This window comes from Mustela nigripes, chromosome 6 (assembly GCF_022355385.1).
Source record: "Mustela nigripes isolate SB6536 chromosome 6, MUSNIG.SB6536, whole genome shotgun sequence".
In the NCBI taxonomy this organism is placed as follows: domain Eukaryota; kingdom Metazoa; phylum Chordata; class Mammalia; order Carnivora; family Mustelidae; genus Mustela; species Mustela nigripes.
The window spans coordinates 51,183,246-51,327,424 of NC_081562.1; the positions used below are offsets into that span (position 1 = coordinate 51,183,246).

At 37.1% G+C, this 144,179-nt stretch overlaps 2 protein-coding genes and 1 long non-coding RNA gene across 5 annotated transcripts in view; all 3 read right to left on the reverse strand.

The window, feature by feature from the left end:
• Positions 1-24,213, reverse strand: part of MSRB3 (methionine sulfoxide reductase B3) — a 169,176-nt gene extending 144,963 nt beyond the window's left edge. The window contains exon 1 of one of the 3 annotated variants that reach the window (XM_059402537.1): positions 24,048-24,213. In XM_059402537.1, coding sequence (XP_059258520.1) covers positions 24,048-24,138 — 91 coding nt within the window. In that variant the 5' untranslated portion in view covers positions 24,139-24,213. Of the gene's footprint in view, positions 1-23,588; positions 23,685-24,047 lie in introns of those variants that run through there. The other 2 variants (XM_059402539.1, XM_059402538.1) reach the window with 2 other exon arrangements.
• Positions 24,214-36,128: 11,915 nt separating this feature from the next.
• Positions 36,129-50,758, reverse strand: LOC132019455 (uncharacterized). The gene is made up of 3 exons (XR_009404784.1): positions 50,628-50,758; positions 38,728-38,874; positions 36,129-37,767 (listed from the first exon to the last, which is right to left on the reverse strand). It is a non-coding gene; the product is annotated as an uncharacterized LOC132019455 (long non-coding RNA).
• A 1,227-nt stretch (positions 50,759-51,985) lies between these two features.
• Positions 51,986-115,204, reverse strand: LEMD3 (LEM domain containing 3). Its single transcript, XM_059402536.1, has 13 exons — positions 113,640-115,204; positions 86,582-86,619; positions 82,793-82,859; positions 80,213-80,280; positions 65,005-65,084; positions 64,773-64,918; positions 63,732-63,833; positions 63,522-63,624; positions 62,675-62,853; positions 56,595-56,676; positions 54,594-54,699; positions 54,414-54,492; positions 51,986-54,187 (listed from the first exon to the last, which is right to left on the reverse strand). The coding sequence occupies exons 1-13, from the start codon at positions 115,162-115,164 to the stop codon at positions 54,024-54,026; spliced, it is 2,739 nt and encodes a 912-aa protein (XP_059258519.1). The 5' UTR covers positions 115,165-115,204; the 3' UTR covers positions 51,986-54,023.
• Positions 115,205-144,179: the final 28,975 nt, after the last annotated feature.

A 144,179-nucleotide genomic window follows, 5' to 3' on the forward strand; every position in this document is an offset into this window, starting at 1 on the left:
CAAGATCTCTTCATACTCCTAAAAACTATCAAGAACTCAAGAGGTCTTTTGTTTATATGGTTATACCTACCAATATTTACTATATTGAAAATTAAAACTGAGTAATTAAAAAAAAATACTTGTTGGGACGCCTAGGTGGCTCAGTGGGTTAAAGCCTCTGCCTTCGGCTCAGGTCATGATCTCAGGGTCCTGGGATCAAGCCCCGCATTGGGCTCTCTGCTCCGTGGGCAGCCTGATTTCTCCTCTCTCTCTGCCTGCCTCTCTGCCTACTTGTGATCTCTGTCTGTCAAATAAATAAATAAATAAATAAATAAATCTTTTAAAGAAATAATAAAAAATTAAAAAAATATTTGCTTATTCCATTTAAAAAAACAATTAAAAATATATTTTAAGTGACATTTTTAGTGAAAAATAACTGCATTATCCAAACCATGAATTTTTATTTTTGCAAATCTCTTTTGTAGTTGGCTTAACAAAAAACAACTGAATTCTCATGTCTACTTCTGCATTCAATCTGTTGTGATATGTTTTTTTGGTTTAACTATATATACGAATAAAATCTTGCCTCAGGTATGTTGTTAGAAAAGAGAGGAATATTTTAGTAAGTTTTTTAGAGAACTGTAGATATTTTTCTTTGATACTACATCAAAATTAGACAAATGATAGTCTGAAACTATTATCAATAAAGGTTTCATACAATTACATTAAAACTTAATGCTCTATCTTGCATTTTGTTTTTGTTTTTGTTTTTAATTTTTTGTTAACATATATTATTAGCCCCAGGGGTACAGGTCTGTGAATTGCCAGGTTTACACACTTCACAGCACTTACCATAACACATACCTTCCCCAATGTCCATAACCCAACCACCCTCTCTCTCCCCTCCCTCCCCGACAACCCTCAGTTTGTTTTGTGAAATTAAGAGTCTCTTATGGTTTGTCTCCCTCCCAAACCCACCTTGTTTCATTTTTTCCTTCCCTAACCCCAAACCCCCCACTTTGCTTCTCAACTTCCTCATATCAGGGAGATCATATGATACTTGTCTTTCTCTGACTGACTTATTTCACTCAGCGTAATACCCTCTAGTTCCATCCACATCGTCGCAAATGCCAAGATTTCATTTCTTTTTGTATCTTGCATTTTGAAAGGATCCTCTGACCGCATGATTTTGTAACATCATGCAATGTTCACTTTAAAAATATTGGTTTACTGGGTGACGCAGATCTTTCATAAGTTGACACATTTCATTATCAATAGAAAAAGTCATATTCATTAATATCACCATCGATTTCACCAGAAGAGTCTTTAAGTACTGAGAGGCTGTCAAACAAGCTCACAGAGGTAAACATAAGTTTTCCAAAATTTTATTTTTTACCTTGAAGCTCGAATTTACCATTGCCAACTAATATTGACAACTGTTTTCCTTAAAGTGAAAGAATCACTTCATTCATTAAGAAAATGCATGCCAAATATCCAAGTCTAAACAACCACAGTTTGTCTGTTGGTCATTCCGTCAAGTAAAATTGTGTTTCAAACAACTGCACAAGCGCTTTGCCTGGAGACAACCACTGTTCTTTGGTACGTAGAAGCCCTTTATAAAAGTGTATTTCCCTTACTTCACACACAATGTTACAAAGATATGTACTCAAGGTCAAGATTTAATTAAATTAATATAAATGTTACTACTTCATCAAGGACATTCTTTTGTGAAAATGGCTTTTCCCTCCATGTGTATGTTAATAAAGAATAGAATGACTACTAATAAAGTTTGTTGTCACCACCTTGATTCACAGTAAGACACCAGCAGTGTTACCCACTTTTGCTTTTCCAACATCACTGCAAATGTCAACACAATGAAAAAACATCTTAGTATTAAAACAGTTTTCACTTTGTGATTCCCTTAAATGGGTCTCAGAGACTCCAAGGGTCATCAGTCTACACTTTAAGAACTGCTAGTCTGGCACATTGCTGGGCAACAGCACAGTAAATAGTCAATAAATATTTGTGGAATATATGAACATGAACAGAGAAATACATGTATAATTCATCCTATAATGTTTAAGAAACAACAAATGGTTAGAAAATAGTATCAGTAGTCTCTTTAGATTTCTTACTACTTCTCGAGATAATTAGTACATTTTCTATTTCTTCTAGTCTGTGGACAAATGCAAAATTTTAAACTATTTTATCAAAGGGAAGAGGATTGTCATGACGGATTTCTGAAAGTAATGATTAAGTGCTACAACCCAATTTTCTCAGCACCAATCTTTGAAATACACAAAAGTCTATGTCCTACTAAGGGAAAAGAAAACAAATTTTGAATTACTGCTATCTAGAAAAGGAAAATTAATTTGTTGATAAATTCAACATTTTTCAACCTATATCATATACATGGCATTATTAATTCATGTGATTTCTACTAATAAAAGCCTGCCAAAGAATTAGACCTTTTGGAAATGCTTGAGGGTAACAGAATTGTATCATTAAATAGATTTAGAACTGGAAAAAAAATCTTTGGAGAACACCTAATACATCAATTTTTGAATATGAAGTCATCACCCACCACAAGTAAAATATTATTTATGAGGTGTTTCACACATAATTTATTAAAAATTAAAACTTTAGATATCAAAGTATGAAAATAAGGTTTTTTAAGAAAGCAACTAGGATGTATTTAGAGTTATCTCTTTAACAATGTCACCCTCATTTTGTTTTCTGACATGAATTCTTGAGTGGGAGAGAGAAGAGTGGAGTTAGAACTCACACCAGGAGCGGCGCCTGGGTGGCTCAGTGGGTTGAGCTGCTGCCTTCGGCTCAGGTCATGATCTCAGGGTCCTGGGATTGAGTCCCGTGTCGTGTCGGGCTCTCTGCTCAGCAGGGAGCCTGTTCCCTCTCTCTCTCTCTCTGCCTGCCTCTCCATCTACTTGTGATTTCTCTCTGTCAAATAAATAAAATCTTTTAAAAAAAAATTAAAAAAAAAAAAGAACTCACACCAGGAAAGTGCAGCCTAGACCATCTGTTCCTCAAGTCTATAATCACAGTCTGCCGTATGACTGTGAGTATGTTGTTTATGAAATATCACCCATCATGTGTATCTCAGTGGAAAAAAAAAAGTGGGAGAAACAATGAACTGATCCAAACCTCTTATTTTGTAAACAGCAAAACAGAGATAAAGAGACTTACCAAAGGTCATACAGCCAACTGGAGAAAATAGTAGGCTAAAATCCCTCTTGTCTACAAACTGCAGCATCTATATTTTCTCTATTATTCAATTCACATAAAAAGTAAGAAAAGGACATAAAGAATTGCACCTAATACTGACAATGCAAAGGTTACACTGTGTCAATTAGGGTATACCAACAGTATAGTTAAAATAGAATTATGGACAAAAGTCCACCTTCTGATGCTAATTGTAACTTTACTAAATGCTATTTTTTTTTTTTTTCAGAATTCCTGTTTTGAAAAGCACCTAGTTAAATACAGGGATTTGGGGCACCTGGGTGGCTCAATTGTTAAGTGTCTGCCTTTGGCTCAGGTCATGATCCTAGGGTCCTGGGATGGAGCCCCGCCTCTGGCTTCCTGCTTGGTGGGAAGCCTGCTTCTCCCTCTCCAACTCCCCATGCTTGTGTTCTCTCTCTAACTGTGTGTGTCTCTCTCTGTCAAATAAATAAATAAAATCTTTAAATAAATAAATAAATACAAGGATTTGTTCATTCTCACATTAATATTTTATGACCTCTATCTCCAATATAAAACACAAATCTTTTTCTTCTAAAATGTACATTGATTTCACAGCTCATAGCCTCTACATTATATATGTGTTTCATCTAAACAGTCTTTCTTAATATTTAAAAAGTGCCAACAACAAGAAAGCAAAACCCACATAAATCATTTTTGATTACCACAAAAAATGCCTTCAGAATTTTTCAGTATGACTGTTTCATTTTGTTGTGTTTACACAGTACAGTTTTGTTTTGCTTTTCTAGTACGTGAGTTCAAATCCAAACTTTCTCACTGACTAGTTAGGTTTCATGTGAAGTTTTGCTCTGAGCTTTGAAAATCTCAGCTGTAAACATGGAACAGCTTCCTTGCAAGCCTGCTACTACAGGAGAACATGGCACACAGTCACCTCTAAATTAATACTATTATTCCTCTCTTAAGTAACATTCTCTACTGGTTATTTGTTAATACTCACCCATGGAATTTGCAGAACTGAACGTCATTGTTGCCCCATGACATTTTATATAGTTGACCTTCTTTATTGAAAACATTCTCGGGGCGCCTGGGTGGCTCAGTGGGTTAAGCCTCTGCCTTCAGCTCAGGTCATGATCCCAGGGTCCTGGGGTCGAGCCCCCCACACTGGGCTCTCTGCTCAGCAGGGAGCCTGCCTCCCCTCTCTCTCTGCCTGCCTCTCTGCCTACTTGTGATCTCTGTCAAATAAATTTTTTTTAAAATTATAAAAAAAAAAAAGAAAACATTCTCCATTTGACTATTTCTATGATACTACACAGCATCATTTTCTTCCTCCATTCTGGAAATTACTTCTCTATCTCACATTGTATTTGCTTCTGATTTTCAAACAGATTTTGCTCCTGACGTATCTCTTCAGTGCCCTCTATATTCCTCATGGTTGAATCTCTTTCTTACAGATTTCACCTACTCTTACAACTTCAACCATGTAAAGCTCTAGCTCCAACCCTGAATCCAACCCTGAAGATGCGTCTAATGCTGCATCTTCTAACATCTACTGCATAACATCAACTTGCCTTTGCACAGTGTTCTAATTTACAGGCACTTTCATAAACATCGTAATAATAGTAGCTTACAAGAAAGAATCTTTAGTGGCACTTTAAAATATTATTCAACTATTTTGCATGCATACATCTTACTTGACATTACTATTAATGATAATCATTTTTGAGCCCCTGTATGAGATGATTTTGCATGTGGGTATATATCCATCCTCTTATCGACCCTGAGGGAAGCATTCCTACATGTCACAGATTAGTCCTATTTGCCCAACATTTCTGGCTCTCTGTTTTTCAGGCAAGTTAGCAATGCACTTCCTGGCCCCTGTGATTGAGTGAGACCACATGTCATTGGATCTGGGCAATAAGTTGTGAACATAAATGATAATGTGTGTCACTTCTAAGCCACTGTACTTAATTGTTACTGTGAGACTCTCCAGAACTTTCCTTCTCTCTCCAACAGTGACCAGCAATGTTCTATAATTAGATGTTGGCTGCTCTATTAACAATGATACTGGAGTAAGAAGACATGGGGCAGAGTCCCCCATCTGACAATGAACATGCAATACAAGCAAGAAATAAACCTTCAGTGTTTTAAGCCATTGGGATTTGGGGATTATGTGTTCCAGCAGAATCTCGGATTCAGAGAACAATTTGTTTGAGGTCATAAGGTCAGTAAATGATGGAGTCAGGATTTGAACTGAAGTCTGTGTTAAATCTCTTCTACCACAGGAAAAATTTCCCAAGGGCAGGAACTTTTGCGTTCCAGACTGCTGGAACATTCTCATCCTTCCAGACCTTGTTTGGGAAAATAACAGGGTCTGGACGGATAAGAAATCCAATGTCAAAGACAATGAGACCATCTTGAAAAGCCCAGAATCTCTCTCATCCCTAAATACCCCAAAGATATTCTCACCTTGGTCTGAAAACATGTCTCTCCTTTCATATTCAGTTATTAAAGGCTAGGAAAGATCTGCTTCACCCTGGATCACCTGGAGATAACAAACGGGCCCCAACTCTCAAGAATAAAGCTTTCACTCAGCTATAAAACTGAGTAGTTCCTGGTCACAATAAAATGAATACAAAGATCTCATTTCCTGAAATGACTGAAAGCTCCCTGTTCAGTGCTGCTTCTCTTACTGAATAAACAGGTCTGTGCCCAGATGCAGACCTTAAATGTCAGATGCAGGCCCCTGGCCAGGGCGGCCTCTGCCATTAAAAGATGGCGCCTGGCTAGTTGCCAGGTTAGGATTGCCTCGTGAGACTAAGCAGAACGCCCAAAGAGGAAGTAAACAGCATTGGTTGCTAGCGAAGTTGTTCGTTTAGGTGCGCAGCCTGATTCGCTCGCTCCTGTACCCTGCTCGCTGATTGGTCATGTAAGCGTATATAAGTGTGTAGACTTGCGGAAATAAAGAGAGAAGATACATCTGAACTGGGGCTTCTTGTCGTCCTTGCGCTTCGAGGGCGATACTTAGAAATGTAGCCCCCTGACTTTAATCAATCTATGAAAAAATAAGAAGAAAAAAAAACAATCCATTTGCCATGATGCTAGAAAAATATATATCCTTTCCCATGGAACAGAGATCACTGGATCTAAGGAGAAGGAACTACAGCAATAGATCACTTTTTTTTATCTGAAAGTAAATAATAAGTGAACAACAGGTATGGAATTAACAATATACACTTTTAAAGACCACCTATATACAGAGATTCGGATGTGGTTTCAGAAGAGAAGGTAAACAGTAGTACCATCACATTTTAAAAGAAAAAGAAAAGTTATGTAGCTAACAAAATGTACAGAAGGCCAGAAAAAAAGGTAGAGGAAGGGGTGCAAGAACCAGGACCCTCATCTCATAAAGTAGTCAGGAGATACACTAGACTAGAAAATGCTAATTGACCCTTGGAATCCATTCTTCCTTCTTTGTGTTAGTAAGAGAACCCTCTGAAATTTCAGCTGGATACACAGCTACATTTCTCAGTCTCCCTTGCTGAGACCAGGATACTCAGTTTGAGCCAATGGAATATAAGCCGAGAAAGATCGAATCTCCTTCTTTAGAGACAAAGTCACTACTTCAGCCATGCCCTTGCTCTGAGGAATGGCAACAACTGTAGCAGCATGCCTGGACCCTGAGATGGAAGTTACTTGAGGGGGAAGACAGACTCAACAAGTCATGAAGCAAAGCTATTCACCAATCCATCCAACTATGGTCTATCACCTACAGTGGGCTACTGTGGGAGAAAAATAAACTGCTGTTTATTTAAGTCACTCTCCTTGGAATCTGTTACAACTGCTTGGCAGGTCGCCTATCAAAAGCTGATGAGCAAATATATTATTTATTGTTACAAAAGTGAACAATAGGAAAATTTTAAAGTCAATATAGAACAGTAAACAGTGGTAGACAGACTAGAGAAGAGCCGAGATACATCCTTACTTTTCATAACTGATATCATATAAAATAGATGAATCAAGAAGCAGTGCTAAAACTATATTGACTAAAATTAGGGAACTACCAGCATGATTTAAAAACATTACTCCAGAAGAGTAAGACAGAGATGGGGAGGGGTGGAGTCGAAGGCAGCTGCTTTTCTTCTTAAGTTCTCATGTACCAAGAACTATGTACAGGTTTTTAATGAAAATAAAGCTTATATGTGCAAAAAAGATGGAATGCTTCAATAGACCATTTCATCTAAAGAAAAACTTGCTAATGTAGGCTGACTAAATCCTACGCCTGGGACTATAAACTACAGTATCTATATCTATCACTACAAGACTATTTTTAATGAGTTGAATATAATGCCTAAAAATATGTGTCCTTAAACCATGTTTCAAATGTTCTAAGTTAGAACTTTGCCACCATTCCAGGAAAACAGAAAGTGTTAGCACTGGAAACTGCAAATAAATATTTGCTCTTGTACTAAAATTTCAGCATTCCTCCCTCCAAGTTTACTTTCTATTGCAGGAAGTACAAAAATTATGAAATAAATTCTCATGATGGAATGAGTTACGGTTTGAATCTGATGGAGTAGATAAATTTTAAGAAAATGAAGTCCTATTACACTGAAAGATAAATCTTTAATGGTCTCCATCAACTAGCCATGAATGGGATCATCTAGTGAAAGAAATAAAATAATTTGCAAAATGTTCTACTTTGTCCCTTAGTGGGTTTTTAAAAATTAATTTTAGGTAATTAAATCATCTTTTTAAAAAAAGTCTGGGGGGTGCGTGGCTGGCTCAGCTGGTTAAGAGTTGGACTCTTGACCTCAGCTCATGAGGTCTCAATCTCACAGAAATGAGTTCAAGCCCTGCTTAAAATAAATAAATAAAAGGGAGAGGAAGAAGAATTTGGGTATCCCACTTACATCTCAAACTATTATTTTGTTTGTCTCTTTACCAATTTATAACTGGCAGACTCAATTTGTTTCTTTCTTTACTAATTTGTTATTCTTTCTGTATTCCCGATCCTGTTAAAAACTACTCCCAGCCACTAAACTTCAAATCTGGGAGTCATCCTCAATGATGTTCTACTTTAAGCATTCATATCCAATTGACACTAAGTGCTGCCAAATTTATTTCCAAGATACTGCTCAAATATATCCTTTTCTTTTTATCTTTCATCTAATATACAGTATTGGCCTCTTACTGGTCTTCCTGCCTTTAACTTGACTCCCCTCACATCACTCTCACTACTGCTGCAAAAGTTTGACTATGTCAATACCCTGCTTCATGTGCTTCCATGCTCACTGGCATCTACAGGGGAAAATTCAGCCAATCTCTCCTGGCACTCAAGATGAACCAGGCTTGCTTCTTTTCCTACTTGCATAACACTTCAGTCATCAACACTCCCTGGTATGCTGTATGCTCCATGAATTCTCTTGTTCTTTATTTTGTCTCTAGTATCTGACACAGCAACTAACCCCCAGCAGGCATTCAATAAGTATATTTTGAATATTTTGAATAAATAAATAAATGTTGTGATGATAGCCAACTCTTGATCGTTTCCCACATACTCATAAGGGATGAACTCTTCATTTTTAACCTCCAAGACCCAGTTTAGATATCACCTCCTCAGGGAAACTTTTCTTTACACACACACTTTTTTTTTCTTTACACACTTTTCTTTTTGTCCCGACACCCTTCTCCTCATCCCTTCCATTAGAAAATGAATCATTTGTTCTCCTATACTACTACCTACTTCAGTGCCTCTATTATTATACCACTACTGTGTGTTAGAGTCTCAGGTTTATGTATGCCTCTCCTATAAACTGCTTGAGAGTAGTCAGTGGTACACAACCATTGTAAAATAAAGGCTCAATAAATGTTTTCATCAAACAGAACTCAAATGTCACTTCCTCTGTTTTCCCCCATCTCTGTGCATAATGTCCTACCTCCTATAGCCCTAGAGTCCTATGTTGTATCTAGGCAGTGTAGAATATAGGAAAGAGTCAGAACTGGGTTCAAATTCTGACTCCATCACTTAGCTCAGCTGATAAATCTTGAGCAAATTAATTTCTCTCTCTGATCCTGTTTCCTTACCTAAATACTCTATCAAAACACTAATTGCATTAAGTTTTAGAAGGGTTAATGAAATAATGTTTTTGAAAGTAATTAGCAGACTGCTCAGTGAATTTTACTCCCATTTCCAAGGAGGAAAAGCAAGAAATATCATGTAGAGATAGAGACAACAGGTGAAAGACAGCATGTGCATGTATGTGTGCACGTGTGTGCATATGTGGCAAGGTTTAATGAGCTTAGTTTTGCACAGGGTTAGAATGATGCAGTTTTCTAGCAGACAACTCAGCTATGATTAAGTTGAGATTAATTTTTCTATTACAGCAATTATGTTTTAGTGATTGCCAAAAAAATCATTATCTTTGACAAACAAAAATTTCAAGTTTTGCAATAAAGTGTTTCAGTCAAGCATATAAAGTAATCTAGCTTTATGCATGCATAAGGCAAATGTATTAATATAACAGGAATCTGACAAAGTAGACTTGTGGTCAATTCTAATTTGAACATCTCGATAAGAGAAAATATTATTGAAATTCAACTAAAACTGTCAATATCACTCACATTCAAAGAATAAAACGTTCTCAGATTTATAACTAATTTTGCATCATGACTGAGAATTATCTACAACATCAGAGTACTGAAATCCCAGTACTAGCCTTGTGACTGATATTAATTTGTCATTTGAATGCCAATAAATTCTGTTGCTCCTAGGTTCTTCTTCTAAACAGAATACTAGCAACTTTTTTACTTCATAATTACGCTTTATTTGCATTTCAGTCATTCTACAAGCATTTTGAAGCTTCCTAATTATGCTTTATTGGATTCTTTTTATTAAATGTTGTTTTGTAAAAAAGGGCTAAATGTTATATAACACTCTGTAATTCCTTCAGATAACAGGAGAGCTCCAGACATACGCATGCATATATTCTGCATGCAGGGGGAAAAAAAGACCTTAGGGATGGACTCTAGCCAAATGATATATGAACCAAAATATCCTTAAGAATTGTAAAGCTGAGGTATAAAAGATATGGTGGTAATTACGAAATGCAGATATTATATAATTAAGTGAAAAAGATAAAAATAATTCTTTAAAGGGAGAACATATAAAAATAACAATTCCACAATAAGCATGTGGATCTACAGCCCCACTTTAGTTAACAAAGGCACAGCAGAAAAAAAAAAAAAAAGAATCCAAAGCTCTTCTTGCAAAGAAGAGTCAAATGCTATTGTATACTTTTAAAAAAAAAAAATAAAATTCAATAATTAGATTAGTTTAGGCTTAATGATGGCTTTGAACACTTTCTCAAGGTCACAGAACCTAAAATATGTCAACCTGTCAAATCCTTATGAAATATAAAAGCAAATTCAACACAGAAATCTTATGGCAAAAGACTGAAAACTAAGGGGAAAAGATCATAAAAAGAGGATAAAACAGGAGGACAAGGAATGTCATCAACTATGTCCATGATAACACAAAAGATATAGGATTTAAATACCTCTACTAAAAAATGACTCCATATAGAGTTACAAAACAGAAATGGCATAGAGGGAATTTTTAAAAAGCGGAGATAGAGATTTCACATGTGCATACACCACACACACACACACACACACACACACACCACCACCACCACCACACAAAGGTGGCAATATAAATAAATACCTTTTAAAAGAGAACATAGAGGAAAACGAACGTGCATCCACACTGGAAACCGAAACAGGATCAACGCACTCTGAAATACTTCAGCTAGACTAAGTGCAGAAAAAAGATATTGAGGAAAAGGCCAATCCCAACTCTTCTCACGTGCAAACATTGTTCCCGCGAGCTAGTAGAAGAAAATCCAGCAGATTCCTGCCAGGATTCTGAACCAGCGCCAAGGCAGAGACCAGGTAAGTCACAGGTAGAAGAAGGCACTTACTGGCACAGTGTATCTGGAGCCAAGAGTTAACTCTGGCAAGCACTTCTGGCACTGGAAGCCATCCTATGCATGGATTCTGAGGCAAAGCTCATGCCTAGCATACCAACGGCAGGGGAAGCACTGCCATGGCTGGCTTTTGGAAAAACAGAGGCAAACATGGAAAATTAAGGGCACTGCCCTGGAGATTCTGAGTGCTATTTCACTCAGAGAAAAGAACTCAATCCTAGGGTGCCACTTCTTGCTCCAGCCCCCTCCAGTTCTGATGCTTCTTCCCCTCTCTACCTGTGGTCACTGGGGTCAGAAAATTAAACTATAGTAAACCTAAACTTTTCTCTTCTTCCCCTTTATCACCCTCAAATATTAACAAGACACACATCAAACTCAGCTACAAGGCCTCTCACTTCCCAAACTGGGCAAGTCACGTTGCACTCACCCTTTACTCTCTCTGAGAAACAGATGCTGGGGACAAAGTGGGGAACCACAGGCCATGGATCTGCCTCTGTGAAGCTTCTGTATTAGTGAGGACACTATCTGCAAGTGCAATAAGGACCCAGGAGAAACAAAGGGGGCATAAAATCCTGTAGAACAGAGGGAAGAAGTCTAGTTTGGGTGGGGAAGCCTAAGAAAGCCTTCTTGGAGGTAGTAACATTTAAATGAAGAATAAGAGATAAGACTGTGTGGCCCACATCAAGAATGAAGAAACAAGTATCCCAGACAAAGAAAGCGATAAGCCATGAGATAAGAATGAACACAGCCAGGGCACCTGGGTGGCTCAGTGGGTTAAGCCTCTGCCTTCGGCTCAGGTCATGGTCTCAGGGTCATGGGATTGAGCAGGGAGCCTGCTTCCCCTTCTCTCTGCCTGCCTCTCTGCCTACTTGTGATCTCTCTCTATCATATAAATAAATAAAATCTTAAAAAAAAAAAAAAAAGATTTCTTCTAGATTAAAAAAAAAAAAGAAAAGAATGAACACAACCTCAGGGGTGAGGAAAGCAGAGCGGGGCTGGAAGGTATAGGTAAGGAGAACAGGAGGGAGATGAGGAGGCTGACAAAGCTAGCAGAAGCAAATCTTGGAAGGCGTTTTAAGAATACGGAACACCATCCTAAAAAAAAAGAGGAATAACTGTAAAATGGATGGTGGTGGCATAAGACCAGGAGCAGTGAGACTAACGAGGAAGCTATTACATAATTCTAGGCCAAAGCTTGATACAGCACAAGAGAATAAGAAAAAAATTTAGGAGGACTTCAGTTATGGCTCAAGCAACTGTGCAAATGGTAATACCATTTAGTAGATTAGGAAACAAGAGGGGAGGCTTAAGTTTGGGCAAAGAAAAAAAAAACCCTTTAGTTTTTGACATGTTCAAGGTGCCTAAGACACTGCCATCCAAATGGATATAATACAGAAGCAAGTGATACAGAGGACTGTGGCTTAGGAAACAGATCTGGCTTATGGATAGATGTATGGGGAGTTAATTTTATACAAATGGAACTGAAGCCGTGGAGTAACTCTGATTGCCTCAGAAAATGTGTAAAACGAGAAAAGAAAATGTCAGAGCTCTGCAGAAACTCAACATTTACTGGTGAGATGGAGGAGAAAGAATTAGCAGAGGAGGCCACCGAGGAGCACTGGCCAAAGGGAGAGGCCATGGAAGGTGCTATCCAGAATACTAATGGTGATGATAATTAGGACAATGATAAGGCTGTTGCTAGCTAACATTTACTATGAATGAACTCTGTGGAAGGCCCTGAACTAAGTAGTCTACATATATTGTCTCATTTAACAATTACAACAACCTATGTGGTAGGAACTATAGTATTGCCATTCTACAAGTGAAGAAACTAAGGCACAGATAATTTAATTGATGTGTTTAGGATCATATACATAACAATAACAGTATTACAAATTGGTAGAAAAGACCATTTCTAGAAGTGAATGGTCAATGTATTAAATGCCCTGAAGATAGAGACCAAACTGAGTTCATTGGGCTTAATTTAACGTTAACACCATTAACGGCTCCAATCAAAGCAGTTTCAGTGGAAGAGCATGGATAGTTCTTTTCATTCTCTTGGACCCTACATCCAGCCCCTCAGTTCATTGGCACTCTGGTCCAAACCATTATCAACTAAACTAGCCCTTAGTGGTTTACCAGCTTCCATTTGGCCCCTACAAGCCATTTTCTGCACAGCAGTCAGACTGATTATTTTAAAATGCAAATCAGATCTTGTCACTGACTGCTTAAAACCCACTAATGGCTTCCATCATGCAGAATAATACCTAAGCTCCTCATTGTGATCTAAAAGCCCCATATGATCTCATCACCTTCTTTGCCCCCAACTCTAACCATCCTCCCTCCTTCTCCTACCACAAAATGGTCTTCGCACTCCTTCTACAATAGGCCATGCCTGTTGCAAACTGAGAATGGAAGTCCCTAGTCTCTCTAGCTCTTACTGCATCCCCAGAGATTAGATGAGTTAGTGCTTGACATATAGCATGGGTTTACACATATTTTTGGATGGACAGCAAATAAAGATAGCAAGCACATAAACAACGTGTAAAACAACTTGGTCAGAGAGGATGATGGCAAGTGGAGTAGGCTTTGTTTATTTTACAAGATAAGAGAAATTTCAGCTTATTTAAATAAAGGATAGTAAGAGATTATCCAAGACCTTAACCCATCTAGGGAAAAAAGTTATACAAGAAACTAAGGCACAGATAATTACAGTCAAAAGGGATTTTACTCTCTATACTGAAGTTTTTTGTTCTGCAATTTGAGGGGTTGGGGAAAATCAGTAGTTTCCAACCACTCTCAAGAACTTCCCTTTATTTAATTATTTTTCTTCACAATTATCCTTGTTTACTTTACACTGAAAGGAGACTCCGATTAACAATTACATATGTCTGGTTAATGAAATAATTATACCAAACAAATCCAACTTATTTGGGAAATCCAAGGCTCAGGAAGATTAAGTGGTTCATTTAAAGTCACAGAAATAATTTTTTTAAAAAGGAGGCCATTGTCTAAAAAATGAAGAAACTGGCCCAAATTAGCACAAGAAATCAATGAAATCAATTCCAAACCACATACCAAAGTAAAAAACTGAAAGATTTTAGAAAATTAATTTTAAAAAGATACTTTTTCCTTTTAATGGAGGGGGAAACAATAATAAATCCCAGAGAATTTTAAACAACCTGCATGAAAAAATCATGGTCTAACCATGAAGTAAATTAAACTATAACATGACTTTAAACAATTGGTGTTGCGCAGGAAAACCAACTTGAGAATCACACTAGGGTCATTTTTTTTTTGAAAGTCACAAAAACACTTTAATACCTTAAAAGTTAAATGGGAAAAATATAATTAAAAGAAAAGACTACACAGGAGTCACTATACTGCAATGATTAGAAGCATAAACTCTGTAGCCAGAAGGCCAAGATTTAAATCATAGTCATTCAAATTACTGAATGCCTCGCACCTCAGGCCGTAATCTCCATATATGAGTTCTTGTGATAATACGCTACCTCCTTGATTAAGTTGCCATGATCATTAAATAATTTATTATATGTAAACAGTAAATACTTAAACTAGCGGCTGGCACAAATGGTAAAAAAACAAGTAACATCCGTATGTGAGTATTTGCTATTATTTTTATTATCACTACCATTATTATTATTAATATTCACTATATGGATGGTGAAGCCTAGAAGCAATGGGGAAAAAACAGATTTGATTCCATCGAAAAATATAAGCACCCTAACTGATAAACGTGAAAGGCACAGAAATAAATAAAAAGTAGAAAAAAATACAGATAATAAAGGAAATGTTAATCTTTTCATGTTAATCCATCAATATGGATAACACAAATATAATGAGATGGGGGAAGAAAGCAAGTCACAGAAGCTACACAGCAGATGATAGCATTAGATAGAGCTCCAAGGAATGCAAAAGTAAATAGTAAATTTTGTAGAGATAGATACATCTATAGTAAAACTATAAAAAAATAAAGTAAGAGTGAGGGAAAAAAAAGCAAGAGTGTATTAGTTATCACTTGTGCTAAGTGATTACCACAAAATGCAAGACTGGGAACTCTGAGCAGAAGGCAGGTGTAAAGGGAGGTCACACAGGCAACTTGAACATTCCACTTCCGAAGCTGAGCAGGAATACCTAGATTTTTAAAAATCATTCTTTATGTCTTATATATAGGTGTTATGTATTCTTTTTGGGCATGTGAAATATTTATTAAAAAGGGGGAAAACTTAGAAATAATGTTATAAAGGCAAGCGCCTGGGTGGCTCAGGGGGTTAAGCTTCTGCCTTTGGCTCAGATCATGATCTCAGGGTTCTGGGATTGAGGCCTACATTGGGCAGGGAGCCCACTTCTGCCTCTCTCTCTGCCTGCCTCTCTGCCTACTTGTGATCTCTCTCTCTCTCTCTGTCAAATAAATAAATAAAATCTTTTAAAAAAATACATTATAAAGGCAAGAGAAGATTTTTTTCCCCTGGCAAATCAGTAAAGTGTTGTTGTTTTTTTTTCCTTTAAAAGCTCAATGGAGATTTTCTTCTTTAATGATAAGAGCAAATTAACCAGTTTTAAGAATTAAAATTATTTCTAGGATGGTCAAAAGCAAATTCTACTAGCAGTGTACCCTGACTAAAAGAGGACTATTCCCATCTGAGATACATCATGAAGCCAAATAAGCAATTCTTAACTATACATTTAGATCAGCCAACATAGTTTCTAGTGCTTAAGGCCATTACTTTGAATGGGCTCGTTAATATGATGCTTCTAATACACAATCTATCCTCTAAATAAAAATTAGAAGGGTTATGTAATTTGCTATGGATCAAATTACTGAGCACATTAGGCTACAAAGTTCAAACATCAGATCTTAGTCACAAAATAACATTTATACTTCCACAAAATAAACAACTTGAACCAAACATAACAAGGGAAGACAACTTTGTATAATTTATTAATCATGTCATTTCCATTAAAAATTGTGAAAGCTACTTAGAGACTTTTAGACAACCCATAGACTACAGCACCTTAAAGTAAAAACAACATCGGGTATCACTCAGTCCACTTGGTTCAATTTGCTGACGTGAAAACTGAGGCACAGAGAGTGTAAATGCTTCACGGAAGAATAGAACCAGGAAAAACCAGTCTTCTGATCTGCTCTCCAATATTTTCACTGCACTACACTGACTCCTTTGCAACATGAACATATACACAAGGATGCAAATATACTAATGAGTCTGCAGTTTTTCAACTGGCTCTGCAGATCCCTTACCTTCAACCATGCTCTTCCTGGCTCCCTACAGTGATCTAACTAGATGGAGATCAGGAAGGACTTCAGTGTATGCACCTTTTCATTCTCAATTACTGTGTGACCAGGGCTCCCAGACAACCTGTGGTTCTTCAACTGTCATCCTACATAATGGACTGTGAACGGGGAGATATGGCCCTACCTTTCCTTAAACACTACTAATCTAAGATAAAATATCCACCTCTAACAGTCACCTTAGATGTCTCCCAACCCCAACCATGCCCAGATTCTCTGACAACCAAATACAACATAAATGAGAGAAATGAAAGGACAAACATAAAATTCAGGACTATCTGATTTATACAAAAACTGTCCTGATATTTTCTAAAGAGTCTAAATGTAATACAGGCTTATCTTCAGTGTTCCCTTAAACTTAACATATATGTTGAGGGACTGGTTGGTTTTGTTTTGTTTGCAGGGTTTTTTTTTTCCTTTAAAGAAAATAAACTGACCTGAGAAACCATAAAGATTTATTGTGTAATTTATTGTAATAGAAGACAGGCCATAAAAGAGATTGCTGTAGGTATATACTTGCATGAAAATCACCTACTAAATTTTATCCTAAAAAACAGGACTATGGCCCTAAGAATGATGCTTATATATCTGAAAATATAATCTTTAAAAATATTCATATACTAATCCCTGAGACTGCTTAACAGCCCAGTCTTAGCATATAGTACATTGCCCAGCATAAAACGGGCAACTGGTGTTCCTAGAGGATGTTGAGCAGGAACTTCCTTGTCCTTCCAAAATTTCAACCATGGCTCAGATTTTCAAACAAAATTCCCCTCCATATTCTAAAGTGACAATGAGCCACTGAACCCTGAGACCGGAACCTCCCTGAGAGTATTCACAAAGCAAGAAGTCAAGCTGTCTATGGACTCTATAAGCCATAATTTCCACATATGTATACTTTCTGAATGTGAGAATGCTTTTATATTAAAAAAAACTCATTTAAAATTTTTATAGTAGGTTTTTGCTATTATGTATTTTCTCAGTCAACAGCTACTAAAAACACAACCACTAGCATATGGGAGGGTTCCTTTTTTTAATCAAGTCAGAAATTATTCTTCATACTCCATACTGAACATAAATATGCCATTTCAGATAAACCTTATGAAGTGAATACTATTCTTAGAAACAATCATGATACCCCTTTGATCAGGAAGTTAAGCCCTGCAAGCACATTTCCTATACCGGCATCCGGCATCATTTCTCTATATCACCTGCAGTCACCTCCATATTTTACATACCTCTGCAGTTTATGCAAATAAAGCCCTTCAATGAAGTAAATTCCCTCTGATTTCCTTCAGAAAGACAAGTATCAAAAAATTAGTTTGCGGTATCCTGATAAACAGCACTCAGCTAGGTTAACACAGTCACAAATGCCAGGTAACAACGCTGCTCCAGGCTACCATGGCCCAGAGTCACAGAGCAAGGTATGGTGGCCCAGGTGACTGACTCAGGTGTTGGAGAACCATGTAGGCAACACTTGAAGAGATAAGGAAAAAAAGGCATTCTGTAAGAAAGAGGTAGGAGGGGCACCTGGGTGGCTCAGTGGGTTAGGGCCTCTGCCTTCAGCTCAGGTAATGACCCCAGGGTCCTGGGATCGAGCCCCACATCAGGCTCTCTGCTAGGCGGGGAGCCTGTTTCCCTTTCTCTCTCGGCCTACTGTGATCTCTCTCTCTGTCAAATAAATAAATAAAATCTTTAAGGAAAAAAAAAAAACAAAAAAGAAAGAAAGAGGTAGGAATGTGATTTATTATAAAGTTTTATTATAGATTAGGAAATTGTGAACAATTGTCTCGTGGATAAGAACTTGACCATAGCAATAAAAAGTACCCACAGAGGACCAGGGGAAAAATAAAAAAGCCAAAGAGTACTACATCTGATGGAATTATATTGGCTTCATATTCTTGGGGAAGGTAAAGGGATGAATGAGGAGGAGACAGTCAAATGTGTGTTTGAAGCTAAACGAACCACTTGTAAGAAGCCCAGAGGCACAGTGATGATGAAGACACTGAAAGGGTTAGTCCTTTATCTTAAGAAAGATAAGCCACTGAAGAGGTTAAGATGGGAAGTAGCAGCAACAATTTCTCTGTTTGGAAAGGTCTCTCTGGCTGCAGGATCCTTCGTTCAAGGCTTCCCACGTACTGTTCATGGAGTGAGTACATGGTGTCCCCCAAACAAGGAAAGCTCATGGACAGAATGCCATATACTGACAGGCCATCGTTCAAAGCTAGAAAAAGCTGCATCTTCCTGATGATGATGCTTTTCCTGGGCTTTTCCTCTTCCACCAGTCAACAAATACTTTCTTTTCCCTTTTATTTTTAGTCTTCCTTACTCATACATATGTTTTATCTCCAGCCCCAATCTCTCCAAGTCACAACCTCACATTTCTGACTTGACTACCCAGCTATCTCAACATGAATGTTCTACCAGCACCTCAAATGCAAAAGATCTAAAATAAAATTCATTTTTTACCCCCACCCACAAACTTACTGAGTGCACATTCTTGCAATCGCCCAAGCTTAACATCTTCCCATCATTTTTAGTCATCCCTCTCTTTCCCCATCTCCAGTTGTCTAAGGTCTACCTTAGCAACATCTCTCCAATCCCAGCACCACCACCTTAGCTCAGGTCTTCACTCCCTAAGAAAATCTCCTATAACCTTTCTTTATTAATCCAATGGTTTCTTTCCTGATTCAGTTCATCCTCTGAATTATTAAATAACATATTTCATAATCCAACTCTGATTTTGAGGATTTAGCTTGCTAACCCAGTCCAAATTTTCTAGCCTAGTATTAAAAGTATTAATATAAAATTCTAGTATTACTATAAAAATATAAATATTAAAAAGTATTAATATAAAAATCTAGGCCGAACCTAATTTTCAATTTTTATACTTTATCTTCCCACTATTCCCCTTCATATATGCTCCCATGTTTTCCTGTACCTGTCCTCTCTATCTAATCTGGGATATATTGGGTTCTTAACACAAGTCGATTTCCTTCCATATCAGTTGCCTTCCCCACCCATCTCGGTTTGTAGGGAAAGATCCTATTGTTCTATATAACTGATCATCACTCAGGAAATTAGAATATTCACGGAAAAGCCTGTAACATTTAAAAAACGACTAGGACTGAGAAAGAAGAGCGATATGATTGAGCTCCACCATCTGAAGAAGGCAGTGACAAGCAGGATGCCGTACAAGCTTCAGAACGTTTGAAAAAGCTAGAATCATTATGCTTGGGATGATGGGTTGCTAACAGCTTATCTGAATTCTTCTAGGTGATTCATTGGTCTAATAGAACCTACAGTCTAGTGAAGAAGATGAGTACATATGGACTTGATAATGCAAGATGGTAAAATCATGCTTCAATCAAGGTACAAAATGTCTTGGAAACACAAGGGAATGACAAATTCTAAGAGGTGAAAAAAGCTTCGCAAAGAACCATGAGATCAAGGCCTGAAAGACAGGTTAGGAGAGAAAAACAAGCGAAGCAGCGGAAGCAGTCTAAAGGAAAGGCAGAGATGGAAAATGCTACACATGGGTGAGGAACAGGAAACTAACTAAGGAACTCCCTAAGCTATTACTATTTTGAATGTCTCTAATTATCAATTAAATAGTTTTAATGAATTTACCCTTAAGAGCTATTTGAGCCCAGCATTTTAATTAAGTGAATTCCTGAAAATATGCAGACAATTATCTGCAGGGTCAATCAGTTCTTATTAAACAGGATTTTCACAAGTCAGGTGAATCCCAAACTGCTTTGTGACTCTTAAATGCGGGGCTACCCTCCATTCACTCCCCGAAGCTTCCTCTTGGGCATTTCAGCATTCCTGCTTCAGTGTGAATGAACTGCTCTAATATCCTAGGATCCCACTGAAGGTGGCAAGCTCTTTCCGATACATTCGGCAATCAAGAGAAAATTATATCCTTTAAGGACAAATAACCCCACAATACTAAATGTAAAAATGCAAAATCAAATCACATAAATGTCTACAGTACCTACTACAAAGAACTCCAGCATTAGAAGAGACCTTAGGGAAAATCTGTATCAAGACCCAAACTGTGTCTATCAGATTCTTTCTCTCAGGAATTCAGAATCAAGCCTCAATGACTTAGTCTTTCCCTGCAAACTGAAGGACACGTAAATACTCAGGAGAGGAGTCAAATTCAACCATGAACACAGGAAAGCAGGGGAAAAAAGTGGTCAGCAAAGAAAGAACAATGAAGCAAAGAAAGGTAAAGAGTAGAGACAGGGAAAGTTCCACATTTTCCAGTCCCTGGTCCCTAATATGGTCTGTCTGCATTTAGCGTCCATCGAATTCCTTTCTTTCGTTTTCCTAAAACTAGTTCAAGTTCATTTGTATTACTTGCAACAGAAGCTTAAATGAGACAATAACCAAATCCTCCATAAAGTCAATTGGTTGATTTATTACTGGCCTCCTTTTTCTATAATTTCTTTTCTCTTTCTTCGAATTTCCTTAAAAGCCATAAAAGATGGCTTTGGTATGCTATAGAGAAAATATGTGAACAAGTATCCAGGACCCTGCTGAGCCTTTTAAAAGAAAAACCAATTGTGCCCAGAAAGGAGGAAATACAGGAATATTCAAAGTAAAGCCTTGAGATATCTGTATAGCAATCACAGATGCTAACAACTAGAAAATTAAATAGCAATCTGATTACCCTCCTATCCAAATTCAATTTAATTCTGAATAAACAAGATGGGTAAGTCCAAGTACGATCAATAGGGCATTTTGTAGGAATGTAGGGCATTTCATCTGGAATGCTCCCAACCACAGAAAGGTTTGGGTGCTCTACAGTGGTATTGCTAACCCAGACACAAATTCCAAAACTGAATACCAAACCATCTTAGGGCCTGGGCTTAACTGCCCCAAAGAGCAGTTAGACATTTACCCTATGACATAACAAGCTATGTTACTTCTATTAGATGAGGGGAAGAGAAAGTAGCAGAAGCTTAATATCATGGAACTCTGTCAACATATGTGCATCTGTGTGCATGTGCCAGATATCAAGATGTTCCACAAGGTAGATCCACACCAATCAGATCTGACCACAAGTAAACCAGTTTAACACGTATAGCAAGTCAGAGGTGATAATCAGAAGTTTGAATCAATATAGTGTAGGCAGCTCTGCAGGATTATATAAACAAAAACAATGTTACAGTATCCTGGAGTTTGAAGGGACATGGAGACTATGTCCAACTTCATCACTTTACAGAGAAGGAAGCAAATGTCTGAACCAAATCCCCAACCATAATAAAGTGAGATGACAATGAGCCACTGAACGCTGGCAACAGCTGGTAACACAGGCAAGGTAAAATCAAAGAGCTGTGACCAGATAACAGACCAAAAAAGCATTATTTCCTAAAGTTCTTCTTTAATGGTTGAAATTTTATTTTTAATTTAAAAAGGATAAATGTATTACAAAAATGTAGGAAAAAATCTAAGCAACTACTCTTGGGATCTTTTCTGGATATTCTTGTTACTTGAGTTTAGCAAAATAGTAGTAAAGATTTCTGACCTAATTTGTTAACATTTTAGTTAGGATAACTAGAACAAGCACCTTAAAAAACAAAAAACTTAAAAAACCTAAAAAAACTAAAAAAAACTAAAAAAAGTTGATGCAAAATGTAAATGATGCTATATGTTTGCAACCTTGGCAGATAGGCAGTTTAGGCACTGTGACAAAATTCTATATGGCAGAGAACTTATTTTAATATTAAAAAAATTCCAGATGTTCACATAGGGCCCTAAGAAAAGTCATCAGAAATTAGACTTATATGTCAGCTGGGACCAAAATTAAAAGAATGAATGTTTAAAGGATCCAAATATAAAGTTGGTGTTCAAAAATACTGGCAAGGGCCCACAGTACAATGGATTTTGGTCTTCAAGGGCTGCTTTACCACAGGTATTATTAGGTAAGTCAACACATCACTGAGGGGGAAAAAAAAAAACAACAACAAAAACATATATTCCCCGGCAGTACAATCCACTCTTTATTGTGCAGCACAGTATTTTGTAGAAGACCACTAATAAAATGTGTAGTTAGAACTTCCTGTATTGCCCAAGAAGTATTATTAAAGATACTCCTAAAATATGAATCCATAAAAAGTAGGCTTTCTGAAAAACAGTTCTAGTCAAAAGCAAACATGAAATTGGTATCATTACTTAAATTAATAAGCTGCACATTTAATAAAGTCAAACATTTAAAAAATCTTCCGTTAATCTAAATTGACAATATTATAAGTTACATGAATCCTGAAGATTTTTTTATCGACCGACTATCTTGTAAAATCTGTTTTGTCACCAGTGCTGCAAACAGAATATGAAGTGACAGACAGAAAGTTCTGAGTATAATCTATGCTTAACAGAGTCAGTTTCCAACTAATCCATAAGTCCTAATTGCGAGCCATATCTTATGTTGACAGTTTAGTCTACTAGTGGCAAAAAACAAAAACAAACTAAAATTCCCTAATCTCAACTGAGGAATTAACGATTTTTCTTCTCCCATTCCAGCAAAAACTAAGAACTGAGAAGCTCTGATGATTAGTAAGTGAGACGCTCATCACAAATATCTAAGTTCATGCAATTTCACATGCACCTTAAACTCACGTTTGTAATTTCAAATAATTACCTTTTACAACCTTAGGGAAAAAAATTCTCACTGATATTTTCCACATGATTTAAAGAAAATGATCTTTAAAAATCATCCTCTTATGACTTCAGAATTACCCTAATTATAGTCCTAAACCAAGGAAGGCAGGAATGGCACCTTTCGTTCACAGAGTTTGACTTTAAACAGTGTAAAACTTACACACTCGGATGCTTTTTTCCGCTCAAAAACAAAACAAAACTGGTACCTGGAAAACTCGGGGTTTTGTTCAGTTTGGGCCTATTAAATACCAGCGGGGCCCGTGGGGAGCGGGAGCCCGAGCCCCCGGCGCGGGCGACGCGGCGGACGGGCGACCGTGCGCCTCTGGGTGGCCCCCACTCGCCGCCCCCAGCTCCGCCCGGCGCCCCACGCCCCTCCCGACGCGCAGCCGGAGCGCGGGCCTGACCTGCTCATTCCCACGCACCCCGGCCCGTTATCCGAGCGGGCACTTCGGTGGGAGCCCCCGCGGCTCCTCCTGCGCCTTCCCGAAGCCCGCGCGGCCCCCCTCCCGTGCCTCCTGCGGGCTGCCCCGCCAAGCCCCTCCCCGAGGGCCCGCGTCCGGCGAGAGCGTCCCTCCGGCTCAGGTTCGCTCCGGGGACGGGATAAGGTGTCAGCGAGGCGGCCAGACGCCTCCCGTAGGCGGGGGCGCAACCAGCCTGACCTCCTTCCATCCGCGCCCCCCCCCCCCCGCACGCGCGGGGCGCTCCCCTTCAGCGCCCCTCCCCGGCCCAAGACAGGGGGCGTCCCCGCCGGAGGCTGAAGGGGGCGCAGCCGGCGCTCGGAGGGGATCGGGGGTCTGGGTCACACTTCTACTCGGGTTGGGGTGGGAGAAGAGAGGCGAGGGGGAGAGGGCGCCCAAACTTACCTGACTGCGCGGCTCCCCGCGCCACGGCCGTGGCCAGCCAGAGACAGAGGCAGAGCGAGAGGGGGCGCGGGAGGGTCCGCCGCGGGCTCATGGAAGAGCCAGGGAGCCGCCGCCGCCGCCGCCGCCGCCGCCGCCGCCGCCGTCCGAGCCTCCCTCACTCCCTCCCTCCCAGCCTCCGGGCGACGGACGGGGCGGCGGGAGGCATGACGGGAAATTCCTGGGCACGGGCAGCCGAGTCCAAATATGAGCATAGGAGACGAGCGAGGGAGGACCGCGGAGCGCGCCCGCCGCGGACGGGGCCGGCTGCCCGGCCTCGGCGGCCGCCAACTCCCTCCTCCTCCAAATCCTCCTCCTCCACAGCCGCCGCGGTGCTGCCGGCCGCGAGCGCGAGCAAAAGGTGGACTCTCTCCGCCAGGGCGCATCCCTCTCCGGGGTGGAGGCCCAAGGGCAGAGCCTAGCATCCCACCCAGGTCCCACCTGAGACCCCTGAGCAGGGTGGAGAAGAGAGAAACCACCACGGGGAGACCAGACAGCGAGCGGAGGACGCGAGGGAAGACGCCTGAGGAGTTTGAGGAGACGCCCGCTGTGCCCCCCGATCACTGGAGAGCTTTGGTCATGAGAGCATAAAAAGATCTGGCAAGTACTTCTGTAAGTGGGAGGGTGAGGCTGCAGCGGCACTGCCAGTTCTGCATTCAGGTGAGCCGTCTGATAAACAACAAACAGGCATTATAAGACACGAAAGCACCCTCCTGCATTCCAAGGGAGCCTTTCTATGGAGAGGAGGCAGGCTTCGTGACAACAGTTTTCATAATAGTTAAATGTTGAGACGGGTTGTCCTTTCCACCAGCAACCTCTCTTCTTCCCCTTACACTAGTTTTTGTATTTGTTGTAGCTTGTCTAAAAGGCAGTATTGAAATTTATTCAGAAGGTGCTACCTCCGATGGCCAAATTGTCAGTCCCAGATGTTTAATTACAGGCCCAAGCCACTAGTCCCCTGCCTTTTCTTTGGCACTGATAACTCCTCCGGTAATCAAGTCCAAATGACCCTTAGCTTCTCAAGACAACGTAATTATATCTTAATTACTATAATTTATTATTTTTATTCACACTGGCACGACAGGCCCTGCAGATGCAAGATGTTATATAGAATTACTTAGGAACATTTTAAGATGCTACAAAAATGATTTATTGATGCAAAATTCTTAAGGGGTAAATGCCAAACAGATTTAGAATGTGGATTATTCTAGTGTGAACTAAAGTGCGGTAATTTGTACATCACACTGCTTGTCTGAAAATGCTGATTTGAAAAGCAGAAACTTCAAAACAAATTTAATTCTAGCAAATTATTAAGGCCCATATGCCAAAAACCACTCCAATTGCAAGTAGCTCCCCTTAAATCATCTGGTACTGAGAAACACCACATCCCGTGAATTACTCCTGGCAAATGGGCAGATTTTATCCTTAATTTACTAGCAGTGATAATGAGGCTAAGGGCAGATGACCTAAGTAAGCTAAGGGTAAATAAACTGTAATACGGTGGGGCGCCTCAGTGGCTTAAGCCTCTGTCTTTGGCTCAGGTCATGATCTCAGGGTGTTGGGATCGAGCCCTGCATCGGGCTTTCTGCTCAGTGGGGAGTCTGCTTCCCTCTCTCTTTCTGCCTACTTGTGCTCTCTCTCTAATAAATAAAAATTTTTTTAAAAATGGTAATACAGTAAATAAGGGATTTAAAAGACACATGGTATTATTCAGTTTAGGTACCTAGAAGCTGGGCGGTAGGAGGGGAATACTCAGTAAAACAATTTAATATTCACTCCCTTTTCTCTTTTTTGTATATTTAACTGGGTATGACATAAGCATCTGTTTGTCTTTTTTTTTTTTTTTTAAGATTTATTTTTATTTGAAAGAAAGCGCACTCAAGTCAGGGGGAGGGACAGAGGGAGAGAAAGAGAGAGAACCTCAAGCAGACTCGCTGCTGAGCACGGAGCCCGATGCAGGGCTCTATCCCAGGACCCTGAGATCATGACCTGAGGTGAAACCAAGAGCTGGACGCTCAACTGACGGAGCCACCCAGGGACCCAAGCATCTGTTTTCCTTAATTCCCTTACAACTAATGTTGTTCTTTGCCCACAGTCAACAGTTTAACAGGTTGTTTAAAAACAAAAGGAGGGCTGCCTGGGTGGCTCAGTGGGTTGGGCCTCTGCCTTCAGCTCAGGTCATGATGTCGGGGTCCTGGGATTGAGCCCCACATCGGGCTCTGTGCTCAGCAGGTATCCTGCTTCCCCCTCTCTCTCTGCCTGTCTCCCTACCTACTTGTGATCTCTTTCTCTGTCAAATAAATATATAAAATCTTAAAAAAAAAAAAAAAAAAGGAAATGAACACAGTAATTTGTGGACTGCTATACAGCTGCTCTGAGCTAAGTGCAGAGAAAAGCTTGTTTCAAAGGATTGTAATAATTATAGTAATATTTAAAATTCTTCTAAGTTGCATATAAGTTGACCTTATAAGCAAAAACATAAAATTTTAAACAAGGCATTATCTTACAACCTAATTCATATTAATATAAGTGGAGAGTTAAGTGATTATACCAATTCTACTGACTTGACAGCAAAACTAGCAGCTGGTTTTGCTTTTATTTTTGATTTTTAAGATTCTATCTATTTATTTGAGAGGGGCAGGCGGGAGAGGAGCAGAGGGAGAGGAACAAGTGGACTCTGCACTGAGCATGGAGCCCAAGGGCATTCCCCATCGATCCCATGAGCCTGAGATCACAACCACAGCTGAAACCAAGAGTGGGCCCTTCAACCAACCTAGCCACCCAGGTGCCCCATTCCCTCAACTGTCTTCAAGGCTCCAATAAGTATGTTAAAGAGAGGAGCAAAGAGTTGAAGGTACTTGAGTGTGTAACAAGTGCCAGACACTGAGCTAGATGTTTTACCCAGGGTACTTCATTTAATCCTTACAAATATCTCTGAGCTTATTATCCTTTATCCGTATTTTACAACTAAGGAGAATGTGGCATAGATAAATTATGTTACCAGGAAGGGGTGAAGGAGCATTTGAATTCAAAGCTCATTCCAAAATTCTATATACTCTTTTTGCTGTATGAATTTTTCCCATTTTCCAAATGCCCAGGATTCACTGGGCTCTTGTGGTTTTAAGTAACTGGTGTGCACTCAAGTTACCTCAGGTAATAAGGGGTAAAGAATACGTGTGGAAATAAGACCAGAGACTTAACCGGCTTGTCGGGTCATCCTTTGTGAGCCTGGGAGGTGGAGGCTTTGCCTTTGATAAGCACCAGGAACAGGAAAGGTACTCCCCTCTGACCACATTCCTGTGAGCTTTGTAATTTAACCACTGATATTTAAATCATATATTTCACAACATTTTCTCTAACATCTTTTTTAATATAATCTTAAAACCAATCATGTTAACATATTACCTTAAACATTGTTTGTTTTTAAGACAAAGGACCCAGAAGAGGTAACTGCTTGCCTGCTCCCCAGATACCATCCCTTCCCTTAGCCAGTGGTGTGCTCGTAAATTTTTGAAAACCAGATCAGGAGGAGAGAGACCTCAATTATAACAAAAACCAGTTGATGTGGTGTCAGTACTCCTGCCAGCCTGAGGCAGAGTGGGGCAGAGATGTATGGAACCAGCTGTTGGGCCTGAGAAAGCCAGCCCCAGCATACCACTGCCCCAACTCTTCGTAAAACGTCTTCAGAACACAGCCGTAATTCAAGTTGCACAACTATAACTCTTTCCTCTTGCTGCCAGTTCTGTGTCTATAGTTCATAATCAAATGCCCCAGAGGGGAGAGTCTGATTCTATCACCATTGTCGTTTTTGGGGAAAGTTCTTACTTGAAGCAATCTCAGAAGCCACTGGGCAGCCGACCGATTGGCTACCTCTGAGTCAGGTGTCCTCTCCTACTCCAACTGTAACTCAGATGGAAAGCTAACATGCTGCGCCACACAGCACCACTGCTGAAGAAACAGCCTGCATTGCTACTTCTTAGGGGGTTGTGGTTGGGGCAACCTCTTTTTTGAAAGGAGTCTGTAAGCAGGACAGGCTTTCAAGCAGTAATCTCTCCAACATACTGTGCTCACTCTTCAATAAGATCAGCCACTACACAAAGCTTTGAGCCAGTTTCCATTCCACATACCCCAAGGAACATCTTGGGTGGACGCCAACAACAGCAAACAGGGGAGTGGACAGGTTAGGAGAAGACAGTACTCAAAATCCTCCAGTCAGAGTGAGAAACCCTAAGTTAGTACTTAAATTCAATAAGTATTTATCAGGCACCATTGTTTTAAACCAATAATGATTGATCAGAGAGTAAGGGAATTACCTCATAGGAGGATATAATAGACTCTCCAGGAAAAAGCTTTTCAAACTATACTCAATCCAGACTCCCCAGATTTTGCTTTTCTCTCCCAGGAAATAGAATGGTGTGACCCACCTGTGCTGAGAACACTTTTATACTGGTGGAAGCATGCCACTTGCCTTGGTGTGCTGGGGTGGGAGTAAGGTTGAGGAGAACTATTCTCAACAACATGAGGGACACAGAGTCAATGCTGACTAAGGGAGACACCTGAAATTTTCTCCCGGATTCTGAAAAAGAATTTCCACTTTCATGATACCCTTCCAGTCCCCAGTCATCAGACGTACTGAAAGGACAAGGACTCTATACCAGGTCATGAAGTGGGACCCCTAAACAAAGATGAAGACTGAATTAAAATGAGCATTTTCCATCTTTTCATGGTAAAATAATTTTGTTTCATCTCAAATGGCATTATTTTACATAGTTGAAGCCATCCCTTTTGTTGATTAGTTCTAGAGAGAGATCTGATATATTTCCATGATTGATGTGCTGCCTGATTCTACCAGCTTTGGATATATAGATATGCTACAACAAGCAACACATATTTAATAAGATTTTCAGTATTTTAGAGAATTAAATAATCCTCCCCAGACCAGCAAAGCTGCTTGACTCTTAGCAAGATTGTGTCACATAAAGCAGCACAGGCAACATCAACTATATACACAAAATAAAAGAGAAGGGGAAGGGGTAAGATGGAACGTTTTGGGGCACGTGTGGGTGGTTCAGACAGTTAAGCATCTGACTCTTGGTTTCAGCTCAGGTCATGATCTCATGGGTCATGGGATGGAGCCCCATGTCCCCATCCCTGCTCAGCATGGGGGTCTGCTTGAAGATTTTCTCCCTCTCTTCCTGCCCCCATGCATGTGCGCATTTCCCCTAACATAAATAAATCTAAAAAAAAAAAAAAAAAAAAGGAACATATTAAGTTGTAAGGAAAATTCTGATAGTGAACTTGATTCTACTCTTTCACTCCATCTCTCAGTGCTTCTTATATGGAGAACATTTAGTCCCACAGTGTGTGCATGCAGTATTTAAAGGTATGTATTTTTCACATAATTTGTTCCTAACCACAAACTACATCCTTTATGTGTTGTTCAGCCAAAGCAGCTTCAATGTGATCCAGAGGTACAGGAAACCCTGGCTGTGTTGGGCCTTCTGGGAAATACCATGTTACTCTCCAAAATTGTGCCTCCCTAGAGGATTTTCTGTAGGAGTTTTACTTCCGCCTAAATTTCACCCTGTGAACTGCCGTTAATCTCTAAATCAAACAGTTCCACTCACTGGGCTTTGGCCTCAGATCTAAATTCAAGGATGGCTTCCATCATTAAAGCTAAGGGGACAATAGGCAAGTTACTTAACTACTCCAAGCTTTGATATTCTTTCCTCTTCGTAGAATGAAAAAATAAAGATATCTACCACTCATGATGCTTAGCACTTAGTCACACGATAGCTAATGGTATAAGTCCTTAATAAATATTAATATAATACTAATATTATTAACTTTTATCATCACTTACCAACTTTCAATCACCAGAGTCACTCTTTGCCTTTAAGCTTTACCTAATATGACTTCCTGTCTGAAATGACTCATGGTTTCTCTTCACAGCTCAGAGTCCTACATTTGTATTCATAATTACCTCTTAAGGAAGTCTGTTGAGATTTAGTTAATTCTTCCAACACATGTTTTCTTCAAAAACTGTTTTATATTTATACCCAGGGTTAGTAATAGTAAATGTTTTCAAATATGTTTTTAAGTCTTCACTTCCTCAAAGGAATCACATTAGCAGGCTACACTTATCATTAGTCAAACTACTTTGTGAAAACCACTTTTAGATTTGCCATCAAAATATGTGATGAAATTTTTAAAATATCTTCAACACAGGAAAATCATCTTTGCATTCATTCATTTTACAAATATTTACTTAATGCTTATTATGAGCTGGAGAGACAATAAGGTAAACTGGCAAGATACTTAGTATATTAAAGTGATAACTGCTAACAAGAGAAATAAGGCAGGGAAGGTTGCTAAAAGCGTTGGGAAAGTAACATTAAAGACATACAAAAAAGAAGGAAGCCTTGCTGGTGTCTGAGAGAAGAGGAACAGCAAGCAAAGAGGAAACACCCAAAGCAGAGGTAGAACTGCCCTGCAGGAGGACCATCCAGGAGGCTGCCATGGGGAGAAGAGGGAGAAAAGGGGCTGTGGAGGGAGCATGAAAGGTTGTGGCCCAAGAGGCAATCATGTAGGGTCTTACGGGTCATTTATAAGGGTTTTGGCTTTCTTTGTAGTGAGATGGGAGGCTATAATAGGCTTTACACAGAAGCAACATGATCTGATTTATATCTTCACAGAGAACTTTCTTTGGCTGTTCTTTTAAGGAGTGCAGAGACAGAAGGGGAGACCAATCAGGAGGTTCATGAAGTAATCCAGGTGAGAGGTAACTGACTTGGGGTAGGGAAGCAGTGGAGATGGCGAAAAGGGATCAATCCGAAGATGTATTTGGAAAGAAGGGCCCCCAAGATTTGCTGACATACCAGTTGTAGGGTTTGAAAGAAAGTTAAGAACATCTCTATACTTTTTTCCTTTTCCTTTTCCCTCCTCCTTGAGCATTACAGAATGGCCACTTCATGAGAAAGATAGGGATGACGTGAAAGTGGGTGGTGGGATAGTTTATTAGCAGCTCAGTTTTCCACATTAAGTTTGAAATGGCTTTTAGACACATAAGATTGTGTTCATCTAGACAATTAAATATGAAAGTCCCACATATAGAGGGAACGACTGGGTTACAGATAGCATAGAAATGTATATAAATCACAAGACATCCATAGGTTGATTTAAAAAAAAAAATGGTCAGCAAGGGCATGGTTGGTGGGAATGCAAACTGGTGCAACCACTGTGTAAAACAGTATGCAGTTCCCTCAAAAAAATAAAAACAGAACTATCCTATAACCCAGGAACCACGCTACTGAGTATTTACCCCCAAAATACAAAAACATTAATTTGAAGGGATACATGCACCCGCTTATTGCAGCATTATTTACAATAGCCAAACTATAGAAGCAGCCCGGGTATCCATTGATGCACAAAGATGATGGTACGTGTATAGAATAGAGTATTATATGGCTGTCTTGCTGTTTGCAATGACACGGATGGGGCTAGAGTGTATTATGCCAAGTGAAATATGCCAGAGAAAGGCAAATATGATAAGATTTCACTCATATGTAGAATTTAAGACACAAAAAAAAAAATGAGCAAAGGAAAAAAAGACGAAGAAACATTTAAATAACAGAGAACAAACTGATGGTTAACAGAGGGAGGGTGAAATAGGGGACATAAGGGATGGGGATTAAAGAATGCACTTATCATGATGAAAAAAATAAGATAAAATGATTTTTAAAAAGGAAAAAAAAAAAAAGACAGTGAGACTAAAGAGGTTGGAGGAAAAATATGGAAGCCCGAGAGGCAAATGAAGCTCTATTTTTTAGAACACACTTGATTTGTGGAAAAAGACAAAATTTAGAACCAAACAAAATAGATGAATAGCCACACTATTATTCCTTTTATGCTTTCAAATGAGTAAGCATAAAATATTAAATGATTTTTATTACTATAAGGATTTATACACTGACAGTGAAACACCTTAATAGTCTAAATATTTGAGAATAGCAGCAATGGAATATGGGTGTATTCTGGCACGTGACCACATTGAAAAGCCATCCCTATAGGTCAAATGGCCAAACATCCAAGAGTTGTGGTTTGTAACTGACAGCTAAGTGACAAGGTCCACCAGATGGAAGGGCATAAGAACAATCTCTTCAGAGATACAAACCTTTCTGAGGTTCAAATATATACAGTTTTGAAGCTGTAGCTTAAAGTATTGTGCCAAAATTGATTTTATTAAGTTGGTGGTCTATATAAGTAGAGAGAGAAATAAACTTGCACTTGACAGATTTCTATTCAACTCTGCCTGTGCCAAGTAATAGTTGTGTATGACTTTCTAATTCACATGTCTGGGATTTAGTGACCCTACCTTTGAAATGTAAGCAGTAATTTTTAAGAAACAATCTGCCCTGCCTATTTTGGAAGATGTTGGTGGGAGTCAAATGATATGAGGGGCTTTCAAACTACTGATGTCTAAAGGAAAAGTCAGGATTGAGGCAAGGTGCATTTTTCTAAATTCACCCACTTTTGTTTCTTTGTATAAGCTACAGTTCTTTAGGCATCTTCAAGATGCCTCTTTGAGATTCTGATAAAAGAAAAAGGTCCCCAAGGAAAATGTATGACAGACATACACACAAATTTAATATACAGTTGCACAATGAAAATCCCTTTGGAGCATAATTTCTTGTGTGGAAGAGAAACTTAATGAAATTCTTTTAAAAAAACTTAGTGTGTGGTAGGCAGTGGGGGTAAATCAGAAGAGTAGCGTTGGGAAGGCCACCCAGGCAGGTGCAGATAACCAAATTCGAGGTAGAGTCCCTACTCTAAGTAGTGGCAGTAAGATAGGAGTTGCCAGATAAAACTCAGGATATGCAGATAAATCTGAACACCAAATAATTTTTAGTATGTCCTAAATATTTTATGGAGCGTTATTCATAATTTATCTGAAACTCAGTGTAACTGGACATTCTATACTTTTATGTGCTAAATCTGACAATCCTAGAGAAAAACTGGTGAACTTATTCCTCCCTTCAACCTCTTATTTCTCTGAGGCAGATTCTGAAACAAATGTGTGCAACATGACCACTGTGAATGGGAGAAAAAGTCATTTAGATCTAGTCCAGTTCTTTGGTGGCTCCTGAAGAGACCCATAAAGACTTCAAATAGTTCTTTACAGACCTATTTATTTTCCCGCCAGGGCATAAACCTTACTAATATTGTGGCTATATCCTATTCTCAATATATGGGTTTTATATGGTCCCGTCTGATCTACATGAAAGCATGTGTAGCTGGGATTGAGTCCCACGTCAGGCTCCCTGCTCAGGAGGATCCTGCTTCTCCCTCTGCCTGCCCCTCCCTCCTGCTCACGCTTGTGCTCTCTCACTCTCTCTCTCCTCTCAAAAAATAAAATCTTAAAAAATAAGAAAACAAAACATGAGTTGGAGGACCCATAGTCAGCTTGTCCATCACCCCCTCCTACATATGTGCACACACATACACAGACACATGTGAAACTAGGCAGGTAGTTTCTTCTCTACACAGCCCAAATCCGTGGCCTTCCTTGGCTGCACAGTGTATGGTATCAGCAGGAAGGAAGATGGGCACTTGAGAGATTCAAAGAAGGAAATCTTTCTGAGGTGGTAATACAAACCGGAAAGCAGAACAGGCAGGAGCATTCAGGAAGGTGCTTTCTCGGTCTAAAAGCTTCCAGCCCTTAAGGTCTTATCCCCTGGGTGATGCAACTAAAAACCCAAAGTAGTGTTGGAAAGCTTTAACCCGTATCTTTCCTACTTTTGTGATTCTGTCTGAAATTATCTTCTCCAGGTGCTGGTGTCTTATTTGTGGAGGCTAAAAGGTCAAGATAGCAAAGAGAAAGTAGTATGGTTTCAACCCATTCCTCTTGTAAACAGAGGGACAGACTAGGATTCAGAACTGATGATCAGACCTTGGGGCACCTGGTTGGCTCAGTTGGTTAAGCGTCTGCCTTTAACTCAGGTCGTGGTCCCCGGCTCCTGGGATCCAGACCCACATTGTTTCTCCCTCTCCCTGCCTGCCGCTCTCCCCCTGCCACTCCCCGTTTGTGCTCTCACTCTCTATATATCAAATAAGTAAATAAAATCTTAAAAAAATTTTTTTTAAAACAGCCCACAGTAAAACCAGAAGGCCTGCAGTACACGTGGCTGAGGAGCATTTTGGAGAAGACAGGTGGATGAAATCTAAGGCCGGTCTTCATGATTGACCTGTGGCTTAGTGAAAGCTGCCACTGGGCAAAAGTGGATATTGAGCTATGGAGCAAGACTTGGATACAGACTGAATTCTCAGCAGTAACAGAATACAGGAAAGGAGAGTAGAGTCTTCTTTTGCAACTTCCTATAGTGTAATGAGTGCTTAATAATCACTGTTGACTGACCCTTCAGATGGGGGTGGGAGGATGGAAAGCGTATTGTTGAAGGGGTAGGGAGGGAGGTGGTGAATCTGTGCATGTTTCAACTCTCATAGGAAAAACAAATGGACCAAATAAAACTATCATCCATTTATCTTCCCACAGTGGCACAAAATGAAAAAAAAAGAAAATATTCCCTCTAAAGAAAAGTTTCTTCTATATTCTGCTCCCAGTAGTAACAATAACAACTAGAACTACAAGTAAAATTGGCTTACATTAATGAAAATACATATTATATCACAACCAAAGCTCTGAAAACTCAAAATATTCAGGGGGAAGAAACCCCAAAGAGACATTTGCTATAGTGCTTGGGGTAAAAGCAAAACATTAAAATAATAAAAACACCTTCCAAATGAATCAAATGGTGCTCAGCTTTAGGTAACTTTAGGTTACTTCATATCAATAAAGAAAAACACATCAGGAAATCTAAACCTTAAGTAAGCAATGATGTTATAAATATGAATGAAACAGCTCTGAACTATTTCCAGCTTTGCCTCTAAAATTCCTTTGGTCTGACGACGGCAGAACATATTATTTCCTGTTCTCATACTCTGTGGGAAGTAACACACCCTTTTCAATCTTTGTCACTTTTTTCCTGTATCAACATCCACAGGAGGAATGATTTTGGTGCTGCCTACCCGAGGTTGAGAGCTCCGATCCATAAGCCATCTGGCAACGAGTCTCAAACTTTTGTCAGAGTTACCTGGAGAGCCTGTTACTATCCTGGGATCTTCTCCAGATACAGTGATTCAGCAGGCTTGGTGAAGAAGTCAGGAATCTGCATTTCTAACAAGTACCCCAGATGATTCTAGAAGAGGTGGTCCACATGTCCTTCTTTAAGAAATTCAGGTCTAGAGTGACCAGAGTAATTTTTCATGTCTGCTTTCTAATCAAGGAGAGTAAGTTTCAAACTCTCTTTTCTGTAATGCCCATAACAGAGGTAAACAGGATTATAGGAAAATACATGCGAGCATATATAACAAAGCTTTCATGACCTTTACAAAATATGTATGTTTACACATAATTCAATAGGAAATTCAAATAACTAGAATTTTCACTTTACCCTACATTAGATGAGGTTCATTATGAAATGAGGCACTGCAAATTCTGACTTTCCTCCTGAGTCATCAGTGATTAAATTAAGCTCCCCAGAGTTTTAGCACTATGAATATTTTATTGTATTCTTTGAAAACTGGTTATTTTAAAATCAGATTATAAATCCTAGGTAATTGAAGTAACTAAATTCATTAAGACCTAGCTTTAAAAATTACTCCAGCCAAACAGGAATTTTTGTACTAATCTAATTAATACTAGAATATGAACTACTGTATTAGAAGTACTTATTTTTTTTCCTGAACATAATGAAAATAGCATACTTCTCTAAACCTATCAGTTACATGGGCAATATTTATCCCACCAATCTCCAATTATGATAAGGCTGTTTTATAATAAAATAGCATTTTAGGTATATTCAGCTGCCCTTAAGGAAAACCAAGAAAAGTGATTTTGACTTTTTCCATGTTATCAAAGCATAATGGAAAATGAAAATGGTACTTTTGTATATAATTAGACTATTATTGAGATATGACACATTGTAATTTTGAAAATGTGGCTTTATTTAAATGTGGAACTATGTATTATTTACAATGATGAATAACAGAATGAGTGTACATACAAGGCTCGTGGCTAGTTCTTCAAATGTAAGGAGAGGAATCAACCCACAGGACTGCTCACAGAAGCAGTCTCTCCTGCTCAGTCACTGTCTGCTCTTCACTCATCTTGGTTGCTCCTGGGATCTTCCAAGGATGTACACCAATCTGTTACCATATGTATACTGCATAAAATTAACTTCTAAGACTCCTATAATTAAAAGATTATATCAGCCTTATACCAGTTTAGTGTCACAGCAAGGAACATTTTAATAATACAGGACTGACTGTAGACAATCATTGGTGAAATACAACTGATCCATTCCAGTCAGGAGCTGACACAACTCTAGTGACCAACACTACCATAGTTCTGATGATGATAATTCTAGAACAGTCATAGCTGAGATCTGAATCTCAATGTTTTCACACTGAGAAAAACACATTTACATTTAGATTTTCTGCCTTTTTAAAGCAGAAGCACTGAGCATTCAAAGGAAGAATTCTGGGACACAATAGTTGGGGAAAACTAACAATAAAATGAATAATTTAGGAGACACGAAAGACTATATCATTTCAAAGTAAGATAAAATGGGAGAATACATTAGTTTTAAAAGAACAAAAATTGTTAATAGTGAAGAACAAAAAAGCTTTTTCTTTCATTTCTGTTTCAGAAATAAAAGAAGTCAAAACTTAGGTTTCAAAACTGTACCCGACAGGGACATACCAGAGAATTTACTATTAATATGTTTATTTTAGGTTTTTGGTAAATACTTTTTTATGAGATTTAAGAAGTTCCCTTCTAGTTTGCTAAGAATTACTTTTTTTTATGAAAAGGAATATGGATGTTGAATTTTGTTAAATGGTTTACTGCATCTAAATGAGGTGATCATATTTATTTCATTTATTCTGTTAATGGGACAAATTATATTGATTTTCTAATGTTAAACCAGTCCTGCATTCCTTGGAATACATCCAATATGGTCATGGTGTATAAGTCTTAGTTGTGTGTTGCAGGATTTGGTTTGCTGGACACTTTAGTTTGTTTGGGACTTTTGCATCTTTGTTCAATGAGACTGGCCTATAAATTTTCCTTTTCTGTTTTCTGCATCAAAGTTATGCTAATCAGGAGTGCACCTCGTTTTTCTACTTGCTGGGATAGGGAATATATCATTTAAAAAGGAAAGCATGGAAGAGATTATACATTTTCAAAGGTGTGTCTTATGCATGATCATTGTTAAGAGTGACTACAATGAAGAAAAGCAAAGGGATGTTAAAAAAAAATAAATCTCATTTTCAAGCAGTTTGTTTCACAGATCTTGATTTAGAAATGGTAACCAGGATATTATATGATGGGAATTTTACATTATTTCATTCCATTCTCTCAACCATACAATTACCATTGTTTTAAAAATGAGGAAACTGAGTCTTAGACTACTTAAATAACTTGCCTAAGGTCATACAACTAGTATGTGTCAACGCTGAAATTTGAGCATGGCTCTCACTCCAGGGACTGTGCTCTTAAACACGCTTCCTTTTTTCCTCTCTCAGTGCAGGGATCCAGTGTTTTGGAAGACTTTTCATACACCTGCTAACAGTAAAAACCCACAAATCTGTAGCTAAAATAAATACAGCTCTTTTTCCAAAATGTTGAAATTATAAAAACTCTAAAATGCCTGAGCTTCACTGCCAAAGGTTGGTAATGATTCAAAATATACTAACAGAGGAGATCAAATTAAGAAAATAGACTAAAAATAATTATGGGAATCCTAAGGTAAACATTTAAATATATGTAATAGGGGCACCTGGGTGGCTCAGTGGGTTAAGCCTCTGCCTCGGCTGAGGTCATGATCTCAGAGTCCTGGGACTGAGCCCCACATCAGGCTCTCTGCTCAACACGCAGCCTGCTTAATAAAATATATATATATATGTAATAAATGTTAATGGAAGTTTTGTATAATACATATGTAATTCAACAGATTAGACTTCACTGCTAAATTGCAGAATAGTTCCCACCAACTGCATGTATATAGTATATTCCTTTCACTCCAGACAAAATTTTTCATTTCTAACAACTCTAATATCAAAATTCATTTTACCATCAATGGGATCTTTAAAAAAAAAAAAAAATCACTGACCAAGTTCCAAAGAAAAACAATTGTGTCTATCTGCATGAAGTCCAATTTCTGCCAGGGGACTTATGTTTGCTTCTACCTGAGCAACTACCAACTGTGAACACTACGTTTTCTCTTTGCTTGAAGCTTTCTGGGCCCATGGTGGTTGATTGTAGGAATTGGAACCACACTCTGAAAGAAGACCAACTGGCTTCTTTGCTGTCCCTTTCCAGAGACAAGTCTAGTTCTCATTGATCCTGACTCTGCCTAGTTTTACGCCAGGATCTTCTGTCTGAATTCAGATCTTTGTTGTTGTTTTCTTCCTTAGTGCCAGAGAAAATGAGCCCTCTTCCAATTAAGAGTATCTTAGATGGCATATAGTATATTTAAATAATGTACATCCAATTTAAGCAGCACACAGACAATATTTTCCATACCTTATTCTCCAAAGACATTAATCCAAAATCCATTACTCTCACTTTTGTAGAATTCAATTGCTTCTCGTTTGTATCACAGTATAGAGCTGTAATGAATATCATTTTCATATCTCTTTGTATCACTTCTGATTTCTTCAGAATAAACTCCTAAATTAAAATGTAAGGTCAAAACGTATGAAGGTTAAAACATTTTTTAAATGTTTTAAAACATTTAAACTGACCTATAAAAATGCTCATCACTTTACACAAATACCAGCATTTATATAAGTGTCCTGTTTCCCCTAAACTAAAATAAAATCTGTCAAATTTCTTATGTAACTTTCTCAGTTGTTAATCTGCATTTATATCTGCAGCTGAATGTTTCATATATTTATCGGTCATTTGCAGCTCTTCATTTGTCAATCATCTCCTGATGTCATTTGGCTATTTTCTATTGAGATGTTTGTCTTCTAGGTTAAAATGATTTTTATTTGTAGAATGTTATTGAAAATCATATATACTGTTACTACTAATATCTTCCCATTTGCTTGTTTTTAAATTTGTTCTTAGATTTTTTAGATATACTCATTTTTAGATATACTCATTTTTGTTTAAATACAATACAGGGAGCATTATTTTCTGATTTCTTTCTGTCCGTTCTAACCCCTGTATCAAATGTTTTCCTCTGATTTTCCTCTTCCTTTTTATGACTACTTCTCAACTCTTTATTCCTCCTGGTATTTATTTGGGCATGTGTAAAGGACTAGGAACAGGTTAAAACTGCAAAAGGCTGATACTAATGTAAATTAGTGATACAGTCTAATGTGAAAATAGAACTGGAGCGAATTCAGAAATTCAGGGAAAAGTCTAACCTGCCCCCTCATCCATTCTCTGCTACAGTCTGCAATTTTCTTCCCTAAACCAAAGGACTCTTTGAATAATGATATTATTCATGTTCCCATTGTTTGCAGCTAATTGTTGAGGACAGTGGTCCCCAACTTGTATTCATGGCACAGAAAGAAAAGGAAAATCACTATACGGTACACAGTTAAAAAGGAGAGACTATGTAACAATTGCCAGAGTCAAGGAGGCCCTGAGCTCCACCACTGGAAGGGCACATTAGCACATCTGGAACCAATTTGTGGCATACCACTTGAGAAGGTCTGTTTCAGAACAGCTCTGCTACTTATGTTCCTCTGATAAAATGCCCTTCTCCACTGACAACGTTGCTAGGGTTCTAGAAAACAGATGCTGGTAATGATGTTAGAGAAGCCCAACTACGGCTAAACAAAATAAGCATCAGGAAACCATCCTCCTGCCCTTTTGTCCTGGACCTTGGCAAGATAAGGAGCGGATACTAAACTTCAAGAAAACAACCCAACACTTGTTGTGTTATTGGAACATATAAAATTTTTGTGAAAGACATCCTCTCTCAGCCAAGTTAGTCTAAGGAAACTGAGTGATTCTCATGATGTGGAAGTATCTGGTCATTAAGATCTTCTAAGTGACTACAAGCCAAGGGTCTGTGCCTCTTCAAAGGAGACAAAGAGTTGCAGGAGCCAAAGGCCCTGGCATTAGTTACATTATGGCTCTAACTTTTTCTCTTAATTTTTTTTTAAACTTTTAGAGAATGATCCACTTTCCCTGCTCATATTTAAAGTCACCTTAAAAGTTAAAAAAAAAAAAAAAAGCCACCTTTATCCTACACTGAATTCTTATATACCAAAGTGCCCTCATAATTCAAGTATTTATTGGCCATGTAATCTGTTTTTGGTGTTGAATCATAACATAATAAAATACTCTTAGAAAAAGTCTGGGCCTCCTCTAATATCTTTCTCTGCTTCACAGTATCATCTATGTTCACGCCTGTGTTTCCCAATGTCTTGTAGGCTGTGCAATGAAAATCCATTACAAAGTGAACTAGCAAATCTCACAAAATACGTAGGGCTTTCATAAGGTTGATAAATGTGATGGAAAACTATTTAAATCGTGAACATAGCTATAGAACATGTCAGTCCAGTTAGCTGGCTATTAAAGGGCAGAAGCTAAGGCCAAAAGGGCAATGACACAAGAAGTTTTATTAAAGAATGATCTAATTAGAAACCCTTACAAAAATGAAGTCTAGGATATTTTTGTAAAATGAATCAATTGAAATCAAATATGAAATGAAAATTATCATTTCATGATTCTAATAAATTTATCAGGAAAAAAGACCAAAAAATTATTTCTAAGAGTTAAAATATTTAAGTTAACTTTTTTTATTTTTATAATTTTAGTAAAAAATTTCAAGTCAAAGTTTTAGTAAAACTATTTATGAAAATTCGGTCTCTGATTTAAGTGGATTTAATTTAAGTGACCTTCCAGTATTGGTTACACTCAATAACTTTTTTAATATCTGATAGGGCCAGTCTCTCCTTTTCAATCATATTTTAAAAATTTACTTTCTTATTCATCCATCCAGCTGATATCACAGAAATTCATTTAAAATCCCTAGAAATTAATTTAAATCTATTGAAATCTTTATTGGAATTCATTAAACCTCTTTACCAATTTAGGAAGAATTAGGTAGTCCATTAGAAATATTAACCTGTTGATGCCTGGTGACCTAGTTTTTAGCAGCAGAATATATATTCTTCTCAAATTCACATGGAACATTCTTCAGGATAGACCAAATACTGGGCCATAAAATAAGCTTCAAGAAGTTTAAGGCAGGGGGTGGCACCTGGATGTCTCAGTTGGTTAAGCATCCAACTTTTGATTTTGGCTCAGGTCATGATCTCAGGGTCCTGGGATTGAGGCCCACATTGGACTTTATTTATACCCAGTGGGGAACCTGCTTGAGGATTCTCTCCCTCTGCTCCTCCCCCTACTCACACTCACATAGTCTCTATAAAATACATAAATCTTTAAAAAAAAAATTCAAGAGGACTGAAATCAAGTGAAATATGTTATCCAATCACATGGAATGAAATTAGAAATCAGTAACAGAAAGAAATAAGGGACATTCACAAATACATGGAAGTAAAACAATGAATTTGTAAATAACCAAGCATCAGAAAAGAAACCAAAAGGAAATTAAAATACTTTGAGATGAATGAAAAAAAAGACCCAACATACCAAAACTTATGGGATGCAACTAAAGCAGTGCTTAGGAGAAAATTTATGCCTGTAAATGCCCATACTAAAAAACAAAACATACAACAACAACAAAACTCTCAAATCAATAACCTGAACTTCCACCTAAACTACACTGGAAAAAGAAAAACAAAATAAACCCAAAATAAGTAGAAGGAAGGAAATAATAGACCAAGGTAGAAATTAATGACATGAAGAATAGGAAAATTAAATAGACATCAACAAAAAAGTTGATTCTTTGAAAGTAGCAACAAAACTGGCAAACTTGTAGCTAGACTGACCAAGAAAAAAGGAGAGAAGACTCAAATGATTAAAATCAGTAAAGAACAGGTGTTGCGACTAACATTACAGAAATAAAGATGATTATAAGGGAATGCTATAAACTACATATACACTAAGAAATTAAGTAATAAACGAAAGGTGAAAATTCCTGGAAGGACACAAACTACCAAAACTGACCTCAGAAGAAAAGGAAAATTTGAACAGACCTATAACAAGTGAAAACATTGATTTAGTGATCAAAAAATGACCTATGAGGCCCAGGCCTGATGACATAAATGGTGAATTCTACCAAACATTTAAAATATAATGAAATCTTTCTATTTGCAATGACATGGATGGAGCCAGAGAATATAATGCTAAGTCAAAGAAGTCAGTCAGAGAAAGGAAAATTCTGTATGATTTCACTCCATTGTGGAATTAAGAAACAAAACAAACAAAGGGGTGCTAAGAAACAGACTCTTAACTATAGAGAACAAACTGATGATTACCAGAGGGGAGGTGGATGGGGGGATGGGTTAAATAGATGATGGAGATTAAGGAGGGCTCTTGTTGTGATGAATACCAGGAGATGCGTGGAACTGTATCATTATATGTACACCTGAAACTAATATTATAACTGTATGTTAACTAACTGGAATCTAAATGAAAACTTAAAAAATAAAAAATAAAGTATAATTAATTACTGGTTTTCCACTAATGCTTCCAAAAAAATAGGAAGGACTACTTCCCAACTCATTCTGAAATCAGAAAACTGTGATGCCAAACCAGACAAAGACTTCACAAAAAAAGAAAACTGGAGACCAAACATCTCTTAAGGATACAGACACAATTTATTTGTGGAGCATAACAAATAGCATGGAGGACAAGGGGAGATGGAGAGGAGAAGGGAGTTGAGGGAAATTGGAGGGGGAGGTGAACCATGAGAGACTATGGACTCTGAAAAACAATCTGAGGGTTTTGAAGGGGTGGGGGGTGGGAGCTTGGGGGAACCAACGGATTGCATGGAGCACTGGGTGTGGTGCAAAAACAATGAATACTGTTACACTGAAAAGAAAAAAATACAGACACAAAAATTCTCAAGAAGATACTAGCAAACCAAGCCAGCAACCTATAAAAAGGATTATATACCATGATCATGATCTAAGACTTGAGTGCAAGGTTGGTTTAGCATTTAGAAGTCAGTTCCCATTATCGACAGAATAAAGGACAAAAATCAACATGATTATTGCAATAGACATAGAATAAGCACTTGGCAAAATCCAATAGCCCTTCATGATAAAAACAAACAACAAACAAGAAATAGAAGGAAACTTCTCTCAATAGGATAAAGAAAATTTTTAAAAAGATTTTATTTATTTATTTGACAGAGAGAGAGAGTGTGAGAGAGCACAAGCAGAGGGAGAGGCAAAAGGAGAGGAGAAGCAGGCTCCCCCCTGAGCAGGGAGCCCAATGCGGAGCTCCATCCCATCATCCTGGCCCTGGGATCATGACCTGAGCCAAAGACAGATGCTTAACTGACTGAGCCACCCAGGCACCCCAAGAAAATATTTTGAGATTAATGTAAATGAAAATACAACATACCCACAGCTAACATCACACTTAAGGGTGAAAGACTAAATTCTCTTCCGTTAAGATCAGGAACAAGACATCTGCCCTTGCCATTTCTATTCAACACTGTATTAGAGATTCTAGTCAGGGCAACTAGAGAAAAGGGGGGCATCTAAGGACATCTAAGATTTTAAAATGGGGGGCACTAGGAATAAATAAAACTATATATGCAAATGACATGATCTTATAAATAGGAAATTCTACAGAATTCACTAAAATCTATTAGAACTAACAAAAAAGTTCAATAAGGTGTCAGGACCCAAGAACAATATACAAAAAACAATTGTATTTTATGCACTTGCAATGGACAATCTAAAAGTGAAAAATTTTTAAAGTTCCACAGATAACAGCATTCATAAGAAAAAATGCCTAGCAGCAAATTTAAAAGAACTATAAAACTTGTATTTTGAAAACTATTTTTTTCAACTATACTTTTGTGGAAAAAATTTAGACAAATAAATGGAAAGACATCCCATTTTCATGTATTGGAACACTCAATATTGTTAAGATGGCAGTAATCCCAGTGATGTACATTAATGTACAAATTCAACGTAATCCCCATCAAAATTCGGCCAGCTTCTTTGCAGTAACTGAAGCTGATCCTAAATAATCCACAGGAAGGAAATTCAAGGGATCCAGAATAGCTACTAGTCTTTCTTTTTTTTTTTTTAAGATTTCTTTTTTAATTTATTCATTTGTCACACAGAGATCACAAGTAGGCAGAGACGCAGGCAGAGAGAGAGAGAGAGGAAAGCAGGCTCCCTGCTGAGCAGAGAGCCCGTTGTGGGGCTTGATTCCAGGACCCTGAGATCATGACCTGAGCCAAAGGCAGAGGCTTAACCCACTGAGCCACCCAGGTGTCCCCAGAATAGCTACCAGTCTTGAAAAAGGGAAAAAAAAAGTTTTTATTTCAAAACTTACTACAAAGCTATAGTAATCAAGACAGTGTGGTACTGGCATAAGGATAGACAAATAAATAAATGGAATAGAGCTTAGCGTCCAGAAATAAGCCCTCACTTTTACTGTCAACTGATTTTCGGCAAGAGTGACAAGATAATTCAATGAGTAAAAGAATAGTCTTTTCAATACATGGTGTTGGGACATCACAAATGGATATCCATGTGTAATACAATAAAGCTGGACCCCTATCTCTCATAATATATAGAATTTAACTCAAAAGAGACCACAGTCTAAATATAAGAGCAGGGTTCCTGGGTTGCTCAGTTGGTTAACTGTCTGTTTCGGCTCCTGCCATGATCCCAGGGTCCTAGGATAGAGTCCTGCATCAGGCTCCCTGCTTCTCCCCTCTGTCTGTCTCTCATGAATAAATAAATAAAATCTTTAAAAAAAATAAAAATAAATAAATAAATAAATCTAACAGCAAAAAATATATACTTCTTAGAATAAAACACACAAGGAAGTCAACTTGGATTAGGCAATCCTTTTAGACACCAAAACATGAGCAACAGAATAAAAAATAAATTGGATGGCATCACATGGGAAGACCTAAATCCAGGGAAACAGCATTCTAGTAAGAACAGTATGAAGGCCCTAGGTGGAAAGTGGATAGGGAATAGAAAGTACACCAGAGTAGAAGAAGCATGATAGGAGAAATATATGGAGAAAAGAGCATAGGCCAGTTCATATAGAGCCTTGAAGGCTATTACAAGAAATTTGGACATTCCTCTAAATGCAGTGGGAATCCCTGGAGGATTATATTTTAGGGACGGATATGTATGTCCTGTCTGATACATGTTTTTTTTTGTTGTTGTTTTAAGATTTTATTTATTTATTTGACAGACAGAGATCACAAGTAGGCAGAGAGGCAGGCAGAGAGAGAGGGGGAAGCAGGCTCCCCGCTGAGCAGAGAGCCCGATGTGGGACTTGATCCCAGGACCCTGGGATCATGACCTGAGCCGAAGGCAGAGGCTTTAACCCACTGAGCCACCCAGGCACCCCTGATACATGTTTTTGAAGACAACTTTGATTCCTGTAGGGAAAATGAATTACAACTGGGCACGGAACAAGGAGACCAGCTTAGGCTTTTGCAGCAATTAAGGCAAGACATAATGATGGTGTCAAGACAATGGATAGATTGGATATCAGATAGACAGATAGATAGACAGATAGGGATGTGGAAGAGCTGAAAGGACTTATTAACTAACTGAACATAGGAATTGAAAAGAGAGTAAGAATAACTTCTAGATTTTTGGCTTCAGCAACTAATATTTGTTGTATAATTTACTCAGAAAAGACTAGAAAAAGAATGGGTTTGGAGTCAAAGCAGCATGAAAATCAGAGCTTTGTTTTGGTATACAAAATTTGAAAATCTTTTAGTCATCCAAATGGAGATCTCAAATAGCAAGGTGAACATACACATCTGGACCTAGGGTAGGAGTCAAGCTTGAGACAGAAATTTGAGAGTCATTCATCAGGCCTGGGTAAGATCACCCAGAGAAAACATCTAGACAGAGGATAGCAGAGGAGCTCAGACTAAGGCCCAGGGAACTCCAATATTAAGAGTGAGCAAAGGAGGAAGACCTGGCAGAAGACACTGAAAAGGAGTAACAAATCATGCAGGAGGAAAGATGGGATTGTGGTGTGTTAAAGAAAACTAAAGATATTTAGTTACTTACATGGAAATTTAGTCACATGAGGTAGACAATGAAAAAACTATCAAAGAAAAAAGACCAAAAACAAAAAAAAGCAGGGGCGCCTGGTTGGCTCAGTCAGTTGAGTGTTTGCCTTCAGCTCAGGTTTTGATCTCAGGGTCCTGGTATCGAGTCCCACATCAGGCTCTCTGCTCAGCATGGAGTCTGCTTCTCCCTCTGCCTGCCACTCCCCCTGCTTGTGCTTTCTCTTGTCAAATAAATAAGTAAAATCTTAAAAGAAAGGCGGGGGGGGGGGGGACCCACCACCACCATAGGAAAGAGGTGAGAAAACTGAGAAAACAAAGTATAATCTAGCAACAGTTATGTCTTGTTTATATAGCTTTTTGGTAAATTGATTAGATGGCAGCCAGCAAAAAGGCTGAGCAGAATGTCCTTAAGCAGGCTAACTGATCATCAAAGAAAATAGTTTCAGGTTAAGGATTTGCCAAAGCCTTGAGAGTTTAGCCATCGAATATATGCAACAGGCTTTCTTTGTGTATTTTTTAGAGTCTACAATGTTAGGCCAGATGCAAACCATTCCTCATCAGAATTTCTCAAGTATCACAGAAAATAAAAGAGAAAGAAAATATCTCAAGAATACGGAAGCCAAAAATTGTAATCAGGAGATCCAAATTAATCTTACACAGGGTACCTTTATACCAATGGTTCTCAAACTTGAATGTGTATTAGGATCACCTGGAGAATTTGTGAAAACAGATTAGTAGGCCCCCAACTCCAAAGTCCCTGATAGAGTAAGTCTGGGTGGGGTCCAATAATTTGTTTGGAGTAATGAGTTACCATTTGATACTGATGCTGCTGACTAGAGAACCACATGTTTTGAGTATTAATGACCTAGAGAAACTTGAATGTGTACAGCAGGAAACATGTTCAAGAATGAATGTTCATAGCTACCTTATTTATAACAGTAAAAAACTTAAGAATGATCTCAATGTTCATAGATACTTGAATAGATAAATTGTGGTATATTTTATGAAGAATACTATATAGCCATGACAATGAATGGAAGCGACCTGCATCTCTACAGATGAATCTCAATAACAATGCTGAACAAAAAAGGTCACTAAAGTATACATTTGATTCTACTCACTCAGAGAGGTCAAAAGCAATAACAAACAATATAATATTTAGAGACACATACATATGTGGTAAAACTGTAATGCAAAATAAAGAACTATTAACACACAATTCAGAATAATGGTTATCTGGGAGTAGGGAATGAGAGAGAAACCATCAGGTAAAGGCAGAGAAGTGCTCCAAAGTCAATATTCTGTACCTTAAGATGATGGTACACTTCAAACTATAAGTAAGATATTTCAACATATTCTTTTATGTGTGTTATTTCATGACAACAAAAAACACCTAAGTAAAAAAAGATGAAATAATCAGCAATGTCTGAGAGTGCTAAGAGCTTGAGAAAGATGAAGCTATAGGAATGACTCTTGAATTTGGCCAAAGGAAGTTTTGTGGTGCTGCAGAGGAGTAATTTCAGAGGAATGATGAGTACAGAAACCAAACTAGAGCAGACTGAAAACACTGTAATACAAGACATAAACTAGAAAAACAGTAAGAGAAGTGCAAATCAAATATTTCAGAAATGCACATGGAAGAAATTACTTTCAGCCAGAAATAATCAACAACACTTCCTGGAGGCGACACAGGAGTAACATTTAGAAGACGGGCAAGACTTGGGTATACAGAAACAGGAAATGGAAGATGTTTCAAGGAACAATATGAATAGTGCCATTAAAAGCATAATGAAGCAAGAATTAGGTATGTCCGTGAAAGTCAAGCAGTGCAGTTCAGCTGGAGCACAGAGGCAAAGTAAGTGGGATTCAGCTGGAAAGGTACTGGTCTAGACCTGCACTGTCACCGCGGCTGACACTGGCTACACTTGGATTCTGAGCATTTAAAATATGGCTGCTATAACTGAAGAATTAAAGTTTTAAAGTGAATTAATGTAAACTTAAAAATTGATACCTGATTCAGCTATAGGAAAACTTCTATGTATGTTTGGAAGAACTTGGATATGTGAATCTAATTTTTCCAACAGTAGAGGTTACAAAATCAAAACATAGATCAAGTATTTTCAGTGCATGTAGGATCTGAATTGAGACGGCCTGTTAATAAGGTGACCAACTATGTAACTTTTAGCACTGTAAGTCACACAAGCTGTAAGTGTAATATATATTTAGATTTTAAAGCATATAAATTAACTCATTAATAAAATTTTTAATTACATGCTGAGATAATATCCTGAATATATAAGGTTAAATAAAATGTATTAAAGTTAACTTCACCTGTTTTTTACTTTTTAATGTGACCATCATAAAATTTTAATGACACATGGCATTATATTTGTACTGGACAAGCACTGGTCTAAATAAAAGCAGCCCCTGAATACCAACTCAAACTTGGCTATTATTCAGTAAGAAATTAAAAGCCACTAAAATCTTCACAGTAGTAGGGGGATTTTGGAGGTTGCAACTTTTTGGAAATACAAAAGTAACACTGCCCATTAGGAGTTAAATTTTTAAATTAATACAACAGATCAAAGCAGAAATGAAGTCACCTAGAAATGGTTCCAGGCCTGGAAGACCTGACTAGTTTATGAAGGCTGTATAATACATAGCTTCAAGCAAGCTTCTAGTCTTGGGTATATGGCAAACCACTTATGAACAGTTATGTTTAAAACCAACTTTTGTATTTGTTCTTTCTTTTGACAATCCTAGGTTTGTAGATCTACTCAACATCTCATTTTCCTACAAACCAGGAAAATTTCTAATCAATATCAGAGAATCATAGGTAATGCTGGAATATTATGTAAGTTAACAGTTCTGGTTTTTGGAAAGGAGAATTCTTAAACAGCTCCATCTTGCCCTTCCTCCAAAAATGTTCTACATTAGAAAAGTCAGAAGATTATTTTTAATTAACTGCTACAATTCCGAGAAATCTTACCTAGCACCCTGATTGACCTCTTCATCCCCACTCCAGTAACCCGTAATTTAGGAAATATCACCACCATCTAACCAGTTGCCCAAGTCATACAACTTCCACTTCAACTTCACACCAAGGAACTTTTCAAATTCCACCTTCTAATTTGTTTCAAATTTTCCTGAATACTTCATGCCATCCCCAACCATACAGTTAAGTATGGCAGAATTGGTAGTGAACTAAATTTCTGCCTCTGTATGGATTCTCTCGTTCGTTTTCTGAGTCATCCAATTTACTTTCCTGGTTTTAACACCCAAATTGTATCTAGCTCAGATCTTTCTCCACAGAATTAGAAATCCAATCATTTGCTAGGAACATCCACCTGAATATTTCCATAAGCATCCCAACCTCAAAATGTCCAAAAATTCAATTATCTTATCTTTTCCATCTAAATGTTGCAATTAGAATTCCCACACTAGAAAACTGGACATCAACTTATCTCCCAATATCCAATTAAGTCCTTCCCATTTTATTTTATTTGTCAAATCCTTTCTCCATTTTTCATCAAAACAAATCATCACTTGAACTCCCTTTAACAACCAACATCCAGGGACACCTGGGTGGCTCAGTTGGTTAAGCGGTGCCTTCAGCTCAGGTCATGATCCCAGCGTCCTGGGATAGAGTCCCACATCAGGCTCCTTGCTCGGCGGGGAGCCTGCTTCTCCCTATGCCTCTGCCTGCCACTCTGTCTGCCGTGCTCACTCACTCTTTCTCCCTCTCTCTCTGACAAATAAATAAATAAAATCTTTAAAAACAAAAAACAACCAACATCCAAACTTCATAATGGGACCTACAAAGCCATCTGATCACTGCCCACTTTTATATTCAGTAATTGAACTGTAAGACACTGCTGGTACTCTGTACATGCAGTAGGTTGTATCTCATCAATCTTTTTTTATTTGCTCTCTATGCCTAGATAACCTTTTCAATTTCAGGAGCATGTGCCAGCCTCCAATGTCCACCCATGGAAGAAAAAGGAAATCTAAGGACACAGGTTCTATGAGTTTTAAAATCTAAGAATCAACAAAATGACTCTATCCTGTTGCCCCTAGCAGAGGTTCTCAGGTGTTAAAATCCACCATCAGGAAATATTTCTGGTCATAAAGATTTTCCTATGAGGCTTAGAGGCAGTAGCTACTCATGCTTACTGAACCAAGAGAATGAGCATCCTGGACATTCAGTTTCTTTAAACCACAAACTTTTGGTTTCTAATTATTTTCAGTTCTTAAGTACCTGTTCCTCAGCATCCTTTCCAAAAGAGCAGCTGCCCAAATTCTGCTTGATTTAGCATCCTCTGTTGAGTCATCTGGAAGAAGTGACTTGCCGAGATAAGTCTAGGAAAAAAGGGCGAAGAAGCCATGTAGATGACCTATAGTAATGTGATAATACTAGGAGCAGTGAGAACTGTCAGGTCAATATTATTAAAGGAAATATTCTGGGTATATGATACAATAAATCATTTTTCACTCAGAGCTCACAGCTTGTCATCCAAACAGTTAAGACTGTACAAGGAAAATGTAATGAAGTTGAGTATCAGGCTTCAGCATTCACAAGGTATTCAACAGACCAATGAATATGAAAATGGATTTTATAAAAACTCGGGTTCCAAACATCAATTTTTATGAGCTCCCCTAAGAGCTCAAAGGAGAGGAAACTTACTATTATACCTATACTAATTAAGACACGTTTAATACATGTGAAACTGAACTAAAATATGGCTCAACTATTATCGCATCTGCCTAATGTCTTCTCCCTCTATTAAGACGAATAAGGTGGGAGGCCTGGATGGCTCAGTTTGTTAAGTGTCTGCCTTTGGCTCAGGTCATGATCCCAGGGTCCTGGGTTCAAGTCCCACATCAGGCTCCTTACGCTCAGCAAGGAGCCTCCCTCTGCCTAACAAATAAATAAAATCTTTAAAAAAAAAAAAAAAGTATAAGGTGCCTCTCCATACTCCTAGATTTTCTTCTGCTTTTTTCTCTCACTATATTTTCCACACTATCTTTTAACTTATCTGTTTTATGTTCTTCCTCTAGATGGGACCATCCTGAGGTTTTGGCCTTGTCCTTTTCATCCTTGCATCTCTAACATGTAACAGTGCCTAACCTTCGTTAGCGATTTTAAATAAGAGTCTACCAACTGACTGACTAATCAAGTCTTCTTTTTACTTGATTAAACCATCAAAAATTCTAAAGCAATGCTATTCAAAGAGGCTAGCCCATAAACTGTTGGTTTATAATGAGATAAGGAGTTTTAAACAGAATGTATAAAAGAATGGCTTCCTTTTTTGAGAAAGTCTTGCTATGAAAAAATGTCTAAACTAAACAGTGCTGCTTTAGTGATAACAGCTGATTTATAGTCTTGCCTCACTTTGATCCATACACTTGAGAGTTAGAAAAAGACATTTTCATAAAGAAAAGTAAGATGCTGAAGAATGGATGGTTAAAATTAACTTTAGGGTCTTCATCCATCTTTATGAGCATATATATATTTATACATCCCCAAGAAGATTTAAAATAAAGGCATCTATTCACTGGTTAAAAAAATAAAGACACAGGGCACTTAAAAAGTTTTTTTTTAAAAGCCAAGACACATTAAAAAAAAAAACCTAATAAATTTTTAATTAGAATTTTTCCTTTTTTTCAACAGGACAAGTAACAGATTACATCAAACTTCAGAACTTCTCAAATATCTAGTTATTATACACATTCCCATCTGTCTTGCAGGGAGGGATCTTGGTCGGCTTAACAGATTCAGGTAAAATAAGCTGCATAATAGTATATATTACAATAATAAATGTACAATGTTTACATAAAATGTTTTAGAAGCAAAGAAAAAAAAAGATGCATCTGCATCAAAAGGCGACCTTTTAAAATGCCACAACTATTTTTTACATTCACTCTTGCAACAGGTCACAAGATGGGGGTCACTAAGCTCAGATAAATCACTATGATGCACATAAAATACAGAAAGATTGGTTATATTATATATTATATATATATTTATATTTTCACACTTTAGCATCTGAAACATAAACTGAGAATTTAAAATTTATTCTCTTCAGATAACAAATCATTTTTTATTCTTCATAAACATGGTGCCCACAAAAGCACACAGGTAAGGCACAATAGGGTTTTCTATTACAGAACAGTGTGCATCATGTTTACTTAACCAGAAAACGTGCATTATCTGTGCAAGTTCATGCTGCAAACCCAACACATATACAATTAAACAAAGAGGAAACTGAGCTTTAAACAAAATCAAAATTGGTACAATTCCAGCTGTTTCACATATTCATTTGGACTGACAAGGATATATCAACAGGTTATTTAAAAAAAAAAAAAAAGCCAATTGTTACATTACAAGTAAACTCTGCTCAGCATCTATTTTAATCTGAAATCATAAACAGTAATAAAGCAACTTTACTGAAACAAGGTAAATACCGAGGCACAAAGCGACGGTCACTCGTGCATTTACTATATTGCAAGCTGTCATGACCCAAAATTTCAAATATAATTTTTCAAATACACATTTTGCTGCAGCAATATGCCCTGCTTTAAACTTGACATACAACAGGGGAGCTGACATTTCATTAAATTATAAATAAATTGGGAAAGTGAGTTAATCCCAATAGTACTATGTCATAGTCCTAGTATTTATAATAAATACAGCTTTTCACAAAATACTTTTCCAATATCTGCCAATTGCATCTTTATTGCTCACATAAATTTGAATCCATTACAACTGAGATCGGAACTTTCACACAAAATCATACTCAGACATTTTTATATAAAACTTATAAAAGATATTTTAAACTTGTATCTAATACTTCCAGGTGTTTGGCTGTTTGATCTATGTGATAGTACAGCCATAGGTATATATGTGTGTGTATATATACACATATACACATACATATATATACACATACACACATATATACACATACATATATACACATTAGATTATGAATAAAATAGGAAGCTTATTTTACTGCTTTAATGCAGACATCCTCACAAAACAAGACTACTTTCGCCACCATCAGCATTTATACATATATACAAAAGCCAGGTTAAGTACATGTACACCCACCTATGCTTATATGTAACCGCTAAACCCAAATTAGTTTTCCTGTATTCCAGCTGTAACAAATGAATCTCTTACAAGCAATAGAAACCTAAGGTTAAACTGGGAAATTAACAGTTTTACCACATTAGCCTGGTAAGGAACTATGCAGGTGACTGTATACAAAAATTCACAACATTAGTTCACAGGAGATTATGGAAATACAAGAAGCCTCTTCACCATGCTTTTGTGTGGTTATCCAAACACTCTGTGGTGCAAAAACACAATCACCACATCTGAAAATGCTTAATAAAGTCAATGTTCCTCATGCAAAACTTAAATGCATTGGCTTAACTGAGCTCCAAAAACTGAATGAAACAATTGTTCTGACCACTCAGCACTGCTGCCTCACTGCTAAGTCCCTTTGGAACCTTAAGATTTCTGGAACATTCAAACAGAGCTGTATTCAATAAAAATATTACATACAAAAAGCATTTAAAAGGAAGACAGGAAGCCAAACAGGAATTTTCCTATTGTAAATACCAGTCCTAGGAGTGGAAGAAAGTCTTTTCAGGAACCTCCTTGAGAATTGGCTAGGCCAGTCCGAAGACGAAGATGAGACATAGAGTTCATATGTTTATTTGATGGCTTCAAGGGAGTATTGCAAGTAAGAGCTTGGGGAAAGCGATGGTGATATCTATCTAGTCGTAAATATTTTACTGTAACCAATTTCCCTGTTGTAAGATAAAAATAATATTTTAGATCTGTAAAAATGTGCTTAATATTTATAGAAAACAAACTGTGGTAAAAGACGTATGAACACAATATGCAAATAAAGTAATCTTAAATAATTACTCTAAAAATGCTGACCTAATTTTCTTTTAATTTAAAATCTGGTATAGTTTAACAGTAAGCCATAATCTATCTTTTCAAAATGTTCGTAATACTCAAACTTCTTACCATCAAACCAAGAGCCATGCAATGCCTTAAAAGCTTTTCCAGCATATTCTGGAGACAGACATTTAACATATACACAACCCTGTGATATTAAAAAAAAAAAAAGAAAGAAAGAAAAGAGAAAGTTTTAGTTTAATAGCAACAAATCCAAAATGTAGAATTCAACAGTAAAAGTTACTTTACCTCACGTGAATTTTTGTCTACTGCAATATGAACAATGCCATCATTATCACTGCATTTTTCTAAAATTGCTTCTTGAATTGCCAAATGCCACTGATCCCCTATTTCCCTAAAAAATTAATGAAAACAAAAATCAACAACCATACTCCTAACTCAATAAAGTCTTGTCTCATAACATATATATCCTACCAGAATGGGAATAGTTTCAAAATCACATATTGTTAAAACTAGTAAGTAGTTAAGTAAATGCTTGTTATTAACAGTAGATAGATTTAAAAAAAAAAAATTAGTATTCACAGTCCCAGACCTTCTCTCACTTTCCAATGTAAGAAAGCACAGAACTGAGGCAGTGAAGGATTGGCCCATCGTAGCAGAATAACTATGCTGTCATTTTTATGTCTGAAATCTTATGTACCTATTATCATTTCTTTTCTTCTTAGCAAGTGTTAATACTTTAATGAGTTGTAGTGAACTCATAAAAGTTGAGTATTGTTGGGGCACCTGGGTGGCTCAGTCAGTTAAGCATCTGCCTTAGCTCAGGTCATGATTTCAGTGTCCTGGGATCCAGCCCCCACATCAGGAGCCTTGCTCAGAGGGGACCCTGCTTCTCCCTCTCCCTCACCCCCTGCATGTGAACGCATGGGCCCCTCCCCTACTCTTTCTCCCAAATAAAGCCTTTTCTATTTATTTATTTATTTGTTTCTTTGTTTATTTATTTATTTATTTTGAGAAAAAGAGTGAGAGCACGCATGAGCAGAAGGAGAAGGAGACTCCCCACTGAGCAGGGAGTCTGATTCGGGGCTCGATCCCAGGACTCTCGCATCATGAGCTGAGCCCAAAACAGACACTTAACCGACTGAGCCACCCAGCCACCCCACATATTACTTCTTTTTTTTAATATTTTCAAATTCCTAAACTTTAGGAAAATTCCAAGTAAATGGTGTATTCTGAGCTTCTCTTCTTCAAAATAATGGAAGAATAATACAGGACAAACATTCTGCACCAAGAGTCACTTACTATTATGACAGCCTTAAGATTTCCTACTACAATTGTACGTATTTGTCTTTTCATGATACAGATGGTGGGACGAAGGAAAAGCGGCTACACTTGAAATCATAAATCTTCATCTCAGGTAACAAAATACTAACCCGGCACTAATTTCCTAATCCCCGAAGTATGAGAGGGCTGTTACTACAGTGCCTCCCCACATTTCCAATTTTGTTGTCACTCATTTGGAATCTCATATCAATTATTTCTTGAAATAAATGAGTTATCAGTTGAGATTTATGGATATTTTATATGTAATACATATAAATCAGGTTTTTTGTTTTGGTTTTTTTTTTACAAAACAGAATCTGACCTGTCATATCATTGGACAAATAAGCACTCATCTCTAGGAAGCAAATTCTAAAAATTATTACAGCTTATATATGAAATATTAAAGATTCTAAGGCAATAACTTTTGCCAGTGCTAATTTCTGGGTGCATGTGCTGCTATAATTATATAGAAAGAAAAGTTTCTCAAATATTGAATGAACAGAAAAGTCTCTCAAATACTGCATGGGCAAATAGGACTTAGAGAAGGAAAGTGTGTATGTACATCTTTGCAGAGAATTTTTTATAATTAGAGATTGGAAGTTTAAAGATAGCAGGTATGTTTATGTATATTGTCTGAGGCAAAGAATGTTGGCAGAAAAGACTTAAAACACTTAATAAAGGGTACTGTTTATCACCACATGTATCATTAATTTGACTCCAGCATTTATCTGCTGTGGAGATTCATAGTACCTACAAAGATTTGTATAAGTTTAACAAATTACTCTATATCTGGGTCTTTTGGCCAAATCTTTGCCTGAAATTTAACAAAGATGAAGAAAAGGAAAACACAACATTTCTGTAGAGATTCAAAAGTAAAAGAGACTGTTCAATTACAGACATAGCATTATAAGAATATTCCAAATATTCCAGATAAAAATTACATATACCTCTGATCATAATACTTACATAACTGGGTCAAACATATTTCGAATCTTTAGACATGGTGTCAAGCTATTTGGCGGTGAATTTCTTCTATCTAAATGAAATGCTACAAAAGACAAATTAGTTTTACTATATGTCACTGTTCCATTTTGTTGAAAGGTATTCAGTCATTCATTCTTTTCAAAAAATATTCATTGCATGCTTTTACTGGGAGCCAGACCCCTGGAAGTTAAGGTACATCAGAGATACAATCATCGCTCTCACAGAGGCTGCAGTTTAGTGGGTGAGAGAGTTGAGAAACCGTGTCAGAAACAAAACAAAACAAAAAAACAAAAACAAAAAAACCAACCCTGTAATTATGGTAAATCTTAAGAAAGAATAATACAAGAAGCTGTGAAAGTAACTTAAGGTAGTCTGGAAATATCAGATAACACTTCAGTGAGGAAGTGAAATTTATGCTGGGACCTAAAGAATAAAGAATAAATTAAAGTAGGCAGAGTAAAAAGACCTATAAAGGACATTTCAAGCAAATATGTTAACTTACATACAGCCCCTGAGACAAGAAAGAGCTCACTGTAATCAAGTGTGGTCAACTAAAGTCAACTAAGATAGCCACTGTGGCTAAAGTGAGAACAGAAAGATAAACCTTAAGAGAGAGAAGTCAGATTACTGAGGACCATGCAGATTGCATTAAAGTGTTTAGACATTACCCTAAGAGCAACAGAAAGCCACTCCAAGCTTTCTTAAGGAGAGTAATAATTTGATGAGATCTGTCTTTTAAATTATATATATTTTTTAAAAGACTGTTAAATAAAGAACTGATTAAACAGAGAAAAAAGTGAATGCAAGGAGACCAGCTAGAAGGTTATTATAGTTGTCTAAGAGAGAGATGATACTAATGTGGATAACATAGGCCAGAAATGCTGATGGAAGGAAGTGGATACAATTGAGGACATATGGAGATCTGTTATGACTTGTTTAAACATGTCATGTCATGTATGTTTAAACATGGCAGGTAAGGAAAAAATTAAGGATAACTCCCAGGTTTATAGTGGAACTAACTGAGAAAGGGTATCATTAATTAAACAAGAATGGTGGGGGAGGTCTGTTTGGTGAGAGAGGATACTAAATTCATGCACATGCTGAATTTGTGGTGCACATATCTCAGCAGACAATTGTACAGGTGGGTATAAAAATCTGAAAACCAGAAGAATTAATTCAAGATAGCACTTTGGGAGTTATCAACATATCTGTGGTAAATGAAGTCACAGCATGAGATCATCTATAAGTAGAAGGAAGACAGATAGAATGAGAAAAGAGGGTGACCTTGAGAAACTCCCAACACTTAGAGGTCCAGGAAAAGAAGACAGTCCAGAAAAGAAGATTGGAGAAATGGTCAAGGTAGCAGGAAAACAAGAAGAAAGTGGCATCCCCAAAGCCACAAGAAGCAAATTTTAAAGCAGGTGCAACTGTTAACACTGCTACGTAAAATGAGGACAGAAAGGGAACATGTCCACTTGGCTTAGCAATATGGATGTCTAAGAGCTATTTCCTCCGAATTGGGGGGGGGGGGGTCGGTGCAAAATAGATTGGAGTCAGCTGAAGAATAAAATGGGAGCTAAAAGTAAAAACAATGAGTAAACGTTTAATGCTATCTGGCTATAAATAGGTAGAGAGAGACAGAGTGATAGCTAAATAACAATGTATACTCCAACAATGTGTCTTTTTTTTTTTTTAAAGGTTTTATTTATTTGAGAGAGAGCACAAGCAGCAGGGGTAGCGGGAGAGGAAGAAGCAGACTCCCCATGGAGCAGGGAGCCCAACGCGTGGCTCCATCCCAGGACCCTAGGACCATGACCCGAGCCGAAGGTGGACACTTAACTGAGCCACCAAGGTGCCCCTCTAACAATGTGTGTTCTTAAAGATGAGAAAGACTGTATGGCATGTTTAGGTGCTAATGAAAAGATCCAATAGAGGCAGGGATTTATACAGTAAGAGAAGAATTTATACAGTAAGTATACAGGAAGAGAAGAGACTTGAGAAGAGCCGATGGGATCCAAAGGACTTCAATACCATTCCCTATGGAGAATAGGGCTCAGGTCTTTGTTAAGTGAGAAAAACCCTCAAATGCAACAGGAGGTGAGGGTGAGTATGGATTCTAGCCATGGATTTACTTGGTGATGGAAATCTGATGCAGGTAAATCTGATTGCTTCTATTCAGGTCATCAACTGAGAATTTAGGAGACAGAAGGGCAAAGGTCTGAAAGGATGGAAAGAAATCTAAAATTATTACTGAGTAGGAAAGTGAAATGACTGGTAAAATATGATAAGAACATGAAAGTCAGGTAGTACTGAGGGCCTAACTGAGGTTGATTACTTATGACGTACCAGTCTGCAGACTATATGATTTTCTACTGCTATGCTCAGCTCCTTGCACATAGACAAAATCCTTTCATCCTTGGTTGGAATTTGCCAGGCTAAGATGAAGGGCAGTTAATGACTTAAGGGTAGCAGCAAGAAAAGGACTGGAGAGAGGAATGGGTCATGAAACTAAAATGGACAGGAAAAGATATAAAGATAGGAGGAAGACTGAAAAACTGGAAAAAGTAGGTACATCAAAGAATTGGAGAGTCTGGGAATTCCTAATTAAATAAATAAATACACACACACACACACACACACACACACACACACACACATACACACATATACATATACATATGTGTATACACACACACACAAAGCAGGAAAAGTCTGAAAGAGGAGTTTATGGCTCAGAGTATACTAATGGGTTAAACAGGTGACAGGGATTAAGGCGGGCACTTGTGATGAGCACCAGGTATTGTATGAAAGTGATGAATCACTACTATACCTAAAAGTAATATTACACCATATGTTAACTAGAATTTAAATAAAGACTTGAAAGAGGAAGAAAAGAAAAAGACTTGAATGTATCAATTAAAGATTTCAGAAGTATCTAGTGAAAAAAAATGTCTGGGGTGTGAGTGTCCTAACAGTGCCTGATATGGGGTGGGGCAATGGCCTCTAGACATGAAAAATCTTTGCCAAACCCTAGATCAAGAAGTCTATGAACTTTATGGGGGGCGCCTGGGTGGCTCAATGGATTAAAGCCTCTGCCTTCGGATCAGGTCATAATCTCAGGGTGCTGGGATGGAGCCCCACATCAGGCTCTCTGCTCAGCAGGGAGCCTGCTTCCCCCCACCACCACCACCTGCCTCTCTGCAAACTTGTGATCTCTGTCTCTGTCAAATAAATAAAATTTTTTTAAAATTTTTTAATAATAAATAAAAAGAAGCCTGTGAGCCTCTAGCACCACCCAGACAGACGTCCCTGGCAGTGTACAGCTCGTGTTCTTGGATAACCTTTTAGTTGTAGACAATCTGAGTTCCTTAAAATTCCAATATTGCCCAGGGCCAGCAGAAAATGAACCAGTGAAAATGGAACCACTAATACCATGTTATCCCAGCCCAAACCCAAGGACCTAGGAGAAGTTATTCCTGGCCAGTTCTAATCACAACATAGTTGTGAAGATCAAACCAATTTTTGTCTCCCCAACTAAACTGCAATCACCTCCTGGTACAAGCAAAGAGACAGTGATTTCAAATACCTCAGGAAGTATGTTTAGATCTTTCAAATGAATGCTGTTTATTCTGAAGACTACACATGTCAGAAACATAAATAATTCTCCCCAGCAGGTATGGTTTGATTTTTAACTGGTGCTTTAAAATGCCATTAGAGATACTAAAGCTATGCAAGAATGCAATTTAGACTTAACTACCCTTTAGAAAATGAACTTAAAATTCACTCAGGTTATTTAATAATTATTTGGAAAAAATACTATTAAATGACAACAGCTTGTAGTGGGAGTGAATTCAAAAGACTACTATAATTACCAATCCTCCAGCCATGTATCTTTTAATTAAAGCACTATTTATAAGAGGATAAACTTTAAGCCTCTTAATAAGTTAAACTATCTTTTTACATAAACAACCGCCCTACCCCTCCACTACAGTCCTATTTTCAGCACAATATTTGTGTCCAGATACATTTAAATGAAAGAAAAACTAATTTATGTATTAATATTTTTTACAAGAAAGCCAATTAATTATATTTAGGTAGACTATACATTTAATGGCATAAAATATAAGTAATAGATTAGAGCTATGTATTCTTACATGAGGCAATTTAGACAATTATCATCAAGAAAAATTCCACCAACTTCTCTTTTTTCAGCTCCTGTAACAAATTCTTTTATGATCAAATTCTTAGGAGAACTCAAATCCCTTTTGCTAGGAGTCTACAGACTTTTACCATTCTAACGCTCTAAAAACTTGAATTGGTATCTTTCAAGCAAATGGCTACTAGGTTCTAACTCTGGATTTTCGGCTTTCAGGATAACATAATCTCAGCCACTATATTTTTTTTCAATTTACTAAAAACAGGCATCTTCTTTTACCCTCAATTCCCTTCTAGATTCAGTAACTAATTCACTGCAACATTTTAAAAACCAAAGACTGTCAAGAAAAGGGAGATTGATTTTAAAATTCTTCACATTGTGCATTTAGAAGTATTCAAATTAAGATAGCTCAGTACTTAGAATATAGTTTGTAAACATTTACTATACTGGAACTTTGATGAAACAAAGTAGCAGGACATTTCAGAGCTATCAATTTATGTTGAGTTTTAGAACTATTATAACTGACCTAAAATTGCCTTTGTATCATACTTACACAGTCTTTTTCCATCTAGAGAGAATGATAAAATGAATATAATAATCTGAGGTTTTAAATTCTAGATACAGAACATTCAATTTCACACACTGAAGAGTCTGTCATCCCCTCTACTAATTTACACTTGATCTTACTTAGCCAAAAGGCTGAGAAGCGATCCCCCCCCCTACTAATTTATAAGAACTTGGATTACCTAGGTCAAGAAGTTGTCTTTACATTCATCTTGAAAACCTCACACTTTAAAAATAACACAACTACAATGATTAAAAAAAAATTTATATGAACAAAATAATGACCTTTTCTAGAACTTCACAGGCATATATGAGCTATATGAAGAAATTAGGCTGAGAATACACAACCATTACAATCAGGCAACTAAGTAATCAGATCTCATTGGCTTTGCATTCTTTTTTCATTTCAAAGGACCCTTCTGCAGACACCTTTTAAAACAAGAAGTTTAATGTTTAGTGTCACCCTTGGCATCATCAAAGCATCACTTTTATGCCATGATTACTGAAGACTATTATTATTCAAGCTCTTTGAAAGTAAAAATCAGAGAAGAAAGGGAGTGGATTTTACTTTTTTGCAATTTCAAAACAATTTAATTTTCTCATAAATACTGTGCTTAGCAAACATTGAGAAATATACTTTTATCCAATAAGATTTAAAGAAACTCAACCGACTACTAGTTCTGAAATGCACATTAAACTAACTCCAAGATTTAATTTTGCAACTAACCGTCCAAGAGATTCAAGTGAGGTAACAGTTACTACTAGTAGAGGTTTGGGAACCTAAAGCAACCAATCACCAAGCCCTTCTATATACTTACATATACCTGTTTTAACAACCATCCAAGCACTGAGAAAAATATGGACAGTCATTTAAGCTACTTGGAACAAGGAATACGAAGGTGGTCGGTCTTAATGAAAAGAGGCAGGCAAGCAAAAATTGGAAAAAAAGAGCAGTTAAAAAGTTATGTTCCACTTTTATATGTTTCATATATATGTAAAACATAAATTACATGTTATCTGCCTAAAAATTAGGGGGATAGAATGCAGCTAGATCTACAATACTAAGTTGCTTTAAGTGAAAAAGGAAAAAAAAGTAATGTGTATACAGTGTTCTGTTATGGTAAAGACAAACCATTATGTTCATATTTGCAAGGAGAAAAGTGGAAGGATATGTAAGAAACTAACATTAATTCCTTCTATGGAATGGAAATGCAAAAAGGGAGCTTTGTCTTCATATGTTTCAACAGCACTATTTTACATTAAACATGTAAGACTTTCACAGTTGAAAAAAATTAGAAAAACACCATGTTTATTTTTGTTGTTATTGTTTAAAAATACATACCTTGACCTTGCCATACTTTAGAAGGTATTACTAATATTTTGTCACAGGAGGCAGAAGGCTGGATCCACCGCCAAACTAGAAAATCTGTACCACCTATTCTTCGTGTCTCTGTGCGAACTCTAGATTCATTAGCAGCAAGGAAGTCAACAGCTCTATCCCAGACTTTCTTCATTTTTTTCCTAGCATGTGACAAAATGACAAATTTACTATCATCTTGGCTTGTTATCTTTTTCAAGTATTAGTAAGTGAAGGCAATGACTATTATTAATTCTGGTTCTCCTCGTCACTGCATATGAGGTTTTTTTCAAAAAAGATTTAGATGCCTAAAGCTCACTTCAGATTTCATTCTCTAGAGGTGGGGCACAAGCATCAGTAATCTTCCCCCCCAAACTTCACCACTGATTCTGGGGTGTTGCTATGGTGAAGAATGCTGTGGTAGGATATGGAATCATCTTACATTTTCAAGAAGTTATTATTTAGTCCTTTTAATTAAAAATCTTCTTAACAACAAAATATTTAAGGCATTATTTGTAAAACATCACTGGCTATTGTCTGTCTCTGTTTCTTTATTAAGATGAAATTAAAGGAAATAAGGTGAACATTGGTAAGAATAAAAAATATATAAAAGTGATCATGATTTAGGAATCCAGTTGTTTATTATGCCACTCAAAATCAGGAGGAGAACAGAAGGGAATTTAGAAAGAAAGGAGAGTTTAAAGTACAAAAAGTAAAGCCTGTACAATAAAACAGGTCTACTTGAGAAGGGCCACAACTCTCAATATAATCTTTATAACTTCAGAAGATGCCAAATTCTGATCTACTTCAACTCACGATACTCTGAACGTACTTGTCGTGAGGTTGTATTAAGGAATCTTGTACATGTGGAATAGGCATGTAAGGTTGTAAGTCTTTATTTTCCTGGCAAGCTTCATTGTGACTTCGTAAAACATCTGAAAAATAACACATTTACAAATGAATCAATCACTGGACATCATACTGTAATTTATCACATAACTACAATTCAAGAAATGGTTTGGATTTTTACAAATACTTATACCTATAATCTTCACCACCATATCATACATCTGCCTTGTTTCCTCTTCTTCTTTTGTCCAGCGGTATTTCATATAACGCAGAACGACACAAACCATCACTACACCTGCAATATTTATATATTTTGTGTTTTAAAAATTGTGCTCAGTGACAATCATTAATATTCATTGCAATCTAAAGTTATTACTATACTTGTTAAATCTGATATTAACAAAACAAAGCAAAAAAGGAGAACTTATGACAGTTTGCACAGTGATTATTTTAACTGCCATAAGGGATAATGGAGTAAGACTTCAAAACAGTGGGCTGAATTACCTACATAATCACAACTACATTTAGTATTTAATGGCTTTAGTATTAAACATTAAGTATTTTAAATTTAGTATTAAATATTTAGTATTAAACATTTTCCAGAGTTTCACTTAATCGCTTTAAAAAAACCATTTCATGATGTGGACAACTGAACATTTAAATTTGATTATTTTTTTAAAAACAATATAACTGTTTCACAAACATTTTGCTTTGTCACATTAAACCATAAGAAAGGTAAGTTTCCTAAGACTGTAAACATATTACACTTTAGGAAAATTATTTTTAAAGGACTGGAACAAAGAAAAAAAATGATAATCTCCTATATTCCTATAGTCAAAAGTCACATAAAATCCAGGAATCCAAATGAAAATTTTAATGCAGGTAAATGGTATTTTTTAAATTAAAAATAATTTTAATGAACTTAATTTATATTTTATTATTAAAACAATAAGCTTGATTTTTCTATTTCCCTGTTCTATTTCCAAAGGCATCAGTATGACAAAGTTTTATTGCATTTTCCTTTATACTACTGTTTTCTAAGCCCTTAGATTAATAATGACATTATTTTAAAAAAAAAGACAACTTCAATATTATTCTACCTTAGGGAAGATTTCTGGATGTGATTTATAATGGCAGCTATCACAGAAGTAAATTCTCAACCCTGGTATTTGGTAAAAAAAGATACGAAAATTCCAGACTATCATGTGTCTTCTTTCTCATTTCAACAACTTACCCAAGCATAACAACAATAACCTGTGGGTGACAGTAATAAAAGCACGTCGAAAACGACACCAGAAAGACATCTGTGGTCTTGTGGACTGTAAAAACTGCACATGGGTTATATTTGTCAGTTGTTCCTCAGGGCCATAACCAACACACCTAGTTAAAAAATAATTAAGGAGACTTTAGAGTCAAAATCACTTCTTATATTATAAAATGGTCAAAGTGGAAATTAAATCCTTTACCTTATTCCAACATCTTTTCCATTTTCTAAAATCCACTTCAAGGAAATATTAAATATATCTTCATATTCAGGGCCTAAATCCTAATAAGAAAAATGGAGAAAAGAACTAACTATTCTTAATTCACATTCATTTGACTCTATCTGTAAGTTATACTATAAATACTATACTTTTATCTTTATATAACTCTTGAAACTATTACATAACAAAAACATATTAATCATTATAGAAAAACAAAAGGAGGAAAAAAGTCACAATTTCCCCATCTTTCTAAGATAAGCACAGTTACTACTTTGTTATGTTTTCTTTTTGGTTCCTTTACTTTTACAGATTTGGAGGATTTTTTTAAATATAATTTGTCTTTCAAGCATCACTGTGGTAAAAGTGAATTAGCTCTTTTTTAAAATTTTTTATGGAACCCTATTTTTAAATGAACAAATGGCAAACTATTCAGACTTGGCTGTTTCACTGACATTTTCTCAACAAGTGAATTGAAGCAAACATGTCACCTCAAGAAAAATAACTGACTTTGTTACCAATCATAACATTCAAGCTTTCAAGTGAAAAGTAAAATTTGGAAAAAGCTGCATCCATTACTATGACTTGACAACTTCACAATACTTGAAAACCTTTGCAATAAGACAGGTGTGATATTAAAGAATTAAAGACATCAATCTTGAAATATGTCAATATTGGGAAGATCTGCATAAATAGCAAACCAGTATTTTCCAAATGAACATGCATGAGTTGTTAAAATCTTGCCTAGGTAAAAGACCTATTCTACATGTAAAATCAACAAAGGACTTCAGAGACAGAATGTACAAAAATCACTGATACGGTTTCCAATTGTACACTGCAACCAATCTTGAAGAAACTACCTCTCGGGGTTCTGGTACAGTATCGATGAAGAATACCTACAATTATCTGAAGATTATTAAAATACTTTATTCTGTTTTGACGACATATCTGTATAAGGCTAGATTTTCTTGATGTACTTCAACCAAAACATCACAAAAGATTGAATACAGAAGTAGATATGAAAATCCAGTTGTTTTTTATTAGCCTACATATTAAAGATTTAAAAAGATATGCACAAATGCAAAACAATGCCATTTCTCATTAAATGTATTTTGGAAAAGTTATTTTTCAAAAAATACATTGTTTATGTTAACATGTAATAAGTTCATTATTCTTACTTTAAACAAATAAGTAAATTTAAAATTTTATTAAATTTCTAGTAAGATAAATATATATCTAAATTTATTTATCTATCTCCCACAAACAAAGGCCATTCACAGTCCTCGGGACTGCTAAAGGGTCTTGAAACCATAAAGTTTAAGAACTACTATATATAGGTAGATGATGTATTTTTTAATCAAAAATACTAAAAATAAAAGTGGAATCCTATTTTATATATGTTGTTTATTCCACTTGTTTCTATCACAAAATGAAGTACTGTGTCAATGTCAATAAACATGGAACAACCTACTTTTTTCCAGGAAACTGCGTTTCTAGTTTATGGCTGGTTATTTTATACTTTAATCAACTCCTTACTAATGAATGCTTAGAGTATTACCAATTATTTCAATATATCAAATAATACTGTAATAAATACCCTTAAAAATCTTTCCATTCAACAAATACTTATTGAGGGTCCAATATGTGCCAGGTACTGTTCTAGGACCCAGAGATGTAGCACTAACCAAAACAGTCAAAATTCCATGTGTTCACAGAGCTTATCTTCTATTCAGTATTATATCCTTATGCACTTTAAGCGCAAAGAATGAATTTCTAAAAGTAGCAGTTAAGACATCATTTTTAAAAACTCCTTTAAAGGGAGTCTGAGTGGCTCAGTCAATTAAGTGGCCAAATCTTGATTTCAGCTAGGGTCATGATCTCAGGGTTGTGAGATCAAGCCCCATTTTGGGCTCTGCACTGGGAGTGGAGCCTGATTAAGATTCTCTCTCCCTCTGCCCCCCACCCACCCTAAAAAACAAAAACAAAAAAGCCCCACTCCTTAAAAAAAAAATAATAATTTTGTACTAGCTATTATATTTTATCAACAGATTAAAGGTTTTCATTTGATCAGAATGATTTACTTCCTAATATGGAACTGGCAAGTTGGTTTTTACTACATCAAATTCGAAAATGTAGAAAGTTTTATGAAGCAAAACTACTATTGCTAGGCATCATTACTTATGTGTAACTACCAACCAGGATGTTTAGATGGTAAAGAGAACTACAGGTGACCTGTTACCTTAAAAAGAGAAAAAAATAAAATGTGGTCTTTCATCATTATTTATGAAAATCAAAAAAACTCATCACCAATAATAAGCATTTAATAATTGACAAACGGTTTATACATGAGATTACTTCAAGGAAATACTATGCATTTAGAAATGATCATGAGAGGGACGCCTACTTTTGGTTCAGGTCATGATCCCAGGGGCCTGGGATCCAGTCCCCCATCAGTTCCTTATTGAGCAAGGAGCCTGCTTCTTCCTCTGCCTGCCCCACCTTGCACTCACTCTGATAAATAAATAAAATCTTTAACTGAAAAAGAAAGAAAGAAAGAAAGAAAGAAAGAAAGAAAGAAAGAAAGAAAGAGAGCTAAACAGCTATATGCTTAGAAAAGTAAAACAGGGCGCCTGGGTGGCTCAGTTGGTTAAGGGACTGCCTTCAGCTCAGGTCATGATCCTGGAGTCCTGGAATTGAGACCTGCATCAGGCTCCCTGCTCAGCAGGGAGTATGCTTCTCCCTCTGACCCTTCCCCCTTCTCATGCTCTCTCTTTCTCTCATTCTCTCTCAAATAAATAAAATCTTTTTAAAAGGTAAAGCAATATGCCATTTATATGTAACTATAAAAATCTGTACTTACGAATAGTAACTAAAAATTTTTTTTTATGATTTTACTTATTTGAGAGAGAGAGAGAGTAAGCAAGAGAAAGAGCATAGAGGGAGAGGGAGAAGACCCCCCTCCACTGAGCAGGGAACCCAACACAGGGCACTCCATGACTAAAAAAAATTGATTTTTTGTTTAAGCTTTAACATTGCTTTAAAATGTTATGCAATAAAATTATACAAAAATAATTACAGGCAATTATGGTTTTGTTATAAAAATGCTACCAGAATTCACTTTGTGCATAACAAAAACAGAACACATATTCATCTGCTCTAAAATTCATTTGCTTCCAAAGTCAAGAGAACTTACTTCTGGTTACACTGCAAGGATTAGGATTAGATAAAGCACAAGCGATAGAGGGCTTTGAAAATCCACAAAGCAAGATTAATATGAGTTATCCATGGAGCTGGAAACATTGCACTCTTCTTCGTCATGTATGGGTTTTTTTTTTTAAGTTTTTATTTTAATTCCAGTTAGTTAGCATACAGTGTAATACTAGTTTCAGGTGTACAGTATAGTGATTCAACTATTCCCTACATCACCCAGTGCTCATCACAAGTGATCTCCATCACCTATTTCACCCATCCCCCCACCTACATGCCCTCTGGTAACCTCCAGTTTGTTCTCTGTAGTTAAGAATCCATTTTTTTTGGTTTGCCTCTTTTTCCCCCTGTTTACTTGTTCTGTTTCTTAATTCCACATGAATGAACTCGTGCGGTATTTGTGTTATCTTGTTTAGCACTATACTCTATAGATCCATTGGGTCCTTGCAAGTAGCAAGATTTCATTCTTTTTTAATGCTGAGTAATATTCCATTGTATGCTATTATATATATGCCATATCTTCTTTATCCATTCATCAACTGATGGACACTTGGGCTGCTTCCGAATCCTGGTTATTACAAATTATGTTGCTCTAAACATAGGGGTGTTTGTACCCCTATGAATTAGTGTGTCTATATTCTCCCGGTAAATACGCAGTAGTGAGATAGCTGGATTATAGAGTAGTTCTATTTTTAACTTTTCTGAGAAAACTCCACACTATTCTCCCCACTGTCTGTACCAGTTTGCATTCCACCTACAGTGCACAAGGGTTCCTTTTTCTCCACATCCTCACCAACATTTGTTGTTTCTTATGTTTTTTTATTTTAGCCATTCTGACAGGTGTGAGGTGATATCTCATTGTAGTTTTGTATTTCCCTGATCATGAGTGATGTTAAACATTATTTCATGTGTCTGTTGGCCATCTGGATGTCTTCTTTGGAGAAAAGTCTGTTCATGTCTTCTGCCCATTTTTTTTTTTTTAACATACAAAATTTCCTTTTTTAATGGGATGTAGTTAACCACTATTCTTTTCATAGAGCTGAATTTTATTATTATTCTTTTCATGTCTTTTTTTTAAATTTTTTATTTTTTATAAACATATACCCCAGGGGTACAGGTCTGTGGATTCTGCCCATTTTTTAATTGGATTATTTGGTTTTGGAGTTTTGAGTCTCTTAAGTTCTTTATATACTTTCGATACTAACCCTGTATCAGTTATGTCGTTTGCGAATATCTTCTCCCATTCTGTAGGCTGCCTTTAGTTTCATTGATTGTTTCCTTTACTGTGCAGAAGCTTTTTTTTTTTTATGTAGTCCCAATAGTTTATGCTATGCTCACTACAAGTGCAGCTACCATCTGTCACCATACAATACCACTGCAATACCACCGACTTTATTCCCTAGGCTGTACTCCTCATTCTTATGACTTATTCATTTCAAAACTGTTCTCTATATTTATGGGTCTGTTTCTGCATGTTTGTTCACTGGTTTTTTAGATTCCACATATAAGTGAAATCATTAAGACATGGATATTTTTAAAAAACCAATGAAACATACATATTGTATCTACCTGTGTTTACATATATGCTCTTCAGCTATTACAACAATATGCAAAATATAATGACATTTTTGTATTATTACACAGAACTCTGAAGGCTAGACTATACCTTTAAGTTTCAAATAATGTAAAAACAAATTTCCAAATTTATTAGTTGTGTATTTTAAATACAAAAATTTTAGAAGGTTGAAGGTATTATAAGGAGTCTTACTGTCTTCATTAATTATCCTTAAAAATGTACATAATGGTTCATACTAAAAAGGACACCTACTCTAATAAGATAAGTATGTGGAGGAACATTGAGCTTAAAACTTTTAGTTATAAAATAATAAGGGTAAGAAAAGAGTGTCTGTTGTTATTTTCTCATTTTGTTTTCCTTCCCCACGTTAATACCAGCTAATATCCACTTACTATCTGGAATACAACAGAACCATGGAACATCAATATACAAAATACAAAAAACAACTGGTAATTTATTTAAAACCTCATTAAAAAAATTTATAGAGTACTAAGGTCTGAGACAGACCATTACTTCCACAAATGTTCTACATGGTATACAGAGTTCTACAGTATTATAAAACAGAATTTTTGAAGAAGTAAAAGCAGAATTTTTTTTTCTGGCTATGCTAATTAAATAATTCATGCTAACATTACAGCATGCATAGCAGCTTCCTGATTTTAAGAGTGGGAAAGTATTTTATTATTCATTTTTTTGTAGCTACCTCAAAAGCTATAAGGTAGGGGTAGGCCAACCTTTTCTGTAAAGAATCAAAGAGTAAAATACTTTAGGCTTTGTACCCATATACATTTCAGGTCTCTGCCACGTATATTCTAAGCTACCTTTAAAAGTGTTGTGAAACCACAGCTAGAAGGCCATGCAAAAACAGGCCCAAGGGCTGTAGTTTGCCAACCTCTGAGTAAGGCATACTTGCATCATACAATGCTCATTTTCTAATCACTAATGATGATGACACTAATTTTTAAAGCAAGTCGATTACAATTATTACTACTTACTTATAGGCAATAGCCCAGTCAACATATTTGCTGACTGCTTCATTTAAATCTTTCTAAATTCAAAGCATATTTCCCCAAATCTTTCACAAATCTATTTTAACATACTATGTGTGAACACACACACACACACACACACACACACACACACATACACACTGAAGATTCCCAGTTCCAAATTTACCTTATTTGTAAAATAATTGGCAAAACATTTATTTTTATTAAAACTCACATGAGGTACTTTGAACTTAAGATTACAGTTTCACAGCATAAAAACAATAACTGTTTCATGTAAAAGAGTCAGCTCATTAAATAACGCTATAAACCCTTAGTAAAAAGGGAAAGAAATGCTGATACAGGGAGAAGTCAAGTAAGAATTAAAAACCTATTGAACAGCTAGCTCACAGAATGGGTAATATTTTGGTAATAATAACTCTGTGGCTTTCCAGTACGGGAATATTCTGTTTAACTGTGACATGACATATGCTATACATGTTACCTTTGAAATTAATTAAAATAAGATACATGAAAATCAATACAATAATAAATATGATTTAATTCTTGATGATTCAGTGATAACATGCTCCTTAAATAAGCAGGCCTGGGATCAGATCATGACTGCACTACTGCCTAGCTATTATGTATAACCTCAAGTGGAGCGAAAAAGTATGTCATCTATACAGATATTATCTACTTTGATCACTTCTTCAGGGTCAGTCTCTTGCTCACTCAAAAGACAGAGCTGGTGGTTATGAACCCAGTCCTTCCATTTAAGAGGCAGAACAGTATAGTGAGAAGAAAAAGCACTTTAATTCTATTCCCAGTCTCACCACTTTCTAGCTGGATGATGTGATCATTAAATCCCTCTGAGCTTAAGTTTCTTTTTAACTTGAGTTTGATACCACCTACCTTCCTGGGTCATTGTGACGTCAGAGACACTAAGAAAATCCTAAGATAAATTATACTTGATAAATTATTATTATTTTCTTAAAGATTTAATTTATTTGAGAAAGAGAGAGTAGAGGGAGAGGAGCAGAGGTGGAGGGAGAGGACAAGCTGACTGCACTAAGCACAGAGCTGTACTCCAAGCTTGATCTCACAATCCTGCCATCAAGACCTGAGTTGAAACCAAGAATCGGCTATTCAACAGACTAAGCTACCCAGGGGCTCCAATAAATAGTAATTATTAAGAAACTTATCCATCATTCCATTTCTCAGAATATTTATTTTCCCACAAAGACACATTATTAACAGTGATTAGCATGCCAACCTGGGCCATAAAAGTCTATCCAGCCCCCATAATTTGGCACACTTGCAGCTATCTTCTTTCCTAGTGTTTTCTTCACATATCGTAAACGTACTCATTGTGTTGAAGTTTAAAAAGGTTTGAAAATGAACCACCATTCATTACATCATTTAGTTGGAAAGTTACCATACAAAGCTTCCACTGTTTTAACTTAAAAACAAGTCTATGTCTTTTCATGAAAATTTAATGCTATGTATTTCTTAAATGTTCCACCAGAGGGACCTCTTAACTTTTCACAAATCAAAACAGGCTTTCATTCTCAAAAATTCTGAGTGAAAAAAATGAAAAAAGTACAAGAAAAACACTGGGAGTTCAGAAAAAGAGTGTTTAAATTATTTAAATTAATTGTTATGTTTATTTAAATTTCCTTTGAAAGAGAAAGTAGGAGAAATAAAATAAAAATGGAATGTGAAGTATCAAATTCAAGAAAATAAAGAAAAATTTTATTGAGGTTTACTTATTCATTCATTTTACTCCACCAAACATTTACTCATATTGTGCTTAAAATGCACTTGAAGTTGGGGAACAATTAGCTTACACTCCTATGAGTTCTGTGCTCCCTTTGGCCGATTTACTCCTGAATCCAAGAACTTAATTGTGCTGCTGGAGAAACCATAATACAAATACATGAAATGTGTGACAGATCTCTCTCCAGAAGTGGAGAGCATACAATATATGTATTATGATCATAGTTTTTGACATCAGCTTTGCAGTGAGGTCCTTCCATATTCATGCTAGAACTCGGATAAAATAAAATAAAAACACCAATTTTGTCTAGACTGTGCTAACATGGTCATTCCAAATCAGAAAGTAGGTCGGCAACACATATCCAAAGTATTTACAAAAGCTCATGCTCCTTAACAAGTAGTTTTCTTTCTAGAACTACTTTCCTAAGTAAACAATCAGAAAATCAGAAATACAGGGGTGCCTGAGTGGCTCAGTGGGTTAAAGCCTCTGCTTTTGGCTCAGCAGGGAGCCTGCTTCCCTTCCTCTCTCTCTCTCTCTGCCTGCCTCTCTGCCTACTTGTGATCTCTGTCGAATAAATAAATAAAATCTTAAAAAAAAAAAAGAAAAAATCAAATACAATATGCAAAGATTAGAGTGCTTTCATAATACTGACAAACCACAAACCAATAAATGCAATACAATCATGTAAAGAAATATTACCCAATGATAAAAAGAAGTTCAAAAACCTGAACAATGACATGACAAAATGCTTGTGATAATTTTAAGGAAATAATATATAACGTTTGTAGTAAAGAAATATTTAGAATTAATAGTGATACTAATTGCAGGGATGAAAACATAAGAAAAGACTAGAGAAAAATTAACCAAAAATGAGTGGTTAACTTCAGGTGGTGAATTTGAAATGCTTTTCTCCTTTTTTTCCCATTAGTTAAATCATGAGCATGAGTTAATGTTACATTGAGAAAAATAAACACTATTAAAAATAGTATTTAAAAGTTTTATCTAGACCTTAAAATTTTATTTATGGGGTAAGATTCCTGTTTAATGCTCTTTTTTTGAAGTGGCAGCCCAAAATACATCATTGGTTGTAACAAGCCATACCAGGTTTCACAGCATTTGAAAATACAAAGTAAATTCACTTAACTAATTAAGACTGAAACTAATCCAAAATCCTTTGTAAAAACTTACATTAGATATTCTATTGAATTTAAGAAAAAAAAAAGTAAAACCCCATCTAAAACATAAAATAATTCCAAGGAAAAAATATGAAAACCTTTTAAGACTAGAGTTCATTAATCTCAATTTTTTTAACTCAAGACAGTTTCGTACTCATCTCATGCATGGCTACGTCCAGTAACTCCTCTGCTGGCAATTTTCAGCAGGAATAAAATCTCTCATACCCTTCTGCTGCCTGACACAGATTCTGACTCATCCCAACCCTGCCTCTGTGTCCCTTCTTTTTACCTTATCTTATTGCTGACCCACAGCTTCAACCAAATGGGGGAGGGGGTGGTGGTGCTTAATCATCCTTCCACTGGAAACCTTGCCTCTTCCTCAGCTCTAGCCCAACTACGAATCAATCCCTATCCCACTCTAAGCTCTATCCCTTGCCTTTAGTGCTTTAAATAAAGTATTCAGCAGCTCTTAAGAGTCTCAGGTTCTACCGAAATGTAAATTAATACTGTTCCAGGAACTTATGACCAACCGTTAACACATATCTGTGCAATTACCTCTCTAAGATATTTAACTGATTAAAAAAAGAAAGAGAAGAGAAAGCAAGAAGGAAGTACTGCTTAGGATCGGTTTTTCCTACTGCTGGAAGTACAAACACTTTTAACTACTCGTAAGGACTACTTACTTGCTTTGGATTCCCACATGTTATGTCCTCCTTATGGAATATTTTATTCTACGTCCTCTATATACTACTTAATCCAATCCATTCTTTGCTCCCACCCCCACAATCCACTTGGCAATTCTTCCATCCCTAAAACAGAGCCCCATAATCAGAACTCTCTCTACCTAATTTAAGATCTTTTTGGATTCTGATTCTTTAGCTATCTAATCTATCAGCTATTACACTCTGCACAAATTTGTCTGTTATCAGTGTTCTCATCTAGGTCAAAACTGAAAATGAAGAAGAGAACAAGATAGGTTGAGAAGACAAATCCTGTAGCATGTTATTAGAAACCTCTTTCCAGAATGACCCAGATTTAATTAAGGAGCACAGAAAAAGAACCAAAATTTATGGGGAAGTTACTATAACAATCAGACACTGAGCAGTTCAGTTTCCCGACCACTCCAACAAGAATTAATAACAGTCCCACTTTCATGCTAAGAAACAGGTACGGAAAGTGAAAGAACTTTACCAAGACACAAAGCTTTTAAACATCAGTGCCAGAATGTGAATCCACATCTAATCTCAGTTATACTGTTTTAACTTAGTCTTTTGGATATCTACATTAAGTAGATTAAGCTAATCTGAATTAAGTTAAAAACAGTCCACATTTCTCTTTTTTAACAAGCACTTCATGGGAAACTCATCACAACTTTGCTGAAAGCCTTAGAACTATACCAGATTCTAGATTTTAAAAAAAAGAAAGAAAGAGGGAGGCAGTGAAATCAGCAAGACAGAACAGATAGCCCCAGACCATCCTTTCCCCATGGAGACAAAAACTCAGCAACACACAGACCAATTTGCTTTGTAAGAAATCCAGAAACCAGTTAAAAGGCTCCTGCAACCCAAGCAAGTGTGAAAATAGCAGCATGGAAGCCAGAAGGAAAATTGGTAGCCTTCGTTCACCGGAGCCCCATCCAGAAGCACAATGAGGTGCACCGGAAGAAAATTCCCAACTCCTAGCTTATCCTTGAAGAGGGGAAGAAAAGACTGAAACAGAAGACTAATGTTCAGATTTTCTGAGGGGTTACCAGAAGGACTGGTTTCTGTCTTGCCTGAATCTAAGAACTGACAGGTAAGTGGACCAGCCTGGGGGTAGAGAACAAAGGCAGTGGTTTGAACTAGTACCTATTCATTCGCCATTGCCCTTCTCCACAGCTCTATGAAGAATGAGTACAAGAAAACCCCAAAGTCTGGCTTCTCCCTGAGGAAAGATAGTGTTGAAGTATGTGTCCAATGTCCCAAGTTCTCAGGGAGCCACCAAAGGGACTGGTTTCTGTATCACCTGTTTCAGAGCACTGAGGAGACCTGACTCAGTCTAAAGGCCTGGGGTTTGCTGAGAATAGAAAAGAGCAGGACAGCTTGCTGCTGCTCCAGAGGACCCACAGTACAACAGACAGACACCAGAGGGAGCAAGAGATTACAAGCTCCTGAAAAAAGAAACCTGCAAAACTTTTTTAGTTGGGAATTTGCACCCACGAAACTAGAGAAGATGGATGCATGCAGAGAAAAGGTTTGAGAGGACCTCAGAATCTCTATCTGAACTCATCGGTGAAGGTCTTCCCCTGCACAAAGGCAGTCTCTAAAGGCTGGAGATATGGCTGTGTCTTCCAATGCGCAGGTCCTGACAAAGTAATAAGGCACATGAAGGAAACAATACCACTGGGCCCAACTAAAGGAACAAAATAAATCTCCAAAAATTGACCCTAAAGGTACTAAGATATATGAACTACCTGACAAAAATTTCAAAAATGTCATAAAGATGTTCAATAAGCCCAGGAAAACAACACATGAATGAAATGAGAATATCAAAAAAGAGAGAAAAACTAAAAACAACTAAACAAATTCTAGAGCTGAAGAATAACTGAACTGAAAAATTCACTAGGTGGGTTCATGGCAGACTTAATCAAGCAGTAGAAAGAATCAAGGCACTCAAAGAGAAGTCATTTGAAACTATCCAGTCAAAGGAACAAAAAGAAAAAACAATGAAGAAGAGTATAGGAAGCTTAGACCAATCTATGCATTATGAAAGTCCCAAAAGGAAGAGAGAGAGAGGAGCAGAAAAAGGCAGAAAACTTTCCAAATCTGGGGAAAGAAATGGACATTCAGATTAAAGAAGCCCAAGACTTTTTTTTTTTTTTTTTAAGATTTATTTAACACAGAGAGAGAGATCACAAGTAGGCAGAGAGGCAGGGAGAGAGGCGGGGGGAAGGTGGCTCCCTGCTGAACAGAGAGCCAGATGCAAGGCTCGATCCCAGGACCCTGGGATCCTGACCTGAGACAAAAGCAGAGGCTTAACCCACTGAGTCACCCAGGTGCCCCAAAAAGCCCAAGAATTTTTTTTATGGGATATAACAAAAGTAGTATTAAGAGAGAAGTTCACAGTGATAAACAGCTACATTAAGGAAAAAAAAGATCTCAAACAACCTCAAAGAACTAGAAAAAGAATAAACAAAGTCCAAAGTTAGCAGAAGGAAATATTAGAGTAAAAATAAATAAAAGAGAGAATAGAAAAAAATAAGAGTGGGTTTTTTGAGATCAGCAAAACTGAAAAGCCTGGAAAGAAAAAAAGAAAATCCAAAATCAGAAAGAAAAGAGAAGATATTGAGTCTATGTCACAGAAATACAAAGGATCATAAGAGACAACTATGAACAATCAATTGCCAACAAAATGAATAACCTAGAGAAAAAAATAGATAAATTCCTGGAAACATATAACCTACCAAGACTGAATCACAAAGAAACAAACTCTCAACAGACCTATAACTGGTTAGGAGATTCAATCAGTAATCAAAACCTTTCCAACAAGAACCCAGGACTCAATGGCTTCACTGAAGAATTCTACCAAACATCACTAATCCTTCTCAACTTCTTCCAAAAAATTAAGAGAAGGGAACATTTTCACACTCACTTTATGAGGTCAATATTATTCTGATGCCAAAGCCAAACAAAAACACTGTAAGAAATGAAATCCAAATCAATGTCCTTAATGAATCAGGTGCTAAAAATCCTCAACAAAATGCTAGCAAACTGAATTCAAAAGCACATTAAGAGGATCATATACCATGACTAAGTGGGATTTACTCCTGGAATTCAAGGATGGTCCAACATACAAAAAACCAGTAGAAGACCACGCATTGGGGCGCCTGGGTGGCTCAGTGGGTTAAGCCGCTGCCTTTGGCTCAGGTCATGATCCCAGGGTCCTGGGATCGAGCCCCGCATCGGGCTCTCTGCTCAGCAGGGAGCCTGCTTCCTCCTCTCTCTCTGCCTGCCTCTCTGCCTGCTTGTGATCTCTGTCAAATAAATAAATAAAATCTTTAAAAAAAAAAAAAAAAGACCACGCATTAACTGAATGAGGATAAAAATCACACGCTCATCTCAAAAGATGCAGAAAAAGCATCTGACAAAATCAATACCTCTTTATGATTAAAAACACTAAACAAAGTAGGAATAGAAGCAAATTACCTCAATATAATAAAGACCAGATATGAAAAGCTCACAGCTAATATCATTTCAACAGTGAAAAACTGGAAGTTTTTCCTTGAAGAATAGGAACAAGGCCAGGATAAGGAAATCCACTGTTGTCATTTCTATTTAATACATAATACTGGAAATCCCAGCTACAGCAATTAGGTAAGGTAAGGAAATAAAAGGTAATCAAATTGGAAAGAAAACAGAAAAATTATCTGTTTAGAGATTACATATTATATACTACAGATTACACATACACACAGAGACAGATACTCTTGCTCACTCTCTCTCACACACACAAAACTGTTAGAATAAGCAAACTGAGCAAAGTTTCATGGATAAATAAATACACATACAAAAAGAGTTGCGCATTTATACACTAAAAATGAACAATCAGGAACAGAAATTAAGAAAATCCCATTTATAACAACATCAAAAGAATATTTATAAATGAATTTACTAAGGAGGTAAAGACTTGTACACAGAAAACCACAACACACTGCTAAAAGAAATTCAAGACACAAATAAATGGAAAGACATCCCATGCTTATGGATTTAAAGACTTAATATTGTTAAAAAGTCCATGCTACCCAAAGTGCTCTACAGATTCAATGCAATCCTCATCAAAATTCCAACTGCATTTTCTCAGAAATAGAAAAATCAATCCTAAAATTTATATAGAGTCACACAGGATTAGCCAAATAGCCAAAACAATTTCGGGCAAAAACAAAGATGGAGGCCTCACATTTCCTGACTTCAAAGCATATTACAAAGCTACAGTAATCAGAACAGTATGGTACTGCCATTGACAGACATACAGACCAATGATAGAAAATAAAGAAATTAACTCACACATAGTGTAGTTGATTGATCTTCAGCAAGGGTGCTAAGAACACAAATGGGAAAAGGACTATCTCTTTGAAAAATGGTGCTGAGACAACTGGATTTCCTAATGCAAATGAATGAAACGGGACCCTTATCTTACACTACAAAAATCAACTCAACAAATTAAAGACTTAAACTAAAGACATTAAAAGATAAAACTCCTTGAAGAAAAGCTTTATAACATTGGTCTTGGCAATGATTTTTGGGTTACAACACAAAGCACAGGCAACACCACCAACAACAGACAAGACAAATGACATCAAACTAAACAGCTTCTACAAACAAAGAATCAACAGAGTGAAACGGCAACCTAGGGAATGAAAGAAAATATTTGCAAGCCACATCCAAAATAAAGAAGGGACTTCTACAACTCAATAACAAAATCAAATAACCTGATTAAAAAATAGGTAAAGTATCTGAATAAACATTTCCCCAAAGACAAACAAATGTCTGATAGGCATTAGAAAAAATGCTCAACATCACTAATCACCAGGGAAGTGCAAACGAAACTGCAGTGACATATTCCTTATACTGGTGAGGATGGCCATCATTAAAAAACAAAACAAAAAAAACAGGTGTTTTTGAGGACGTGGAGAAAAAGGGACCTTTGGAAACTGTCAGTGGGAATGTAAAACAGTATAACCACTACGAAAACCAGCATGGAAGTTCCTCAAAAAATTAAAATGAAACTATCATATGCAATTCCACTTCTAGGTATTTACCCAAAAGAACTGAAAACATGATCTAAAGGACACCTGTATTCCATGTTCACTGCAGCATTATTCATGATCAAGAAGTGGAAACAACAAAAACCTCTCTCTATAGATCAATGGGTAAAGAAAATGTGGGGGTGTGGGGAGGGGTGTGTGTGCACGCGCACGCTCACGCGCGTGTAATATTACTCAGCCATAAAAAAAAATTCCTGCGCATCTTAACACTTAACACTCGTCCACCTTAAAACTATGTACCCTTCCTTTTATATAGTAATTCCTAAAAGATTACATACAGTAGTTTAGAAAATTCATCTGCGAATTCTCTTAGTACCCTGAGATGACATTAATCTAGAGCAGAAGATTTAAAATAAATGACAATGGTTAGATGCTTACTTTCTTTCTTACATGCTACTTACCAATCTCAATTTCAAACAAACAGTTGTTTGTATGTACCTGTTTGTACCCTGTCCAAATTAATTTTATGAGAGAATATTCTAAAACAAACTAAAACAAAACACGTTCAGTAATTCTGCTTTCTCTTTCTGTTCACATTACACCAAACAACACGCCCAAGTTTGTAACAGTACAATTAAAGAAATCAAATGGTACTTTTGTACAAGTTGTAATAATTTATATAAACTTAAAGAATATAGCTATTAAAATTCCAATTGTACTGCTTACTTTTAAATATGCAGCTGCCTCTTGGACAGAAAGTGTTCTCTGACTAGAACTGCCACATTCATGATCTCCTGGAAAGATTAGCATATTATTAATTTTGAATCAGTACCATGTGAAAGAGAAGAAAACAAACATGATTAATCAAAATATTTTCAAATTACAAAATTAAAGGTCATATTTTATCATCAATAAAGAAAGAAGATAAATACTATTTAATTTCCTATAAAAAAAAATCCAGTAGGTAATATAAACAAACAATTATCTTTACATAAACCACAATCTTTAAATGCACTTCTAACCAGTCCAGGTAGGAACACGTCTTCTTCTATTTTCAACTAAATCATTGGCCAGAATAGGAATCATGTCACACTGATGCCTTTCCACAGATCTTGGCACACAGAAGGTTCCCCAGAGATTTACTGTTTTTCAAGAGAGGAAATTCATCTTGGTAACTTATACATCTATTACGAAAGCTAATAGTTCAAGGATTCAAATACGTTTGAATTACAATGTACATTCTGTGTATAAAGATAGCACTATGCCTATCTTTAGCAAGGTATGTGCATGCCTTAAAAATTATTATAACACAGATCAACAGGGAAATAAGATAGAAACTTCTTCCTATGATCTGGTTTCTACAAAGAAATGCAGTACATACAAAACCACATTTTCCCCTTCTCACAACTATTTATAAAAGACTCCAAAGCCTTTTCTTTCAGGTTGATCTGTGGTTATTAGAAATCAATTTCCTTATACCGAACTTCAATTATAAGTTCTTTCTGCCCTGTTTCTCTTCAAATGGTTTTTTTTCTTAATTTTTTTAACATGAAAGTATGATAGTTCAAGTAAAGTCCTTGATAAATTTTCCTACTTATAAGTAGCCATATTCCTATTATCAGCCTTGTGCAGTCAGATTTTAATGGTCATAGTCATAAAAAAGGAAGAAATACCTATTAAATAAACAAGTAAAAGTCTTCAAACTTTATGATGCATCCTCCAAGATTCAGTTTCCACAGATCTACCACAGGAGTTGGCAAACCATGGCCTATAGCCAAATCTGCCCTACTGCTGTTTTTTTTATAAATGGGGTTTTATTGGAACACAGCCATACTCATTCATTTACCTATTATCTATGGCTGCTTTCATGCTATCATGGCAGAATTCAGTAACTCTTACAGAAACAACTCTGAACAGAAAGCCCAAAAAACTTAATATCTGGCCCCTTCACAGAAAAAAGTTTGCTGACCCCTGCCCTAGAGGAAGAAGTGTGTACCTTTAAAAGTACCCCAGAGTATGCCAATCAAGTACACTACATAAAACAATGCCATAGAGGCGCCTGGGTGGCTCAGTGGGTTAAGGCTCTGCCTTTGGCTCAGGTCATGATCCCAGGGTCCTGGGATCAAGACCTCATCGTGCTCTCTGCTCAGCAGGGAGCCTGCTTCCTCCTCTCTCTCTCTGCCTGCCTCTCTGCCTACTTCTGGTCTCTGTCAAATAAATAAATAAAATCTTAAAAAACAAACAAACAAAAAAACACGCCATAGAGACAGCTGTAGAAGCCTGTGATAGCCAACATCTGGTATTCCCAGCCAGAGCATATATTTAACCTATTTCTGCATACCACAGCACAACAAATAAATGTCATGAGCTTGCAGTAAATGAATACGATAATAAGTCAGTTAATGTAAAAAAGGCTTTTAGTGATATACAAAGAATTATGAGCATAAAAAAACTGACCAGAGTTAAGGATCCATGCCCCCCTCAAAAAAAAAAAAAAAAAAAAAAAAAAAAAAAAAAAATAAGAACAAAACCCCCCCAAAAAAAAAAAAAAAAAAAAAAAAAAAACACAAAGGCTGATATGAGGATGGGGAACTAAAAGGATCTCAAATGCATCCATTCGACTAAAAAACTTCCATATCTACCTTCTACCAGTGATCTTATTTCTACAAAAGGATCTGCTACATACGAAAGTTTAGAAAACCATACCTTTTTTTTCTGTAGCTTCTTTAACAAAAAGATAATACAAATCTCTTCTTTTAGATTATATGTGAAATAAGAATAACTAAAAAAAGCTAAGGTAATAAGCAGGTAAGCTGCTACTACAGCTTATAGATGTTAAAAGACTTACTAAGAGCAGAATATGAAGAAAATGCAAAGAATCTGTAGAAAAAAATTCTAGAATATATTTATTTTATCCCAGGAAATGATACCTTATCAATCAGCAAAGGAAAATCTGCACTTTTACATTTAATCTAGGGTTTCAGGTAATTTACTGCTTATCCAATTTAACTGATATGTAAGCTTTCAAAATTTGTTATTACTATTAATGCAATAAAAAAATTTGATTAACTTTAGAATTATATAATATATATTTCATCTAATACATATGGGCAGGCAGGAAAAAGGCCTTAATTAAATATATCTATAAAATAAAAACTACTCCATATAAGTAACAAAAACATCTAAAGAGAAAATCCACAAAGATAACACAAGACTTGGGAAAACTATTTCTACTGATATAGCATGCTATATATATAAATTAATTTTCAAAACACTTTTAGACATTATAAATATTAAAACAATTACCTGCAAGCTGTGCCAATCGATCATGAAGCTTATATAAAGTGTTCATCAGAAGATTTTTCTTGCTTTCCTAAAAGTAAAAGGAATTATAAAATACATAATTCAAAAACATGTACCAAATTATTTTATTTTAAAAAAACAGTAAATAATTTATAATCATAGAAGCTACATAATCCAAAGACAAATTCACATTTAAAGAATGGCTACCATATTTAAAAAAAAAAAAAAAAAAAAAACCAGGGCGCCTGGGTGGCTCAGTGGGTTAAAGCCTCTGCTTTTGGCTCAGGGCATGATCCCAGGGTCCTGGGATCAAGCCCCTCATTGGCTTTCTGCTCAGCAGGGAACCTGTTTCCTCCTCTCTCTCTGCCTGCCTCTCTGCCTACTTGTGATCTCTGTCTGTCAAATAAATAAATAAAATCTTAAAAAAAAAAAAAGGGTATTAAAAAAATAAAAAACATTGGAATCTAAATCATCACTCTAAACACTTTATTTTCTTGAGGACTGACAGAGAAATTGGCATAAGGTTAATGCTAAAAAAGGTCTATGTACAACAAACTCCCCCAAACACCAAAGCAAAGCTCCCAATCCTCCTTTATATGATACAAACTTATATATATTGTTCTTATGAGATTTCAAGGCTGCCCTTCATGTTTTGTCTTAATCTGATTCAGCCACACAGTAAGGGAATCCGTATTGACACTTTGATCATCAACCTCTCCTAGCTCCCCAAAAGTGGTCCTGTATAAATTTACGAACCACTAAAGCAAAGTAAACATTTAATGAGTATCTAGTAATAGGAGTTAAGAACTCTTCTCAGCAAAGCAAGAGGCCCAGTAAAAAGATGGTTCCTGCTCTCAAGGGCAAAAAACATACTTAAGTGCTAAAGCTGCAAACAAAGCATAATATAAATACAGAAGAGAGAGGGAAGGGAAGATCCATTTATGGAAGAGAGAATATTTGAGTTGGGCTTCACAGAGAGAACAGAATTGACTAGCATTCTAGGCAGAAGAAACAGTATGATGAGCAAAGGCATAAAGGAACTGGTTATGTTTCTTACATAACCAGCCGCCTATTTTGATTCAGCACGCTACTGGAAAATAGTTTGGGATCGACTGCTACAAACAAGACAAAGAGTTTGACTTCATTCTAAAAACTCTGGAGGAGGAAAATAAAACAAACTTGTGCATCAGGAATAGTACTCTGAACATATGAAAGAAAACCAGAGAGGAGACCATTGCAATGTCTAAGCGCCCGCCAAGTAGCGGAAGGCAATGAGACACTCAGCGTTTTTTCTCCCTCAACTCTTTCAAGCAGATTCTGAATTAAGCCAAACCTTATCTTCTTCTAAGTTTAAAAATCCCAATTGTTAAGCATCAGACATCAAAAAGTAACTGCTTGGGCTGAAAGTCAGGATTCTGAAAGCTATGCATTTGTGATATATGAAACCACAAATCATTGTTAATAAAGATGTTCAATATAATAAGATGAGAAAGAGTTCTAATGATAGTACAGCTTGTGGACTCGATATATAAAACCAAGATAAATCTGATTAAGCTTTGGAATTAAAGTAGCCAAGAGTTTTGAAGTTTATTTCCTCCCTTATCTGGAAAAGGGGCCAATTTCCTTTTCTTTCATATGTCCTGATCACACACATTCTCACTCCTCCCCTTTCAAAAACAAAACTAAATCCAAAAATTTTGACACCTGGGCTCTGTAATTACATCTCTAATGAACACCAGAGGCCTGGAAATAAACTTTATCTTTTGATTCACAGATATTAACACTGGACTAGATAAGTAGAAAAAAATAACAAAACCTAATCAAATGTAATTGAATCCCATAAGACAATAAACATATTGTTAAATTCTCACATAGAGAATTTAAGCACCCAAAAAGCTAAACTATAATTTTTCTAAAATTATTTTTCTAACGGCAAGTGATTCAAAATGACCATCTTTATATTACAAGGGTCCCAAGTGCATGATCAACTAAATTATGATCTAAATAGTTTTTATGTAGTATGTTATTAATGTGATCAATTTTGAGGAAGAAAAAGAAAAGCTTTGGTTCAGTTACCTTTAGCACCAATATGTTAAACTAGAAATAAATCTGAAAAACATGTAAGTTAAATTTAAAAGTTACATCCTTATAGAAAACTTATATTGGCTTATAGTTTCATTACAGTCATTTTCTATTCTGACTGCTTTTCCAATTGTGTCCTAAAATTCAGCTTAAAAGGTATCTCATGCTGGCCTTCATAATCACCCTGAAAACCAGTTTAAAGTTCTACAAATAAATCCATACTTAAAGTAAGCTTTCAAGTAACGCTTTATTAAACAAAAATGATTTTATACTGTAATTTGAAATAGCTACCTTTCAGCTATCTATTTTGGTAAGGTCCAGATCTTCTTTTTAATAAGCCATACCATTCTCTGAAGCAAAGTTCTCATTCTTGGGTGGATAAAAATCAAACTATAGGGCAATTTTCCCAAATTCTCTCATATGTTGTCACCTTTAAATAGTTCCTCCTAGGGGCGCCTGGGTGGCTCAGTGGGTTAAGGCCTCTGCCTTCGGCTCAGGTCATGATCCCAGGACCCTGGGATCGAGCCCCGCATCGGGCTGTCTGCTCCGCGGAGAGCCTGCTTCCTCCTCTCTCTCTCTGCCTGCCTCTCTGCCTACTTATGATCTCTATCTGTCAAATAAATAAATAAAAATCTTAAAAAAAAAAAATAGTTCCTCCTATTCTCAGCCAATTTTCTCAAGGAAATTTTCAACTGTTTGTATTAAGTCTCTCATTAAATGATAATAATGGATTTTCAACACTTAGCATGGTGCCTGGCACAGAACAAGCACTTAATATAAGTGAAGCATCATTATCTACATTACAATTATTACTATTATTTAGAGGTTCAGACCTTCAGTTTCTCCCATGGGGAAAATTATATAAAAGAAAATAAGGTCTTGTATTTCCAATATACAATGAGTATAATGTATGGATTTAAATGATGATGCCAACTGTAACTTTATATTTAATATCGAACTGATAAAATCAACCTTTTTTAAAACAAGTATCATCACAATAGAATATTACTAAACATAAACATAGTCAATACAAAATTCCACTCTAACAATCTAAAGTAATATTCTATGGATTTGATTACACATTATTACATATCCTTTAAGCACAACAAATAATGTTTTATATACAGGTCTATACTACTGTCAATTCCTACAGTAAATTAATAACTAATTGTGCACTATAATATAAGCTCAAATACCCTAACCTTTGAAGTGCCTTTAATGATGGTAAGTGAAAAATATTTTCAGGTGAGTAAAACTTAGGTTAAAATTAGTATTACAGATCCTTTAAATTAAAAGAAAAGGAATCATAAAGAGGTAGCCCAAGAATCATGTTTCTTTCTAAATCCTCTGCCTTCCTGATGGTTGAATAGGCATGCCTATGAACAAAAGATCCAGAGAGACAAGGTGGGGCAAAGAGAACAAAAATTGTCAAGAATATCCAGCAACTTAAACAGGCATACCTCTAAAGGTTAAGACCTGATCCCCAGATAACATACCAATACCATTTCACTTGGCAGTTGACTTTTACCTTAAGGTGATAAATAATTCAGCTCTTAGGAGAAAATCTATTTCAGATTTAATTATATTATCATTAAAGAATACTCAGTTTAAGAGAACTCTTAAATTAGCATTTTTTAGTTGACAGTCATCCTAATACTTTTATCATATAAAACATGAGATAAAATATCAGTATTATGATCTTCTACTTACTTGTATTTTTCCAAATGTTCCATCAAATGGGTTTTTTACTATCAAGGAAAGAAAAAAAGAGAACTATTAGCATCATTTGAGAAAGAGAATGAGAATCCCCCTAAACAAGCCCTCTGAAATGCCAGCACGTACTCTGCTAAAACTGAATTTAACACACAAACAAAATGTAAACAAACTGATGATAATAAAAGTCAGGGAAGTAATTTTTGAGACTTACTGTATTCACCCATTCTTACTTTGAACATGTGATTTTCTCTATAATAACTGAGAGCAGTGCTCTGGTGTGTATGAATATCTGGGTTCAAGTCCCAGGTCCATCACTCACTAGTAAGCAACATGACCATGAACTAACATCTACTACTAAGCTACCCTAAGTTGTAGTTCCTTCTCCTATAAAGAAAGGACGTAACAATGATACCTACCTCATAGAGCTGTTGTAGCGATTAAATGAGATAAACCATATAAAATACTTGCCTTAGTGTCAAGCACTTAATACATGTTACCTATTACCGTTACTGACCACATTGCTTCTACCAAACTCGTTTTCTCAAAATACAGACTGAAAGCAGTTACTACTTAAGGAAATCTACAAGATGCTTTTTAAAACTAAATTCTTTCAAAATACTTCTAATGATTTAAAAAAAACTTCCTACTCACTGCTAACATCTGGAAAATTGGCAAGAAATAAGAAATAAATATAGATCAAAGTAGCTAAGAACTGTCTCGGGATTAAATAATTTTGTATTGCCACTATATATTATAAAAAGGATTTAACACGTTCCATCTAACTCCCCTGTACCCAACTCCTCTAAAAAAGATACAAACAAGGGGCGCCTGGGTGGCTGAGGTTAAAGTCTCTGCCTTCTGCTCAGGTCATGATCCCAGGGTCCTGGGATCAAGCCCCACATCGGGCTCTCTGCTCTGCCGAGCGCCTGCTTCCTTCTCTCTCTCTGCCTGCCTCCCTGCCTAGTTGTGATCTCTCTCTCTCTATCAAATAAATAAATAAAATCTTTAAAAAAAAAAAAAGATACAAACAAGTTTACAGCTAAACGTGTAGTATCTCTCATGGTTATTATTTAGAATCTCCTCCTTATCAGCTATTTGAAAATTAATGCAAAAATATTCAGACCTTTCAGATACCTGGATATCTACAATCCAGGTCACAACTAAGACTAACTGAGCCTACAAAGTAGTTCACGCTGACCAGGTTTCTTTTCTGAGGTTCTTTTCTATTTTTATTGAGAAAACAGGAAGTCCCATAGGAACCAGGAACTGCCTGATTCTAAGAAAGTTTCATTTGAGAAACCAGTTTAACAAGGTACAAAAAAGAGCAAGGAAAAATGTATCCTGAGATCATCTAAAGGGATTTTGCTAATGGATTTTTAGGCATTTTTCTAGAGTAACAGGGTTTTAATGCTGGAAAAGAAAAATTTTTGAACGATAGAAGATCAAAAGTACTCAGTAGGGGACTAGGAAGAAGAAAAAATATAGTTTAAAGATTAAATAAAATGTTATGAATCATAATAGGCTTATACTAAAAAGATACTTTTTAATAACATTAATTTTTATTAATGTAAAATTGAACAATTTAAAATAAAGCTATATTAAGTACAATATATTACAGAAAATGGCTTGATAATCTATTTAAAATAAACTGGTCATACAATACCAGAACAACAAGGATTTTATTTGCCTTTTATAAGAGTAACTCCAAAAAATATTAAAACATGCAATTCTAAAAAACAGGTTTTAATGTTTATGAAGAAAGGCCACAATAGCCTTATTTTTTTGACCGTATACAAAATCATTTTTTGTCAAGAATATTAAATGGAAAACTAACTCTTCAAGTATCTCTATGAAAGTATTACCATCGATTGTGGATGTTCTCCCACTAGAATGTCCCACTGTGAATTTCTCACTACAGGGACCATGTGTCATGCATATTTGTGTGCTGGAAGCCAAGCACAGCACTATACATACAATTAGTGCTCAAAAAGTTCTTCTGGCTGTGCTATCTAGGTTAAATCCCACTGCTTTATTCTACCTTGCATATTAATACTGCAGAAGGCTGCGAAAGGTAAGCTCCAAGCAACTTGCGGTGGGGGGTGAAGGGGACAGGATAACAAAGAAAGCTATAGAGAAGAACAAATATTCTGCTGAAAGAATTGCTCTGCCCTTTATATCCTGCTAGATGTCTGCCTCTTGTCTAACGGGATGAGATACCTGATAGTGTATCTTAAAAACCAGTACACACCTTATGTCAAAAAAATTTTTCCCCAATTTCCTATGACAACCACCAGTATTTCACAGCATAACCAGCTATAAAAATCACAAAAAATAAAAGGGCACTCATTAAAAAGGACATAATGAAACATGTATGATGAATAGCAAAATTAAAAGGACTTTATCACGAATTACAAAATATTTGAATACATCAAAATGCACAGTGTAGATTCATGGCAATACTGGGAAAATAACTAATTTCATTGTGGGGAATGTACCTAAGCACTTGTCTTCAAAGTCTTTTGTTCATAGTATTACAGTTTTTTCCTTGATTAGTTTCCTCATTGAGCACTGCACTTTTTCTTTTTACACTAAAATATCTTCCTTAAGAGAGATAACAGTTCATAAATACTAGGATGTATATTTGTAAATAAGCTTCATATTATGTTGTGACAGACTTTTATGGTGTTGTTTGTTCTTGGCATACTGTGACATATCTGCTGATAGACATTCCAAAATTTATGGGAAATATGGGTTCAAAACTCTGCACCACTGTATAGACCATGATGAGGGATAACTAAGATTTAGAAACATAAAAATGGGACTACTGGGTCAATGGAGAAATCAAACTAAACTGTCAAACCAAACTGTCAACCAGTTATTTATCTTTTATGGCAAAATTACCGTGTAATCAAAATGCTTGCTGTAAAGATGCTTATAGCAAAACTACCTAGAACCACAACTGTCACCTATTAAATTAACAGACCTACTAAGTTAACAAGTAGCCTTGAGATTAAGTTTTATAAAGGAAACTCCATCTAAAAATAGCAAGTCTAAAAAAAACAAAAGCCCTCATTTATAAAACCAGCATCTTTTTCCTAAGATTTTTTCTTATTTTTAAGTAATCTCTACACCCAGCAAGGGGCTTTAAACTCACGATCCTGAGATCAAGAGTCTTGTGCTCAACCAACTGAGCCAGCCATGCATCCTTAATAACAGCATCTTTATACATCTAACTTTTCTTCCCCCAAATCACTTCAGTATTTCTAACACCACATGTTAGTAACTTTTATTTTGTCCAAATTGCCTGTAATATTTAATGAAAACCACCCCTAGTGAAAATATACCCCCCCAATCCACCCCCACCACCAAGTTGGCATTTATAGAGAAGAAACCATATTCCAAAAGCATCCCGCAGCAAAAAAAGTGCCACCTCATTTACAAGCTTCTTTTCTAGGCATGGACCTAAGAGTAAATTATAGTTCTTATCCCTTACCCTAAAGCAATGATAACACCACACTGATACTACAAACTTTCCTCTTCTGTCCCCAATCAGCACAACCTTGAAGCCACTGCAGCCTTAGTGCTGTCCCTCCTTCATATCCTACACCGCCAACAGCTTCTCTTAACTGTTTCTTTTTTTTCCTCAAATCCTTCTGGTTTCACCATTTCTCCTTCAATTTTTTTGTTCAGATTATTTCAAACCGCAAATACGCCAAACTTTTCTTTGTAAATGTCCTTAATATTTTGACTTCTCCTCCCTTTAAACTACCCTAATGACTATAAAAATCAAGTTCCTAAAAATGTTTCCTTAATTATACTACTACATCCCTCAAAATCGTCAAATGATTTCCCATCAGATTTTGTTTCAAGGAAGTAATTCTAACTTTGTGATACTCTCCTATGTACTCAGACACACTGCTGACATTCCTTCTCCAAACCTCTCTTTCACATCAATTCAAAAAATGTTATAGTTTTACTGATTCTTTGTTAACTTTTTTCATTTTCTTACACTGAGATCCAATTCATTAACCATTACAAATGCCCAGATAAAAAGGAAAAAATTAAGTGTATCAACCTATAAACGTATTCACAAATATATGTCTAATGTTGATCAAATAAATTGCTATTTTCCTGAGAAAGGCTCCATTTTGGTCACTCAATGGCAGTAAAAAGAAAAGCCTGTGTGTGCCCAAAGTTCACAATTCAAAAAGAAAAACGTTTTCATTTAATAATTACTTATTGAGTACTTTGTGCTAGGCATTGGAAATGTGACAATAAATTTTAAAAATCCCTACCCTCAAGGAGCTTATGTTAGAAGAGACAATGTACAAATACATTTTAAAAATATATGGAAGGCAAATGGTTCTCAGCACTTTGGAGGCAAAACAACAGGAAAGGAGCTTGGTGCGAGGGAGGAAAGCAGTATTAAATAAGATGGTCAAAGAAGGCCATACTAAGAAGACTGCACTTGAAGAGAAACCTGAAGGAACACAGGTGACAAGCCTTATGGATAACCTGAAAGATGTTTACAGACCGAAAGAACAAGTATACAGGCTTTGAAGTGATAGCATGCTTGCCATATTATTCCCAGAAATGTAACAGAGTGGGGAGGGCAAACAGCAAGAAATGCAGTCAAACCAGTAAGATTATTTACAGGAGTCAGTAGGTACAGATAATGTAAGGGACCTTGGTGACTCATTTATATTACTCTGAGCAGGAAACCTCACAGAATTCATTTTATTCAGCTTACACTAAAAAAAAAAAAAAAAAAAAAAAAAAAGCCCATGTAATAAGGATTGGGACTAGTCTCTACAGTTAAGTTTAAGAATCCTAAGCATTTAGACAATAAATGATCTGCTGTTCAAGACTCAGGAAAACCGAGGAAACAGAACACACAGGGTGTTTTCCTTGCTCCAGAAAACTGACTCCCAACTTCAGTCAGCCTCAACATTCTTCTGTTCTGAATATTTCAAACTATCATCAATTATCAATCAGTATACAAAATATTCTGCCAGGAGGAACTAAACATTTTTCTAAAGACATACAAATAACCAACAAGTACATGATGCTCAATATCACTAATCATCAGGGAAATGCAAATTAAAATCACGTGAGGTATCACCTCACACCTGTTAGAATGGCCACCTTCAAAAAGATGAGGTAACAAGTATCTGTGACGATGTGGAGAAAATGGAATTTTGTGCACAGCTGGTGAGATATAAATTGATGCAGCCACTTTGGAAAACAGTACGAAGGTTCCCCCCAAAATTAAAAATAGAACCAACATATAATCCAGCTAATCCCACTACCAGATATATATAACCAAAGTAAATGAAAACAGGATCTTGAGGAGATCTCTGCCCACCCATGTCCACTACAGCACTCTTCCCAACAGCCAAGATATGGAAACAACCTAACTGTCCATCAACAGATGAATAGATGAAGATGCAGTACATGTGTGTGTGTGTGCACATGTTTGTGTGTGTGTGTTTGTGTGTGCGTGTGTGTACTCTCACAAAATGGAATATTCCTTGGTCACCACAAAGAAGGAAATCCTTCCATTTGTAACATGGATGGATCTTCATGGCACTACGCTAAGTGAAATCAAGTCTGACAGAGAAAGACAAATACTGTAAGATATCATTTATACGTGGGATCCAAAAAAGTCAAACCCAGAAAAGAGTAGAGTGGTGGTTAGCAGCAGCTGGGTAGTTTGACAAACAGGGACTACTGAGGATATACATTGCAGGTATGAGATCAACAAGTTCTGGGGATCTAATGCATAGCTTGGTGACTATAGCTAATAATACAGCAAGTTGCTAAGAGAATAGATCTTAAATGTTCTCAGCACACACACAAAAGTGGTAACTATGTGACAGGATGGAGGTGTTAGCTAATGCTATGGTAGCAATCATTTTTGCAATACATAAATATATCAAATCAACACACTGTATACCTTAAACATACACACTGTTATGTGCCAATTATATTTCAGTAGAGCCGAAAAAATGTTCTGCCAAAAAGACACCAAGCCTTCAATCCTTCTGGTCTTCTTGAATCCTGTTTCTCCTCCTTCATTCGTCAAGGTCCTGCGTGCAGCTCTGCTAGAGCTGTGAAGGATGCCTAACTACTGCAGCTCACTGTGACCTTCCCCTTCTCAGAACCCCAATGCATTTACTGTCAGTATCTCTGCTAACTTTTATTATAATTTAACTATTTGCTATTTGTTTCCTCCCACAACAAGACTACGAAATCTCTACCTATCTCAATGCCTCACAGACATCTGATGCTAAATATATTCTGAATGAACAGCAGCTTGAAGGCACACTGCAGTCTCCTAGAATAACAGCTGCACTGTGTCAGAGGGATACCATAATCCTGATTACTCTACAACCTTTTCCTTTGAATAAGAAGGAAATTATATTTATTAATCTTTTGGTAGATTCCAGGAATACTGATGCCATGTACTCAGGAGGTAACTTCTACCACTATTTTAAAGCAGGTATTACTTCCACTTTTATGGACAGAAAAATAGATGCATGATAAGGTTAGGTTGCTTCCTGGCAGGAAACACAGTTGGTTTTTTTTTGTTTGTTTGTTTTTGTTTGTTTGTTTTTTAAAGATTTCATTTATTTATTTACAGACAGAGATCACAAGTAGGCAGAGAGGCACGCAGAGAGAAAGAGAGGAGGAAGCGGGCTCCCTGCTGAGCAGAGTCTGATGTGGGGCTCGATCCCAGGACGCCGAGATCATGACCTGAGCTGAAGGCAGAGGCTTAATCCACTGAGCGAGCCACCCAGGTGCCCCAGGAAACACAGTTTTAAAAGCTGGGATCCAAACCTACATCTGACTCCAAAGCCTACTTTCTTTTCATTATATAAAAAACAACTACACAAAAGAAAATATTTGTTCTATTTAGTTTAAGGAAGGCATTCTCCTCTAGAACTTTCTCTAGATATGGAATTATTAAACTTCAATCTCCTTATGATGTAATGCATGAAAAAATGTCCAAAATGAGGATGAGGAGAAGACACTGCTGTTGGAGAATACACTGTTATCTCTTAGATATGCAAAATTCTTCAAAACCAAGCTCTCTAACTGTAGTCTAGGCAAAGATTTTCCATGATCTATCAAAGTATAAAGTGACCCACGGCCAACAGGGGCAGCATTAGTCACTCTCCTCTGTGCTGCCACAGCACTTGGTTCATAAGACTACTATAAAACTTATCAGAAGGCATCAGTTAAAAAAAAAAAGTCATAATTTTCTGACTTACAACTACATCTAAACAACAATTTGGCTTCATCTTTCAACAAGATATTCATAGACATACATCAAGTGCCTATTATGTGGCAGACAGAGATTAGTTAGTTTCAGGTGATTAAAAATAAAAATATGTAAGCCCTGTCCTCTGGGCTGGAGAGCAGTAGCTGTAGACATGCACTTTCAAAGTCAGTCTCTCATAATTTTTAAACTCTATGACCTTAAGGCTGGTTTTAGTCTTTGGAAACTTCCAAGTCATCTAGACACAGTGAAATTCAACTACCTAAATGACCAATTATCTCTGAGTTGCACCCTTTTGTAAACAGACATTGAAGTTCTCAAATCCCATATTCTAGCTTTAGTGGCTTAAACAGAGCATAATTATATGCGAAGAAATGGGGAGTAGGGGACAAATGTTTCCAACAGCTGCAGAACACTGCACCTGTGTGTGCAGCAAACTCTTCTGCATTTCACCATCAGCCAGACTGATCTAAAAATGGACAGGGTGAACAAGGCAGCACATTCTTTTGCAACATAGCCCATTGCCCATTTGTTCTCTGAAAGTTCTCCAATTGTTTCATAGCTCTATTAAATAAACAGTCATTCTAAAATACAGGAACAGTTTATGTCAAGTATACTTAATAAATTACTCTAAATATTCATATTATATCAGTAAGCAAAACAAGTTTTGACAAAAACTGGCTACTATGAAACTTGCCTAAGGTAAACTCTTGTACCACCACCCTTGCTCTCCTCATAATAACCTTTCCATTTTTACCCACCTATCTTTCTGGATTTACAGACCTAGATGGAGATAACAAGGAAGGAAGGAGAGCAAAACCTCAAAAGCTTCTCCACTTCTCAGATCCTATAGGAATCTCAACTTTTCACTTGCCCTGTTTTAAGAAAGGCAACAACGTGTGCTGCTTCCAAAAAAGCTATTGTTAACGAATAACAGAACATACATCATGATTTTATAAAATCAAAGGGGCTTTAAATGTGGATTTGATAGTACTAAGAATAAAATAAAAACTGAAATAATGTGTCCAGGAAAATAAAAGACCAAAACCTATAATTAAGTCGACAATAGCCTTATTATTTGTTTGGTTCTTATTCTACATTTCTGTATTATAAAGAACAATTATGGTCTCTTTCAACCTTGTCATCACTTGAAAATCTCACATTTGCTCACCATGAAAATGAAGACTCCATGGGGAGGATAACAGACTGTAATTGAGATTTCTGTCTTTATCCAAGCACCAATTTCATATTATAATTGTATCCCAAGTTTGGGATTTCTATAACAAAAGCCATATGAAAGACTTCTAACCATAGACTGTTCAACAAGTATTTATAGAGCATATTCTATAGACTATGTTATGAGAACACAGTGCTTAAGGACTAGTGGAAATAAATGAGTAGCTATGATATATAACATAATCAATACCACCTTAGAGTTTAGTATCAAGCACTTCAGGAATTTAGAAAGGGGTAAGTAACTTCTGCTTAAAATACTTTCAAGCCTTAAAAACAGACCAAGAGTAATAAAATGGAATGAACTACTGGAAAATGCAACAATGATGAACCACAAAAAATATGCTGAGTGAAAAAAGCCTCACAAAAGAGTATTCTACAAATCACTTACATGAAGTTTTAGAACCAAAACTAATCTACAGCTAAAAAATCAGAACAGTGATAAGAGTATTGATATGGGATGAGGAAACTTTTGGAGGTGAAGGTTACATCCGTAGGGATTTAAATTGCACAGCTGGATGCATCTGTCAAAACTCATTGGACAGTAAAGATTGGAACATCTGACTGCAAATAAATTTTACAAAAAAAAAAAAAACCTCTCACTCTAGTTACCAATATGCATGACATATGTAAAGGTTAAGTATCCTAATGTTTTCAATTTAATCTGAAGTACATTTTTTAAAAAGACAGAATAAAGAATGGACAGAGTGATAGATAAGATACATAATAAAGCAAATACAAAAAAATTAACTGTAGAGTTTAGGTGTGGGTATATGAGTGCTCATAGCATAATTCTCTCAATTTCTTATTTCAAACTTTTCTTTATAAAATGCTGGGGGAGGGTAAGTATTTAAACAATATTTGCTGATGCTGCAAACATCCTAACGGAGAACTGGTAAAAGATCACTTCAGTACCTAGAATACATTCGGTAAAAACCCTAACTTTAAATAATGTACTAGAAAAAACATTTTCTTCCTTCCAATTCAATCTAAATTCTTTTTTTTTTTTAATTTATTTGACAGAGAGAGATCACAGTAGGAGAGAGGAAGGGAAGAGATCACAGAGAGAGGAAGGGAAGCAGGCCCCCCGCCAAGCAGAGAGCCGGATGTGGGACTCAATCCCAGGACCCCGAGATCATGACCCGAGCAGAAGGCAGCAGCTTAACCACCTGAGCCACCCAGGCGCCCTTCAATCTAAATTCTTAACAAATCAAAAACTTGAAAATTTCCTCTTCCTTTGCAAAAAACTAAAAAAGTTACTGTAACATAAAGGGTTTTTTTGTTTTGTTTTGTTTTGCTTTGTTTCAAAGAGACCTGGCTAATATAGTCTTATTTTTCAAAATTCATATAATTCACATTTACAAATAAGATTTTAAGTTATCTTTTTTTACTAAAATGATGTCAGAAACTTGGCACACAGAAAAATAGCCATAGGAGCTGATGTCTAGTAAAAATAAATGCTTCATAAATATTCAAAATTATTTTCTAATATGCTTCACTATAGGGTTGGAGGTAATTCACTGACAAGTGATTTTAAGACTGACACATTATTTACCTAAAAAAAAATTTATTACCAAATTTGAAAGCTAGATGACTAGCAAATCAAGAAAATATCAAAATACTTCACATTTAAGAGACTTCAATGTTAGTCTGTCCCTTCACAAAATGAACTCTGATATCTTAATGGAGAATCTGTAACTCAAGATTTCAAAGAATTACCAATTACTGAATCTAATAATAATAACTAAAATTAAAAAAAAAAAAGTTTAGGGATGCCTCGGTGGCTCAGTTGGTTAAGCGGCTGCCTTCGGCTCAGGTCATGATCCCAGCGTCCTGGGATCAAGTCCCACGTCAGGCTCCTTGCTCTGCGGGGAGCCTGCTTCTCCCTCTGACTCTGCCTGCCATTCTGTCTGCCTGTGCTTGCTGTCTCTCTCTCTGACAAATAAATAAAATCTTAAAAAAAAAAAAAATGTTTAATCCAAGAGATGACTTTTACAGTTCAAGAAAATTCCAAAACTTACTCTAGGACAAAAGAGAAAGTTAATAATCTTACCCCACCCAAACACACACACACACCCCTAAGTCTTAATGGCTCAAAACTTCAGAGGGAAAGCAATTAGGCTGCTGTCTCCATCTAACTTTGTTTACTAAAGACACTCCTGTAGTTTACCAATGTTGGGAGGAAAGTACCATAACACATTCAAATGACACAAAGCAATGTATCTACTTAAATTACAGGAGCTTCATCCTACTACACTGCACAAGGTCCAAAAGTCTGAGTGATCTGCTTTTTCAGTACTTTCACAGATCTCGTCTTTAAAACCATTTTGCACATATGCCAATTAAAGAATTATGCTGCTGCATGGTGACAAGTGAATAGAAAAATAAAAGCATGTCAACCCACAAAGGTTAGATACAAACCTATAAATAATACCAAGCATCTGTGTAACAGATAACTTGGCACCCAAACGAATTTATGCTAATGCAATACTGTAATTTATTAAACATGGTGACAGCTCACTGTATTAAGAGATTTTAAACATTAACTGTTACACACTAGAGACTGTCTCTGACACTTCCTCAAGGTTTACACTGCCAAGAATAAAGTGGAATTGTATTATAACAAGGTCTGTTCTGAAAGAATATTGCTAAATGAGAATCTGGAGAATCTGGAGATCTGTGATACCCTGTACAACCTACCTCCAGTGCAATGCAATAAAGCAAGAGGCATTTCTCATACAATTAAACACAAGTCTTCTCTTCTACAGAGTAACACTCTCAATCACAATGCACTGTGTTTAACATTGTAAATGACTAGAGATAGTTAATTTTGTACCACACAAGGGAAATAGGCAGATTAAAAAAAAAAAAAAAAAAACTGGGAAAAGCTACACTGCAATGATAAAGTGAATAATATATATATATATATATATATATATATATATATATATATATATATATATATGAGTTCTCAGTCCATTCTAAGGGGGGACAAGAAGTATAGCTCTGTTAAAAGGGAAAAAGGCATTATATGTATAAACAAAGCAAAAAGACTGAAGTATGATACAAACAAACATATAAACTGAATTTGGAGCTTAAAAGGAAATCCTCATCATTGGCTTTATAATCAATGTGCTTAAAAATCTCATCTTGACTTCTAGCTTTGGAAAAAAACAACAGAAATGAAAAGTCACTGGAGAAATAGAGTATTTAAGTATGTCATCATTAGGTCAAAACCAAAACCCCCGCATGAAAGAAAATGTAAGCTGTTACGACAAAATGTGGTAAACTAGGCATATGACTTTTTGTGTTGTTGGTTATAACATAAAGAACATTAAAAATAAAACTCATGCTTTCACATGAACACAGTGGACAGAAAGTACAACATACACTGGATCATACCAAATTTTCACCTAACATTTAACTTCTTAAATGAATAAAAAGTATCTCTTCACACTGCAAGGCAGTGGGGTCAAATGAGGGGGAAAAAAAAAAATCACTGCAGCAAGGAACATTTAGCTAGTCCCAACATTTATGACTTGTGATCTTGGGCATTCTAGTAACCTAATATAAAATGGGATGTTTTGTGAATAAGCATACAGATACTGAGGGAGTGGGAGGGAGATTAATACATCTTAGCTTTTTCTTCTTTTTTCAATCCTAACATAAAATAAAAAATAAACAGTATTCAGTTTACAAAATATCACAGTATGCCACTGCTCTGTTCCTCATTTGTTTCTGCCCTGGAACTAGTGGGGAAAAAAGGGCAGAATTCTTATAAAATCTGTGAGTTACAAAGAGACGAAATGGAAGACCCCTGAAGGCAAAGCTCCCTGCCAAAAATTTTTATAATGCCTGAATTTTTTTTACTAATTGCCAAAATTTGCACTTATCAGGGATAGAATCTGAGTTAATGAAATCTTATATTGAAAGCACCATCACCTTGAGAAGACTTTTTACCAGTTAAGTTAGCCAGTCAGTCCGTCATTTGAACATTACAACTGATCCCCTGACATTTATTATGAATGACTTAAAAACAAATTCTAAAATATAACCAGTGTATTTACCTGACAGCATGCTTTAAAAGCAATGTTTCTCCATCTCTGAAGAAAAAGGACTTCTTCATTTTTATCGACATTCAGATTCCCACAATAGTATTTTTAATATTCACTTATGAAGAAAAAAATGACAAAATGCTACCATGAATAATTTTTTGTATTCTAACGACAGCAACATTGATATACAGCTGCAAACAATACACAATATGAGAAAACCAAATCATCTGTCAGGTCCTCTAACACTCTGTAAGAGGTACAGCTCCCAAATGTTCTCAGCCCATAAGTTAAGAATTACTGACATAAATTCTAAATGAGAAATGTAGGCAACCTAACTACTATACATATAAAGATGAAGGATGATTTAGAGAGGTGGAGCCAAGCTCTGATTTTATACTGCCTCAATCCTCACTAAAGATAATCATATTTATCAAATTTTATCAAAAAATCGTATGATTTTTATTATAAGAATTCTACAACATTGCAAATTTAATCAGATAGCTTTCCCTAACATTTGGCTAAAGTAGCTGAATTAAGGGAATTAAAGAAGTTGAAATTTGATAAAGGAGAGGGTATACAAAAGGGGAATGCAGTAGAGTACAATGGTTAGAGGATGAGCTTTCAAAACATACTGGTAGGGTACAACCAACAACTCCTCTCTCTTACCTATATAACCTTGGACAAAGTGATTAACCTAATCCTCCATTAGAGTCCTCACTCATAAAACATTAAAAATGCTTAAGAAGAATAAATGTTTACATTTGCCAAGCACCCAGTAAATGGACCTACTCTTTTATGCAGAGTGAAGTAAGTCACAAAAGACAAACACTGTATGATCTCACTTATATGTGGAACTAAAAAAAACAAACTCATAGGTATAGAGAACATACTGATGGTTGCCAGAGACAGGGATGGGGTGGAGTGTGCCTGAGTGATTCAACTGGTTAACCATCCCACTCTTGATTTCAGCTCAGGTCATGATCTCAGCTCCAGGTTGTGAGATCAGAGCGCTGGGTGTGGAGCCAGCTTGCTTAAGATTCTTTCCCCCCCTTCCTCTGCCCCTCCCCCTCCCTCTCTTATAAAGAAAAAATAGGTAAAGGTGGTCCAAAGGTACAAACTTCCAGTTATAAGAAGCATAAGTCCTGGGGATAAAATGTACAGCATGGTGACTATGGTTAATTTCACTGTACTGTATATTTGAAAACTGTCAAAATAGTAGATCCTAAAGCTTCTCATCACAAGAAGAAAAACTATGTGAGGTGATGGATGTTAACTAAATTTACCGTGGTAACCATTTTGTGATAAATACATATCAAATCATTATGTTATACAACTAAAACTAATACATAATGTTGTATTTATATGTCGATTATCTCTCAATTAAAAAAAAAAAAGATTTGAAGTATTGAGAACTTGGATGTTTGGCCAAGACTATAGCAAAACAAGAGGAAGCTAGGCCAGTATAAGAAGAATTAAAAGATGAAAAAGTATGAGAAATGGTGGAGAGGATGCAGCAAAAGGGGAACCCGCCTACACTGTTGGGGGGAATGCAAGCTGGTGCAGACACTCGGGAAAACAGTATGGACTTTCCTCAAGAAGGTAAAAAGAGAGTTACCCTACAATCCAGCAATTGCACTACTAATTATTTATCCTAAAAATACATATGTAGTGATCTAAAGGGGTACCTGCACCCCAATGTTTATAGCAGCAATGTCCACAATAGCCAAACTAGGGAAAGAGCCCAGATGTCCATCGACAGATGAATGGATAAAGATGTGGTATATATATACAATGGAATATTATGCAGTCATCAAAACCCCCAAAATCTTGCCATTTGCAACAACGTGGAGAGAACTAGAGGCTATTATGCTAAGGGAAATAAGTCAACCAGAGAAAGACAATTGTATGATTTCACTCATATATGGAATTTAAGAAACAAAACAGAATCATGGGGGAAGGGAGGGAAAAATAAAACAAGACAAAATCAGAGAGGGAGACAAACCATAGGAGACTCTTAATCATAGAAAACAAATTAAGGGAGTTGCAAATTAAGGGTTGCAGGAGGGGGCGGGGAGGTGGGATAACTGGGTGATGGACATTCAGGAGGGTACATGATGTAATGTCTTATGTATTACATAAGACTAATGAATCACTGAACTCTACCTCTGAAACTAATAATATGGTACATGTTAACTGAATTCAAATTTTTTTAAAAAATGAAAAAGTGTAAGGAAACGTAAAAAGTCAAAAAATAAATTTGCTTCCTCGCCCAACTCCCACAGAAGATGAGCCACAGTGCTGAAGACCCAAAAGTTAAAGCAATACTGTATCAGTACTAAAAAAAGACATAAATTTTAAATAGGCTTCTATGCGCTAGCTTAAAAAGCAGTATGTAAACATTTCCAAGTTCAAACAACTATTTTACACATGATCTGGAAGACAACCCATTCAAAAATTAAGGACTGCCCATTTTTTCCTTTTGGAAGTAAACAGCTTGACTTTGTGAGCAAACATTCTCTAGTAATCAGAATGTAGTTCAAAGAATTTATTCAGATTCATTAAGGAGATATTGTTAAGTGCAAATCTACCATAAAATAGCACCTTGTGAAAGAACTGAGATAGTTTTTACAATTGAAAGAGCATGATGGATAAGAGCGTCCCAAAATCTTTCTCAAAAGGCAAGATACTGAAATCCTTAAAATTTTTCATATTGGCCAACAAAAGCTTTATTAATCATTCTGTTTTCATTTTTCTAAATCAGAGCTAACTTTCCCCTTATCTCTTGGGACAGTCATGCGACAGAACCAAAAGACCCTCCCTCTCTCCTACATGTCTAGTCTGAAGAGCTATACAAAGCAGTTTACAACAGGAAATGGTCAGAAGAATATAAAGGAATATTCCCAATAAGAAATGAGTGAGAATTTAGGGGACATCACTTCTGCTTTAAACTAAGAAGTCCTTTATGCCACTTTATACCCTTATACCATCAAACATGGCCACTTATCCAGGGCAGGTAGGTGAGAGATTTAGTTCTGCCACTGTTCTGTTATTTCTAATTCACTGTAGTGACTTACGATTTAAATACTCCATATTTGTACTGTATTGCTATAAGACAGCTCTGGTCTAAACAAATCACATCTTTGATATAGTTTCAAATAGGAAATGGGAGGAAAATTTCATTATGTACTTCATATCAACAATATAGGAGACTGAGATCCTAATGCACTTTAAATTCCTTATAACTTAAGTAGCTTGATTTTAACATCCTGCTTATCAAGTCCATTTTATTATTTTATGCCCCCCAATCTCTCGATTACCACCATTCAGTCTATTGCCTATTCACAGGGACAAACCTTATCTTCCTACTTCTGCAGTAATAGTGTTCATGGCATCTGACAAACTCGCTGAAAAACAACATGTGAAAGGCCAGCCTTCTCTACCAGCTGCAAACATTGTCTGTTCTTCAGATAATGTTAACAGAAGCTGACTCTAAAGACCTATCCACATTCCCAAGAAATTTCTTCGGTCTCAAATTCACTACTATATTTTGGATTAAAGCAACGTATTTCAATCTCTGACTCTATCAGCAAATCAACTTTCTAATGGTCAACAAGAGTAAAATCTAATTTCAAATTGTGCTTCATTGCCTATTAAATTAAAATAACTGCAAAAATAAGAATATTCCTTTTCAGAACCCAGAAATAAAGCAGTAATTAGGTAATATAAAAAGAGGACTCCTTTTACCTCCTTGGACAGCTTGAGAGTAAGCTTGAAAGATACTGACAATTATTATAAATTTAATGGACTCTTTTATTACTTATTAACATCACTGACAGGACATGTCATACACAGTGCTGACCATGTGTTGTTTAAGTAGACTACTGTAGCTGGGAAATTGTAAATTAATGTATTAAAAATACAGCTATGTATCACTTCAAATTTCTCCAAAGCACTTTCATAGACATTATCACCTTAGTTTCCTACAAAGGTCATTGATTAGAAGTTGATTTTATTATCCCCTAATTTGACAGATGCAAAAGCCAAGGCCCAGAGGTTCCAAGTGACTTACCTGCCCAAGTAAAGTCAGTAGGTGAAAAAAGATGCATAAAAAAAATCTACTGCCGCCTAGTGGTTAAGATTGTGGACCCTGAAGTCAGATCATGGGTTCAAATGGCTGGCTCCAAAACTTAGTAGTTGTGGGATACTGGACAAGTCACCTGTAACCATATTCCACCTACATTTCAGTTTTCTCAGATAATATTGGTAGCTCCCCTCATAAAAACTAAGATAAAATGCCCATACATAGAAAGTTCTCAATAAATGCTTTTATCATTTTAAGGCTTTAGAATTTGAAAGATGGAACATTTGGAGACGACATGTTTTAAAAACAAGACTTTTTGTCATAAGCATAAGAATACTTCTAGAACATCTTGTACTATAATCATAAACACTTCATACTGATAACATTTTCATTTTTGGCAAATTCATTCTTCATGTCTCATCCTTTTTTACTTTTTAAAATATTTCTAAAAATCTGCAAAAAATGGAACTATTTCGTTTGTACAGCGTACACACTGTGGTAAACACATTGTGTTTATACATTGTGGTAAACTTTATTATAGGGCATACTCAAATATGCAGAAATTAATTTTTCACATTATGTTTTCTAAGTCACAATATTGTAACCAAATCTCAATTCTGGGGGCTATTTAATACATAGGTATTTTGGAGAAAGAAGAGAATGCCACCATGATGTGGGAGAAAGGGAGGCAGTTTATGTATCTTGGCAAAGCGTTTCACTCCTATAGTTCTAGAAAGTATATACTCAACTTCTGATGTTATGTGGCACACAGTAGGTGCTCAATAAGTAATTTATAAGTGGATGAATGGATGAATGAAGAGGATAAACTTAATTGTGCTTCAAGTAACTAAATCAAACAAGAAAGTGTCTGTGATATCATGGGGGAGGTACCCTTATAAACCTACAAAGTCATTAATTAGGTTGACCAAGGGTCTAAACCATAGCCCAGGGACTAGAAGAAACCATTATTCTAAGATTCGCCGTTCCCCTAATTAATTTCCATGACGCTATCCATATGGAGGTTTAAAAAAGTGTATCTAGGTGAATTCCTATAAAACTTCCCTTGTAAGTGTAAAGTGCTTTCAGGAATTACAGACAATCAGCAAATTCCTTTTGTACATATACATATAAAAGGAGTCCCTAACTGCAAAACATTATTAATGCTCTGCTATGTGTTAAAATGCTCAATGCTCCTAAAGCATTTTTTTCCTATTCATGTCACATTCAAGGCAGGAACCAATTGTTGGTGCATAGTCATCACTCAGTTCAGGACAGCTGAACTAAACTCTCAAATAATTTTGCACCCAAGACTTGTTTCTAAATGTTAGTTTGCCACTTGATATCATTTTAAGCAAAAAGCTCTGGCCACTAAGCAATAAATCTGCTACCCAGATTAAGGAAAAAAAAAAAAAAAAACACCACAGTGTAATTTTAAATTTATACCTTTAGAACTAAAGAAAAAATTAAGACATCATAAAAGTAATACATTATGGCTTCCACATGATGGATCTGTTATCTTATTTTCAGACATTAGTATCTGTTACTATAAATTTTTATAATCCCTTTAAAAAGTTAATTTCTTTAGAAATAAATTTTCTGAGGAATGATGTCAAACATGTAAAATTTAACTACATCAAACAAGTATTAAAACCTAAACACTTTCTTCCTGGTCAACTCACTTAATAATTTTGACAGTGTTGTTAATAAAAGATTATTAACTAAATCAAGATTTTTTTTAAAATGAGGCTCAGGTTAAAGTATACATTATTAAAACATCAAAGTCAAGGTTATTGTTCAACCGCACTGCTACTGGTTCAATTTAAAATCTTTCAAAAATAAATTCTGAATATGGAAGTCAAAATCTAAAGTTATCAAACAATAATCGTCATGAACAATTTCCACAACTAGTATGAGGCTGCATTCCCAAATTAAATGGTAGCTATTTTTAGTGCAAAGTAAATGTAAGATTAAAATAAAGATTATTATAATTTTCATAAAGAAATCACTATTACTTGTTTACCACACTTATAGAAGGAGATTTCCAATACTTTAAGGTATACTTCATTTTTAAACTACTTAAAAACTAGATTAAATCTCTCTCTGCACTGATGTTACAAATCTCTTTGCAGTAAGGTTCCTTTTACTTATGTAAAATATTTTTCAGAGGTAAAGTTAACATAAAATAATTAATGAGCAGTAAGAGGCTAGTTTTAAAACTTTACAACTCTACTGAGGAATCATGAAAATATCTGATTTTTTAAAAGTACCCCCGAAATTACAGAACGGATCATTTCCACTGAAAGAAATATAAGCATAGAAAAAAACATGTATGAATTTTTTTTTTTAAGAAGCAAAAAATGGGAGAACAAACATACAAAAGATCTTTACATCTTAAAAATGGAACAATGGAAAAACTTAAGTTTTAAAGTGGTATTGTAAAATCAGACTACCAGTTTTAGACAGCAAATCTTTCCTTTTTTGGGGGGGTCTTTCTCAGACTTTTTAAAATTTAATTTATTATTATTAACATATAACATATTGTTTCAGGGATACCGGTCTGTGATTCATCAGTCTCACATAATTCACATGCTCACAACACATACCCTCCCCAATGTCCATCACCCAGCCCTACCCATTCCTTCCCACCCCCTCCACTTCAGCAACCCTCAGTTTGTTTCATGAGAGTAAGAATCTCTTACGGCTTCTCTTCCAAAAATTAGAAAGAGTGTCACGCTTTATAGTTTTACATATTATTTATTATAGTTTGCATTATATTAGAGCAGATTGGCCCACTCATGTATCAGTGAATTAATGAATTAATCTAAAACCTTATGTAAGGATAGTCTTACAGGATTCCTAACTGTTGCCTAAGTATAAATTTGTACCTCGTTGTCCTAAAGTTGTTAGATTTCATAGATTATTCCTGGCATTTCTAGGATTTCATGCATTAATCTGCTTCACCCACCCATTTATCTTTCATAATTTTCTGGATAACAATTATGGTAGAGAACATATACACAATCCTCATGTACAAAATGCCTCAAGAAGGCTGAGTAACAATTAAAATTGTCCAACGCAGTGCCTGGCACATAATGCTATCTAGGGTTAGCTGCTGTTACTCTTATTACTTTGTGTCATGCATTGAGCCAAGTACTTTACATGCATCATTCCATTTAATTCTCACTTAGTCTATTTTACAGATGAGGATAGTGAAGTTCACAGTGGTTCAGCAACTTGACTTTAATAGAAAAACAAGGGCCAATATTCAAACCCAGGTCTGCCTCCTCAATCCAAGTCCCAATATCTATGCCAATTTTCCTCAAACTAGGCTCCCTGGATATATCATGGGGAATATTTTCGCTCTGATGACTTTTATTTTAAATTATACTAGAGATAATTTCCAAATGAAAGACATTTCCACAGAGTGTATTTTATTTAAACCATCAAACTGGGATATACAAACTTCTGGTGTTCCCAAGAATATTCTTCAAGTCCTAGAGTATTTTTTTCCTTACAGAATAGTCAACTTCGAAAAACTTTAAATATAATGTTCAGCTTTCATTCCTCAAGAATGAGGGAAACTATTTTTTGAAATCCTTACGCCTACTTCATTATACACACCAAGTTTTGGACTAGCCACTTGTTCTAGTCTAATTACTTGGAAAAGAATATATTTTTTTTAAAAGCAACTATAGGGACACCTGGGTGGTTCATTTGGTTAAGCATCTGCCTTCGGCTCAGGTCATGATCCCAGAGTCCTGGGATCAAGCCCCACATCAGGCTCCCTGCTCAGTGGGAAGTCTGCCTCTCCCAAATAACTCTGTTCCTCTCTCTCAAATAAATAAAGTCTTAAAAAAAAAAAAAATCAACTTGATTATGCTAGTCCTCTGCTTAAAAACGTCCATGGATTCCCACTATTCAACCTACGGAATTAAGTCCAAATTTGGAAACAGAGCTTCTGATCATTTGAGGCTGATCCAGTACACACAGAACTAGCCCTTTTTTACAAAAGGGTGGCACTTATCACCTATTACCTGATATACTTCTTAACCATTTTTGTGACTATTATTAGTGGAGTGGAGGCTTCTGCAAGAATGAGATTTCTTTTGCATCCTTCCCAGTACTAAGTATTGTTAGGTACTGAGTAGGTAATCAATTACTGAGTTGATGATGAGTTAATCAGTGCATGCAAAGTGAGTATCTGATATGCGATCATTTTCAACAAATATTTATGAAGGAATCAACTTGTACCAGGGATACTAATGTGACTTGGGTCTACTGAGCAACTCCCCTACGCCAGGCTAACAACACAAAAAACTTTACATATATGACCTCACATATTACTGAAAGCCATCCTGAGGCAGGTACTACCATCCTCGTTTTTTTAATATCAGGGAACTGAGTATCTTCTAGTAAAGTCATGGAACGGGTATAAGAGAGAAATGAGATTCAAACTCAGAGATGAATGTAAAGCCTGGGCCACTTACCAGTGTATTCAATTCCTCTGGAACTATTTCTTCAAGGAACTGTAATCAAACTGGCACCATGGACGGACCCCATTATAATACTTTGTAATAAATGCTGTGAAGGATGTATAAGATCCTGAGTAGAGTTTGAATATACCCAAACTCCTGGTAAAGAGTATGTGGAGTCAGAGAAAATATCCAGAGGTGGATACACTTTTAAGAATGAATAGCAGTTCAGAGAGGCAACCTTCCCAAAGAAGGGAATAATGTGCAAAGGCATAAAGGCATGAAATTTTATGATATATTCAGTGAACACCAAGCAGTTACCAGAAAACTCCAATTTATCCAGAAAGTAAGTGGTAAGACGAACTGTTAGGAAATGAAGCTAGAAAAAGCAGGCATAGTCAGAATATAAACAGTTTAGCCAAAGAATTTAGATTTTATCCAATGAGTAAGAGAAAGAGTGTATTACTGCATTTTTATTTTAGAAATATTGCTCTGGCACTGAAAACGGATTGAAGAGCTACAGCCTATTAGGAGGGACACCTGATAGAAGATTACTAAAGCAGATCAGGCAAAAGACTAACTTAGAGCAATACTGATGGAGAGAAAAAGAATCAAAAGACCTATGGAGATAAAACTACAGGACTTAGTAACCAACTGGATTGAGGTTTTAAATTTGGTAGAAGCATGAAGGGATGGAAGGGCTCTAGGTAAATTCAAAGTTCCTAGCTTGAGTCCTGGGTAGACGGAAGTGCTATTAACTAAAACAGGGAACAGAGCTGGGGAAATAAGGCGAAAGGAAAGCCAATGAGTACAGAGGATGGGTACTTCTGGAACACCCAGAAGAAACTGTCCAATAAACAAATAGCTAAGTCTAGAACTCAGAAGAGAACATTTAAGGCAAAAATATAAAATCAGGAGGTATTAGCCAGAAACTATACAAAAGGATAGAACCAAAGACAAGAAGAGTCCTAGAGACCACCAATATTTAAAACACAAACAGACATGAGTAAAAGAAAACTGGGAGAGAGCAGTGATACAGAAGTCTGGAGAGTTCCTGGAAGAAGAGAGTTAATCACTGAATGGAATGGATCAAAGAGGCGCAGCTAAGAACTTCAATGCCTCTCTTACATTTGGCAATTGAGTAACTTGTGTCTTGAAGAAGAGGTTACAGAGGAATGCGTGGTAAAGCTAAACTAAATGGGTTGAGTGAATGGCAGAGGCAGAAAGAGATACCAGTCTTGGCTGAGAGTACAGTAACAGCTGGAGGAGAACACAGGGTTGAAGAACATTTTCAGGATGGCAGAGATTTTAACATTTTTATAGAATGTTCTCATCATTTCTAGGGACCGGGGAGAGTAAGATTTTTAACTTATGCCTTGTACTTAAACTTGGTGTATAGAAAATTACTCAACATACAAGGTTAAGTGAAAAAATTAGTCGCAGGATAGATATAGTATAACATCACTTTGAAATAAAATTCTGACTCCTTTCTGTGGCTCTCAAGGCCTATAGGTCCTTTACGAACTGGCCCCCTGCCTACTTCTAACTTCATATACCGTTCTCCCTCATTCACTATATCCCAGCCACATTGGCCACTCTGTTCTGATGCTCCAACTTGCCAAGCCGGTTCTTGCCTAGAGTTTTGCACTGGCTGTTACTTCTGCCTGGAGTGCTTTTCTCCCTGTCAATGGCTAGTTCCTTCAAGACATTCAAGTTTCAGTCCAAACGTCACCTCCTTGGAGAGGCCTGCTCATCTGCAATATTCCATATTCTTTTTTTTTTTAATTTCTTTTCTGCATAACAGTATTCATTGTTTTTGTACCACACCCAGTGCTCCATGCAATTCGTGCCCTCTCTAATACCCACCACCTGGCTCCCCCAACCTCCCACCTCCCCCGCCCCTTCAAAACCCTCAGGTTGTTTTTCAGAGTCCAAAGTCTCTCATAGTTCACCTTTCCTTCCAATTTCCCTCAACTCCCTTCTCCTCTCCATCTCCCCTTGTCCTCCATGCTATTTGTTATACTCCACAAATAAGTGAAACCCTATGATAATTGACTCTCCCTGCTTGACTTATTTCACTCAGCATAATCTCTTCCAGTCCCGTCCATGTTGCTACAAAAGTTGGGTATTCATCCTTTCTGATGGAGGCGTAATACTCCATAGTGTATATGGACCACATCTTCCTTATCCATTTGTCCGCTGAAGGGCATCTTGGTTCTTTCCATAGTTTGGCGACCGTGGCCATTGCTGCTATAAACATTGGGGTACAGATGGCCCTTCTTTTCACTACATCTGTATCTTTGGGGTAAATACCCAGGAGTGCAATTGCAGGGTCATAGGGAAGTTCTATTTTTAATTTCTTGAGGAATCTCCACACTGTTTTCCAAAGTGGCTGCACCAACCTGCATTCCCACTAACAGTGGAAGAGGGTTCCCCTTTCTCCACATCCCCTCCAACACATGCTGTTTCCTGTCTTGCTAATTTTGGCCATTCTAACTGATGTAAGGTGGTATCTCAATGTGGGTTTTAATTTGAATCTCCCTGATGGCTAGTGATGATAAACATTTTTTCATGTGTCTGATAGCCATTTGTATGTCTTCATTGGAGAAGTATCTTGTTCATATCTTCTTCTATCCCAGGCAAAGTTACTATCATTAATTGTGTTAGCAACTATCGCTCTCTCAAATCCTTATTTGTTTACTTGTCAAGCTCCCCTTCCCTCTCCCCACCCGAACACTTAAAATGGTGCTTGGCACAGAGTAGGTACTCTATTGTATGTATTTACATGAAAAGCATTAAGAAAGTTTTCAGAGGTATTATCTGAACTTATTTATACCAGGGGTGAATGGGAGACTAGAAGGTAGAGGTAGACAATACTTATTCATTTTTTGCTTCATAGATCTCTACCCAAAATTTCTACAAAAAGCATGCCTTTCCTAATTGGAAAACAATTTTTATTTAATGACCACATAAACCCAAGATAGCCAATCTATTCTGCATCTCCATTTTCTCTTGTTGGGTTGTCATGACCTAATCTCAGTGCAGGCTGATCCTTTAGTTGTTTTGGTAGGACAGTACAAAGTTAGACTCTTAAACCGTGGAGCTAGAGAGAACTTAGGGATCATCTACTCCAACCCCCTAGTTATACAGATTAGGAAGTAGAGACTCACAGAAATTTAACTAATAAAAGCAATTTAATTAATAAAACTAGGGTATTGATAAAAAATTTTCAAAGACCAAATGATTAAGAACTATTTAAAAGGCAAATCTATTATACATTACACATAACTTAAATGACAACTAATAAAAGCTTACTAAAGCTTACTCTCATAAATAACCTACAATCTTCTGGTAAAATTATTACTCAAAGCAAAACTATTTCTTTAAGCACAGTATTTGACCAATGAACCCTATGGTTAAGCTCTGGTTAACCATTATACTATGACAAAGGATTCAGAATACATAAATATAGGGAGTGAAAGTTATTCACCGTTAGGTGTGCAGACTAACTGAATTAGCAGGCACGTCTTTCCACCAGAGTATTCAGTAAATCAAATATACAATACAGTTAAGGATTCATTACACTTGGATTCAAATTTCTGTATCAATGTCTACATTGTATTTTTAATGGAATTTAATAAAAATTAAATGCTGAATAAGAAATCCACTATTAAATATTTACAGAAATGACTTAACTATTTCTCTTAACATAGATACCATAGTTTACCAGGTATACAACGAATTTTATCTAAACTTTAAATAATACCACTTTATGGTTATTTAATAAGCTACCTCAAGTGATCCTTACAACAGCCCCATAGACAGCAGAAGTTATTACTCCTATTTAACATAGAAGAATGAGGTTTCAGAGGTTAAGGAACTAAGTCATTTGGACAAGTCCTAGGACCCAGATCCTCTACCTCTTAGCCACTGTTGTTTCCATCACCCAAACTACTTTACTTTTACCATGTATTAAAAAATACAAAAAACACAATTTCTTTCCTTCCACATTGGTAAAGGGGCTAGTAAAACCCTAGCAGTCCTATCCCTTTCTATTCCAACCAAAATATTCGTACTTAAAACAAAACGCACTCCTCTTAACAGTGAGTTGAAAGATGTGACAGTCACCTTAATCGAGAATTGTGCCCATCAGTAATAATAATGCCATTAATTTATAAGAAGTTTACTAGTTTAACTTCTAGTGTGACCTTATTTCTTGTTCTCCCAAATTATCTGAGACAGAACACAATGTATCACTCTTGCTCCCAGGGAGCAAGTTAAAGTGAGTGCTGGGTTTCAGGGATTTTCTTACTCCTCTAATTAAGCAACAGAGTAATAAACTATTCTTTGATGATCTTAGAAATGGCTATACCCATTCTAATTCCTACTCTTTATGTAAATCTGCTAACTGCACATTCACTATTTTGGAACAAAACAAACAAAAGTAAGGCTCATTTTATAAACACAAATCATAATAAAATGACTTCATGCTGGGTGAAAGGGTAGGACGTTTCAGGGGGAGTGGAGAGAGGGCCCTAACACTAAGAAATTATATCTTCAGCAATCCATCACACACTACATCTACTTTCTCTCTTTCAATCTGTGTAGGCATCATTCTAATCGATATCAGCATCATTTCACTGATAAGGAAAGGCAGGCTCAAATTCTTGCTCACTCCCCCTTGCTCAAGATACTCTAACCACTCTAACCTATAGGAACGCTCTTGCTCGACTCAAGACCTTTCTTGCAATTTCTGCCCAGAGTGCTCTCCTGTCTCCCTACAATGCTGTCTCCTCCTGCTTCAGATCTTACCTCAAAGAGTAGCTACTCTCACTATCTCTCAAGCAGCATATACCAACTATTCCATCCTTATTTCCTTCACAGAACACAAAATGATCTGTACCTACCCTTGCGTTGTAGGACAGAAATACTCTTGATTTATCATCACTGCTGTACCCTACTTCTATCCTACAGCACAGATGATGATGCCAGCTTAATGAATGAATGAACACACCACACCTGCCCACAGTGTTTTAGAGCAAGTAAATCCCAGGGCCTAAAAACTGGTATCAGGTAAATGGTAAACCCCTGCTCTGCCCTGCGCTGACCTACCACTACTTTTTCAGGGGTATGAGACAAGATGCTTTGGCCTGGGCAGTATTTTTTTTTTAAATATTTTATTTATTCATTTGAGAAAGAGAAAGACCGAGTACAAGGAGGGGGAGACAGAGAAGAAGGGAGAGGCATAACCCCTGCTGAGCTAGGAACCCAACGAGTCCAGGGTTTGAGCCCAGAACTCTGAGATCAGAACCCATCAAGGACCCAAGCTAAAGGCAGACACTGAACCATGTGAGCCACCCAGGCGCCCCCTGGGCAATCAATTTTGAGCTGTGTCTTCCCACGTTCTATATTTGTTTAAAGAAAATATAGAAACTATAGAAAATACAGAACTACAGAACTTAATATTCCAAAATATTTAACTGCAATATCAAGAGCTCTTACATTGCCTTTTAGAATCATAACTCAATTTGAAAAAACATCTATGATGTCCCATAACAATCAAAATACTCCAATACTGTTAAGTAACCGCCATCTGCACACAGTTATTTAAGGCTAAAAGGAAAATTTAAGTCACACACATAAATGCATTTTACTAATAGACTCGTAATATTTTGCTCTTTTATATGATGTTTTGAATTCCTCAATGGATCATACAGAAAAATTTTAAAACCAGGCATGGGATTATCGCTCTGATAATGGTACTAATGTTCTTTCTTAAAGACGACACAAGTGCACCCGATCTGCTGCCATGTCGCTATTAAAACATGTTCTTGCAGACAGTCACCTGGTGTAAAATGCCCAGTGTGGTTACAACAAACCCCTAGCAATACCCCCTTTGTTTCATTACCCCACAGGGTTCAATACTTACTGCTGAGCCCTCCATCCTCGGATACTCCTGTCCCTCTCATTCCTAGGTAAGTCAGTCCCAATATTAGGAAAAATAAGCAGGCAGCAGTTAAGAGAAACATCGACAAGTAGTGGGCACTGAAACCCCCTGCAGGGGACACCTCCTCCCGTTTAAATTGCTGGAGAAGTTCCTCCTCGGGTTCGGAAAGCTTCGGTTTGTTGTATGTGTTTTTCAGATAGGTATGATTGGCGCCCGTATGATTGGAGTGATTGATCCTGAGTGAACTAGAGGCAGCCACCGACGCACCGGGAGGGAGGCTGTTGGAAAAAATCCTGGGGGAATCCGCACCGAAGGCCCCACTGCCGATATGATTATTGGTTTTAAGAAGGGAGCCTGTGGACGAATCCAAGGTTGAGTCCATGTCAGTCAGTGGCGGGGACAGGAGAGGGGCCAGCTTCTTAGCGTTGACACGGTACCTAGGAATGGGGCTGGAGTCCAGGGGATCACACCCTCCTCCCTGCTCCGCCGCCGCCGCCGACTCTTCGAGGTTTCGGCTCCTGTCTAGACTCCCCGCAGCCGCCGCCCTGTCATTCATCTGGATTCCTCCCCCTCCCTGAACTGAGGTCTCCAGCCGGCCGCCGGCAGATTTAGCAGTCAGCGAAGAGAGAGGCTTACTGTGGCTCCGCCTGGGCCGATGCCGGGAAAGGGAGTCGTCCTTTAATACCTGTCTGCTGGAGGCCACGTCGTCGTCCTCCTCTTCCTCCGAGTCCGAATAGTTCTCCCGGCAGCTGTAGGAGAGAAGCCGGCTGCCGTTCACGGTCCGGCTCGCCCACAGCGGCTCCTCGGCCTCTGGGTCCCTGTCCTCTCCGTCTTCCCCCTCCTCCTCCTCGTCCTCCGCGGCTCCATCTCTCGCCGACGGGGTCTGCAGCTCCGCAGCCGCCGGCCGCCTGGCCCCCCACCACGAGTGGGGCTTCCTGCGTTCGGCCGAGTTGCTGTTAGTCACCTCGCTGGCGGCCAGGGGCGCCGACAGCGGTTTGAGCCCGCGGTACTGGAGCGAAGCCCGATCTTTCCTCCCACCGCCGCCGCCGGCCTGGTCCCGGGGACTGGCCTCCACGTCCGACTCGTCCGAGCTGAAGCCCAGCAGCACTTTGCTGCCAGCCGTGGGGGCGGCCGAGGTGCCCCCGGGCCCTCCCAAGGAGCTCTCCGGGCCCGAGGCCGAGATTCGGCCCAGGCCCCCAGGAGTCCGCAAGTAGGAGAGATCGCCCGAGACTGGCCGGACCCCCAGCCCTGGGGCGGCCGCCGCCGGTCCCGCCGCCGCAACCGCGGCGGCTGCGGTGTTATTGTTATTACTGTTCCGCGTCTTGTTGCCGCGGCCCCCAGACCGGTGCTGCTGCTGCTCTTCCTCTCGAAGCTTCTTCAGCTTCTTGAGGTAGACCGGGCGGGTGCTCTCCGTCACTGGGCCAGGAGACAGGCCGTAACGGCGGAGCTGAGAGAAAAGCTCCTCATCCGAGAGCTGCTGAGGAGCCGAAGCCGCTGCCGCCGCCATTTTCTCTCCAGGGTGTTTTACAAGCTCCGCGCTACCGGAAGTGACGCGCCGCCCTAGACCCTGAACTAGACCGGGCTGCGTCGCCCTCCCAGCGCCACGGGCGCCTCGGCCAATGGGAGGCGCGGGAGGAGCTCACCTGAGCGGGAAAAGGCCACCTGAGCGGCGCGCGGCTCCCCAGGCGGAGAGTTTTTTTACTCTCTCACCTTAGGAGCGTCAGCGCACTCTCTCCCGCTGTTCTCTGTCCTGCCCTTCCAAGTGCCTTTCCCTGGAGCTGCCTCTTCCTAAACCACACCTTGACCTCTTCTCAGGTTCCTGCCACCAGACAGTAATAATTGAAAGGAAATCTGCCTTGAAGTTCAAGGCATTAGTTTTCTTGCCATCCAGTTCCCGAACCTAGAAAGATTAAAAGAAATCCTCATGACCAGACTAGGTTAGCAATTTCCTTGAGTTCTGATATCTTTTCGCTTCGTCTTTCCGCTTGACTTACAAAAGAAAAAAAAAAATTAAAAAGCGAGTTTCTCTCGCTGCTCTTTTTGAGGAGCCTCTCCTCTATTACAAAGAAAGGAGAGAGTAAACCAGTCCCAGTATAATTTTCTTCCAGAGTAATGGCTATTCGTTCTTTAAAAATCTCATAACCTTGATAGATGGTCATTTTGTAACTGAAAGCATTTATCATTTGCGTCACTGTGTGACTGAAAAAAAGACAATACTCCATCTCATTTCCCTCTTAGTACCTTTCCAACCTGTAGTTACTAATTAATATTTTTTAATTTTTGTTATTTAATTATTTCTTACCTTATTTCAACTGTAAGCTCCATGAGCAGAGAAACCTTGCTTCTAATATTAGCAACTTTATTCCTGTGGTTCTTCATACTGGAAGTTCGATAAACATTTGTTGAACTAGTTAATGAATTGCAAAGCTAAGATAGTGTGAGATGGTTGTTCTGACATGGGAATAGTGCCAAATGAGGAGAAGAAATCTGAACAGAAAATAAAAAACCAGAAACATTAAGATCTGGGTACACCACCTCATTTAACCTGTAGGTAATGAATACCAGAGAGGTGAAGTTTGCCCAATTTGATAATGATCACTTCTCTTTTCCTCAAAAGCTGGCAGAGCTGACATTTCTAGAGTACTTAATCCCTAGCACTTAACCTGGTGGCACCTAGCACACTACAGTAATTTTTCATCGAATGAGTTATTTTACCTTATTGCATTGTACACATCTGAACGGAAAGATATGTTAGTCAAAAGCACAGATACAGGGGCACCTGGGTGGCTCAGTGGGTTAAAGCCTCTGCTTTCGGCTCGGGTCATGATCCCATGGTCCTGGGATGGAGCCCCACATCAGGCTCTCTGCTCAGCAGGGAGCCTGCTTCCTCCTCTCTCTCTGCCTCTCTGCCTACTTGTGATCTCTGTCAAGTAAATAAATAAAATCTTAAAAAAAAAAAAGCACAGATACAAACTTTTCAATATTTTGATTCCAACAGCAGAGTAACCCTCAGTAACCTGAATTTTTTACCTCTCTTAGCAAAATCTGACTAGCTCCTCAAAAAAACACATTTATATGGAGGGACACTTCCTTGTCCTTCATAAGGAGACTTTAAAATTTAGAAACATAAATGATTGTTAAGCACTTTTAAGAGTGTTAGCCACAGTAAATTTTATTCACTATGATAATAATGACCCAGAATTTATTGCCATAATTGTCTGGGTGAGAAGTCAAAGGATTACAAATGTTCCAGACCTGGGTCTCAGTATAGCAGAGCAGTTAATCGGTGAGCTTTGGAGGTAAACAAAGCTGAATATGGACCCAGCCCTGTCTCTTGCTTTGATACCTAGTTCAATATTTGTTCCATACTCTACTGGCTCTTCAGATAGGAATCATAGGAGCCTGTTGGTTTGGCCTCTGATTTTCATAAACCTTTAAATATCCTCCTATTAGGATTTTCAGAATATTTATATTTCTACCTGTGACTTTGGGCAAGTTATTTACATTTTCTGAGCCTTAATAGCTGTATAAACAAAAGAGGGATGATAGACATTCTTCAGAAGGCTGTTTTAAGGATTCAATGAGAATATGTCTGCATAATGCTTAACACCACACCTAAGCATACCATGTGTACTGAGTAAATGTTAGCCAAGCATTGTGCACGTTTGGTAGTGTGGCTCCTGAGAACACCATGTAACTAATTAAAGAAAATGCCACCGCACAGACAAACAGAAATGGCAAAACTTTGCCCAAGACATCTAATAATCACATTTAATAGTTAGTGAAGATGAAGGGCTTTGGTAACTATAGTTTTTGGTCATTTCAACCCCTGGAGGCAGCAACGAGGCTTGGAAGAACTAGGAACCAAACTTTGTAAGTCTAAGTTTTATGACTTAGGGCAAATCTTAGGCTCTCAGAACCTCAGTTTACTCTTCTAAAATGTTGCTAGTATTGTCTGCCCTCATTGGCCCACAATTAACATTCAACAAGTATTGGTTGAGAATGATGAATTAATACTCTGTGTGAAGTTGTTTACACCTTAGCTATTACAAGCCAGATAGTCATAGCAATGAAAACTACTACATCTCGTATCAACTCCACATATACATGGTTTCATGTAGTTTACCAGAAACCTGTTCTCCCTGGAGATACCGAGGACACGATTTTTTTGCATGAAGCTATTTGAGGTAATGATTACCCTTTGTTTGGGTATCTGAGTAGATTCATACTTTCTCAAGACAACTTTTACTACCTCAGCGTTGTCACTACTCACTTCCAATTCTCCTCCTCTACCAGGGGATCTTCCTCCTGCTTCCAGGTTGACTAACTTTGAAAGCACAAAACTATAAATTGGCAAACTGCATGCACATACTTTACATGGAATGCAACCTCAAACTAACTCTTGATCCATAACTTCTAAAAATCTAACTAAGGGAAATATTTATGATGGATTGCAGAAGGATAGCAGGTCCATTTCTTCTTCTAGATGTTTTTTTATTTTATCTCTGACTTATGCCATCTTAATTTTATCTCTGCCACTCATCAGAGACAATTGTAGCAAGAGCTGGATTACTAACATTTATACTCCCCCTGCTTCCAGTAAAAATGCCCTTACCATGTTCCCTTTCATAATCATGACATCAACTGATCTTGAAGACCCTCTAAAGAAAGTGAAACCTGACCCTATATTCAAATAAAGATATTGCTGAGGGTTTGTTTCCTTAAAGAATGTCCTTTGTGGCCTTATTATTAGAAATAGTTACACTTTTTTCATTTATTCTTGCTCTGGCAACTCATTTATTTTTGCTTTGACTTTGTTTTATTTTTTATTGAGGTAAAATTCACATAAAATTAACCATTTAAAGGTATATAATTAGGGATACCTGACTGGCTCAGTCTGTAGAGCATACAGCTCTTAATCTCAGAGTTGTAAATTCTAGTCCCATGTTGGGTGCAGAGGTTACTTAAAAATAAAATCTATGGGGCACCTGAGTGGTTCAGTGGGTTAAAGCCTCTGCCTTTGGCTCAGGTCATGATCCCAGGGTCCTGGGATTGAGCCCCACATTGGGCTCTCTGCTCTGCAGGGAGCCTGCTTCCTCTTCTCTCTCTCTGCCTGCCTCTCTGCCCACGTGTGATCTCTGTCAAATAAACAAATAAAATCTCAATAAATAAATAAATAAATAAAATCTTTAAAAAAAATAAATAGGGGCGCTTAGGTGGCTCAGTTGGTTAAGCATCTGCCTTTGGCTCAGGTCTAGGATCAAGCCCCTCATCAGGCTCCCTGCTCAGTGTGGAGTCTGCTTCTCCCCTCCCTCTGCTCCTCACCCCTGCTCGCTCTCTCTCACTCTTTCTCTCTCTCTCTCAAATAAGTAAATAAAAAATCTTTTTAAAAAAACTTTTAAAAAATAAACTAAAAGTATATAATTAGTGGTGCTTAGTACATTTACAATGTGTTACAAATGTCTAAAACTTTTCCATCACTCCCAAAGAAAATCTTATACCCATCAAGCAGGCATTTCCTATTTCTCCCTCTCTCCAGGCCTGGCAACCACTAATCTACTTTCTGTCTCTATGGATTTAACTATTCTGGATGTTTCATATAAACAGAATCATAGGACATGTGACCTTTTGTGTCTGATCCCTTGCACTTAGCATAATGTTTTCATTCCAGGATGTACCATGGATCAGTACCTCATTTCTTTTTATGGCTGAATAATATTTCATTGCGTGGATATATCACATTTTATTTATCTATCCATCTGTTGATAGACATTTTGGTTGTTTCCACCTTTTGGTTTTTGTGAACAATTCTGCTGTGAGCACTGGTATACGGGTATCTGTTTGAATTCTTGTTTTCTTTTTTTTTTTTTTGGATACATACCTAGGAATTTCAGATCAGATGGTAATTCAATGTTTAATTTTCTGAGGAGCCACAAAACTACTAATCTGCGTTTCACCTCGTGGATGAACACTCTTGTTTGGTGACTAGCCATGTTTTTCTCTTTAGGAAAAAAAAGAAAGGAAATTCAGACTCAGGTCTGTGGATCAGTCATAGCAATTGTTTGGGGCTCCATTGCCTCTATTTTACCAATTAATTCTGTTGCTGACTGCATTTACATTTCCTAACTTTATATTTATGTGCCTCATTTTTTAAATGATTTTAATTTTATTTTCTCTTCCTAATGTGATCTTCATTGTTAACTGCCTTTTAATTATTTGGGGGATACCATAAACTCCTCTGACAGTCCGGGGGTAGGTTTTATTGGTTTTTATCTTCTACAGATAAAGAAATTCAGGTTTAAAAAGTTACTTGGTTCCAGTCCCAAAGAGTCAGATGGAAAATTGAAACTGGTAACTTCAGAATCCAAACTCCATGTTCTTTCCACTACAACAAGCCGCCTCTTGAAGACCTTTTTTAAATCATACAGTAGTATATATATAAATAAACTTCATTGCCTCTTTTCTTACTCGCTCTAAAGAGGAAGTCTGTAATGGGGTGAGGAAGAGGACAAAAGCTTTTATAATTAACCTATTTTTTAGCTTTGTTGCCACATGCAGCAACTAGAAAGAAAACTCAGAAATAAAAAACTGATTATATCACTTAGCTTTTTAGCAGATCAAAGAAGTAACACAATATTATAGTGATGTTATCACTTAACTTCTCTTAAAGTGCCTCAAGGATGTGTTCACAAGTTTTGATCTACAAAGTTCCTGATGTTTATTTTTCTTTTTAATTGCTTAACTTTTATTCAACACTAACACTGCTTCTAAGAAGGACGCCAGAATAAACAGGCTGAAAATACAACATGGTATTGAGAAATGTTGGACAAAGTCCTTATCCTATGTTACTGTGAGAATTAGCCAAGAAAATTATGTAGCAAGAGCATCTATTTTATTTTTCTGTATATAACTCAAACAGGTAAAGAATGGGCATATAATCTGAGTCAACAACATATGTGTGATTGGTAATTACATTCTATCCTATGCGAAAAGATGAATTTCTAAGTCCTGTACTAGAAGTCATGGAGAGCATTTCACATTAACACATGATGGACAAGCATCTCACAGTTAGGAGATTTGAATTTTATTCCCAGTTCTGCAATTCATCAACTGCAGTAAGAGTTTACATTTTTATATTGCCTCATAGTCCACAGAAATTTTTCATTATCTCATTTGATCTTTACATCAGCCATAATAAGCAAGCATTATTATCTTTGTCCTGTGAATGAGAAAACTAAGGCTCAAGAAAGTCTGATCATTTTTTCTTCCTGAAAGCTAATAAGGACTGAAATCCAAAATCACTCCGAGGTTGTCCGGCCCTAAGTTCACTGTTCTTCCTAGCCCACCATGGTGCCTCACTAATAGAAGATTCTACTGCACAGAATGAGTCATTTAACCTTTTCTCTTCTAGTGTCTTCCTCTCTAAAATGAGGAAATAAGAATGCTTGACCATTAAGATCTCTTACAAACCCGAAACTTCTTAAAAGCATTTTCTTATAGGATATATATTTTTGTACCTTTTATAGAGTTATTTATATACTTGCCTTATTTTCCCCTCTATGTTCTTGGAGATAAGGATCTGTGTCTGATTGAAATGTATACCCTCCCAACTCCTAGCTTGTTCCTGAATGTGTCAAAGGATAGTCAAGTAATGCCACATGTCACAAGATGGCATTAGGAAGATTTCAGGGTAATACACAAAGAAGAAGTACATTAGGGATAGGACTCCTGTAGGATTACTTAGAATAAGAAAGAAACAGTATGAAATCTAAGCAATATACTTGCAAAGAGGCTCGTGGGCCAGGCTTCTAGATTTGGTTTCCTTAAGCAGCAAAAGTCACTTTAATACCAATTTTTTTTCCTGTCCCACATCATAGGAGTAATGGATCTGAACACAGAGAACCAAGAGATCTGAACATATCCAGTTTATGGTTACCCATTCTTTTCAAAAACAACTCTTTCTTCAATGTTGTTTTATTTGTTAAAAGATAACTTTGTATGAAACAGGAATAGAGAATCATCAGGTTTGTTCAACAGACTTTGGTTCATGTGTCCTTTGATGTTTCTTATCTGTTCTTTCCAGAAGGTTAAGCATGGACAGAGGGGAGAGAAGGGGGAGAGTGCTACTATAGTGTTTGTTGCTGGGATAGAAAGCTTCCTCTTCCATCACTCATGGCCAAGACTCGCTCCTGACCTCTGCTGCTTGCCTCTAATTGAGAACGTTTTCTGTCCATCTACACAAGAGGAACGTTTCTGAGTGGTGTGTGTTCTTTCATTATTCTTCTGGCCCCTGAAGCATAGGTACCCAACAAGCAGCAATGTCATTGGGTTCCCTCCCTGCTACAAAGCCTAAAACTTCTCTCCAAGCAAAGCTGGGGCCATCTTAGGCTTACCTCATTTGTTCCCCTTTTCTCAGTGATCTCTGTCCTTCATTGCCCGATGTCTGGTGGCTTGGAACTGTTGTTTCTATTTTCAGTTGTTTCATGCTAGAGGATAAATCTAATCCCTGTTGTTCCATTTTGAGGAAAAGAATAAATCCCATACATGAGGATGTAATATACTAAACTCTCTACATTTTCCCCATCTTTGAAACTTCCAAAATAAAAAGTTTTTTTCTTTTTTTTAAAAAAGTGAAGAACTGATGTTTGGTAGCACAGAAGGTTTTTGAAGGATAGCAGTATTGTGTAACGGGAGTTTTATTCAGTTGAATTATCCATAAGATGCAAAGAGTCTCTCTTTTGGGACCCTAAACATTTTTCTCTAAAATCTACATTACTGATTTTTTTTACTTCAGCATACAAAAAGTTAGAGTAATATGAATTTCTCTGCCCACACTACCCCTTTGGGTATCTGCCATTTTACCCTCTAAATTTGGTATTTCTCATTCTTAGACATCATCTCTTTCCTTTCTCTCTCTCTTTGCCTCTCCCCACTCCCACATATATATATGTGTGTGTGTATGTACATATATATATATATATATATAGTATGTGTGTGTATGTATATATGTATACATGTATATGTGTTCATATATATATACATACACATATATGTGTGTATCTCACACAATTTATATAAAATGTGTATATCTGAGCATTTTATTTTTGATGCCATTTATATATGTGTGTGTCTATGTATATATATATATATTCTTCTGCAATTTAAATCTTTGCCCACTTTATTTGTGAGATTCAGACACATGTAACTAGTTCAATCATTTTCACTGTATCAAATCAGTTAATGGTGTGTTTACTTTTTACCTGCTCATGTATCTTTTGTCAGTCTCTGATTAAAACTACAGGGCTTATTTATTCATTTGTTCAACAAATATTTATTGGGTGCTTATTGTGGGCTAAACATTGTTCTAGGTGATGGAGATACTACGATTAACAAAAGTGACATCATAGACCTTACTTTAAAAGACTGACATTAAACAAATAACATGTGATATGTCAGGTGGTGATAGGTGTGAAGAAGAAAAACAAAGCAAGGTAAAATGGGATACAGAGTAAAGATGACAGGTGGGTGGTACTATTTTATAGGGGTGGTTAGGAAGACCTTTCTGAGAAAGTGATTCAAGGAGGCATCTGAAAAGAATGGCAAGGGCAAAAACCTGGAGTGGGAATGTGCAAGGTTGGATCATGTTTGGAAAAGAAAGGAGGCCAGAATTAGCTGGTGTAAGGTGGGCAGATGAGGTGTGAGCAGTAGGACATGAAATCAGATCCGTGGGGAGGAGGAGTGCAGATCTTGTAGGGCCTTTTAGGCCATGGTAAGGCTTTTGGATTTCACTCTGAGTGAGATGAGAAGTCACTGTAGGGTTCGGGGAAAGGAACAACATGATCTAATTTACTTTTTAAAAAATTCTTTATTTAAATTCAGTGTAGTTTACATATGCTATATTACTAGTTTCAGGGGTAGAACTTAGTGATTCATCAGTTGCATACAACACCCAGTGCTCGTTACATCAAGTGCCCTCTGATCTAATTTACTTTTAAGACCACTTACACAGAATGGCTTTTAGAAGGAGAGTGGGGAAAGGGAAGAGACAAATTAGGAGGCTATTACAAAATCCTGGTGAAAAAGATTACAGTTTGCAACTGGGTGGTAGTGGGAAGAAGTGTGAAGCACTTGGATTCTGAATATATTTAAAAGATAGCACTAATGGGGTGCCTGGGTAGCTCAGTCAGTTGAGCCTCTGACTCTTTATTTCAACTCAGGTCATGATGTAAGGGTCATGAGATCAAGCCCTGTGTCAGGCTCCTCACTGAGTGTGGAGCCTACTTGGGATTCTCTCTCTCACTCTCTCTGTCACTCTCACCTTCTGTCCGCCCCCCCACCCCCCGCTCACACATGGCCTCTCTCTCTGTAAAATTAATGGATGTTGGGTATGAGAGAAAGAAGTCAGGAAGGACTCCAAGATTTGGGATTTGACTATCCAGAAGAAAGAAGTTGGTATTTACTGAGTGGTAGAAGTCTGGAAATACAGTAAGTTTTGGGATACATTCAAGAGATTCATTTGGTTTTGTTATGTTTGGGACTTCCAAGTAAATGAGTCTTGTAAGCAGATGTACACACAAGTCTGGAGTTCAAGGGGGAAAGAAAGCTCTGAGCTAAATTTATAAACGTGAATGTCAGCAGCAGATAGGCGAAATTTAAAGCCATGGCAATTAGCAGGATAGAAAAGAGAAAAAATATAAGAACTGAGCCCCGAAGTACTCAAATTTAGGGAAAGAGAAGATAACGAGGAACCGGCAAAGATAACTGAAAACAAGCTGGTGGTGGAAAACTGGAGAACAGAAAGAGTGGTGTCTTGGAAGCTACCAAGCCAAATTTCAGAAGATTCTCCTCATAGATTCTCCCTACAGATTAAGTACTCTTCCCATGAAGGCCTAAGGCCGATTATTCCCATGAATTTAGGGAATTGAAATATATGTCTATAAATTAAAAATAGTAATCTTTAAAGTTCAATTACAGTAGCAGGATCATGGATAATATAATATTAGTGTTATTGAATTATTTTAAATTTTTAATCATGTTTTCAATAAAATAAGCTTCATGAAAAGAATTGGAAGTAATGTCTCCACTTGTCACTCTCTTGTATGCTCATATTAACTTAGCTTCTCTTCTCAGCAGTTTGATATTTTTGCACAGGAGTGGTGCATGTTTTCTAAATAACTGATTGCTAATGTCTGCATCTTTTAAACTTCATACGAAAAGATTAACTGTTTTTTATTTAAACAAGATGCATTATAGTTATTAAAGTCCTCAGCACCCACGGGTTTTGGGTGGGGTCTCTGTTATGAAACTCACATTCAGTAGAGGGAAAATTCTTTCTAGTTTTGCTCAAGTGGTTCTTTAATTACTTGAAATAAACCTCGCTGGTTTCAGCTTGGTATTCCAGGACTCCTTTGAAAGCCTTTAGCTCTTACAGGCACTACATCTCTGCGTCTATTTGAAATGCAGCATATGTATCTTAGTTGTTATAGAAACCACTAGACATGTACCTTAACGAAGACAAATGTACAAATAAGACTTGTGTTATTCTTCAGGGTGGGCCAACACGATAGGTTTTTAAAAATTCAAAAAGCTGAGAGAGATCTTAGAAAGTACGTGGGCAAATCCTATTGCTTTTTATGGGGTTTGTTTGTTTGTTTGTTTTGGTTAGGAAAATAAAACCTATCAGGTTCTATTATTTTTCTGAGATACCCAAACTAGTTAGTGTGGAAATTTGGGTGAGAACCAATGTATCTTAACTTCGGACCAGCTCTCCATATTATAGAGCTATATTTTAAAGGGAAAAAAGTAGCAAAAGAAGAGAAGATTATTTGATTCTAACTTGATTTAGGGTCTCTAGGCATTTTTCTTGTTTTATATCAGTACTCCCTTCACACTCCCATGATCCCACTGACCTTTGAAATAATCCTATTAAGTAGCAGATGTTATTATCATCATTCTCATTTTACATAGGTGATGAAATTAAGCTTCATTCACACCTCTAAGATCACAGAGGTAGCAGACAAGACAGTACCCAGATCTTCCAAAGTCTGTGTAACTCTTCTTTCTACAATTAGTCATGTCAGGAGAAATATTTAAATGATCTAGCAAAATAATCTTAGAAAAGGAAAAAAAAAAAACCACTTTTGTGTTGTACACCAGTTGGAAGACAAGGGGGACAAGCTGATGATGGGAAATGTAATGGCTGAAAAAAATAGTAACATCTAACAGTGTTGCCATAGTAGCAAAACTGAGCAATTAGAGGCTTTGATGTAAATTTCTTTGAACAAAAAAGAATCAAATTCTATGAAAGAAGATAATTTTGGGCAGTCCTTACATAGCTTCAAAATACCAACTGCACAAGTGCAAGGATGAGTAGATTTGAATTAACATCAGCTTCTGGGTGAAGACGTGGGAATTTTCATTCACTGCAAACAGAATGTGATCCAATGTTACAACATGGCTGCCAAAAAAGTTAATGCGATTCTAAGCCCCAGGGATAGAAGGATGTATGGAGTAAACTTTGCTGGTTAAGCAAACTGGAATCACTATGTTCGCATCTTGGTGCCACATTTTAAGAAGGACAACAAAACCTAAAGTTCATGTAGGAGGATGATGACTAGAATGGAAGTCTGGAAGCCATTTTCTCAGAAGAGCGTCTGAGGAACTAGGGTATTAATTTGAAAGTAAGAAGAACTAAAAAAAAAAAGTAAGAAGAACTAAATTTCTTTAAATTTACTCATTCACTTAGCAAAAAGTTATCAAGTGCTTATTATATGACAGAATGTGTACAGCCTTTTAGGTGACTGTGAAGACTTTGACCAGTGCCTCAGTGAGCCGTGGAGGAATGACTGTGTCTCACATACTTTTGAGGCAACGTCCTACAAGTTATACTGAGACTAGGGTATTGGGTGTGGAGCAAGGGTGGAAGCATGGAGACAAATCAGGTTCTTGTAATAATTCAGTAAGAGTTGACATTATTTAGACCAGGGTGGGAACAGTGGAGGGAAAGAGAAGTGATTGGATTTGGAAAATGTTTTGATTTTGGAGTATATTTCACAAAAAGGAAAAAAGAAATTTACTTGGTCAGACTTAACTTAAATCTCAGTGTCTCTGGGGTTTAGCACCAACACCCATGGATGGTATTGGGAAGGGAATAGTGAAGGGGGAGGGAATTTCCCTTTGGTAAAGAGAGGAGGAAGATGGGGGTTAGGCAGAAATGGAACAGGCCTCTCTCCCTACAATGTCATAACATTTTGGCTCATAGCATAGTATCACAGGGGTTTAGTATCACGGAGTTATATAACTGTCAGAAATATAGCAGAATTTCCAGAAGTTCACAAAATCAGCAATATAAATTATAAAGCATGTAACTGCCATTATATTTGTTCTACAATAGTGTAAAAACACATATTTTTATAAAAATATGAAAGGAGAACAGAGAAAAACTATGATCTACTACTTTCTTGAGGCCTCAGAGTTACTCCTTGCATATTATCTGTATGACCATGACCGCCTCACATTCTGATTCACCAGCAATCCTTTTTTGTACTCGATAAGTATGAAACAGAAAGTAACTAATAGGAAAATGAACAGCATGGCTAAATATGGGCAAATATTTCTATCTCACAGTAATTGAAATTGGACTCATAGGACATGAAAACCATACCTATGCCATTTAGAGAAGAAGAATTAGGGTGTGGGCTGAAAGTAAGTCTAACATAAAAGCAAAGGAGAATTCTAGCTATTAAAAGTATCACACTAATGGGATGATTTTTTGAAAGAGTGCTTTTTAGTAATTGATAGAAATAATTTGGTATTGTAACGTAATCATGAGTTTATGATGCAGCCAGTAATTGTAAGTTAAACCTCATCACTGTTGTTATATATTTGTATATAATCAGTATTATGTTTTGATGTAAGAGTTTACTGAGTCTTTATTACTTTATTACTTTATTACTGAGTCTTCCGGGTGCCAGGCAATGTATAATGGATAGAATCCTGAAAAAGACAGATACTGTTCCCTGTCCTCAAGTAATGGATAGTCTGGCTTAGTGATTCTCAAACATTAATGTATTTGAGAATCACCTAGAGAATTTGTGGGAAATGTGAACGGACAGCTTTTCCACTCCTGCCCCTGCCCAAATTCCGATTCAGTAGATCTAGAGTGAATCTCAGGACTCTGTCTCCATTTTAAGCTTTCAGGAGATTCTAATGCAGGTGGTCCATGGACATCACTTGGAGAAAGCCTCGAATGTCACAGAGAGCCACTGAAGAGAGGTAATGGGTCTCTATCAGCCTCTCAGGGGCAACAACTAGTGACTACAGTTAGGATAACAACTTACAAACAAACAGGTATTCTTTGGTGAGAAGGATTATTCTTAGTGAGTAGGAAATCTTGGATGATTCTTTTTTTATTTAAAAAAAAAAGATTAATTTGTTTACTTATTTGAGAGAGAGAAAAAGTGTGCACAATTTGGGTGGGGACAGCCCCAAGGAGTGAGAGAGAATCCCCAAACAGACTCCATACTGAGCATGGAGCCCAGTGTGGGGTTCAGTTCCAGGACCCTGAGATCATGACCTGAGCCAAAATCAAGAGTTATCTGCTTAACTGACTGAGTCACCCAGGTGTCCCAGAAATCTTGGGTGAGTCTTAGAAGAAAATAACTTACGAGGCACCTGGGTGCCTCAGAGGATTGAGCCTCTGCCTTCAGCTCAGTTCATGATCTCAGGGTCCTGAGATTAAGCCCCGCATCAGGCTCTCTGTTCAGCAGGGAGCCTGCTTCCCCCCTCTCTCTCTGCCTGCCTCTCTGCCTACTTGTGACTCTGTGTCAAATAAATAAATAAAATCTTTAAAAAGAAGAAGAAGAAGAAAATAACTTCCAATTCCCAGGTTACAATTTTTCAAAATGTCTGGACTTATGAGGATCATTCACCCATCAAGAGCATTCCAGACCAATCAGTCATTTTGCCAGATACTCCCAACTGCACCTTATACCTTGACCTACTGCACCCAGAAGGATATACAATTAACCTGCCCCAACTTGTCCCCAACTGATTTGATTAAGGATGAATACCTACTCCCAAACCAGCCAATCTACTGGCAGGTTGGGGAACAAATATTTCTCTTTTGACAATTAGAACTAAGAGACATAGAGTTGTAGTTACTTGATTGTAGGTTAAGCTAAAAAAAAAAAAAAAAAAAAAAAAAAAAAAGTCATAATTGGTTGATATGAGATGGTTACACAGGAACCCAGCAAGAATAGAGACCAAAACATATGTCCAGAAAACAGCAGTGAACCCACTACTATAAAGGAGAACACTTGGCTGCTGAGATTGAAAGAATAATTGTTCTTTCAATTATTATTCACAGCTCTTGATTTCCCTGTTTCCTAGCTCCATTTCTGCAGATCCAGTTCTAATTGCTATCCTTAGGACCTTGAGCCTTCTTTATGTTCTTTCAATGAATATCTCAGTTTTTGAGTCGACTGAAGTGGGTCCTGTCCTTGCAAACAAATTGCTCCTAAGTAACATAAGCAAACACTAGACACTTCAGGGGAAAAAGCTCACCCATTCATATATAGGATTTTGTTTGGAGATTTGAATTGCAAAATCAGAAAGAAACTTTAAGATAACTAAACCAGTAGAAGGCTACTGAGGCACCTAGACTTGAAATTAGAGGACCAGATTCTGAAATGAACAATTACAAAGGTAAAACAAATAGATTTGCAAGCAGAAAGTATAGCCACTGTCTCAGGACTTCATTGTGCAAACAACACACTACCTCTGTGCTTTATGACCTTTACCCACTCCTTTTATTTATGCCCCATTTCCTCAAGACTAAATAACTGAAGGGGCACCTGGTGGTTCAGTGGGTTAAAGCCTCTGTCTTAGGCTCAGGTCATGATCTCAGGGTCCTGGGATGGAGCCCTGCATTGGGCTCTCGTCTCAGCAGGGAGCCTACTTCCTCCTCTCTCTCTGCCTGCCTCTCTGCCTACTTGTGATCTCTGTCTGTGTCAAATAAATAAATAAATAAATCTTAAAAAAAAAAAAACTAAACTAAATAACTGAAGAGAAAGTGTACACCTGGCCTAACCTAGGACATATACCTATGTCTGTGCTTATGAAGGCAAGGAAAGGGGGGATTTTCCCTTTGTTTCCAGAGTGGGAGGCAGGCACACAGATCTTCTTTGAAAACCATATACCATGGATGAAATATAATTTCCTGAAAGAAAATCGGGGCCTTTCCTGAGTGGGAGTGGATACCAGAGATACTTTAAAAATGAGATAAGTAGCAAGAGACCATATGCTTACACTCAGACAGAAAAAATTACAGAGAGATGACTTGGTATTCAACAACAAAAATAACATTCTGATGGTTAGAGAAATTGAATAGCCAGGTTCGTGAAATAATGAACTCTGTCACTCGAACTGTTCAAGCAAGAGTTGGATAACCATTAATGAGTAACATTGAGGGAATTCCTAAATTGGTTGCCAAATGCTGACTTGACAACTTGCCTGAGTACTCACAGATCTTAATAGTCAACGAAGAGACACATTTAAAACGATGCTTCTATTTTCTGTCTCAAGGCTATGAGCACCACGTATCTACTAAATGCTTTATGAAGTAGCTCTGCCTTTTATTCACCTTGAAATTGTTCGTTTGTGCTTTAAACTGTTCTGCTCATTCCCCTGTCCCTTCCTCTCTCTAGCTGTCATTGCTGACACAGCTTCATCTTGGGCTGAAAGTACAATCTCGCCCTACACATTGGGATCAAGTGTCTTGATCTGTAGGCATAAGCAACAAGAGGAGTCTGAGAGGCCCAGGATAGAGTTTACTAGCTCAATACATGCCCTGTCGGAGCACAGCCTGTCCTGATATTGGTTTCCTGGTTCCCTGATAATCAAGCTAGCACATTATTTGCTTGGGATGGAGAAGGTGTCTGACATGCCTGTCTCCCCAAGGACTCGATTTCTTGTCCCTGAACTGCCTGTTTTCTTCCATTTCCGATTAATAGTTGCTCAAGCCTTTGTTGAATGTGTGTCCAGACCATGTGTACCAGGCGGGGTTCTGTGCTGGAAAGAGATGCCACATGAAGTATTTTAAGCAGAAAGTGATATAATAAAGAGAATTAGATTGTTACAAAATCATTGGAAGGGCTGAAAGACTGGCTTATAAGCTGAGATCCTGGAAGGACTCCCTGAACTCCATGAAACTGACCTCCCAGGAGAAGTTGCCTCTTGTGCGATAAGCGGGAAGGTGAGGAATCTGGAGTTTGCCACTAGAACTGTTAAGGTTAAAACCCAAGCCAATTAAACAAAGACAAAACATTGTAGCCACAATCAAGAGGTCGGGAAGCTGATGGAACTGCCATAAAAGTGGAGCCTGAATATTACAGAAAACCCCACAGTTCCATGACTGTGTTTGCCATCAGGAAACAGACAAAAGCAGCCCTAAGAGGATTTCCACTTCATGACTTCAACAGATATGAAGATTTCTGAGATAGGACAGTTTTTAAGACAAACGGTTTTAGAGTCAAGTATCTTCTAGTTCTGCCACTGATAATATTTAAGCCTTTAACCTAATTATTTTATAACTCTTCATCCACGTTTCCTCTCCAGTGAGGCTTTTGTAAGGAAGAAACAGAAATTTTTAAATGAAGTATTTAGCACCCTGCATATTGCACAGTATATACCCACGAAATGATACCCATTACTACAAACAAAAGTGGCTGTCACATTTGTGAGAGTTTGTAAAATTTGCCTAGATTCTAGCCCAAGTCTGCAACATTCAAGCATCCCAGGTAGGTAATAGATAGTGAACCGATGGTGAGGCTTGCATTTTCTTTTCTTTTCTTTTTTGTGTTAAGATGTATTTGTTTATTTGAGAGAGAGAGAGAGAAAAGCAAGAGTGAGTGGGGGAAGGAGCAGAGGGAAAGAACCCTTGAACAGCCTCTCTGCTGAGCATGGGGCCCCATGTGGGGCTCTGTCTCATAACCCCTAAGATCATGACCTGAGCCAAAACCAACGGTCAGAAGCTTAACCAAATGAGCCACCCAGGTCCCCAAGGCATACATTTTCTTAAGCTGAGCTCCTAAAGTTCTGATCATTAAAAAAAAAAAAAATTGATATATTAGATGTTATTGAAACTAAAAACTTACACTCTTTGAAAATCACCTTTAACAAAAATGAAAAGGCAACCCACAGGCTAGGAGAAATTATTCATAATACATATATCTGATAAAGAACTTGAATCTCACTCATAATTCAATAAGAAAACAAACCACCAAATTTTCAAATGTGCAAAGAATTTGAACAGATACTTCTCAAATGACTCTTCAAATGACTAATAAAAAAACAATAGTATGTTCAACTCACTAGTTGTTAGAGCAATGTAGATTAAAATACAATTAAATACCACTGTGCACTTACTAGAAGGACTAAATTTGGAAAGGGTTTCCATAACCAAGTGTTGGCAAGGATGTCGAGCAGCAGTATGTTCATATATTGCTTGTGGGAATGTAGAATGGTACACCTACCTTGGAAAACAATTTGGCAGTTTCTTAAAATGTTAGGCATACCCTTACCATATAACCAAGCAATTCCACTCCTAGGTACTTGCCCAAGGGACATGAAACATATCCACATGGAGACTTAAATATGAATGTTAATCTCTTTATTCCTAACAGGCAAAAACTGGAAACAGAATCTATCAATGGGTAACTACCTAAACAAGTTTTAGTGGAACTACTAAAATTGGAATCATACTGGAACTACTTAATAATAATAAGAAATGAATGACTAGTATACACATCAATCTGGAGATATTTAAAAACCGTTTTTTTTATGTGAAAATCTAATTGATTTTATTAAGCAATTCACAAATAGAGCAGCTTCTCACCTGGAGCGTAGAGGAGAGCTTCCCCTGGCTTTTTAGTTAAAAAGTTAGACACAAAAAAGTGCATACTGTATGTTTCCATATATTTGAAATGTTAAAAATGTGAAAAATTAATACCTACTGGCAGAAAGCAGAATAATGCGTATCTTTGGTAGGGTGTAAACAGAGGATGATAGTAAAGGGACATGAGTGAATTGGGGGAAATGATGAAAAATTATTTTTATTTTGATTGGGGTAGTAGTTATACAGGCACACTTTTGTCAAAACTCACCTAATAATACACTTAAAAGGGAGTATTTTATTATATGTAAATTATATATCAATAAATTTGATTTAAAGTCTAAAAAGCCAGGGCGTCTGGATGGCTCAGTAGTTAAGCGTCTCCCTTTCACACTCCCCCTGCTGTGTTCCCTCTCTTGCTGTATCTCTCTCTGTCAAATTAATAAATAAAATCTTTAAAAAAAAAATCTTAGAAAAAAATGTCTAAAAAGCCTGAGCACCTGGGTGGTGCAATCAGTTGCACCATCGACTTCAATTTTGACTCAAGACCTGATCTCAGGGTAGTGGGATCCAATCCCGTGTATGGCTCCGCACTCAGCTGGGAATCTGCTTGAGATTCTCTCCCCTTCTCTGTCTGTCCCTCCTGCTTGTAGTCCCTGTCTCCCTCTAAAATAAATAAACCTTTAAAAAATAAAAAGAAAAAAAAAAGTAAAAAGCCAAACTCTATAGTATAGGGACCTCTGATCATAAAACTAATTCCCAATTTATACTCCTCTCTAGGAGCATATAACCATATCTTTTTTTTTCTACACTGATAAAAACACTGGCTATGATAAATCCTATTAAATTTTGTTCCATTTGTTGCATGAAAAGAGGTAGCTAATTGACCTGCACTGCTCAGATATTAGTGACTTGTCTAAAATACTAGCTTTTAAAGGGACAAATAAGAGACTGGGAAGGAAAAATGGGAGAAGTAAAACAAAAACACATTTTCACAGGAGGAAAAAGAGTAACCTTTCTAGGTCCTCTAGGCTCTCTCCCTCCCACACCAAACCCCAGTCTCCATCCTGTGATGGTCTCTTTCCTCTTCCTGATTCAAAACTTTAGGAGCTATTTTTGGTTTGTCCTTATCCTGACCATCATAATCATTCACAGTTCAGTTGTTAATTCCTTTATAATAGCTCCCAACATCAGCATCATTTCCCTCCCCTCTATCACTTCTGCCACTTTGCTTCATTTGACCGCTTCCTAATCTATTCTAAGTATACCAGCTAAGTCTGTCGTTCTACGTTCTCCTTCCCAGTCAAGCCCCTCTCTGCTGCTCTGCTGTGTGATTAATTTTCCTGAAGCATATCTCTATGATGCTGCTCCAAGATCAAAAAGGAACAACAGGAAACAAGAACAATTAAAACCTGTCAATGAGCTGCTTACTCCATACACCCCAATATCAGCCTTCAAAGTCCTCCAGAATTAGGCTGCAATCTGCATTCCCAGACTTAGAACCCATTATTTTCTTGCATCTACTCGGGCTCTACAGTGTAGTGGTAGAAAGTTGTCGTTACTATCTCTGTGAACAAAAGCAACATAGAAAGCCAACTCTTTCTAAAGTTGTGTTGATCATAAACTGTGTTTAAAGGCAACCTCTGGCACTTGATCAAATATTCAGAAAGATCTCTATTCATAGGTCACAGCTGTTTCTGTGGCCAGGTTTTCTTACAAAGTACATGTTTCCTTCAGGTTTTCCCTCATAACAATGCCATGTGCCTTCTCTTGTGCCATTCAGAGACATGTTTAGCTAGTTCATTCTCCAAGTAAAGCTTTATATATAGAAAATAGCATTTTTGTATTTGAACAAAGTTTTATGTGACATAGGATGTTTAGAAACCTTGATCATGGAGCCTGGGTGGCTCAGTCAGTTGAGCTGCTGACTCTTGATTTGGCTCAGGTCATGATATCAGGGTCCTGGGATAGAGCCCCACCTCCGGCTTCCTGATCACCTCGGAGTATGTTTGAGGAAAGCTTCTAGGCAGAGAGACTATCAAAGATAAAATCAAAACTAAGTTCAGAGAATGTTTGGGGTTTTCAGGGAGGAACCCATGTGCCATATTCACTGACCCTCAGTGTCCAGAAAGGTAGTAGTTGCTGTTGTAGGTAAGATCGGTTTCAGTCACAGACTGGGGACTTTAGACTTATAGTCAAAACAAGGAGCTTGTTAGGTAGTATATAAGAAATATATGATTGACACAATCTTTGAGGGGATTGGATAGTAAGGATAGCAGAAGGGAGGAGAAATCAGAAAATAAGGAAGGAAACTAGGCATCTAACTCAATGCTGGATGGGAAGTAAAACATTGGGAGGAGGGGGTCATTAAGAGGAAGGTAAATAGAATTTTTTAAAGTGCTTACAGTACTTTGCAAGATATTGAAGTTAAAGGAGGGAGAGGAAGAAAACTACCATTGACCATGCAACCACATGATACAGGCACTGAGCTCAACTATCCTGCCGGGGGATGTGGGCAATCAAAGAGGAACAGCAAAGATGTCTCCAAGATTTCCAAATCAGAGACCAGGGAGAATGCCTGTTCCATTATCAGAAATTGGGGAATTAAAAGAAAGTTTGACTTGGATGTATTGAGATGGGTGTCTTGGTGGAATATTTAGGTAGTGATCTGTAATAAAAATTGAAAATAAAATAAGCCAGGGATGGTGGCGAGGTAGGTAGCATAGGTTAGGAAATCATCCAGTTAGTAGTGATAACGAAAGCTGAGCATAAGATCATCAAAAAGGAACTTGCAGAAAATGGTAATACTCTTGATAATCCTCATCGTCATTGCAAACACTACTGAATGATTAACATATGCCAAGTGTCCTGTCAAATACTTTCCATGCATTACCTCATTTAATTATCACAGTAAAGGAATCTGTGAAATTTACTCTTATGATGAATGATGCACAGTACAAAAAATTAATTTTCAGGGCTCCTGGGTGGCTCAGTGGGTTAAGACCTCTGCCTTCAGCTCAGGTCATGGTCCCGGGGTCCTGGGATTGAGCCCTGCATTGGGCTCTCTGCTCAGCGGGGAGCCTGCTTCCTCCTCTCTCTCTCTGCCTGCCTCTCTGCCTACTTGTGATCTCTCTCTGTTAAATAAATAAAGAAAATCTTTTAAAAAATTAATTTTCTAGAAATAGAATTCCAGCTGATTTCAAGATGTCAAGTAGTGAGGGGGGGGCCATGGAAAGGATTTTTTAAAAAGAGCACCAAAGTTCAATGTCTTCTTCAGAGAATGCTTATTAACTCTAGTTGCTGATTAGTAAAACAGAAATTTAACGTGTATTAAAAAGTTTTGAAGGAGCATATATACAGTGGAATATTATTCAGCCATAAGGAAAATGAAATCTTGCCATTTGCCACAATAAGGATGGACCTAGAGGTTATATAGTGCTATGTGAAATAAGTCAGAAAAAGAAAAATACCATATGCATTCACTCCTATGTGATATTTAAGAAACAAAACAAATGAACGAACAACAAATGAGATCAACAACAACAAACCAGAGTTAAATATAAAGAACAAAGAGGTGGCCGCCAGAGCAGAGGTGGTGGGGGAGGAATGGGTAAAATAGATAAAGGGGATGAAGAGGTATGAACTTCCAGTTACAAAATAAATAGAAGTACAACATAGGGAATATAGTCACTAGGACTATAAAAACATAGGTGACAGATGGTGACCACACTTACTGTGGTGAGCACTGAGTAATGTATAAAACTGTTGAATCATCATGTCGTACACCTGAAACTAACATAACACTATGATAATTATACTTCAGTAGAAAAAAAAGTTTCAAAGGGATATAGTATGCTCTTTAGTCACTGGAAGGAAAAAAATGGAAAGTAAAGGACAGTGACTATGCAAGTATAACAGTTATGAATCTTTATAATCTAACAACATAACTTCAAAGTATAGGAATTTAAAGTTTAGGAATAGATACAAATCCACAATCATGGTGAAAGCTATTAGCAAAACCTCCTACATATTTTTAAAGATTTTATTTATTTATTTGAAAGAGAGAGAGAATGAGCCAGGGGAAGAGCAGAGGAAGAAGGAGAAGCAAAATCTTCGCTCTACAGAGAACCCCACATGGGACCCAATCCCAGGACTCTGGGATCATGACTAGAGCCAAAGGCAGATGCTTAACTGACTAAGCCACCAAGATGCCCCAGCAAACCCTCTTACAAACAGACATATCACTAAACAAAAATAAACAAGGATTTAAATATCATGATTTGAAAGCATCTACCTACATACATACTGAATTTATGGTGAGTGTTCTTTTCAAATGACAAGGGGGTATTATCAAATAAATGGTTTTGGGATCAGAGAAACAAGGTGATTTCAATGAAATCCAAACAAAAGAACTCACGAAGTCACACTTTCTAATCATGTAACAAAAATAGAGTTACAACGTAAAAGATAGGCAAACACTTTTAAAAATAATTCTTGATTAAAGAAGAAATTAAAACTGAAATTACGGGCAAAAATTCACAAATTGGTCTACCAATTCATCTCAATCACTATCAAAATCCCAGAGATCTTTTTTTTGGGGGGGGATTGATAAATGGCCATTAAAATTCCCATGGAAAATCAAGGGACCTGGAACAGCCAAAACAATATTTAAAAAGCAGTAACAAAGCTGAGGACTCACATTTCCCAATATCAAAACTCACTACAAAGCGACAGTAATCAAGACCACAAGGATACATCTGAAAGCTAATGAAATAGAATTCAGTGTCCAGAAATAAATCTTAAACATCAATGGCCAAATGATTTCAACGAGAGTGTCAAAACCATTTAATAGGGAAAGAATAATCTTCAGCAAACGGTGCTGGCACAACTAAATATCCACGGGCAGGAGAGTGAGGCTGGATCTCAATTTCATAACATACCCAAACATTTAACTTGAAATGGGCCAAAGACTTAAAGTGCTAAAACTAAAAGCCTCTTTTTAAAATCAAAGGTATAAACTGTCAACACCTTGGATTAAGAAATGAGTTCCTTGAGAAGAAGACATCCAAAGCACAGACAACAGAGAAAAATCTAAAGATTGGACTTAATCAAACTTAAACCCTTTGTGCTTTAAAGGATACTGTCAAGAAAGTAAAAAGACACCCCAAGGAATGGTAGAAAATATCTGCAAATTTTGTATCTGATAAGGGTGAGTACCATATATACACATATACATTGCTGGTGGGAATGTAAAATGGTAAGCCACTTTGGAAAACATTTTGGTAGTTCTTCGAGAAGTTGAACATAGGATACCAGCGCAATCAACCAAAATCCTAACATTTCTCTACAGAACCAAGGTAATTTTAAATATCCCCTTAATTACTGATAAAGGCTGGTTTGGGGGATGTGCATGGCAGCCTGAGACACAGAATTCGGCATCCTTACCACCCATCAGAGGCACATCTGAATAACCAACTCTGTCCTCAAAATGGATCTAATGCTATGAAACTCCTGTGGCATGATGGAGCGAACCTCAATGTGTGTTTCCTGTAAAGAGATGGCCCCAAGAGGAAAAAAAGGACAACTGAACTATGGATACCTATTTCCTACCTTAAACACACTGAGCAGAGAATTCACTCTCTTTTCCCTGAGGAAGCTGGTGAAAAGAGCTTTGCAAAGGGGGAGATTTAGGAAAAATATTTCTCATGAAAATCACACGAGTGTGGAAGAGACATTTCCCAATTAACAACTGGATCAAAGAATATAAAGATTTTGTAGTCTACTCACTGCCAAATTACTTTCCAATGGGATTTCACCAAATAATTTGTAGTTACTACCAAAGAGGTATGAGAGTGGCCTGGTTTATATTACCTTTGACTGGTGGGCCAGTCACCACAAGTTGCCTATGTTATTCCCATTAACCCCCGTTTTTGTAATAGAATTATGATTTGGAGTGGCTATGGGCCCCGCTTATAAATCCTCAGCCTCTCTTGCAATAGTGATGGCCTTGATATATTACCTACCAATACAGCTTGAAACAGAAGTCTGCCAGTGATTCCTAAGGAGTTTTGCTTTCTTAATTTAATGCCATACATTCTCTCCCTTCTTCTTTCTGCCTGGAATGCAGAACTGATGACTGAAGCTTAAGCATCCATCCTGCAACCAAAACGAGAGCCACATGCCAGGAATGATGAAACAGAAATATAAAAGTTCCTCGAAGACATTCTTGAGCTGCTACATCCACTCTACTTTGACTTTCCTATAGCTTGTGCTATTAATCCACTCAAAAGAATGAAAGTGGTTCATAATTTCAGCTTTGAATTGTATTTGTCTTAAATGTATGTCTGGGTTAGTATTTGCAAATTGTTTAGTTCCACCCTTTTATTTCAGAAGGCGTTCTTTAAAATGACTGTATCCCATTTTCCATTCCAATCCGAGTATTTTTATTTGACTTTTTACTAAGAGAAATAAGCTCATTTACCTTTATAATCAAAATTTTTGTGTTTGTGCATTGGGTTGCATGATGAAGAAATTCATCTTCAATTAGCTTAGGCAAAATAGAAATCCATTGGCTCCTGCCACCAAAAAAGAAAAGAAAGCAGCTAAACAGAGACCCAGTGAGCCAGAACTTTGATACTACTAAGAGTCTCTTGCTCTGCCTCACCTCCTTCCTTCTCTCTACTTTTGTCCACACCTGCCCCTCCACACATCTTCCCAGCTTTATTTCCTAAGATAAAAGAAACCCTTTCCTGCAATTCCTGTTGAATAAACCCTAGAGGAGGAGTACGATGTTCATAGTATGTGCCAGCCCACATGCTGAGTCAGCGTACAGGGCTAGGTGGTCCAGGACTGACCCTGCTTCGGTCAGGTGTTCACTTTCAGCTAATCCAGTTCAGGTCAGTAAGATCATGCAAAAAGCTGTTATCTCCATGTGGAGTCTATGGTTAGAGTAGGGCTGGAGATGTTGGATGTTTTTCTCAGAAAAATGAAGCTGAAAAAGAGGCAAAAGGCCATTTTAATTTTTACAAAAATAAAATGACTTATTTTATACTTCTTGGATTTTAATCTCTTTCCTCTTTTTAGATATGGACTAATAGTTTTTGCTTATTCTCTGCAATAATTAAGAAAAAAGTCATCCTGCTTCAGTTAAACCATGTTTAGATTTTTACCATCTCATTATTAAGATCGAGAGCAACATAAGGACATTACTTCTCTTTCTGAAGGATGTAAAACACAGGGCTTTGGTTTCCTTCGGTAAACCTTCTCCTTTCTTGTGTATGTGTTCTTCCCTTTTTCATTTAGACTATAATCATAGGCTGTATCATTGTCTTTGTGTTGAATAGTATAAATAATCTGTTTCAAGTAACTTTATTTCAAATATATACACTATTTGTATAAATTCAATTTCATTCTGTAGATTTAACTTATCTTAACTGATCTCTCCAATCCAGTTGTCAGCACCACTCATCTTTTATTGAATCAAAATCCTGATTAAGGGATGCCTGGGTGGCTCGGTCGGTTAAGCATCTGCCTTCAGTTCAAGTCCTGATCTCAGGGTCCTGGAATCAAGCCGCACATCAGGCTCCCTGCTCAGCGCGGAGCATGCTTCTCCCTCTGCCTACCACTCCCATGCTTGTACTCTCTCCCTCTCTCAAATATATAAATAAATAAATAAATAAATAAATAAATAAATAAAATCTTTTTTTTTTTTTAATGTTGATTAATATGTTAGAGTTCTGAAGCAGGCCTTTAGGAACACTTATTTAGGAAGACAATCTGGTTTCTGAGTTCTAGGATACCTAAGGATGGCATTCTGTGGCTTCCCTACCTGATAATAAATTGCCTGTGAAGCTCAGATGAGTGGAACCTCAATGCCTTTAGTTAGTAAGTCCTGGTCTTGTGGCAACAAATAATGAGCAAGAACAAGGCTCTTGTATTTCAATCTTCCTTCACAAATAGGTGGGTAGGATTAGTCTATTTCTTAACAGAATCTGACTCTATCTTTCATTTTATGGTACGTTCATTGAAGATTTTTCTTGTTTAACATATTTTTATGGTTAATTAGGAAGGAATTTGAAAGCAATTTTTCATAATGTCTTTTATGCCTATTTTAGACAGACGTTGAGATTAGTTCCATGATTCCGCAGCTGGATTTGGCAGCTTCAGAGTCAGAGCAGAGAAAACAGACCTTACGGATTTTCTAAGCTCAAAGTCTGGCAGGCAGGCTATGGCACAATTTCATATGCTGATGAAAGAGTCCAGTCCAGTGTCCAGACAAGAGCACTACTGGCAAGGCCGGTAGAGTCGAATTGGGTAGGACGGTAAATGAAGTTGCAGCCGGTGGATATTCTGAAAGAAAGGCAAAAATGGAAGTTATTATTTGGACAAACAGTAGGTCCTGTAGGATCAAAGGAACGAGATCATTAGACCTTCAGGGTGCTGTGATCAGAGAGGGGAATCTCAGAATGGGAAATTTCATTGTATCTTAGCTGCTCATTGCTCAATTCAACGTCTCAGTTTTATCCTACATTCAGATTTTACTTGAAGGTCTCAGTCATGATCACCTTGGTGTCATTAGTCCAAGCCATTAGCCATTAGTCCATTTGGGTTGTCTTTCCTTCTGTTGCATATTTTGAAAAACCATTTTATCTCTGGCTCCTATAAATGTTCTACTCTCTACTTTTTATAAGCTTCCTAAGCAACCCTCTCAGTCCTCATTTTGGAAACCTACCTTGTTTAAGAATCTGGAATAACATGCTCACTTCAATCACTAAGACTGATGCCACCTCTGTTTTAACCATCAGCTCTGATTTTTGAAGTTTCATTCTCAATGTAACCAATATGCTCAAACTTCTTTAATTTCTAAGCTGTAGTAAGAAGAATGTAGATGTGTATGACCTTTCTGAAGTGGAGAAGAGTTCAAAGGACAGACTAACTCCAGGTTGGTAAACACACACTTACTATGCATGCCACAGAGCATTAAGACTCTAATAGAAAAGCTTTTCATGATTCCCTGATTCCAAAACTGAGCTTTATTATTTACGTTCTACTACATACCCTGCAAAAGATTTCATGGACTGTTAAATTGCACTTGTGACAAAACCCAAACTCTGGTGTCCTAATTCCAAGTTGTGTTCTTTCTACCACAGAACATTGCCTCTTTTTTTTGTGTCCTAAGTACTCTCCTAGACTGTAACGTCCTTGAGGGCAGACACTCAGTAAAGATTTGTGGATTAAATTTGTCTGAGTCCATATGTTAAAGGGCTCGTATAAAAAGAAGTTGTCACATGGAGAATTCATTCCATTTCTGGAATATAATTCCTATTTCTATTTAAGCATATTTTATTTCATTAATTAAATATAATAGAATCTAAATTAATTATGTATAATATAAATGTTTATATGTATTTTATATTAAATGTGATATTAATGCCAAGGCCAACTGAAAATAAAGGACGAAACTTTAAATTGGAATTATACCTTTGTTTAAAACTGCCACTCATATGAATATACAGGCAAATCAAATCCTCCTCTAATAAACTATGTTATGTAGTCATCGTCACATAAACTACTCTTTTTCCCCCCAGTTTCACCCCAATTTGAGTCTTAAACAAGAACATCTATATATATTTACAAAATTGGGAACATCCTTCGTATATGGTTTTACATCTTGTTTTCACTTAATCATTGTGCCATAAACATTCCCGGTTAGTCAATATAATTAGCCATTCACAACCAATTAACATTCCATCTCTCCCCTGTTGTTGAGCATGCATCTTGTTTCTAATGTTGTTGCTATTGTAAATTATGCTGCAAAGAACATTCTTGCACCTGAGTCTGTGTCTGCATCTTTGATAATTTCCCTAGGGATAAATCCTTACATCAGTCAGTATTATAGTAGGAAACTGATGGTATATTCAAAATGTTCATGCAAGACAGTTTAATGATAGTTGGAGGCAAGATGGCAGTGGAGTAGCAGACTGAGATGATACCAGGTTGCAGGAGTTCAGCTAGATAGTTAGTAAACCATTCCAAACACCTACAAACTCAACAGGAGATCAAAGAGAAGAGCAGTAATTCTAGAAACAGTAAATTGGCCACTTTCTGGAAGTTCGGATGTGTGGAGAAGTGAATTGGAAGCAACGGGAAGACAGACTTCGGAGGAAGGGTCCAGCTTCCAGCAAGTGGTGGAGCTGCGAAGCACAAAATCCGAACTTGTAAAAGTCTGCCCCACTGAGGTACATTGCTTCAGAGGCTAAGTGGGGGTGGAGCCGTCATGGGGACAGTGTGATCTCAGGTCCCGTAAGGTCACAGAATGATCAGGGTGTCTGAGTATAGCAGAGCTCGCCAGTATCAGAGCAGGGAACCCGGCTATAGAGACAGAGCTGAGAAGTGAGCTCTCAGCTTGGGGTTACCTTAAACCTTGATCCACGGCACAGTCAGGCAAGTGGCAGATCGGAAAGACTCACCTTACTCTTCTGGAGGACATGCTTCAGGAATCTGCTGAATTTGGAGACTCCAAATGGGGCCATGCCCAGAGACAGAAACACTCAGTCATAGGCTAGGTGAGCACTGACGGTGGCTAGAGACAGGGAGATGGGAGGGATTGGCCGCTTTTCTCCAAGGGCGCTCTCGGGGGGTGGAGCCCTGAGCTCTCTGCTCCTCAGGGCCAGAGATTCAGTGTCTGTCATTTTCATTCCCATCCTCCAGAACTCTACAGAAAGCCTTCTGGGAAAAAAAAAGCTCCTGAGAACAAACTAGAGCAGATTACTTAGCCCAGAACCTGGCAAGGGCAGTGCAATTCTGCCTCAGGCAAGGGCATTTGAAAATCACTACAACAGGCCCCTTGCCCAGAAGATCAGCAAGACTAAGCTCAGTGAACAAGGAGAAGAGTGGAATTCCAGAGGAGGGGAAAGCAAAGCATGGTATTCATGGCTTTTCTCCCCATGATTTCTTAGTCTGGCAAAGTTAATTACATTTTTTTAATTTTATTTTTTTCTTATTCTAATTTCTTTAACTTTTCCTCTTTCCTCTGTAATGTTGTTTAACTACTTATCTTAACAATAACTTTCTTTAAAAAGTCTTTTTTTTTAAGATTTTATATTTATTTGACAGAGAGAAATCACAAGTAGTCAGAGAGGCAGGCAGAGAGAGAGAGGGAAGCAGGCTCCCTGCTGAGCAGAGAGCCTGATGCAGGACTCGATCCCAGGACCCTGAGATCATGACCTGAGCCGAAGGCAGCGGCTTAACCCACTGAGACACCCAGGCGCCCCAAAAAAGTCTTTTTAAACCTTCATTATTATAGTCATATTTTATCCTTCATTGTATTTAACTTTATTTTTTGTATACATATAGGGTTTTATGTTCTAAAAAATTTTTGGATACAATTTCTTCCAATAGATCAAAATATACCCTAAGTCTAGCACGGGATTTTGTTCTAGTCTCTAGCCCAAGCACATTCTTTCCAAAAATTTTTTTTCTTTCCTTTTCCAACCAACTTATATTATCAATTCTTTTCTTATAAATTTTTAAAAATTTTCATCTTTACAGTCATATTCCATCCCTTCATCATGTTTACCCTTATTTTTGTGTATATATATTAGTTTTTTGTCCTTTAAAATTTTGGGAGG

What these genes read in the sequence shown, in the direction of transcription:
- LEMD3 (XM_059402536.1), bottom strand. Translation starts at nt 115,164, where the DNA reads ATGGCGGCGGCAGCGGCTTCGGCTCCTCAGCAGCTCTCGGATGAGGAG. An exon ending in TCGATTGGCACAGCTTGCAG is followed by an intron (nt 80,281 to 82,792) that starts GTAATTGTTTTA and finishes TAATCTTTCCAG; the next exon opens with GAGATCATGAATGTGGCAGT. An exon ending in AATATGTTTGACCCAGTTAT is followed by an intron (nt 54,700 to 56,594) that starts GTAAGTATTATG and finishes TTAATTTTTTAG; the next exon opens with GGAAATAGGGGATCAGTGGC.